This window comes from Mytilus galloprovincialis, chromosome 1 (assembly GCF_965363235.1).
Source record: "Mytilus galloprovincialis chromosome 1, xbMytGall1.hap1.1, whole genome shotgun sequence".
Taxonomy (NCBI): Eukaryota; Metazoa; Mollusca; class Bivalvia; order Mytilida; family Mytilidae; genus Mytilus; species Mytilus galloprovincialis.
In genome coordinates this window covers 84528647-84672825 of record NC_134838.1, presented here as the reverse complement: position 1 = coordinate 84672825, position 144179 = coordinate 84528647, and the positions used below count along the sequence as shown (strand labels likewise).

The 144179-nt window shown below is 33.1% G+C and overlaps 1 protein-coding gene across 4 annotated transcripts; it reads right to left on the bottom strand.

Annotated features, from left to right (window-relative positions):
- Nucleotides 1-57932: 57932 nt before the first annotated feature.
- On the bottom strand, nucleotides 57933-119526 carry LOC143042502 (sex peptide receptor-related protein 2-like). Of its 4 annotated transcripts, XM_076214854.1 has the most exons (3): nucleotides 119347-119526; nucleotides 84458-84550; nucleotides 57933-61212 (listed from the first exon to the last, which is right to left on the bottom strand). In XM_076214854.1, the coding sequence occupies exon 3, from the start codon at nucleotides 61167-61169 to the stop codon at nucleotides 59925-59927; it is 1245 nt and encodes a 414-aa protein (XP_076070969.1). In that variant the 5' UTR covers nucleotides 61170-61212; nucleotides 84458-84550; nucleotides 119347-119526; the 3' UTR covers nucleotides 57933-59924. The 4 variants fall into 4 exon arrangements, with proteins under 4 accessions (XP_076070969.1, XP_076070949.1, XP_076070939.1 ...); XM_076214834.1 differs by lacking the exon at nucleotides 84458-84550 and having other exon boundaries at nucleotides 119347-119525; XM_076214824.1 differs by lacking the exons at nucleotides 84458-84550; nucleotides 119347-119526 and adding an exon at nucleotides 81405-81819.
- Between the last annotated feature and the right edge of the window lie 24653 nt (nucleotides 119527-144179).

Below are 144179 nucleotides of genomic sequence, written 5' to 3'. Positions count from 1 at the left end.
TACAAGGTAAATTCGAAAAGAGCATCAAAGGCATATTTTTTTTTATGAATTTCAAGAGAGTATTATTGTTCAATCTACAGTACCAACATGTATCTCAATCCTATGTTACATTTCCATAAGCAACAAAACGTCATATTAAACACATTACAGATCACCGAAGCATTTCTTTTCTTCAAATATTTAACAAAATCAATTTGTATTCTTGGTTTCAATTGTCTTGCTGTTTATGTCTTAATCAAGTAGTTTATTTGACGTTTGCACGTATTTGTACTTGATTGCAACTTTTGTTGTATCATAAATTTGCAAGGAAAAGTCTTGAAAACAATTAAGTAACCATGTATTGATATAGAGAAACCTTCGCATATGTAACATGATAATGTGGGATTAATAAGCTATTTGTAAACTTTGTATTATACTTGTAATGCTGTTTCGAAATCATTGCGTTCTGAATGTTTTATTCGAATGATTTTGGTTACAATTTTCAAGAGACATTAGAAGAGAAAACTAATATGTTTAAACAACTCCCCTATCCCTAGTGATGCATTAGTCGAAAGTACTCCCTCAAGTTTTTTGACAAACCTTGATAGACTCAGTCGAAATATATGTGTCTGAACAAGAGAAATTTAAAATCAGATATATTGTAAAAGGGCGAAAGATACCAGAGAGATAGTCAAACTCATAGATCGAAAATAAACTGACAACGCCATGGTTAAAAAGGAAAAGGACAAACAGACAAATAATAGTACACAAGACACAGCATAGAAAAACTAAAGCAACACGAACCACACCAAAAACTGGGGGTGCTCCGGAAGAGTAGGTAGAATCTGCTCCATATGTGGCACCTGTCGTGTTACTCATGTTATCGCAAACCCGATAAATAGTCTAATTCGGTAGGTCACATTCCTGAAAAAGGAGGGTGATTGTAGTTTTGACATAAGGAACATATCCGATATCATAAATGAAACGGTTATCCCATAACGGTCAACTTACTCGTGGTGGCGTCCGTAAAAAATAACGAAGGGATAATCTCAACTTCACCATTTGGAACTCTTGGTTTAATATATTTCTTGTCAGCGGCAACCCTCTATCAAGGAAATTATTATAGGAAATACAAGCCCGGGAATATCATATCAATTGGAAGATATATGCTACATATGTAGGTGCTGCTGAAATGTTGCTACATAGAAATGAAAAGTTTACAATTGGGACGCTGAAATCATCTTTTTTGTTTTAAAGTTTTGTTTTCAACCGACCCTCATTGGCACTTTCTAAATGAAAGTCAAGATATGAGGCAGACTTGACTGTATCTGTTGTATCTTTTATCCTTAGTTCGATGGATAGATGCGTTCAACATAGTCACCAAATTTTGAATAATTTAGTGAGAGAATATCATCTTTATAGCTGAAAGCAAAGTCGAAGGATATTGCTAACGTTTTATCTTTCTTCCTAAGAAGTTCCCGTATGAAGTCAGATTCATAATGATAAAGGATCAAGTCACAAGATGAGGAACACAATTAATTTCCATTGGAATGCCGAAAGTCTGTTGAAAAACATGTCCTCCAAACGTAACAAATATGTTGTCAATCACAAAATGAAGCATCTTGAAAATGTCAGTTTCAGAGAATTTTTGTTTGAATCGTTGTGATTCTTTACAAAGTTGGATTTCTCCCTCCCTAAGACAAGATACTTGTATCTACGTTGGTCATTCTTTTTTATGAAACAAAGCAATACCAACTCTTTCAAGTTGTCTTTTAGAACTTTTAGAATGGGGTATACTTGTGTAAAGTTTAAAAAAGTCAAATATTTAAATACCTTTGCAAGATGAAAGAGTCTTAGATTGTATGTACTGTAAAATATCTTTGGAATTTTTTAGTATCGACATCTGATTCACGCCACCTCTAGAAAGTCACTTGTCTTAGATATCAATCACGTCTAAAACTTGTTATTGTATGTTTGTCCCTTTTTTATTTAGGGAAAGGGGGTAGATGAATACTTTGATATTGACCTACAATTTCTAGTACTCAAATCTATAAGAAGTAACCAAACAATTATATACGATCCAGGAGGTATGTATACGCACATAAACAAGTAGTATTGGCATGCATTAAACAATGTTTTATTGTATTTCTCACGCCATCTTGTTGCTGTTTTTTAATGTTATCTTTATATCCAAAGCGTACTGGCAATGGTATTTACGTCATTCTCTAGCATTCCACAATGTCATTGATGTTTACACGTAACAAATGTCGATGTATGGCCTGTATCAGTCAACGCTCTGTGCTAGATTCTTTAGTCAGGATATCCCATCTGAACTCTAAGCTTTCGATAAGATGAAGATTGACATAAATATCTATTCAGGTTTTTTTCATCGGATGTAAACAACGTGGAAGAAAAGCGCAAATTATGCAGTTTCTCTATCATATTGATTGATTTTGGCTTATTATAAATGATGAATGTACTTCAGCAAGAAAAAACAGACTTGTTGAAATTTCTCGAATATATGAAAGAAATATTATCTCTCTGAGAAAAACAAGAGATAACACGTTGTTTGAATTCCTTCATGAATGATATATTATTGTCAACACAATCGCAGATGTATATTGGAATGATATCTCTGACCGAGAGAACGCCCTGGAAGACGGCTATAAATTTAAATAATAAACAGTTCTGATCAATGAAAAGGAACACACTTCGATCCTATCGCATTCTGTTTGGTATTTATACATTCCATCTTCTAAGCAACAAGTATATATAGTATTACACTATAAAAAAAAACTTTCAAATAACACGCTGGTGCTATCTATCTTGACTTATGAAATAGAAAATAGCTGTTTATTTCTTCACAAAAAGTTTGACATGATATTTAAAGCAAATTTTACATTGTTGCGTTATCATAACGCAGTCTCAAACTACCTTTCACAATACCGTATTGTGCGAATCGAAAAATGCTTATTTCTTAAGTATGCAACTAAAATTTATGATGGTATCTATGATGAGTTTATTGAGAACTAACCTTTTATTCTTATTTCGCATAATAAAATTATATTTAAGATACCAGTTTTCTATAATGTGCAAAAACACTCCATAAACATTCTATATTTTATACATGATAAGAACGTATGGTTTCCAAATGCACAACAAATGTTTCTAGAATAACATTTATCAGATAAAATCTATGTCAATAGTTTGGATAGTCAACAATATAAAACGTCTGAGAGCATTAACATGAAATAATGAAAATATGTATTTCCACGATGTTTTGAATCAATCAATGAAGCATATAGTGTAAAGGCTGCAGATACCGAGATGACAATAACTGAGGACAATAACAACTCGTAGGTCGGAGAAAAACAACAATGTCATAACAAAAAGAAACACGTCGAAAAGATAAAGAATATTATATAGAACACTACATATACAACTAAAGACTTCAGCAACACGAACCCCTACAATCCTTGGGTTAATCTTAGGTGCTCTAGAATGGTGATCATAATCATCCTGCTCCACATGTGGCACCTGTTTTGCACTCATGTTAGTTTAAAACCGGTAAAAGTCTGGCTCCGTAGGTCACATTGGGAAAAGGGTACTGGACTATAGTTACGACATTAGGGACATATTCATTATCATCGGTGAATATGATATTTCATAACGCTGTCTCTTCAAAGCACGTAAGTTCACTTTTCGTTCAAATCATTTTGTTCTTTTTTGATAATTTAGTAAGATTTTTGCTGCTCAGTTTTACGTTTTGCAGTAAAACAGCTGTCTTTTCCTTTTCTCACAAGTATACATACAAGTAGTTTATTATCACTATAAACTTTAAATTTAACTGTAAATTTCCTCAACTTAAACGAATGGGATAATTATATATTTGGTCCGTATGTTGATTATGGGTTGTAAAGTGAAAGCAATCTTTTATGTTTCGAATAGACACTTTAAATTTACCAACACACGACAATTACTACTTACAAAGTTAATACCCAAATATAATATAATATTATCTATTTTATCTAAAACTTTTCGATAAACTCATCATAGATACCGAGTGTTAAACAATGTTAATAACATAAATCATGAATAAATCTATGGGATTAGAATGAAATTCAAAACAGCGTGGCTGTGGCTATTGATTGACACATTAAATTCATCCATTGGCTGGGACAATTTAGGTGAACGTTTTGTATGTAACGACCACTGCTCACTGTACTTTTTAAAGATACTTAAACTATTGGGTCACCAAAGGTTCTCAACACCTTTAAAGTAATTCGAAAAACTAATCAGAAATAACACGATGTTTTGATTTATACCAGTTAAATAAATCAAAACAAAGGTTATTCCTGATTTAATTTTTCGAATTATTTTATAATTAAAGGCGTTAAGAAACCTTTGGTGACCCCACAGTTTAAATGTCTATCGTAGGTACGTCGTGAACAGTGGTCGTTACAGACAAACGTTCACGTAAATTGTCCCAGTCAATGGATGAATTTAATGTGTCAATCAATGGCCACAGCCACACTGTTTTGAATTTCATTCTATATATTATTTTTGTTGTTCTTTTAAAAAAAATTGAAATCTCATCTTCTGTCATCACTTATGTTTCATGGTTGTTTCTCTGCTTTTTAATATAATTTTGGATATTTTTTTCGCAAAAAAAATATAAAAAAATATCCTGTAGCCAAAAACAAAAGTCTGTGATAGAAAACACTGTTTTAATAGATTAATTTAAAACCGAATTATCAAAACTTGATTTCGGCAAAGCATAAACAGATTCAATCAATATCATTTAGAGCCCCGATCTATGTTATCTTTCAACTTCTCGGAATCAATTGTTCAAAAGGCTTCTCGTTACCAGTAAACCTCAATACAATGGCTAGCAAACAAAATCACTTCAGAAATAACAGAAAAATGTTCCATATGAAATGGGCTACTCCATGAAATTTTATTGTGATGGTTTCTTAATCTTAGCAATTGGTCATCAATATATAATTCATCCTTAAACTGTCTGAGTGTAGGAACATAACACTGTATTCGAATATCGTTTATTATTCACGATCTTCCAATAAATTCATCGGTTCATTATAAAAATTGTGGCAGCTTATCAATGTGACCTACCGAATAAGACGTATTTAAGTTATCACCGGGGTTGTACTAAAATGAGTAATACGACTGGTGCCACATGTGAAGCAGGGTTTGCTTACTGTTCCGGGGCACCTAGGACCACCCCAGTGTATGGTGGGGTTATTGTTGCTCAGTATTTAGTTCTCGGTGTTGTGTTTTTGTGTACCATTGCTTGTCTGCTTGTCTTTTTCATTTTTAGCAATGGCGTTGTTAGTTGAGTTTTAATGTCCTTCCGGTATCTTTCGTCTCTCTTTTATCTTAATTTGAGAAATATATACAACAATTTGAGAAAACTGCTTATTTCATTTGTATTCGTTTCAACTTTGTGTTTTGAACCAGAGGCAAAGGTCGTTAACCGATTTTTATTTAAGCTTGTAAATCAAACCAAGAAGGAAAAAACCGCGAGGTCAATGCCAGAACTTTAGTCGGAGGAACTATACAATTATCTCTTTCTCGCGTACTCATGAACACAAAAAGTCATACCTACCTACACACAAAGCTGTTCATTATGAGATGAAGTAGATGCTCTGCATTTTTCTCATACACATTTCAATTCTTACTATCACGTTTTTAATTTGTTTAAGGTATTTACAACTTTTTCAAGAATATTTTTTAAAAGGTTACGGCTTACTGTTTAAAATTAAATGACACTTTTTCTCCTGTCAACACAAATGAAATATTTGAAAGGCAATTACAATTGTACAGCGTAATGAAGAAGCGATGCAAAAGTTTCAAGATATAAATTAAATTGAGAACCATTTTAAATTTATTTCTAGCAAGCCAATTTTAAATTGTATGCCTAAGGCTGCGTAGATGAAGCAGGAAAATAGATTTCCACAAAGTCAAATTATGTTATGGCACATCCAATTCTATTTCCGTTAATAACATTGGAAACAAATTTAAACTAGACGACTGTACTTCATATCCTTAAAAAAGACAATTACTGTATCATCGTGTTCAACAGGGACTTTACTTGGCATCATGCGGGAACAGCAATTTTCTTTGCTTTGAACGGTTAGTAAAAATCGTCAAATATCTAAATATACATTCTATTGCAAAGAATGCACAGATCAAAGATGAATACACAGACAACAGATGAATGCACAAAACAAAACAAGCCTGAAAAGGATATAGTAGAACACACGCAATGCCTTTCAAATTTAAAATCTGCACTTTATCACTGCCAGTTTGATCTTATGTCAGGTCAAGTTGACTAACATAAGTTGTTTAAGTAGTTTCTACCAAGTAGCACATTGCAAGAAACAAATTTGTCACTTGAAATGGGATAAATGTACGGTTTAACAAAAATGGTCGCACTAACTTTGGGAACGGTGATTTATATGTGACAAGGAAAGTTTAACTTTGATTCACATTGTGGGTGGTGCATACTCAGTAAAAGGGGGTCGCCTTTTCAACATACTGTGTAATGCCATTAATCTGGATTCACATTATTGGTGATGAAGATGATCACCCTGTAAACACACTGTTTTATGCCATTAATCGGGATTCACATTATTGGTGATGAAGATTCCTACCCTGTCGACACACTGTTTATGCCATTAGTCTTAGATTCACATTATTGGTGATGAAGATTCCCACACTGTCGACACACTGTTTTATACCAATAATCTGGATTCACATTGTGGGTGATGCATAAACATCAGAAGGTGCTCTCCCTGTCGACACAACGTTTTATGCCTTTAATTTTGATTAACAATGTAGTGACGCATAAACATCAGAAGGTGCACTCCCTGTTGACACACTGTTTTATGCTGTCAACCTGAATTCACATTGCGGATGATGCATAAACAAAAGAAGGTGCTCACTTTTTCGACCCACCGTTTTATGCCATTAATCTGGATTTACATTTTACAAATGAAAATCGGTTACTGCCTTGGATTGAAGTGTTATAAACGTAGGTTATCGTAGGTTTTATGGGTTCTTTATATGTAATTACAAGTACGTGAATAGAGTATGGGTTTTGTTTAATCAAGGTGACCGGTAGTCAGTTACATCCTCATTATACATGTATGCTCTTTGATGAGTAGTGTAATATTCGTATTTTTATATACTAGTAGTTAAAATGGTTCTTTACACAATGAACAAGACTTTCATTAGACTGAGTGATATTTCAATTTTATTATATGCGATAATGATCAAGATCTGAATGTTTTTTACGATAATTTCAGGAATTTGTTGAATATTGCTTTATAAAAAAGAAAACTGTGAACATAAACAATATTCGCTTATTAATACAAATTGAATGTTTGGATTTTAGAGCGTCTACTTGTTGATAAGTGCACTGCAGAACTCGGTCAAGCTCTTTTTAATTAACTGTTACATTATACCAAGCACAAACATTCATTATTGTGATCACTGGTTACATGACTTTTTGTATAAGAACAGGTCCTCGAATGAGATTTAGCTAGTGCACGAAGGTAATAACCAACGAATACTACTGAATAACATGCCTTTGACTAGAGATCGGCACATATGAAACCATATTTAAAGATCGTACGTACTTCGCTGTTAAAAGCATATCCTTTCCAAAAGAATTAGTTTATGATCTGTTCTCAATAATGTGTAGACTTGTGAAAATTAGAATGTGACATCTCTTTTTTTTAAATTCACATTCTACAGATTTAAGTTCATATAACCAATCTTAAAAGTCAAATCTTTGTGTCAATCAATCAATCATGTTAACGACATTCATGAATTGAAAATTAACAAGTCAAACATGGATAACGTCCATTGAAATCTTCAAGGTCGCTACAGTAAGTAACGGACACTGTCCTGTAAGCTGTTTGTTTTTAAGTTGTTACATTTTATCAATGTAGGCAGCTTTATATCATACTTATCATTAAAATGAAAATAGGTCGTTGAAATATTCAAAGATCAAAATCGCATATGTGGATGTTCTTAAGGTCGAATTTTTCGTAACCATATCTGGTTCCTGGCTATCCCTTTTGAGTCGACATACAAAATGATGTGTATTTACAATATCATCGTTTTTTTTATGGTCAGAACAAAGATTTATTTAAAATCACTTGTTGTTAATATATCGACTTTGATTTGAGGAATCAATGGCATTTGTAGCTTGTATTTCTATTAAATTAAAACCTCTAAGACTTTTAAAGACTTGAATATCACATGAACTTGTTAATTGTGCTCGTTTGTTATTTTGCAATATTATATTGTTTTCAGTGGAAGAGATAACTATCAGTAGACTCACAATTTATCAGGGAAATAGTTTAAATTCCTATCCCTCAAGTATATGTTGTTATTGTCGTAACGTTTAGATTTCAGTGGGTTTTTTTTTTTGTGTAGGCTATTTCTTTTCAATTTGTACATATAAGTTCCTTCTGGTCTTTTTGGACGATGGACGTATTAGCCTAGAAAGATTATAATAATCATGAACCTGTGAGCGTTTAATATGCTTTTGAAAAAAGTTCAGTATGAACGTTATATAGTCAAAAGAGTATTGGTCGATTTTTATCGATATGTACGATTAAATGTCAAGCCACTGTAAAACAAAAGTTCATAGACAGACATTGAGTTACTTCTGTTTTTCGAACATTTGAAAAGTATCTAAAGCAAGTGGTCAATGACAAAATTTCAACCCAGAGAGGTCACACAAAAGACAGATGACCATATGAGCTATAAGAAGCTTATGTATTTATCACGAACAAATTAAGATGTGGGGTGCTATAATATTAATTCTACTTCAACAAAATTTCTCATTATCGGTTATTACAGGTCAACATAAATGGTATCTGTTTAGCCCTAAACAAGTTTATAAAAACTTCCCTTTGTTAAAAAAAAAAAGAACAACTCGCTGACGCTTTGGGTTTTTTTATAATTCATTTCAGAAATCGAAAAGGTCGTGCTATGTATAAATATGTGGCCATGTCATTCAGAATATAGATGTTAAATCCAAGGCCACCTTAACCTTTTCTCTGCCATAGGGCCTATCCGGCCTATTCAGACTATTCAAAACACTACCGTTGAAGGCCACGGAATTTGGACGTTACGTAATATTTTCAAATAAGCATTACGTCATAATGCCAAAGTGCTTGATTTGGAAAATGGCCGGCGTTAACGCCGTGGATTTGGGTTTTGCCGGTCAGAAAAAGATAAAGAACCAGAGTTTAACGTTACCCAGAGGGGACCAATTAGAAAGCCGGATAAAACTGGATTTCTACAAATGTTAATTATGTTCATCATCAAAACTACTTTATCCGTACTATAAGAAATAATCTAACGAAAAAAGAAGATTTTCCTTCTTTGAAGTCATAAAAAAATATTCTAAAACGAATTTCTCAGTTTATTCAACGTGCGCTTTAAGCAAGCGAGATCACCTGATAGCTTGGTACATGTTTGAAATTCTTTATATTCGGAAAATAAAAGAAAATGATGTCGCATTGTTGTTTTGTTTAGGAAAGTTTTTTTTCGTTTATACTAACTATAAAAAAAAAAAAACATCAGTCAGAAACTTTAAATTGCCCTGTATTTACTATTCAAAATATCTTCTCTTGTGTTTGTCGGTGTTTCTGTTTCCATGCACTATACGTATACTGAATGAATTTGAATTTATATAAAAAGTGTTATTAGCTCAACAAAACAAACGTATAAAAGGACAAACTAGCACACAAAATTTCGAAGCACAAACATGTTCTGATAACGTTTACAGGGTAACGTGTTACATGTTTCTGGAGAACATTAGATGACTAAATTATCTGCAAATATTCTTCAAACAGTTCTTTGTATTCCTAATAAATATCTGTAAAATGCTTTCAAAATATATATTTTAAATATGTTAAATATTTGAAATCAATAGCAAAAGATTAAGACTGTACATCCATTAGACAGAAAACAAACGATACAAAAATGGAAAAAATAAAAAGAAGGGGTCAACAAACACTGCCGCCCATAAATTGTATGGCTTGGATCCCTACTACACAAATATTACACCCAATTTAATAGTCAAACATTTTTGTTTCGAAGCAGAAATTGCGTAGCATGAGATATATAAGTAATAGTTTTTGTTGTCCCCTTTGTAATCATATGTCAAATCAAGCAACTGCTTGTGGATGACATGAGAAGTGCGGAAAATATTAAAGGATCACACAAAACTCAATAGTTCAAGAGAAACTGACAATGCCAAGGCGAAATCCTGTCTCTCGAATTCTTTTTAAAAATGGTAAAATTTAATTTTTGAGTATTGAAATTGAAATTTCCATTTTATTGATATATACTTTTTAAGGGTCACCAAACTTCTTTTTTTTTATTCTTATAAATAGTATATATGTATATAAAATCTGAACATTAGTCAACGATCTTTCCCACGAGGGCTCTTGATCATTACTAGTAACGATACAGTAACATGTACTACACAATATCAGTCAACGATCTTTCCGACGAGGGCGCTTGATCGTTACTAGTAACGATACAGTAACATGTACTACACAATATTAGTCTACATATCTTTCCCACGAGGGCGCTTGATCATTACTAGTAACGATACAGTAACATGTACTACACAATATTAGTCAACGATCTTTCCCACGAGGGCGCTTGATCGTTACTAGTAACGATACAGTAACATGTACTACACAATATTAGTCTACATATCTTTCCCAAGAGGGCGCTTGATCGTTACTAGTAACGATACAGTAACATGTACTACACAATATTAGTCAACGATCTTTCCCACGAGGGCGCTTGATCGTTACGAGTAACGATACAGTAACATGTACTACACAATATTAGTCTACATATCTTTCCCACGAGGGCGCTTGATCGTTACGAGTAACGATACAGTAACATGTACTACACAATATTAGTCTACATATCTTTCCCACGAGGGCGCTTGATCGTTACGAGTAACGATACAGTAACATGTACTACACAATATTAGTCTTCATATCTTTCCCACGAGGGCGCTGGACCGTTACGAGTAACGATACAGTAACATGTACTACACAATATTAGTCAACGATCTTTCCCACGAGGGCGCTGGATCGTTACGAGTAACGATACAGTAACATGTACTACACAATATTAGTCAACGATCTTTCCCACGAGGGCGCTTGATCGTTACTAGTAACGATACAATAACATGTACTACACAATATTAGTCTACATATCTTTCCCACGAGGGCGCTTGATCGTTACTAGTAAAGATACAGTAACATGCACTACACAATATAAGTCTACATATCTTTCCCAAGAGGGCGCTTGATCGTTACTAGCAACGACACAATAACATGTACTACACAATATTAGTCTACATATCTTTCCCACGAGGGCGCTTGATCGTTACTAGTAACGATACAGTAACATGTACTATAAATATAAGTCTACATATCTTTCCCACGAGGGCGCTTAATCGTTACGAGTAACGATACAGTAACATGTACTTCACAATATTAGTCTACATATCTTTCCCACAAGGGCGCTTGATTGTTACGAGTAACGATACAATAACATGTACTACACAATATTAGTCAACGATCTTTCCCACGAGGGCGCTTGATCGTTACGAGTAACGATACAGTAACATGTACTACACAATATTAGTCAAAGATCTTTCCCACTAGGGCGCTGGATCGTTACGAGTAACGATACAGTAACATGTACTACACAATAGTAGTCAACGATCTTTCCCACGAGGGCGCTTCATCGTTACGAGTAACGATACAGTAACCTGTACTACACAATATGAGTCAACGATCTTTCCAACGAGGGCGCTTGATCGTTACGAGTAACGATACAGTAACATGTACTACACAATATTAATCTACATATCTTTCCCACGAGGGCGCTTGATCGTTACGAGTAACGATACAGTAACATGTACTACACAATATTAGTGTACATATCTTTCCCACGAGGGCGCTTGATCGTTAAGAGTAACGATACAGTAACATGTACTACACAATATTAGTCTACATATCTTTCCCACGAGGGCGCTGGACCGATACGAGTAACGATACAGTAACATGTACTACACAATATTAGTCAACGATCTTTCCAACGAGGGCGCTTGATCGTTACGAGTAACGATACAGTAACATGTACTACACAAAATTAGTCTACATATCTTTCCCACGAGGGCGCTTGATCGTTAGAAGTAACGATACAGTAACATGTACTACACAATATTAGTCTACATATCTTTCCCAAGAGGGCGCTTGATCGTTAAGAGTAACGATACAGTAACATGTACTACACAATATTAGTCTACATATCTTTCCCACAAGGGCGCTGGACCGTTACGAGTAACGATACAGTAACATGTACTACACAATATTAGTCAACGATCTTTCCCACGAGGGCGCTTGATCGTTACGAGTAACGATACAGTAACATGTACTACACAATATTAGTCTACATATCTTTCCCACGAAGGCGCTTGACCGTTACTAGTAACGATACAGTAACATGTACTACACAATATTAGTCTACATATCTTTCCTACGAGGGTGCTGGATCGTTACGAGTAACGATACAGTAACATGTACTACACAATGTTAGTCAACGATCTTTCCCACGAGGGCGTTTGATCGTTACGAGTAACGGTACAGTAACATGTACTACACAATATTAGTCAACGATCTCTCCCACGAGGGCGCTGGATCGTTACGAGTAACGATACAGTAACATGTACTACACAATATTAGTCAACGATCTTTCCCACGAGGGCGCTTGATCGCTACGAGTAACGATACAGTAACATGTACTACACAATATTAGTCTACATATCTTTCCCACGAGGGCGCTGGATCGTATCGAGTAACGATACAGTAACATGTACTACACAATATTAGTCAACGATCTTTCCCACGAGGGCGCTGGATCGTTACGAGTAACGATACAGTAACATGTACTACACAATATTAGTCAACGATCTTTCCCCCGAGGGCGCTTGATCGTTACGAGTAACGATACAGTAACATGTACTACATAATATTAGTCAACGATCTTTCCCACGAGGGCGCTGGATCGTTACGAGTAACGATACAGTAACATGTACTACACAATATTAGTCTACATATCTTTCCCACGAGGGTGCTGGATCGTTACGAGTAACGATACAGTAACATGTACTACACAACATTAGTCAACGATCTTTCCCACGAGGGCGCTGGATCGTTACGAGTAACGATACAGTAACATGTACTACACAATATTAGTCAACGATCTTTCCCACGAGGGCGTTGGATCGTTACGAGTAACGATACAGTAACATGTACTACGCAATAAATAAATAACATAAGTACGTCTGAACCATAGACAATACTACGACAAATTTTATCCATCGGATCAAAACATATTCTGTATATATAATTCGTCTGAATAACAGCCAAAAAAATGTAAGATCTGTAAATTTGCGGAGTTCTATATTCAGTCTGTTCAATAGGGGAATGGCATAGTAACGTTGTGATTGCATTTAATTTCAAAGTCTCTCATTTGAAAGGATTCAAACAGTAAATGCAAATTCGTTTACTCCTGTAAATTTTATATAAAACGGAAAATGTATTGACATAAAAGATAGTTTCAAATAAAACCATTTCTAAGACAGTTTTTGAGAAAATACAATTAAACATTAAGAAATAATAACGAATTTTTAGACAGTATTTGGTTCAAAACCGTCAAGTGATCTCATAGAAAAAATATTAAGAAGGACGTTAAAACCACAGACGAATTATATTAGTCGATGCTTACTTTGATAACTATTTACACCACTGGGTCGATGCCACTGCTGGTGGACGTTTCGTCCCCGAGGGTATCACCAGCCCAGTAGTCAACACTTGACTTCTGTGTTGACATGAATATCAATAATGTGGTCATTCATATAAATTTCCTGTTTACAAAACATTGAATTGTTCGAAAAACTAAGGATTTTCTTATACCAGGTATAGATTACCTTAGCCGTTATTGGCACAACTTTTTGGAATTTTGGATCCTCAATACTCTTCAACTTTGTACTTGTTTGGATTTATAAATAGTTTGATATGAGCGTCACTGATGAGTCTTATGTAGACGAAACGAGCGTCAGGCGTACTAAATTATAATCCTGGTAACTTTGATAACTACTTACATTTGCCTCTTAAATGATAAAAAAATCAAATTTATATCAAGTTGACGATGTTGTTTCACCAGAAGAGATAACAGACTTGTGTAAGACGCGAAGTGACGTCGGCAGCTCAGTTTGATAAAGGTCGTTGAGTTCATCAATATTGTTTTAAAAACATGAATTACAGAACAGACGGGTCAATGAGACTTCACACACATAAATTAAATAGTGTAACTACAGAATTCTAATAAATCCAAAAGAGTATTTATGCTGAGCCTGACTCAGCTAGTATAACCATGTGATTGTATCGCAATCTCGGCAAATTACAAAGAATAACAACTTGTGTGTGAAGATTGTAGATTGTAATTCCACCAGAAATGATACAGGAGTTTTACAGAGTGTGTATTGTTTGGTAAACTGAAAGAAATAAAAATACAATATTTTACAATATGTACGAAAGAAATATATGAATGTTCAATGCAATAATAATATCAAGTCAAAAACGAAAGTAGAATTCTCAGGTCCATTCATAGAAATAAACAATTACAGTACGTATTTGTTGAATAAACGTGGAATTCAAGTTAACGGAATTAACGGTATATATATTTAACAGTTTATAATCGATTTGAAACGTACTTGACGGTGATTTGTCACAATATCCACAGGAGCAGATTTGTCGTGGCATCCATTTGCAATAGACAGGTGAGGAAGAGAAAGTAAACGGTAGTGAAAATACGGATAAGTCCAGATTATTTCCGGAAAATATGAATGTCTGAAAATTCAATCCAATAGACTTTATAGTAAATACAGTTGCGTATGTGATCCAGAATACTCCCCGTCTGAAATCTACCTGATATCACTATTCCAGAAAGTATAATTCCAAATGTGAATGTCACTATATTAATCCAAAATATATACATATAATTACACAGGTTTGTTCTCTATGAGAAGAATCATGTCCACGATAGGGCGTGTGTAGGTTGTGGCTTTTCCATTAACGATTACTCGCACTTCTGCTTTTCGGACATGTTCGTCTGAACTTTTAAAAGAGTTCACTATAATTCCAACGGGCCATTGGGTACGGCAAATGTTTTTGTCCTTTAGAAGAATGACGTCTCCTTCGATGAGATCACGGCGATCTTCGGTCCATTTTCGTCGTTGTTGTAGTAACGGCAGGTACTCCTTCCTCCAACGGGACCAGAAAACACTGGCTAGAGCCTGTACTCGTCTCCATTCGGCAAGACAGAGATCTCGTTTGTCGAATTCCCCAAGATGGTCTGAAGTGAAAATGTAGTCGGTTTTCTGCGTCAATAACATAGCCGGAGTTAATATTAACGGATTCTCTGGATCTGTTGATACCGGTACCAGAGGTCTAGAGTTCACTATTGCTGAAACTTCTGCCATTAGTGTGTTGAGCACGTCATGTGTTAGGCTTCTTCCGGCTGCGTTAAGAAGCATAGAATCAAGAATTCTCCTAGTGATACCAATCATTCTTTCCCAGGCTCCACCCATGTGGGACGAATGCGGCGGATTGAAGATCCAAGTTGTACCAGAATTATACAGAAAGTTATTGAAGGGTCCATCTTCAACGTTGATTGAGTCAATCTTTAAATCGTCGATTGCGCCGATAAAGTTCGTTCCACGGTCAGATCGGAAAATCTTAACTTGGCCTCTTATAGCGGTGAATCTCCTGACAGCGTTTATGAAGGCTGAAGAACTCATTTCCTCGATTAATTCGATGTGAATAGCTCTTGTCACTAAGCATGTGAATAAAATTGCCCAACGCTTTGAGTTAGCGTATCCACCACGTGTTTTACGTGAAACAATTGTCCAGGGTCCAAAGGTGTCTATTCCAACGTTAGTAAACGGAGGTGAAGGTTCAAGACGGTCCTCTGGCAAATCAGACATGATTTGATACTCGGTTTTTCCTCTGAGTTTGCGGCATGTCACACATTTGTGAATAATAGATGAGATCAAGCGTTTTGCTCCTACGATCCAAAATCCTGCGGATCGAATCGCTCCATCTGTGAAATGGCGACCTTGATGTTTTATCTTGTTGTGGTAGTGTCGAACTAATAATGTCGCTATATGATGGCGTCCAGGGACGACCAATGGTTTCTTTTCACGGAGGTTTAAGTCAGATTTGGCGATACGGCCTCCTACTCGTAATAGTCCTTGTTTGTCCAAAAACGGATTAAGGTTAGCTATCGGACTCCGCTTATGAATTTGTTCCTGACGTTTAATGCAATCTATTTCATCTCCGTAAACTTCATATTGAGCAGATATTAAGATGAAATTTTCGGCATTCGAAAAGCCTTCCAGAGAAGTCACTGGTGCTGTCTGTTTAGACCCGTGTAAACGGGAGAAACGTTCCAAAAAGGCTATCGCTCGCACAAGTGATGTCCAGTTGGAGAATCTGTTGAATCTATCAGTTCCGATACCTTTATGCTCAAGTGTGGCAAATGTTTTTGCAACATTAACAGTTGCACGTATTTCTCCATCTTCCTCTGGGTCTATTAGCTGATATATGTCCTCAGAATTCTTTTGTTCTGAGAAAAGAAGTTGTCTTGGTCCTAATAACCATTCGCTGCTATGAATTTCGTGAGCAGGTACGGACCTTGTTCCCAAGTCTGCGGGATTACGGTTAGTTGGTACATAATTCCATTGACTTGGAGAGCTAAATTTTCTTATTTTCTCTACTCTATTGGCGACATAGATATAGAACCTTCTTGTCTCGTTACTGATGTAGCCTAGGACTACTTTACTGTCTGTGTAGAATTTTACGGTGTCTATATGTAAATCTAAATTATCCATGATGGTCTGTGTTATCTCGACCGCTAATACTGCAGCAGATAGTTCAAGGCGTGGAATAGTATGACCACTTGTTGGTGCAACTTTAGCTTTCCCAAGAATGAAACCTATGTTTGGTTCACCACTACTATCGGTCGTGCGTAGATATGCAACAGCTGCTATGGCTTTTTCTGATGCATCAGAGAAGACATGTAACTCTTTTGTGGTGGTTTTGCTAAGATACGGCACGTAGGTACGTGGAATGCGCAATGTTTCGATAGCAATTAGAGTATCTCTCCAAGATTTCCACTCATCTGCTGTCTCATCAGTGAGAGGTTGGTCCCAATCGACGGTTTCTGATACTATTTTCCTTAATAGGAGTTTCCCTTGTATAATCACCGGAGCCAAAAATCCCAGAGGATCGTAGAGACTGTTTATCGTTGACAAAATTCCTCTCCGAGTGATCGGTTTGTTTTCTGATGATAATTGAAATAAGACGTTATCAGTGTTTACGTCCCAGCTGAGACCAAGACTACGTTGTAGGGGTTTGCTGTCGCATTCTAAGTCTAGATCTTTAAGATTTGAAGCCAAATCACTGGCATGAAATGCAGACATAACTTCCGCACAATTAGAGGCAAACTTGTGAAGGCGTAAGTTTCCATATTTTGCTAATGCTTGCTGTGTATCCTTCATGAGCTTAACAGCTTCCTCTTTAGTAGGACATGACGTTAGACCGTCGTCGACATAGAAGTCTCTTGTAACAAAGCTAGTCACGTGACTGCCAAACTCTTGTTCTGATGCTTGAGCTGCTTTTCTGAGTCCAAGCGTAGCAACGGCAGGTGACGGACTATTTCCGAAAACATGAACTCTCATGCGGTATTCGACAAGGTTCTTCTGTAGGTCATTGTCTTTATGCCATAAAAATCTCAGATAATTACGGTGGTCTTTTCTGACAACAAAGCAGTGAAACATATGTTGAACGTCTGCAGTAACTGCGACCATTTCTTTCCTGAAACGCAGCAATACTCCCAAGAGATCATTGGTCAAGTCTGGACCTGTAAGCAGGACGCTGTTAAGTGAAACTCCGTTACATTTGGCGGAAGAATCAAACACACCTCTTATCTGATCGGGTTTCTTCGGATGGTAAACACCAAACAATGGCAAATACCAGCACTCCTCATGTTCGTGCAATGGTGGAGCGAGCTCTGCATGATTATTATCTAAGATTTTACTCATAAAAGTAAGAAAATGTTCCCGCTTCACTGGGTTTCTATTCAGACTGGCGTCTAACATGTTAGCACGGTGAAGAGCCTGGGGTCTGTTGCTTGGCAATGGCTGTCTTGGCACTCGGAACGGTAACGGTGCTACCCAACTTCCTTTCGAGTCTCTGACAAATTCGTTGTCCATCTGTTTCATGAACATTTTGTCCTCATATGACTGTCCAGGCTTATCATCGTCCCTTGTTTTTTCAAAGAGTGGCGATTGTAAATCTTTCGTTACAGGGTCTGTGTAGTTTTCCCGGATGTCAAACTTGCTTGTGCATGGTTGAAAAGTTGAAGGTTGTCCTGTAGGTAAAATGTTGGTTATTTTAACATTTAACTCAAGAGGAACATGCTGCTTGTTAATGCAGGTTTCTCCTATCACTACCCAACCAAGTTTCAATTGTTGTGCATATGGAGTTCTGGGTGGTCCTATGCGCTGGTCGAGGACATGGTGTGCCTCTATAAGGTCTCTGCCAATTAAGAGAAGAATTTGCCAATTTTTCTCTATAGGTGGAATGCTACCCCTAAGTTCTTTTAAATGAGGGTGATGCATTGTTACTTCAGGAGTAGGTATTTCGTCCCTATTATTTGGAATATGATCACATTCAATCAGTACAGGAAGGTCAAACTTGTCATTACAGTTGATTGATTCCATGATGAAACCTCTTCCTCTTTTGCCGGAAGTGACTACTTTGCCGGAGCATGTTGATAAAGTATAGTTTTCCGGTTTATCTTTGACGTCGAAAAGATTAAAGAATTCGGGCGATGCTAGTGACCGGTTGCTTTGGTCATCAATGATGGCGTACATGCGAATAACTTTGTACTGGTTATCTTTGTGATAAACATTCACAGGAAGTATTTTAGCACAAGATTTCCCACTATATGTATCTTTGCAGACCTCAGTACAGGTAGAGTTAACTGAGGTTGCCTTAGTTTCAGCCGATTCTATAGGCTCCCCGCCGTAGGCTTGCTTAGGCGAGCTAGACTGTGAACTTGCAGGTTGCTGTGGTCTAGTGATGTGAAGTGCGGTAGTGTGTTGTTTACTTCCACATTCTTTACAACTTATGCTTGCATTGCAATCCCGGCTTCTATGTGTGGTAGAATCACAACACTTGTAACATACATTGTTTTCTTTTAAAAGACCTTTGCGCTCCTCTATTGACTTGGCTCGGAACGCTCGACATTCATTTAAGGAATGCTTTGTATTGTGCAGAATACAAAGACCTTGTTTGCTGGCGTCTCCAGATTGCTGCCCAACTGCTGTTTTATGAGCACCAACTTTAGTCCTAGGGTAAGGCGTAGACCTTGGCGCAGCACCTTTTGTATTTGGTGTGGCTTTTGACCCAAAGATGAACCCAGGATCGTTCTTTGTTTTGCTTATTTCCCTGATGTAGGCAGAGAATTCTGTGAAAGGTGGAAAGGCAACTTCATATTTAGACTTGTATCTTGTAGCCCTCGTTGTCCACTTTTCTTGGAGTCCGTACGGTAATTTTTCAACAATTGGATTTATCCCGGACGAAGAGTCAAAGTATGCTAGCAAACATCCCAGCTTGGGATTTTCCTTGTGATATTCTATTTCTGATAGAATGTCAGACAGTTCGTAGAGACGTGCGTTGTCCTTATTCGTCAATGTAGGGAATTTGGCAAGTTTACTCATGAGAGAGGCTTCCAACATTTCTGGAGCACCATACCGCTCGTCAAGCCTCTTCCATAGTCTCTGTATACCTATTGAAGGATTATTGGCGTTCGACGCTCTTATGCTAATGGCGTGTTTAGCAGACTCTGGACCGAGCCACTTGATCAGTAAATCGATCTGTTCTGAGTCAGAGACTTGTAACTCATCAGTCACGTTCTTGAAGCTTGCTTTCCAAGTATGAAAGGATTCTGCCCGATCGTTAAAGCTTGTTAATCGGGAGAAAAGCAGGTCCTTGCGTAAGAGGAATCTAGTTATCTCTGATGTAAGGTTGATTTGTTGCTGGTGTGCAACAGGGATCTCTTCTATTACGTCTTGTTTTTTGTGCGAAACAGGGATCTCTTCTATAACGTCTTGTTTTGTGCGTAAGACAGGGATCGCTTCTTTAACACCCTGTTTTTGGTGTTCAGTAGTGCTCTCATCTGAAAGACCTAGTTTTTGCATGCCGGTTACTAATCCCAGATCTGGGATAAAGGTAACTTCCGGTGACTTATTATCGAAAGGCAAGACGGCAGATGTCTGTGACAGCAAGTTCGATGCCACGGATGGCACGAACGCTGGTGCTTCGTGACTCAGCTCGATCTTAACAGGAATTTGTTTTTTCTTTTGAGGTCCTGTTACTTCCTTAACAACAGTTGATACAGGAAGTTTATTGACGAAATCTTGCACACGCTGGAGCGGGTCTTCCTTTTCGTCAGGGAGATCGCTATACGCTTGGCTATCATCGTATTCCAGGATACGAGCCTCGGCTTCTGCGGCTGCAGCTTCTCTTTGTGCTTCAAGAAGATTAAATTTGGCTTTAAGCTCGGCCTTTTCCCGGCTTACTCGTGCGGCTTCTTGTTGCATTTGAGCCTTCCTGTGCATAGCTTCTTGTTCTAATTGCGTTTTTCTGTGAGCGGCCTCTTGTTCTAATTGCACTTTTCTGTGAGCGGCCTCTTGTTCTAATTGCACTTTTCTGTGAGCAGCCTCCTGTTCTAGCTGAACTGTTCTCTGTGCGGCCTCATGTTTACGTTGAGCGACTTCTTGCTCCATTTCTGCCTGTTTACGACTGGCTTCCTGTTCCATTTCAGCCTTTTTGTGTGCTGCTTCCTGTTCCATTTCAGCTTTTTTGCGTGCTGCTTCCTGTTCCATTTCATTTTGTCTGAACAGGGCTTGTTCTTCTAACATTGCTTCCTGTTGTAGGATAAGGGCATGTTTTTCGACAAATGCTATCTTAGACTTTGCAGCCTCTGCCTTGGCTCGCTTTCTCCGTGCCAGGCTTGACATGTCTGACACGTTAGAGCTACCGCTGTGAGAGGTTTTCTTACCCCTTGAGGTCTTTGTTTTAGTGGATTTGGCCTTTGTTAGAGCGAGGCGATGCTCGTGTAGTTTTTCCATAACTAGCTCCACTTTGGACAGACGTAAATCCAAAGAGAGTTTACATGCATCAATTTCTTTTTGACTCTCCAATGTTCGGGTCCTTTTCAGAAAGTCTAAGTATTCATCTGTGAGCCTACGATAATTATTACAGGCTTTAACAAGTTTGTCCTGGACTGTTAGGAGTTGCTGGAGATCGTTAGGAGGCGTTGTTACTTCCAATAACTGGGATTCAATGTCTGCCCAGAGAGCCTCTAGTTCCTGACAGAACTTGTCACGTTTTTCAGTGAAAGCCCCTTGTCCTTTTTCCGTGAGGTCACGTACTCGCCTAGCCTCGGGAGTTTCATCTGACTGTGATGTATTAGACGGATTTTCTAATAGTTCTGGGACATCTCCTTCTTGGGGCTGAATCTCTTCTTGTTGTTCTACATGACTGGGATCCATGTTGACTCAACGTTGTTGGGTTGCTGTCGAGTTCACACAAGATATGTAGTCCACTGTCAGTGTAAAGGTATGTACGTATGTACGTTGCTACGTTGTCGTTCCTTGTCTGGATATGTAAAGACAGGTTGTCGTCAATTTACTATGCTGAGCCTGACTCAGCTAGTATAACCATGTGATTGTATCGCAATCTCGGCAAATTACAAAGAATAACAACTTGTGTGTGAAGATTGTAGATTGTAATTCCACCAGAAATGATACAGGAGTTTTACAGAGTGTGTATTGTTTGGTAAACTGAAAGAAATAAAAATACAATATTTTACAATATGTACGAAAGAAATATATGAATGTTCAATGCAATAATAATATCAAGTCAAAAACGAAAGTAGAATTCTCAGGTCCATTCATAGAAATAAACAATTACAGTACGTATTTGTTGAATAAACGTGGAATTCAAGTTAACGGAATTAACGGTATATATATTTAACAGTTTATAATCGATTTGAAACGTACTTGACGGTGATTTGTCACAATATCCACAGGAGCAGATTTGTCGTGGCATCCATTTGCAATAGACAGGTGAGGAAGAGAAAGTAAACGGTAGTGAAAATACGGATAAGTCCAGATTATTTCCGGAAAATATGAATGTCTGAAAATTCAATCCAATAGACTTTATAGTAAATACAGTTGCGTATGTGATCCAGAATAGTATTAGTACAAACTAATTACTTTACTTGCATTTAAATTATTTGACCCTCAAATATCCTTTTCAGTAAATTAGGACACATTTGTTTTATTCCGCATGAATTTTATTATACTTAGCCATGTCTGACCTGAATTACAAACTAAGGCAGACTTTTTAAGGTATATACATAAGTAGATGTGGTATGTCATTACTCATATCATGAAACACCTATCCAAATATAAGCATCTAACTAAAAGTTCACCGTACTGCCTTCGGCAATGAGTAAAACCCATAATGTTATGTAGTTGCCCTGCGATCCCAAAATGTAAAAGAATTTAAACAACAAAAAAACAACGGCCTGATTTATGGCAACACATTTTACGATATGACAGACAGGATCCCCCCCTCCCCCCCCCCCCCCGACAACCACTAAATTACAGGATCCTCGATTGGGAAAGGTACATATACATGTAGATATATAAAAGGTGGTACCCGACACCTTGACTAACATTAATTTGGCTCCTTTAATTTTCATATTAACTTTGACCCTTTGAAAAAAAATATAAAAATTTCAAAACAAATTAACCAATCACTCAGAAAATATGGTTGGCTACATAGCAGTTTGACAAACACTAATTTTGATTATTGATAAGCTTGATATTTCCTAAAACATTACAACGTGATTAAAACGTTTAGCTGATTTTACAGAGTTATCTCCATGTAGACGTGTTAAGTACCACCTTAACTGGGTAAAACATTTTTAGAGCGCTCAATCCTAAAGTGTCCTTACTTAGGACAGTGGTGTAACAGCACAATATAAAAACAACGTATGTTCACATCAGCCAAGTGTCCAGTGCTTTTGTTCGTCTTGAAGGGAAATTGTTCAGAAAACACCAAGATTAAAGTTATTGTCAAATTTATAGCAGTAATTTGTTTACCTTAGGATTTGAAGAAGAAAAAAATATTTCTATGGCAAATTCCATGTTTTCTCCAGATCTGTTTGGTTCTATTTCATATAATAAATAATTCCATTTCGTGTTTGCTGTAGTTCATTAGTTGACACAAAAAGTAAATCTAATTGGATTTCCTGACACAAAAATTATGACTGATTTGAGTTTAGTGTTAGGTCCATTATAGTGACAAATAAACAATTAGATGAATTTAATTCTATCGAAATTATCTAAAACTCAACGCTAAGACATATTTAGTCAAATAATATAGTAATATCAGGCATTAAACTCATTTGTCTTTCTGAAAAATGGGTTTACATCGTGCATTAAAGTACTATCAACTCGGAACAACAAGTGTATAATTTCAGTATACTAGGATATATGTAGGTAATATTTAGTTTCAACCGCTTCTGTGGACTCGCAATAGTTCTTCATATAAGTGCGGAACGTCGTGTGCTAATCTACCCCTATCCGACATTTCTTTTTTTTTCCAGAAGTGATCAAAATATCCCGCCCTTTTTCTTAATTGTTATTTAAAGTAATTTTTGTTCGTCATAAAAACCTTGAAATATTTGCCACTGGACGTTACGTAAGCAACAATCAATCAAACGAGACTATAGTTTGTTGAACGTTGTAGTTTTTCAATTGATCTTTTCGAAATAATTATACATGAAGAAAGAAAGGTTACTCGTATTGTCTCTGCATTAAATCTCAGGGCGACACTTAAAGAAAATATAAATGCAGTTATATATTATAGAATATCATTAATAGCTTATTAGTGATTATCATTTGCAAATTGGTGATTATGTAACACAAATGAAATTGGTTGAACAAGCTTTTTTAGTGTTACCAAAGTGATTCATTTCTTCTGCAATCTATACAGGATTTAATTTCAAAGGGCAATGGTTACCATAATTTCAAATAGAAACTATTCTTATCCAAGATTATCGGAATTTCATAGATTACCACGGCTTTGATCTATTTGTCGCTACAAACATTACTTCCCCTTCTATTGGTGGTCGATGGTACTCAAAATCTGATGTTTCACTAGTCCTGAGCTATATGGCGACCAGCGTCGTTGGATAAATAAGGTGCTTATTACTCTTCCACAATACACTTGAACTTTCATTCCGGTTTTATTGATATATTATAGGTTACTCAATCTATCATAGCTTCCCATATAATTGTGTTTTTTTTAAAATTTCTAGTATACTTTCACTGTTCTGTCCTTGTGTTCCCCCTTTAATTTGCATCTTCTTTCTTAAAAAAAAAGAAAACGATTATCTAGTATGTAATTATCTTTCAATATAAAAGATAAGGAGCTTTGGTATGATTGCCAATGAGAAAACTATCCAACCAAGTTCAAATGAAGTAGATGTAAACCATTATAGACACCCGTACGACATTCATCAATGAATAAAACCCATAGCGTACAGTTGACTATAAAAGGTCCGACATCACAGTGTGGGAACGGAACTGTACGGTTTTATAATAATTTGCTCCGTCACAGTTTTGATCCATTTACTAGGAGCCCCACCATTATAATGAAACGTTTGGATGCATATGTTGTTTTTATTATTTTATTGGTTCATGTAAACGTATAGAATGTTTTGATTACCAAAACAGTGCCAAAACTTGAAGCAGAAACGTTTTATAGTAACATTTGAGTTCATCAAATTTTCCATCAAGCAACTTGTTATTGTTACGAATGTCGGAGCCCCGCTTGACAGTCTCCCGAATGACCAAATTATTATAAAACCGTACAGTTCCGTTCACACACTCACGGGGGACATGTAAAATATGAAACACTTCAATTGAGAAAACTGACGGCCTTATTTTTAAACAAAAAAAAAAAACAATTTGCGAAAACCAAATATGACATACAGGCACCAACAACAACTACTGAACTACAAGCTCCTGACTGAAGCTGGTTCTAGGCGTGGTCGTAGACGAATAATTGCTTTTATATAAATTAATATCACGTTGAATTCTTTACATGTTCCTAACATTTAATTTAAATGCATGTTTTGAAAATGCAGTTAATACCTAAAACCAGGATTTATAATTTTTCTGAAATAGTCACTCTAATCCTAATTGGTACTTTTATGCAATGAAGGAATGTTTAACCGACAGCTCATAAATTTAAACCTCTTGGTTTATATATTGACAAAAAACCCAAATTGGAATCAGCAAATAGATGCAATGTCATGTACTATATCAAATAGAATCAATTTATCACAAAAGATAAGAAAATATTTACCTATGCATATACGTTTTATCTATATTAGCCATTATTTGATTATTGTTGCAATATATGGGGAAGTTGTTCTGAAAGTGGAATAAATAAACTTAATAAGTTATTAAAGAAATCTGCTAGGGTTATTGTAGGAGCTGACATAATGACATCATCCAGTTTATTGTTTAATAGTTTACACTGGTTAAATGTGGAAAAACGCATTCAATACCAAAAGGCAATACTTGTATTTAAATCATTAGATGGTATGGTTCCTAACTATTTACAAGAAAATGTTCATTTTAATCAAAATTATAAGTATTAACTAACGTTCAGCTGATGAAAAACTATTAAATCTTCCAAAACAAAAAACATTTACATATTCAGGTTCTCAAATATGGAACAGTTTACCAAATGAAAAAAAATGAGTAATACACTTGTATCTTTTAAAACAAAAGTCAGTGGCGTAGCTTGCATGTATGCTCAGATGCTCAAGCATCCACATCATTTTGACAAGAAAAAAATATAAATAAAGATATGTTCGCAGCAGTTAAACTCGGAGGTATAAAGTAAAATCATCGGAGGTATCCGTATGTAACAAGGGTTAAGATATGAGGATAACATCCAATTATTTCCGATGAAGTATGCGTGGTCTTTCATTAAGGATAATTTAGTTCATGTAATAAAACAAGATGGATAAATAGCAGAAAAGTGTTCTCGATTTTTTTTCGTAAAAAGACTATGTCGTCATCGGACATGTTTCATCTGAAATTGAGCCTAGTGCAGCGATGGCTTCCACAACTGACTAACAACATAACTGACAACTAAACCACCATAATCTGATATCGTTTCCTTTGACATGAAAGACGACGTGAAAAAAAACTAATCTGTAATAGAGTGTGATCATTCCTAGGCTTATCAGTAAATTCCAGTTTCTATCTAGGTCCACATATTAATTTTATTTTCAATAAAAGAACAAAGTTCCTATGTCCCCTGCATTGCACATAGTTTATGTAACCAAGGAACAAGGGCAATAACTAATAAAAAATAATGTTTTTCCTTTCCCTTTAAACTTTAAGTTTAATGGAGAAATAAAAGCTTCAGAGAAAATGCAATGGGATTTCCGTGATAATTTATATTTCAAAAGGTCAAAGCTTAGGACTTATTTTCGAAATTGTCATTGCTGATGATAGAACAATCTGGCAAGAATTATGCACATGAGAGTGCAAACAAGACCGGATGGACGGACACCAGGTATTTCGATTATGTCCCCTGCGACGCGTTAATGGGGTCACTTCAGTCCCTATATTCCGAAGTGTCGCTGTGATGGGGCCGATTTTTGAGAAATGCTAGGAAAGGGGATCACTTCAGTTCCTTTATACAGAAGTGCCGCTGTGATGGGTCCCTTTATGAGATGTCAAATATAAGATTGGTTGGAAACTTTTACATCAAATAAATAAACTATGAATTACATTCAATTTCGAGAATTTCGAGAAAAACATTAAAATTTTGTTTGAAATATAATTATATGGATTTAAAAATTAAACAAACATTTAACCAATGTCGAATTCTAGGGGAGTACATACATGTGCTTACAGGAACAATGTCTGAAAAAAATATAATTTTCTGCATAAAATAGTCCAAAAAAAATTTCGCCTCGCTCCGCTCGGCAAAGGCATCCACATAATTTCAACCCTGGCTACGCCACTGAAAGTTACAAATTTTTCATCAATTGTGCAAATTAATATGCTTTTTCATTATTATTTAAATACAATTGTTCATTGTGTATAATATAACTTTATAATAGTCTATGTACTTATAAATATGTTATTATTAATCGAACGCCATGGTCAGAAGCCTTCATAAACGTTCACATGATCTGCTAATTATGGTCTACTCCATACATAATTGAGTAAACACTGCTGCAAAATACGTTATAATTATATATTGTATATTTTAACCTAAGTTTGTTTATTTTTTTTATTTTACCTGAAAAGTTTTGTGAAAAGTCTTGGTTGTGTTATTTCTAATCATAGTTTTTACATGTAGTATTTTGTCGGACAATATGAATGGTGGAATTCATGTAAAAACTTCATGATTTTAGAATGGAATTACTGTTATGTATAGGAAATTGAGGATATAGACAGTTGATAATCATCGGAAAAATGAAAAACCATCGAATCACCCAAAATATCAAAAGGAATAAATTTATATTTGCTGGTTTTTTATTTTGACTGTTGCGATACTCACATAACGGTCATACGGCTCCAATATCCATTCAAGTCGCACTCCTTAGCATTATCGACAACAGTTACAAATTATTATACACATACACGGACATACAGCGAGTTAATCGATATATCGGAAAATTTATCAGCGGAGTCTTAAATTTTATCCATTAGCTGGCTTGCTATAACAATCACAACATCAACACTAAAATGTTTTCAAGACTTTTTATGGGGTGTTAGAATTGTCAATTAAAAAGAAATGGATCCACTGCATGTTTGATTTTTAAAGCACAAGTTGCCATACATGAGACTGATTTTCAGAAATTATCTAAAGAAAACACTTCGCAACTTTCAGACAATATGAGGGACAATTGTTCATGCTTAGTTAATTTTGACCAATTAGTATTTTAATCACACACAAATTGTAAATGGTTATTTTCATAATTTCAAACTAAAGTTAATTATCGCTCTTTGTCTACATTGTTTACTTTTTCTTTAAGCGCAAACTATATATTAAATTCACAGTATTGAATATAGTCAATGTCCACACTCTTGTAATTGATAAATTAAAAAAAAAAAAACAAAAAAAAAAAACAAAAAAAAAAAAAAACGAAACAATGCACGGCGTTTGTTTGTTTTGTTCTATATATTACATTTATTTAGATGAAAAACAGAATTACAAATAAAAAAGGTAGAAGCGAGCACAACCGAACTTCAAACTTCTGGCATACATTTTAGGACTGACACATTATTTTTAAGAGGAGTAAATATGTGTTTCAGTGACAACCTTCCTTGTTATATTGTTCTTTTATTTGTCTTTGTTCTATCATTTATATTACTTTTACTGTATGGTCTGTTTTCTGTGATTTCCATTTGAAGTGGCTCGGTACTTATACATCCCGTCAATGTATTGTTTGTTTTATCTTTCATTTTTGCTGTTGTGTTTTGTACTTGTGTGACTTTTTGTGTTTCCTTGGTATATATGACGTGGCTCTGTACTTTTAAAAATCCCGCCATTATGTTATTGTTCTATTATAATGCCATTATGTTATTGTTCTATTATAATAATTTTGAAAATACTTTGTACGACAAAATTATTTTGTGTGACGTCAAACACGAGACTCTACAGTAGAGTTGATGGGAACTGTTTACTCGCTTAATGGTATTAACCATATATGGATTCTTTAAATTCTAAAGAACTTCTGGATAATCTTTAATCTCGTTTTTTTTTCTGAAATCAGTTCTATCAGAACTTTTGATTTATCAACCCTGTATACCACCATTCCCCATGTGTAATTATAATTTTGAAAATGAACGACACAATTGTTTTATATTTCTGCATGGGTGACGTTTACATTCTGATGTCAAACACGCGACTCTACACTAGAGTTGGTGTGAACATTGGCATTCAGTTACAGGACTTATTATTTCAATCCTTCACGTTGTAAATATAGTGGTCATACAAGTGAGAGGTTTAGCAATATGAAACCAGGTTCACTCCACAATTTTCTACATTTAAAAATGCCTGTACCAAGTCAGGAATATGACACTTGTTGTACATTCGTTTGATGTGCTTTATCATTTGATTTTGCCGTTTGATTAGGGACTTTCCGTTTTGAATTTTCCTCGGAGTTCAGAATTTTGTGATATTTCTTTTTAACCCATAACTTGGTCGTCATCAAGAAAAACTGATTTTATAAACATTTTCATTAATCGCGATGATGAAAACATATCCTAGCTCGATTCCCTCATGTTTTGATAATGTCTAGTCAATTGAATTAATGTAAGGACTAGCTGCAGTTTATCAAACGCATTTCCTGCCGTAGAAAAATGAACCACAAAGACCATTAACACTACTGATGTTAATAGACTATTACTAAAAGATATTTTGTAGATATGAAAGAAATGCAGACAGAGGTAAATTAAGTTTTAACGAAAAAGACATTGAACAACTCACAAAATACTCGTAAAAAAAAAGCAAAGCATTAGAATAATCAAAGTGAAACAAAAAAAAATGTAGTTTACGTTAAAAGGACAACAGATAAACATCAGGATTAAATCAAAATAATTTAAACCTGGTTTCAGTTTGATGCAGTATGACAGAGGACGAATACCAACAGTTACCGTGCAATAACATGTAAACTGTTGAAATCATGCTCTTAAAAAATGATATGCAGTACTTGGAGACAAAACAAGTTGTTAATATTTATCAAAGGTACCAGGCATATAATTTGATACGCAAGACGAGCGTTTCATCTACATAAGACTCATCGATGATGCTCAGATTAAAATAAAAAATAGAAATTAAGTATAAAGTTGAAGAGCATTGCGTAACCACAATTCAAAAGTTGTGGCAAATACGGCTTCCTTACTATTTCGAATTATTCATACTTTTGCAAACAATTAATTTATCAAAAAAGACCATATAAATGATATTTATGTCAACATCAATGTGTTGATTGTGCTGGGCTGGTGATACCAACGGGGACGAAACGTCCACCAGCAGTGGCATCGACCCAGTGGTTTTAAATTTTATCAAAGGTACCAGGCATATAATTTGATACTCAAGACGCGTGTTTCGTCCACTTAAGACTCATTAGTGACGCTCAGATCAAAATAGTTAGAAAGGGAAACAAGTATAAAGTTAAAGAGCATTGAGGACCCAAAATTTTCGAAAAGTTGTGCCAAATACAGCTAAGGTAATCTATGCCTTGGATAAGAACATACTTAGCAATTCAAATAATTCCTACTTTTGCAAACAGTTAATTTATAAAAATAACAAATAGTTATCAAAGGTACCAGGCTTACAATAAGTTCGATATTGAGGATTTTCCTCTTTAACTTTCAGGAGTTATGGTCCTTGATAGATTGGAAAAAATGATAGAAAGTGTATTCCTATATACAGAATTACGGTTTGCTTTCAATTTGTCTGTTCATTTTTTATTTTAGTTTGGATTGCTCTTTGTTCAGTTTTCTTTAAGGGGACTGTTTTATTAGGTCTTTCCACTTTTCTGTGGAAAGACCTATTGTATTTGTTTTCTGATTTGTTTCTGATTATTTTATTATTATTTTCTTCAACAAAGTTTGTTCTCATGTAACATTTTTGTTTCGCAATATGTCGCTAAGATATTTCTTATATAGTATCATACAGTTTATGCGCTTTTTATTTTCACCCGTTCTAAGCGGAACAATTTTCTTTGTAGGAGTTATCACCCCAAACACTGTTTTCCTTGTGACCGCATCTCCTCCGTAACCGTAAAAGAAAGCGACAAATCTATTTTTATTAAATTGCTCGTTATATCCTTCTCATGATTTGTTCTATTTTGACCGAAGCCAATATGAACACTCCATATGAGAGTTATTTCCCCTTATGCATTTGATATACGTGATATACATTTCTATCTTGTAAACCATAAGTGCTAGAGACCAAATAATGATAGAAAGTGTATTCCAATATACAGAATTACGGTTTGCTTTCAATTTGTCTGTTCATTTTTTATTTTAGTTTGGATTGCTCTTTGTTCAGTTTTCTTTAAGGGGACTGTTTTATTAGGTCTTTCCACTTTTCTGTGGAAAGACTTATTGTATTTGTTTTCTGTGTTTTTCCTGTTTAAATTATTATTATTTTCTTCGACAAAGTTTGTTCTCATGTAACATTATTGTTTCGCAATATGTCGCTAAGATATTTCTTATATAGTATTATACAGTTTATGCGCTTTTTATTTTCACCCGTTCTAAGCGGAACAATTTTCTTTGTAGGAGTTATCTCCCCAAACACTGTTTTCCTTGTGACCGCATATCCTCAGTAACTGTAAAAGAAAGCGACAAATTTATTTTATTAAATTGCTCGTTATATCCTTCTCATGATTTGTTCTATTTTGACCGAAGCGATATGAACACTCCATATGAGAGTTATTTCCCCTTATGCATTTGATATAAGTGATATGCATTTCTATCTTGTAAACCATAAGTGAAAGAGACCTAAGATTTTTGGATTTGAGGTCCTTGGTCCAAAAAAAATGAAAATGAGGTCAAGGTCAAAGGTCAATGTCATATGCTAAGTTTGATTTTTGCTTATTATCACTTATTTCCAAAAAACGTATAAGTTATCGACAAATTATTTTTACTAAATTGTTAGTTGCGACATGTCTTAACACGTAAATTTTGATTGCAAGGGTACATTAAACGTAAAAGGTAGTTTTCTTCCCTCTTGTATTTAAAAATACGCGTAAGGTGATTTAACTCATTTACCAAATATAATTAAGATTATGGTCTTTTGATTTGAGGTCCTTGGTATATGACTTTGAAATTGATCCCAAGGTCATAGTTTAATTGACGTTCTAGATTTTGACCTTTTCTGTTACCTCATATATATACATGGTCAAGCCATGGGACTTTTTGCAATAGGTTTCAAACCGTCTAACCTTGAAAAAAAAACAACCGGAAGTGACCTTGTGTAAACCGGAAGTAGCTATTTTTTGTACTTTATTAAAATAAACATATATAGGACCAGATATTTTTAGAATCAGTGTCAAGTAAATATTCAAACAGTATCGGAAGTAACATTATTCCAACCGGAAGTAACAAATTATCTCCCTTATTTAAAAAAATATTGTATAGAAATCATATATTTTTGGAATCAGCGTACAATAAGCTATCATTTGATGATTGAAACGACATTTTAAACCTAACTTTAATACTTTCATATTTAAATACATAGTTTTTGGTGGAAAGACCTTCAATTGTTCTCTGAACAATTGTTTTTTTATTTTCCTTCCTTTTTTTGTTAGTCATCATCAGAATGAAATGAGCAGAGGTAAGACTTCCTACTACGAATAAAGATTGAAATAATCAAAGTTCCTCCGTATTACTAAAGCAAAATTTTAATGCTCATGGTTCAAATGTTTGGATGCGTAAATGAAGACTAACATAAAATAATGTATGCACTTTCTATATAAACTATTCTTCAAGTATCAGAATCTGTTGCACGCAACGGTCATCTTTTTGTAGCATGATTATCACAAAGTGAACCGATCAATTATGTTGTATGAAACCTAGTATCCCGAATATTATGTACTCAATTTCAGTTTTAAGATATCTAATCAGTTAACTGTCGAGGAGCACATCGTAGTTGGAAAAGAAAAAAAAATGATTCCAGTTTCAGCTGCCATGTAATAATATCTCAATGTTCGGAACAGTTTTTTGAATAATTTATTAGATACATCATATTATGAAATCATAATGGTTACCAACAGCATAGGATGTTTACAAATCTATTGATATGTTTATTGGACAAAAGATTTGTTAATTTGCAAGATTTCTAACTTCATAAGAAAATATCGGTTATTTATTTCAAATTTCGTTTCCAATTGAAAACAAAGTGCTATTATATGTTGATTCTTTTACACGGTTGCAGGATATGTGATCGTCATTCTTAAATGTTTTATTTGGTTATTCTATTAGGCATTAAATATGGCTTCTCGTAGACTTACTAATACAATATTATATCTTGTACGAATTCTTATAAACCCGAAGGTCACATCTTCTTACTTATTTACATAGAAATATTATCAATTTATATAATAAAAATACGTAAAAATATTTAAATTTAGTAAACGTCGCCCCAAAATAAAATTACAACGATCCAACTTTAGTCAAGTTCTCACTCAAAAACACTTACAAAAACACTTCGCACCATTTTAAAATTTCCCCATTATTCACAAGATGATAAAAGTTGAAGTCTTCTAAAATTCTTTAAAAAAATAAAAAAAATAATCATTAGGTTCAACGAGTAGAAATTGTTACAAAAAATAAGCGTACTCAATAAGGGACAAGTTTATACATTTAAAATGACTATTTTTTAGAATATCTTAACATTCAAAGCAACATAATAAAGTTAGTTATTGTCATTGAGAAGGCCAAATTGTTTCAGACTTTACAGGTTTGCAGTACAAAATACACCACAAAATACTTTCAGTTCTAATTATATATATGCAATTAAACAATAATAAGAAATTTCCTTCTTATTGTGACAAATAAGCCTTTTAATTCTGTTTTATTTCGAGAGGGCATAAATAAATTAAAACCTGACCATGTGGTAAATCAGAACCTGACAGTTGTTAATACCAACAGAATATTATCATATTTCTTAAATTGAATGAAGTATTTTTATCGTTTCTCAGCAGGGTTGGGGGTTGGAAAGATTTGCTGATTATGCAGAAAAATATGCTATAGATAATGAATAACATTGTGAAATGATTTCAAGACTGAAACAAGAAACTGAACAATTCATAAAAACTAAATGAATTCGTTTGAAGATGAAACCTCGTTGTGAAAGCAGAAGATTATATACTGTTTTTCGTCAAGTTAATAAATATTTAGAATTGTATCATGCTCTTCCAAATTGTCTACTATTTTAATGTAAACGCAATTGTTCCAGAAGCAGACTCTGACAAAAACGGGATAGTATGACTAACAATCATCCCAAAAAGGTCCATAAAATACCAGGCAGTGAAATCACGGTAAAATACGACTAGTTACACAGTGTGCTCTAATACGATATATATTGGGTTAGTAAATTCCTAATAGAATAAGAGCGAAGCTCGAGTCTCATTTTTGGAATTGACTGATCCATCTATATCGTATTAGGTCATTAGCACACTGTGTAACGAATTTATCTTACCATGTGGTATATAAACGAGTGGCTTTCAAAATGATTAAGTTTTAAATACTTAGTATTAATAACCTACATCCATTTGTGTTTTATGAATTTATTTAAATCGGTCTTTGTCAATTTATTGTCTGTTGAAACCATTCAGATTTTCCAACAACACCAGACGTGTTGTTCTGGTGTTGTTATAAAGGAACGTGGCATCACTACTAACCGTGTATTTGAAATAAGCCCCTTCTACTAACCTAATATAAAATATACACGGTCTCAACGCGGTTACTTTTAACCAATCATATTCCAAGAAATATAAACGAGAAAAGATAAAAATAAATGCATACTGATTACTTTTAAAACCAGTCCTTTAGGTCTAGTATATTTGACCCTTGTAGTCACTCTGTTAAGAGAAAATTCAACAAGTGGTCATTTTACATATATGCCACATCCGTCCAACAGTAAGACTGTTTCTAAATTGGATTTCGTTGTAAAGTCCAGGATGTATCTGAGCTCTCTTATAATATATCATGAACTGTCAGAAATGTTTTAGAAATGTATAAAACAAAAATTTCCATGGCACCATTAGACCAATTTCTGACAGAAGCTGTTCTACCCTAAATACATTTTGAAAAATAGCTCTACCCAAGAACAGATTCTTGCAGCTCTAACACAGAATAGTTGTTTTTCTAAAACAATTTCTTACTTCTTTCTCTCGAAAAGGTTTCGGAGCCTCTTTTTATTTATTCATTTTTCTTTGCAAGTCTGTCAATTTATACAATGATGATTTTCATTCTTCACGTTATGAAATAATAGTTATCAAAGGTACCAGGATTATAATTTAGTACGCCAGACGCGCGTTTCGTCTACATAAGACTCATCAGTGACGCTCATATCAAAATATGTATAAATCATAACAAGCACAAAGTTGAAGAGCATTGAGGATCCAAAATTCCAAAAAGTTGTGCCAAATACGGCTAAGGTAATCTATGCCTGGGATAAGAAAATCCTAAGTTTTTCGAAAAATCCAAAGTTTTGTAAACAGGAAATTTATAAAAAAAAAATGACCACGTTATTGAGAAATCAATAAAACAGTCGCTGTTTCACCCTTTGCTATGTGTTCATCAGAAGAGTGGAATAAATGGAGTTAATTTTGGCGTATATATTAATACCTTTATTGCACAATATTACCGATTTCAATACAAATGTTCATGTGGAAGTCAAAAGGTGGGTCGTATTGATCTGACGTGAACCTTACCGATTGCACATTTGCTTCTGTTTACCCACAGTCGTGCAGATGAAGATTCTGATATACTTTATCGGTTGTTTTGTCTCGTTTTTAAGTTAACACAAGTAGTTAATTGATTATAAAGATTAAGGTTTGACAATTACAGCCTTCTATTACAAGATTTTTGTTAAGGCTACAGTAAACAGATACATGAACAAATGTTAATAGTTTTCTGTTGGGCTAATGTCATAAAAAGTGCACCTTTAAAAACTACATATTATATTTCGGTAAGGTTTATATAGTTTTGCAATATTTATGAGGAAAAAATTCGCTGGTTAATACAATTTCCTTTTATAATATATAATGGGGTGTCTGAAATTTACTTAAACACCATCCAACTGGTTGCCTGATAACATTTCATTATGACGAGTTATCTGTTTGGTAAGTGTGACTTGTTTAAACTCTATAGTCTTCATGTTGTCTTGTCATATACCTTGTTCACGTCTTGTCAAGACGATGTAAACATTGATTTAAACAGCTTATGTTATAAAGTTTTGCTATATTTGGTTTTATATTTTGTAATATTAAACCGCTGTTGAGATATTATAATCCAAAATAGACTTCAGCTGATCCTTGTGCGACATTAAGTACTGCCCTAGGGAGGTTTATCTGAATGTGCTACATTGTATATCAATGATGTTTGTCGCATCTTGCTTTTCAGCATGAAAGTTGCTTCCTTAATCATGCCAGTTCCGGGCTAAACAAAATAAACGAAAATACCAGCGACTTTTTTCACTAAAAATCTATAATGAAAAAATACTCATAAGTCACGAGCATTTTATGTTCAAATTATGATTAATTATATATTGGCAGGTTTGTTGGTATTTTGTGTTTGTTGTTGTCTCATCAGTGCGTCACAAGTCAAATGAACTTAAAGAGCAATGACATAAAAAAATCTTTTCAACACGACTATCCAGGGCCGGACCTCTTTTGAAAAATGGGCTACGTCAATAATAATAATTGAAAAATCCAGCCTTATAATTTAGAACGCAAGATATGAGTTTTGTACACTATTATTGTTTCCAATTCGTTTGATGTGTTTAAGCTTTTGATTATGCATATTTCTGATCTTGCCTTGGAGTTCGGTATTTTGTTTATATACTTTCTACACAAGTAGCGCACAAATCAATAGAATTATCTATGACGTTAAAAAGCAATCAAATCTTATAATACAAAAAATCCCAAATTCTGATTAAAGCCATCCATGCTAAGAAGTACATGTAGAACGTTCTTTTTGTTTCGAATGATTGAAACATATAAGATCTAAATTTTCATATAAATGGTCCGTATCAATGATTATACATGTTGTGAGAGATGTCATCTCAATGACTAAACGTCCATCAGCATCGACATTGATCTAGTTAACTTATGAAAATCGTTAACACAGAAGCCATACAATTTAACGCAGTTGAAAGGCATTGAAACCCATAGTTCAAAGCTGTTCAAGAATGATGATGCCATTTTGACAAGGGTTAGAAAAACATAAATGTTTCGAACATTTTATAAACAGAAGGTCTGAGACCACAATTGTCGGCCCTTGATTTTTGTTGTCCACAAATATAGTCCCCAGTGTTGACAGTGGGTTACTTGCCAATATTTTGTATACCCCTTCCAAATTTATTTCTCCACGTTTTAAGCCTCAAATGGCAAGTAGGGGGTGCAATTGAGTCCAGAATTTTATAGGAAAGTAATGATTTGGTCCAGTTGAAAAGGTTAAAAACTAGCACTACGGAACCTGTCAAAAGATTTCAAGACGCCCTAAACATAAAATTGTCCATATTTTGAGTTAGAGCAGATGAAGATTTCTATAATTTTGATATAATTTGTCCCAAAAGTAGTACAACACACTGTAAAAATTTCATTGAGAAAGCGCAAGTGGGATTTTTTTAATTTTCCTTAATGTTCTAAAAGAAATGCTATTTGATTATAGTTTAATATGTTACTTCTTTAATATGTACATTTTCCTTTGTGATTTTTTCTTTTACTATCCTTTTTTTTCATCGATCACGAAAATAGTAAAGGGTTGAGAATATATGTTATTATACAAAGTAAAAGTTATGCTTAGAAATTAAAAACTTGTATAACATGTTTAGTTCTTATCGTGTTTAGGATTGTGTTCAATTTCTAAACACATTTCTCAGTACGCACATAATATCTTAACATGACTTGAATTTAAACACCTTTAATGTGTATAAAAATTAAAGTGTTTAGAAATAAACACTTATTTATAAGCTAAACACGATTCTAAACACAATCCTAAACACATTGTACTAAGACACGTTTAGACCTAAACATGAAAAAAGCAAAAAAAGATCGATGTGCTTAGAAATTCATTTAGGATTTAAACCCAATTTTTAAAGTGTATGTAGTATATGTTTAGAGTGTGTTCGAACATCATTGAATAACTGAACAAAATTTATTATATCCTTTTTTGTAAAATTTTGTCGTTAAATAAAGGCAACAGTAGTATACCGCTGTTCAAAACTCATAAATCTATGGACAAAAAACAAAATCGGGGTAACAAACTAAAACTGAGGGAAACGCATTAAATATTAGAGGAGAACAACGACACAACATTAAAATGTAACACACACAGCAACGCACTAAGCATTAGACAACATCCGATGAGAATAACCAATATAACATCAAAACCAAATACATGAATTTGGGATAGAAAAGTACCGTGACACGTCTTATAGTAATGTGAATTCACACTCAAAAATAGGAGAAAACAAACGACACAACGTAAAAATGTTACACACACAGAAACGAACTATGATATAACAATGACTTGGTACAGGACATTTTTAAAGAAAAAAAAATGGTGGGTTGAACCTGGTTTTGTGGCATGCCAAACCTCGCACTTTGATGGCACCGTTAAATATAACATTAAAATGACAACATAATAATACAGGACTACAATACAAATAAATAGCAGAACGTAGTAGGCATAGAAACACATGAATAATATATAACAAAAGGCATCAGGTTTAAAATTCATTACGTCAAAAACGCGCCTCGTCCAAACAAGACTTACCAGTGACGCCCAGATATAAAAGTTCGAAAGTCAAAAAAAGGGGGACAAAGTTGTACAGCTCTGAGGATCAAAAGTTGAAAAGGGTTGTGCCAAATACGGCTAGGGTTTTTTGCTTGTGATAAGAACATCCTTATTATATAGAACAATTTATGCTATTGTCGTCTACTTTCATTGAAAAATGTTTTTCCTTCTGGATGGAACACCTTCCCCTATATATCACCTGAAGACGGAATGAAGTATGATGACAATCAAGATTAGAAGGCGTTCCAGTTGGCGAGGACAACACAAATTGAAATGTTTAAGTTTTGGCATTACATTTACCTTACATTGCATTACATAACATTTTGTCATAAATTTTATTATCGAATGGAATATCATAATTAGGTAATATGGATAAAAAGATATGACCTGTCTGCAAATTAATCTTTAACGCGTAATTTATTTTTATACAGAATATATTTCATTTCTATAATCATCTTCAGATTGTCAAAATCCTTGGCACATGTCAGTTTAGATATGCTTTATTTAGATTTAAGAATCAATTACCATCTGATTAATATGAAATACACTCATAAACAATAAGTAATTGTATGACTTACATGTAAACCTCATGCATAGAACTATTTGGTATATTAAAATTAAAAGCAATATTAAATCATCAATCAATTTTCATTTGAAAAGCTTTTTTTCATCAGAAGGATAATTATTCCGGTGCCGCACAACAATGGGAGTCGATATGATGAGAATTATTTTAATTTATATCTATATCTATTCTAACTTAATGGAATAAACACATAAATATTTTCGTGAGTACTTTTCTGGATTTTCGTTCTTTACGAACTCTCAAAGTTACACATTTGAACATCAAAGATGCTTAAATGAACTGCAACGTTAGGAGCTATATGACATAAATAACAAGAACATTATAGCATAATTTATGTGAGGTCATATTTGACTGAAGAAGATTGAAATATAAATCATATTTATATATACTGATAAACTATTGCTTTTGTTTTACAATTGCTGTACGTGAAATATACTGTGTCGTTTATGGTTCTAGACTGTAAAATGCGGAAATGTTTACTGGCAGGATGTTTGGTGTTAGGAGAGAACTCTGTCGCTCTTTAGGAAATCCATCTCTGTGGAGGTTTTATTAAAATGGACTTTTTTACTTTGAAGAACTTGCAATAATTGAATTTGTAAATCATATCTCACTGGAAAAATAAAAGCTGACAACCATGGAGTAGTACAATAGCGTTAAACACCAATCAATCAATCACAGGAACATACGCCGTGTAACATGCTGATTATAAATTATATTAATGTATATGGCATTTGACTTTTGATACGTCTCCCACGCTTGAAATAACCACAGTATTGATGATCTGCACCCTTGAAATAACCACAGTATTGATGATCTTCATTTACTACTAAAAGTAGTCCGTCAACTTTGGAAATGACTCAATTAGCCCGCATGCCCAAAACGTTTATTAGTAAACCCGTATCATAGCTATCCTATTGGAAATTTTCTTGCCAAACATTATGCTTAGTAAGCAAAATACTAATCTACGGTAATGTCGCAACTGAACTTTTTCTAATTTATTAATTGAAATAAGTTCAGTCTTACCGCATCAATTTATCAATGACAGATACTGAGAACAGATATGCTGTGGCATTCAAAGAAGATACATAAATCCCTCTGTACATCAACTTGGATGCTTTTATGCGTTTTTCATCGCTGATGAAAATAAGGCTATTGTCATTTTTTCAGATTTATCAAATATGTAATTCATAAAATAGTTTAAAACGACTGTTTAATGTCTGTTGATATGTACAAAATTTTCAAACTGATATTGTGTTATCTAAGTTATGATGTAATTCACGTAGAACTTTTTCAGGGTTATTTTACCACATGACTGCTACCACCCTCTGTTGATAAGATAACAGTTCACTAAGAGTATGGTTTCTATTGATAACAGTGACAAAACAGAAGTGTGTTGTTTCTTCTATTTAAGATCTCATTTCTATCGTTAATGATTTTGAAAGGAGATTATTTGATAAAATGTTGAAAATTCATACATAGTCTAGACAAAAAACAAAACCTTTATGTGGCAAAATGCCAAGAACATTTAGAATTTCGAAATTATAATGTATAACGTGTAATAAATGCTGGGAAAAAATCCAGTAAAACAGTCACCCTTTAAATATTTTGAACTTCTTGTGGGGACACTATATTAAATTACCAATGAAATTTCCTGTAACAAAGTTCTGAAAATGCAAAAGCCAAGACACAACTTGTTATCGGAAAAAGATAATATAAGAATCAGATTTTTTAATCACTTACCCCACTTTTTAAAGGACGTTAAAATAGATCATGAGTTTTAGTTCGATTTAAGAGCATTAATGATTTGATTATTTAACATGTTTTACCACAAAAATATATTTTAATGGGATGAGAGACACTTACCAATCTAGTTGTGCAGACTGCATACAGTACGGTTTATAAAAAAGCAACTAGGCATGTTATTTTGTACGCAAGACTTAGAAAAGAACAAGAGATCCGGAAGATATCAATGAATAGTAAAAGTTACGAGTTGAGATCGATCTGAAAAATTTGAAAAATACAAACAACAGTATACAAAACACAACATAGACAACTAATGATCACTGATTAACACGAGACCAACAAAACAACTAATGATCACTGATTAACACGAGCCCAACATAGACAACTAATGATCACTGATTAACACAAGCCCAACAAAACAACTAATGATCACTGATTAACACGAGCCCAACAAAACAACTAATGATCACTGATTAACACGAGCCCAACAAAACAACTTATGATCACTGATTAACACTAGCCCAACAAAACAACTAATGATCACTGATTAACACGAGCCCAACAAAACATCTAATGATCACTGATTAACACGAGCCCAACAAAACAACTAATGATCACTGATTAACACGAGCCCAACAAAACAACTAATGATCACTGATTAACACGAGCCCAACAAAACAACTAATGATCACTGATTAACACGAGCCCAACATAGACAACTAATGATCACTGATTAACACTAGCCCAACAAAACAACTAATTATCACTGATTAACACTAGCCCAACAAAACAACTAATGATCACTGATTAACACTAGCCCAACAAAACAACTAGTGATCACTGATTAACACTAGCCCAACAAAACAACTAATGATCACTGATTAACACGAGCCTAACAAAACAACTAATGATCACTGATTAACACTAGCCCAACAAAACAACTAATGATCACTGATTAACACTAGCCCAACAAAACAACTAATGATCACTGATTAACACTAGTCCAACAAAACAACTAATGATCACTGATTAACGCTAGCCCAACAAAACAACTAAAGATCACTGATTGACACTGGCCCAACAAAACAACTAATGATCACTGATTAACACGAGCTAGCCCAACAAAACAACAGGTGTAATCTGAAGTCCCCATGAAGGATAACTAGATCCTTCTCAACGTGTGGCACTCGTCTTGTAGCTCATTTTAGTACAATCACAGGGATAAATCTATTTCAGTAGGCCGTTTTTTAAAAAAAAAGGACGGTATTGTGGTTACAACTATTGGAACATATCTGTCGTCATCAGTGAAACAGATATTTCATATAGGTCAAACAACTCTGGATGGTATCCGTAGAATTTTCGAAGGAACGAATTAAACTTCACCACCTGGCTATATGTTTAATAGCTTCATTGTAAGAAGCAACCCTCTATCAAAGAAATTCAAGCTCTGAAATGTCGTCGCAACATTGAAATATTTCCCCATTTGCAGGCGCTGCTAGATTTTTGCTACATAGGAATGGGAAGTTCGCAATTTGGAAGCTGAAGTCATCTTTCTTATTGTAATGTTTTGTTCTTAAACGACCCTCATGGTCAATTGAGATAAAAATCAGGATATGAGTCAGAACTAACAGTGTCTGTTGTACACTTTATTTAAAGTTCGATCGATTAAATTGTCTGCAAACTTTTAAATGAGACTACACAATTTTTATAGTGGAATGTGATGTTAAATTATAATGCTAGCTTCTTTTCGTTTGATTTGAGAAGCTTCTGGTTGAATTCTGTGTCATACAAATAAAGGAATAATTCGACAAGGACAGGAATACAGTTATTTCTCATTGTAGCGCTGCTCCAATTGCTTTTTTTTCAAAACAGGTCCTCCGAACGTAAACATTATGTTGTCAATCCAGAAATCAAGCAGATTCAGAGAAATTTTTGTTCGAATCCGAGTGTGTTTTTTTTTCGAAACATGAATTTCACTCCTTAAAAACAAGATTTTGTATTTTTGTTATCAACTTTTTTTGGAAAGAAAGCAGGGTCAATGTTTTTTAATTTCTTTTAGATTAGAATAGGAAATACGTGGGTAAAGTATAGAAAAGCCAAATATCTAAATACTTTGTATGTCGATTTTTTTTTTATTTTACTATAATCCATACTAGTATATGATAACCACCATATAATAGGCAGTTTAACTATAACTCTGTAGTTCGATCCGCTTTGATAATGTTATTTTGCGATTTTTGGAGAGGAGCTCCATCATTTTTGACATGTAGGGCAGGTGTTAGGAGTAATTTGGTCTTTATATATCGATTATCACGTACATTCGAAGATCCCTTCATATTATTTAATTCTAATTTGTATCAAAGACCTCGCAGCCTTAACCAATTTGGAAAGAATATCTCCGGTTTTTATCGTAGCCTATTGCCTGAAATTGTCTTTGACGGAATCCATCAGTATTTTAAATATGTGTTCCTAATTATAAGATTTGTCCTAAATATATTTCGGGCTTTTGCATCACAAATTTGATGAGAAACTTCTTCTAGATTTCCCTGTTGATGTAAAGTTAGGATTGGATTTACCAGGAACCGTGATTGGAATAACCTATCATACTAATTTAGACTGAGTATCTTAAACGGTTTATACGACAGTTTCTAATGGCCAAACAATCCTCTTCTAGCTCAGTTATAGACAGTTCAAACCTAGAACACAATCTTAAAATTTTACCCTAAATAAAGGCAACAGTAGTATACCGATGTTCGAAAGTCATAAATCGTTTGTTAGAAAACAAATCCGGGTTACAAACTAAAACTGAGATAAACACATCAACTATAAGAGGAAAACAACGAAAAAACAGAAAAACGGAAGTGCAACAAAAAAACAAAACGACAATGCAACACACACATAAACGAACTATAAGATAACAACTGCCATTTTCCTGACTTAGAACAGGACATTTTAATTAAAAAAAATGGGTTGATCCTGAGTTTGCGGCTAGCCAAACCGCCCGTTTTTATGGCATTGTTAAATATAACACTAAAATGATAACATTACATGACAACAGTACAAAAAAATTCAAGAACATTACGGACAGAGAACTACATAAATAAATTTTCCTGAGGACATTTCGACATATCAATTGTAATCAAAGGTACCAGACCTGCAATATAATACACCATACACTCGATTCGTCTTCATAGGACTCATCAGCGACGCCCAGATCAAAATAGTAAAGAAATAAAAAAAAAAGTCCAAATTTGAGGAGCACCGATAACCCACAAATCCCAAAAGTTGTGCCAAACACGGCTAACTTTATCTATACCTGGGACAAAGACCTCCGTAGTATTTAGAATAATTCGTACCCTTGCAGACAGTAAATTTATAAAAATGACTGTATAACTCATGTTCGAGTCAACACCAAAGTGGGGACTAACCACATAATAAAATAAAAAGCCTAGGACAGTACATAAAACAACACACAAAAACCCCTGCATTGTCACACGATGATAACGCTACAAAAGTGACGTCACAGGTAATTTCCATTTATTTTTATATTGTTCAAAATCAAGTTTGTAATTATGATTTTTGATGTACGATTTAACAATTACAATTTATCAATATAGGATTGTGTTAGTAACTAGACAGTCAGGAATTTACTTCGTCAGAATTATCTCCCCATTACGCCAGTTCATTTTCACAATCGTAGAAATGGAAGCCATTGTAGGGATGACGCGCTACCAATTTTGCTCATGGAAATCGATAAATTTATCCACATTGCACCATTACGATCCTTATATGTCAGTAGTATTTTAAAAGACAAATGTATCAACTAGCTAATGAGCATCAGTTAATGATCGTGTCTGCATTGGTTCAACTTAAAACTATTGTCTGATCGGTTGTCAGGTGAAATTTTCGAAAATTCATAAACATTTAAAAAAAATCTAATTAAAAATTTCGTGGAAGGGCAGACTAGATTTTTTTAGTGTATAAAGACTATAAACCCTAGTTTTTACACACAAAAATTATATTTTTTCAAAGATATGCATTTTCATCATCCAACTTGAAAGACTGTCGTCAAGTACTTTCAGTAAAAAAATAGCTATTCGAACACACCTTCTCTGTTTTTGTGACTCATTAGATAGGTATTTCACTTGACCCATATATTTCATCTTTTGGTACTGTTATTTTTTGGTGTTATAAAGTCAATCTGTAGCTTTGATATATAAAAATAATAGAATCTGAAGCGAGACGATGTATGAAATAATCTTACTTAGTACGATATCAAGACAAAATATTCAACTCAAACACGCCCTAACTCAAAAAGATGCACTCGATTTTCTCTTTTCTATACAATTGTTACCCATTTTTTGGAATTTTTTCTTGGGTCACATAATAGAAGGGCAGACACGAAAATTTTTGAACTAATAGATTGGTATGTTTTCCGTCCGTGGTATTTTTTTTTCAAAAAAATCGGAGGTTATGCATTTTTTTCAACCAACTTGAAAGATACCCATGTCGTCGACTTGAAATCTTATTGTTCTGCTTAACTATGTACTAGATAAATTGAAAACTTATGCAAATGGCGTTTTTAAAATAAAACATCTCGTAATTGAAAAGAAAATTGTAATTTTGTTTGTTTCTATTAACTTTTAAAATTTTTGTCACTATAATACACAATACAGTACACATTTATCGCCTTCTCTAACAAAGAGCTTCGATTCTTTTGTTCTATTTCAACCGGGTTTCCGACTGTAGATAATTAATTGTACAATCTAGCTATGTCGGAATTTCTAAAATTGCCCCAAACAATTTCGTTTCGAACAGGTTTTACCTAGATCTTGGCAGTTATATTTCTACGACGGGTGCAACATGTGGAGCAGGATATGTTTATCCTTCCAGTTTTCGGTAGGGTTCGTGTTGATTAGTCTTTAGTTTTCTATGTTGTGAATTTGTGTACTATTATTTGTCTGTTTGTCATTTATTTTTTAGCCTTGGTGTTGTGAGTTTATTTTTCGATCTATGGGTTTGACTGTCCCTTTGACGTTTTTATTGCCGTTTTGCGATAAAAGTCATGTGTTGATACACTGTATTGACGTATCAGCAACAGTGTTGCCTGCCAAGTTCTTGTTTTAATGCACATTGTTGACGTTTCCTCTACCTTACTACCTACAAAGTTCCTGTGTTGACTACGAAACAATTGTTTAGTACTTTTTCATCAAATCTGAAATCCTATTCTTGTATTTCAGAAGAAACATAGTGTTATGCCTAAGGGTAGGAGTTAAGATTGATAGGTTTACATGTATCATTTTTCATTCTTTTCTTGTATTGCTCAGAGAGTTCTTTTCGACTTTCACTTTCATTTTCGTGTTCCGTTACTCTGAGCTGCACTATTATATTATGAACGGAAGGACTATGCCTATGAACACTTTATATTTCAGGTATCGCGGCCGTATTGTATCGTATTGTATGTATTATATTATTGTTTATGGGAAATATTGATAGGACAGGGTTCGTTCTCACTGTTTGACCAGGGGGGTACTTTGACATGATCCCAGCTTTAGTTTGACCTGTATATCGCTTGTCCCTTTTGCTCACCTGTTTTATTCAATCACGTTAAGGGTCTATATTGTAACCAGAGTACGTTCCCACTAAGGGTTATTCTTGATAAGCCCATATCTCCCCTTTTTCCTCGACAGTTGTGTATTTCTATTTGTTTTTGCGCCATGTTCTATATTGTTGCCGTGGGAACTTCCGGTTTTAAGGACCAATCGGAATGGACAGAGATAACCTAGTTTCCAGAACCCGGTATCATGTATATTCAGAATTACAACCAATCGCTACGTTAATTTACGGACACACTTATCGTTATAGTAACGGACACACTCTCTGTGTCCGCGGACTTCCGGACTATATAAACGGTTGTAGCAGACGATTCTGGACAGCTCACATTACCTTGACCATTTGAATAGATATACCATTATTACCAGAGCCTATACCACTTGTGAATCATTACCAGGTTAATGATAACCCCGATTTTTATGATATTTACGACCTGACAAGTGACCTATATTATTTTACTATAATATTATAAATAGTAAAACCACCTTCCCATGTTTACGCACGACGATTAACATCCAAGGGGGGCTCTGAACAGTTTTTGCTTTGGGATATTTATTTGTAACATATATATATATTGATTTATGACTGATTAAATAGTCATTGCTAAACTTATAACTGTTTTTGTTATATTTTGTCTTGAAATGAATAAGAAACCAGTCTCTTAGATTACTCAGTCCAGCTACCAAGGTTTGCAAGTTACCATTGCATGTTTCACGATTACCAGTGAAAGTTTATAAAAGGCCTGCTACCAAGGTTCTAGTGTTAAGCAAGTAAACACACACACACATTTAAATATGCGCGACGTAATGCTATACCAGAGGCGTTACATTTGGTGGCAGCGGTGTACGTTTGGCTTACCCAAAAGCACACCAAGAGGTTTTGGATAGTCTTGCTTACCGAAGCTTTAGAGAAGCATTGAATGACTATGACCTTGCTTGGGCTCTCACCCAATCAAATATTGACGCTATTGACGATGCCCTTAATTTGGCTCTGAAATATGAAGCTTTTCATTTAAGTCATAGGAAACCTAATTTAAGGAAACTTGCCGAGGTCAGCGAAGTAAATGCAAATTATAATGCACCGAAAACCCATTTTAAAGGGGGAAATTCAGGAAAAGGGGCATGTTATTATTGTTCCCCGGACATTTTAAGAGGGATTGTGAAAAACGCATGACTGATAATAATCAATTCATTCAGCAAATGAAAAGTGGTCAATACAATAATAACCAAGGTCTTAACAGACAAAATAACCAACCAAGAAGTCAAGTGTCAACAACAAGTTCCTCAAACCAGGGAAACTGTTAGTTGCTGGAAGAGAGGGTCACCTCCCAGCTGAACCTTGTATTTTGAAACGACCCGATATTTTGAAAGTGAAAACTCATGATCATGATGGGTTATTCATGAAAGTTGAGATTCGTAGTAGAACAATTCATTGTTTACTTGATACTGGGGCATCTATGAGTGTTTTAAACCCCAAAATTTTTGATAGTTTACCTGAGCATTGTAAAACCAAGTTACAACCGTATGAAAATAACTTGAAAATGGCAGATGGGCATAATGTTAGACCATTAGGCACTGTTAAGTTACCATTATTAATTGACAATCAGTACATATACCAAATTTTTGTGATTGCTGATATAGATATACCTATTGTTCTAGGATATGATTTCATGTATAACAATCAATGTGTGATTGATGTACCAAATAAAAATATTTTATTGAATAGTCAAACTGTGGACTGTCATTTAGAGAGTCAAATACCTAGTTTGTTCAAAATATCAATTGATGAGCAAGTGACTATACCCCCCAATAGTGAAACCATTATTCATGCACTACCAAATGAGAAATTACCTTATGGTACAACCATGATTCTTGACAATACCAGTCAGTCTTTTAAGAATAAGGGTGTTCTTGTTGCAAAATCTATTTGTACGTTTAATGGAGATAATTTACCCTTACGTGTCATGAATTTGACTGATTTGCCCCAGACCTTATATTAAAATACTTGTGCTGGTACAGCTGAAACTATATGTTCAGAAAACATTCTGGGAAATATAAATGCAGAACCTGAATTAGTTTTACCTGAACATATGCAAGTTGTAATGGAAAAGTGTAAAAGTAACCTCAAAACGGATCAATGTAAAATTGTAGTTGACCTTTTAACCAAATACTCTGGAGCTTTTGCAATGTCCAAAAATGACCTAGGTAGGACAGATATAATCCAACATAAAATAAATACAGGGAATGCTCATCCTATAAAACAAAATCCACGACGCGTACCTTTGGCTCAAAGGAAGGAAGTTGACGAAGAAATACAACGTATGCTCGACGGGGGTATTATACGGCATTCCCAGTCACCATGGAGCTCTCCTATTGTAGTTGTTCGTAAGAAAGACCAGTCTATTCGCCTATGCATAGATTTTCGCTTAGTCAACGATACTTCTATCAAGGATAATTTTCCGTTGCCAAGAATAGAGGACTGCCTTGATGCGTTAAGGGGAAATCAATGGTTTAGTACGCTTGACCTAGCTAGTGGTTATCACCAAGTGGGCATGGACCCTCAAGACGGTGCTAAAACAGCTTTTGTAACTAGTAAGGGCCTTTTTGAATTCAATCGCATGCCTTTTGGTCTGTGTAATGCTGGTGCCACTTTTTCCAGACTTATGCAGTATATCTTATCTGGGTTGCAATGGGAAATTTGTGTAGTATACCTAGATGACATCATTGTGTTTTCGAAGTCATTTAAAGAGCACATTACCAGGCTCCAAGAAGTTTTTGATAGAATTCAGTTGGCTGGATTGAAAATTGCCCCTAAAAAGTGTTTTATTTTTCAAAAGAAAGTTTCATTTCTGGGACATGTTGTGAATTCAGATGGTATTTCACCAGATCCAATTAAAATTGAAGCTGTACAGTCATGGCCTATACCAGCCAACGTTAAGGATGTAAGAAGTTTTCTTGGAACCTGTTCCTATTATAGAAAATTCATTAAAGATTTTTCAAAAATAGCCCGACCCTTACATAGACTTACAGAAAAGACTGTGATTTTTAAAAATGGAATGCTGAATGTGAAACTGCATTCAATATTTTGAAAGAGGCCCTTATAACTAGTCCGATTTTAACCTATCCTTGTATTGATAAGGAATTTATTTTAAACACCGATGCCAGTGGCACAGGGGTGGGGGCAGTTTTATCCAAAATCAATGATGAGGGCAAAGAGCGTGTTATTGCATATTTTAGTCATACTTTATCTTAAACTGAACGACAATATTGTGTAACTAGAAGGGAATTATTGGCTATTGTTTTAGCGGTGAATCATTTTCACCATTATTTGTATGGGGTCAAATTTACTGTGAGAACTGACCACGGAGCTCTTAACTGGCTCAAAAATTTTAAGAATCCTGAAGGTCAACTAGCCCGCTGGCTAGAAATTTTAGGAACCTATACTTTTATTATAAAACACTGTGCTGGTTTAAAACATGGAAATGCTGATGGTCTTTCTAGGAGACCATGTGTTAATTGTAAACACTGTGATACCAGAGATGTGACTGAAGTTAGTTTTCAAATTGAGAATCCAACAATAAGGGCCATTAATATGTTGGATGAGAACGAAATTGAAGAAACCCCTATTGTTACTAATTGGTTTAATAATAAGACCCCTGATGAATTCAAACAAGCCCAATTAGATGACCCTATTATTAGTCAAATTTTGACTTGGAAAAAGTCACCAGAAAAACCAAAGTGGCCGGAAATTTCCCATCTTAGTCAACACCATAAAACCTATTGGAGTCAATGGGAAAGACTAACTGTTGTTGAGGGAATTTTATATAGAAAGTGGGAAAATACCACCACTAATGATATAAATTTACAGTATGTTTTACCATGTGCAGATAGAAATCATGTGCTTTTATTGTTTCATAATGATCAGTTAGGGGGGCATTTAGGATTTAAACGAACGATAGCCAGAATTAGGCATAGGTTTTATTGGGCTGGGTATACCAGTTTTGTAGAAAGGTGGTGTAAGCGTTGCACTGAATGCCATGACAAATACACCAACCTGATATCAACCAGAAACAATGTGTGTGAGACAAGGAGGGAGGATGTATACATACCAAAAGACAACTCCATTTACACTGACACAACCAGGCAACTGACCGACTTTCTTGAGGCTAGTATGCCTGATTTTTCAGACTTGTTAGGTGTGGCGCCTCGTACTCCATCACCTATGAGGCAACTCCTCAATGAAGAGCTACCACCAGAAGTAATTATCCCTTCCGATCAGCTATTCTCAAAATATTTGCAAGATCTGTCACCTGTGAACTCTCCAGACAACTTCTCTATAGATGTTGATTTGGAATCACAGGAACCTTCCATCATTTTACCTTATCCTGAACCATCACCTTTATTTACTACAACCACCACTACTGAGCCTGAATCATCACTTTTAGTTTCTACAGCCACCATTATACATAAACAACCGTCACCAACAGAACAAGTTTTAGATTTGACCATGACCAGGGCAATTACCACTACACCAGAAGAACCAATTACCACTACATCAGAAGAACCAATTACCACTACACCAGAAGAACCAATTACCACTACACCAGAAGAACCAAATACCAACCATCAAGATGAACCTCTAGATCTCTCCATGAAATTGAAACCAGCAAATAAGTTAAATTTAAGACCAAAAGAGATTCCAACCAGCTCTTTGACACCCGAAATTGACTGTTCTGTACCCACCAACCTTTGGAATGTCAAACCTATCAACATAGAATTAGACAACCATGAACACCTCTGTCTAGATCCGAGGTTATTCTTTGCTGGTGCTCCATCTCAATACAAAACACACCTTTTGGCTACTACATTACAGGAAAAAGTAAATTTATGTAGAAAATCTCAGAAGGCAAGGTATAAGAGGCAACTTGTGCCAATTGGAGTAAGAACCATAATGAAGGAGGAGCGATGTTACTTACCGGATGGCACCATATTGGAAATGAAGGAAGTTTGGACCTCTGACCAGCCAACAACACCATCGACAGAAGAATAAGGGTTTATTTAAGGATTTATTAGTAAGTACTGGGTAAGTAGGTCCCTTATTTTCAGTTCGAGGACGAACCCTTTTTAACCCTGGGTGGGGGGTAGTGTTATGCCTAAGGGTAGGAGTTAAGATTGATAGGTTTACATGTATCATTTTTCATTCTTGTCTTGTGTTGCTCAGAGAGTTCATTTCTACTTTCACTTTCATTTTCGTGTTCCGTTACTCTGAGCTGCACTATTATATTATGAACGGAAGGACTATGCCTATGAACACTTTATATTTCAGGTATCGCGCCCGTATTGTATTGTATTGTATGTATTATATTATTGTTTATGGGAAATATTGATAGGACAGGGTTCGTTCTCACTGTTTGACCAGGGGGGTACTTTGACATGATCCCAGCTTTAGTTTGACCTGTATATCGCTTGTCCCTTTTGCTCACCTGTTTTATTCAATCACGTTAAGGGTCTATATTGTAACCAGAGTACGTTCCCACTAAGGGTTATTCTTGATAAGCCCATATCTCCCCTTTTTCCTCGACAGTTGTGTATTTCTATTTGTTTTTACGCCATGTTCTATATTATTGCCATGGGAACTTCCGGTTTTAAGGACCAATCGGAATGGACAGAGATAACCTAGTTTCCAGAACTCGGTATCATGTATATTCAGAATTACAACCAATATCTACGTTAATTTTACGGACACACTTATCGTTATAGTAACGGACACACTTTCTGTGTCCGCGGACTTCCGGACTATATAAACGGTTGTAGCAGACGATTCTGGACAGCTCACATTACCTTGACCATTTGAATAGATATACCATTATTACCAGAGCCTATACCACTTGTGAATCATTACCAGGTTAATGATAACCCCGATTTTTATGATATTTACGACCTGACAAGTGACCTATATTATTTTACTATAATATTATAAATAGTAAAACCACCTTCCCATGTTTACGCACGACGATTAACATCCAAGGGGGGCTCTGAACCGTTTTTGCTTTGGGATATTTATTTGTAACATATATATATTGATTTATGACTGATTAAATAGTCATTGCTAAACTTATAACTGTTTTTGTTATATTTTGTCTTGAAATGAATAAGAAACCAGTCTCTTAGATTACTCAGTCCAGCTACCAAGGTTTGCAAGTTACCATTGCATGTTTCACGATTACCAATGAAAGTTTATAAAAGGCCTGCTACCAAGGTTCTAGTGTTAAGCAAGTAAACACACACACACATTTAAATATGCGCGACGTAATGCTATACCAGAGGCGTTACAATATGAATATGTTTTTTACATTTAAATTTCTGTCATAATCAATATTATTACATTGTATTCTTCAAACATTTTTGTCTTTCATCTTAATTATATATGTGTGTAATATTCTTAAAAAGTCCTAGTGTTATCTTTGAAATTCTATTCTGAGGAAATTTTTTATTTTGAGTTTTACCCTCATAGATAAATAACCCTAATGGCCTTTTATTTATATGCAAATATTCAATTGATGTGATTTTGCGTGTTCTCTGAAGCTTTAAACCAAGATTTAATGATTGCCAAATCGTAGTTTGATAGTACATCATCTTAAAGTACTTTCGCTGAAAACATCATTTTAGAGATTTTGATATTGATTCGAGAGGTTAACATTGTACAAATATCAAAAACCTAATGTAATAGTCATTCAAAATTATGATCATTACGTAATAGACATGCACTGACGCGAGTTGACCCCGATATAGAAGCAATGATCATTTTATGATTATTTATATTTAGTTATGTAATTTACAATTATTACTCTAATTTTCATCTAATTATTATCCTATAACACTGATTTAGTCGAATCAACTACTTATAGCCTACGCCACAATTTAGATATGTGATTCTAAGTACACTTAACTTAAAATGCATGGGTAGGCGTGTTAAAGATTCGTCAGCTTTTCTCATTCTCATTATTTCGCTTAAAAGGAGACATGAGGTAAACAAAATAAACTCATTATAGATACCGGTCTTTTTTGAACGCGTATTTCATCTTCAGTGATGCTCGAAGTTCAAATTATAAAAGTGATTTCGATCACTTTAAAATCTTCATAATTAGACGTTACATATATTCACTACATATATTTCAACTTTTAAATCGCATATTGTCTAGCTAGATTGAAAATAAGTCAAAAGACACATCGAAAATCAAAAAGAATAAAACTCGTATTTAGACAAAACAAGCGATGAAAACAAAATAAAAAAAAATTCAAAAAAATAATTAAAATAATCTTGACTGAGGGTTGCTGTTCACAAGCAAAGGGAAGCTATTAAACAAGAGTTTCAAGTGGTGTAGTTGAAATCATCCCTTCTTAAGTTTTTATGAACGACATCACGAGTGTGTTGACCATTATGTAGAATATCCGTTTCAGATGATAGCAAATATATTCCAAATGTCGTAACTACAATCCAATCCTCTTTTCCCTAATGTGGGATACCAAATAACACTTATTATCGGGGTTGTACTAACATGAGCAACACGACGGATGCCACGTGTGGTGCAGGATTTCCTACCTTTCCGGAGCACCTGAGATCACCCCAAGTTTTTGGTGAGGTTTCTGTTGTGTTTTGTGTACTATTGTTTGTCTGTTGATCCTTTTCTTAGTTAGCCATTACGTTGTCAGTTTATTTTAGACTTATGAGTTCGAATGTCCATCTGGTATCTTTCGATTCCCCTTCTTTTTCAAATTGTATGGCCTGACAAGTGAGTGTGCACTGCTATGGTTTTTTTTTATTATTATGATTGATCTACCCTACTCTTATAAATTGTGCCGGTGTAAAATGGAGACTATAGGCGATCCTAAATACGTCCAGATTTGTTTGTTCTGAATTTCTGGTAGGCGGTTACCGAGGATAAAAGGCGAATCGCTTTAAAATGTAACAGGAGTTACCAACTATATATGAGAAAACACATTAAACTATACTCCTAGGCTACGATCAACACCCGTTTTCGCAGGTTTCTTTTAATCAATAACATTTGCCTTGCACATAAATAATTATAAACTTGATAACGAACATTTCAAAATTGCAAACTTAACCACTAAACAAATGTCATTGAAATTGCAACAGTTTTGTCTGTCCAACGACCAAACTGATTTTCCGGATTAATTAAGAGAATGAAAATGCCAAAAAAAAGTTAAGTTTATTTATCAGTCCATTGTAATAATCATTTAATGAATCTTGAATTAAGATGATAATAATACTGGTAAGTAGCAAGACAAACTGGGTACTAGTGCTATTAAGCTTCTATTGATTTATACGTTGTTTTTTTAAATCTGAATTTAGGTGTACTGTTATCTTTTAACTTTCCCAATTCATGTGTTTAAGCTGGATTATAATATTAAAGTGTTTGTTTAGTAGTAAGGAATTATTACAATATCATACTGATATTTGTTAGTAAAGCTCTGTTCCTATCAACCGCTTCAAGGGTTATATGCAAGGGTTTTTTTTTGCGATAAATACATGTATATAGTACGATTCATGATTCCACAACAAATCATTTTCTTTTAAATTATGATGATTACATAACAAACACAGAGAGTGGGCGTAGATTGGTACTTGTACATCTTATCAACAAAAAAAGTACAAATCTGAAATAACTCGCAGTTAATGACAGCTTGGATTATAGCTCTTCCTCTTTTATATAAACTTTGGATTTCAAATATTTTGGCAACGAGCATCACTGAAGAGACATGTTTTGTCGAAATGCGCATCTGGTGCAGAAAAATTGGTACCGTTGATGTTATTACTACCACTGGGTCGATGCCTGTGCTGGTGGACTGTTAGTCCCCGAGGGTATCACCAGCCCAGTAGCCAGTACTTCGGTACTTGCATGAAAATACGGATTGTTTGTGTTATTAAAATTTGCTGTTACAATGTTACAAATTGCTAGAAATTATTATAAATTAAGGAATGTATCTCCCTCATGCAAAGCTCTGATTCCTTTCACGGATTTGGCTATACTTTTTGGACCTTTTGGATTATAGCTCTTCCTCTTTTATATAAACTTTGGATGTCAAATATTTTGGCAACGAGCATCACTGAAGAGACATGTTTTGTCGAAATGCGCATCTGGTGCAGAAAAATTGGTACCGTTGATGTTATTGTTCAAAGACCATAAGAACTAATGCAAATATCATACATTTTAGACTTAACTTACAACCAGTACACATCCATCATCCAATTTCCATTCGGTTTCTCAAACGACAGATTGACACAAATTCTGTCCGCAATTAAATATGGTCTCCAAAATACTATGAATAAAGGCAACAGAAGTATACTGTTGTTCAAAAGTCATCAATCGATTGAGAGAAAACAGATATTGGTTACAAACAGGGGGAACACACCAACTATAAGAGAAAACTGTTTATTACTGTTGTGGTCTTAACCATATGTGGATTTTAAAAATCTCTAAAGAACTTTCGGATGATTTTGAATCTTGATCTTTTTCGTATATTAGTTCTATCAAATAATCTCATCATAGACAACCGGATTGAAATGTTTTCAACACCGTTGATTTTCACCATTCCCGTGTGAAACTGAAAAATCTTTTAAAATAAATATCCACAATGGTAGCAAACGCTATACATTTATAAATTTTGGGATATCATACGGCAGATTGTGTTGATAGTGAGCAGAAAACTAAAACATTTTACACAGTAGAACACGTGATCAGTATGCTGGAGTTTCTGACATTTGATGAATTTAGAAGTAGACTCTTTAAAGAAAATAGTATTCCTAAGGGGACGAACTGTGTGCCTGTCCTTGTAGACCTCTTTTTATGTTCATATGAGTAAGAGTTCCTTCAGACACTTGTCAAAAACAAGAAGATCAAAGTGGCTATGATGATCTTAAAGTTTAGATTATAGATACTGACGATGATTGTCATCTTAATTGCGTGTTTTAGTGTTCTTTTAATTGTCTTGGCAAAGTATTACTTTAACTGTTTTGTCTTATTTGCTATAATGCTTTAGTTTTGTATTCTTATCTTTCATTTTTGCTAATATTATTTGTCTTTATACTTTTTATCTATTATATGTCTGTTTGTTTAGCCAACACGGTGTTGTCTAGACAATGATATTTTATGCGAATGTCATACAAGTGAGAGGTTTAGCTAGCAATAAAACCAGGTTTTATCCACCATTTCCTAAATAATAAAATGCCTGTACCAAGTCATTAATATGATAGTTGTAACCAATTCGATTGATGTGTTTAAGCTTTTGATTTTGTCATTTGATTAGGGACTTTCCGTTTTGATTTTTCCTCGGAGTTCTGTAATTCTGTTATTTTACTTTTTATCAGTATTGCAAAAGCAAAATAGTTGTAGCAGGAAGTATAACAAAGAATACATCATTAGTATTTTATAAGATTGTTTGATGAACTTGTAAATTACTCAGTTTAAAAAATGTTGTGCAAAACAAATTATAAAGACTTGCATTAACTGAATAAAAGGTAATAATATAGGCCCAACCAATTTCAAGCAACCCCTAGTTAATTTGATCAGGTAACGTATCATTTGTCTAACTACTTGTTATTGTCACTGGTAATGCTGTGCTCTTCATTTCATTGCTTCACATATTTTGTTCTTGTAGAATCAAGCAATATTGCAACATGGAAGATGGGCTCTTAAATGCTCTAGCTTTATATAAATAATCACATGTATTACCGCTACAAAATTGACAAGAATACAAAAGAAATGGATTTACGCAACTATAGATCACCGTACGACCTTCAACAATGAACAAATCGTATAATGTGGTTTATTCTGCTATTAAAGGCACTGCCACTAAAATGTAAAACCAAGTGTCATGCTACTGACTTAGGACGGACACATAAAGAATCAAGCAGGGTTAAATGAGTTTAGTGTGACGTTCATTTCGCTGAATTATAGAATTTATTATTGTTTAGTGGCTCTTTAGCTGGGTTGTTGGTTCTTTAACACATTCCCTTTTTCCATTCTCAATTCTATTGTGAGTGCTCAGCTCACTTCTAACCTGGGGCAGTCGTGTATTTTGGTCTATTTTTATATCGATGTATTGCTATTTTATCAGCAAAGTCAAGAACGTGCAAATAAAGATATTTTATTTTGGTATGGTTTTATTCGTGTACAACAAGATTAATTAACAATAATCATATAAATATATATAATATCTGTATACATATAAGTAGAGCAGAGTATACAATTTGCCATAATATTTGCAGATATGTACATTGGCAGTAAAATCTATCACTTCGTACTAAACCTATACAGTGTATATACTTCTACATCACGTATAGAATACAACATATTCAAATGTCAATTGTCGATATATTCCTCATTTCAACAACTGAAGTTGCTATTTATCAGACATTACATTGTATGTAATGAATTCACAAATACTGATTGTGTAATTTGATTGTCAATTGTAATATTTATTTTAATGATGATATAAGTTAATGACATTATTATGAATTAACATTTGGGATTATTTAAAGTTATGGTTACCACATACAGAGACTTGTAGTTTGCTTTTAATTGGCAATTGGCACTGAAATAATTGTGATTAGACAAAAGAAATAACTATAGTTCATTTTTTGCTGCTTATTGATTAACATGACATAATTTTTAACGAAGAACGGATTACAAGATGTAACATAATCAAGAAAACTTAAGGTTCATCACGTTCATGTCAGTTGCCTTCAACTGATTTTGGCTGTGTATTTGTATTTCATATTTTTGGTCTTCTGAGGAAAATTACATCAACAATGGAATATACTTGATAAAAGTTATGCTAGAAACATGCATATCAAATTATATTTGATCTATTATGATGGTATTTACATCAAAAAGTTGTCGCAAAATACAAATACACTGATGAAAATAAATCCCAGCCATATTTCTACATTAAAATTAGGATAAAGAATGGTCAGATCTAATCCCATTCGCATAAGTCTATAAAATATACCCTTTCGAAAATGTTGAAGTTAACTTGATACATGTGTTTAATTAGGTGTGTAAATTGTAAAATAATAAAATACCGAACTCTAACATAGCAGATCCCACGAAAGGGCTACATTAATATTGAATGTATTAATATTTTTTAACATGCGTCGCACATCATTTAGTCTGATCACAAACTATTTAAAATTTAAGGTCGATGAAAGTCTTTTTGTTTAGTTTATAGTAACAAATTTCAGCCCATACACAATAAGAAAAGGGTTAGTACTCGTGGGAAGAAATATAGCACATCCTTTAAAGTCGTGCACTTAATAAATTTTCTAGAAAAAATATTCATAAAATTAGAAACTTTTAATTGACCAACCAGTGTAATTTTAAAAACACGACTGCGTTCTACTATGCATAAATACAAAATGTAGTATGTTGCATACATGTATAATTAAGCTCATCTTTTTGCGTCGGGAAAATGTAAACCTCTGTCCAATATTTATATATAAAAAAAAACATATTTTTTAAAATGTAGCAAGTTTTTGTATATGTTGTGGGAAACCATTTTTATTTTCTACGACCCAACATATAATAATCGTTTTTGTACGACTTTTAGACAACTCAAATAACAGTTGAGATATCATTTACTCTCAATCGTAGTGAAATCTAATGACATATAGCTGTATTGTAAATTGTTTTTTAGTCGTAAATTAATAAGATCTGTAATGTAAAAGCTAAATGTTAATGACAAATAAATTCAATTTGCTACAAATAAAAATGGGACTCCGCCATTTTGTTATCAGGCAAATATTTCTTCTTCATCAGAATGCCTATATATCGCGACTTACGCTTGATGAGTAAGACAAATCATATAAAAGTGAAATTATTGTAAAATTAATCGTAAGTGAAATGAACCACTTTCTTTGAAGAGTGTTCACGTTAAGGTTAATATAACGAAAAAAAAATGTTTGTTATTAAAAACAACCAAAATTTGAACATAACTTCAGTTGGCGAAGACTGCGTCGAATTCTTCATATGACAATGAATGCATATTTTATCTAGAAACTCCGTACCAAATGCATCTAAAACTATTTTAAAAGTGTTCACGAGTCATAATGCTACATTAACCAAATCTAAGAGTGAACATCTCTCATTTGCACAGATACCTCTTTAACTGCAGGAGCTGAACTTTTACGTAACGATTTGTTGTGTGTTGAGTTATGGTGAGTATCAGAGTTAGTCCTGCTGCTGAACATATCTCGATTCCGTTTAAAAAAGATACACACTTTCCTGCACAGTTCTTTCTTGAACGTATCCCAAAACTTCTCACTGAACCAACAATAAAGAATAAAGTTAAGTGCAGATTTGAACGCTAACAAAAATATAGTTATATCACGGCCCGTGTTGATGGCATGGAAGGTTAAACCTGCCATGCTGTAACGTTTGATACTCTGGTAAGCTGAAATACTGACGTATGGTGCTTGACAAATAAAAAACACTATGACTATACTGATCAACATGAGAGTTACACGCCTTTGTTCTCTTCCTAGTACATTAGAAAGGTTAGAATCGTTTCCTAATGTATCCATCAGGTAATGAGTAGATTTTCTTATTTCCAGAATCAGTCTCATATTTAAATACACCAGTGCCAAAAATGGAACTGTAGCACACAAGATACAGTCAAACACCCAAGCATATACTATTTTGTAGTTAGTGTTTCTGCCAAGTCGAGTCCAATCAATATACTTTTTATCTATACATTCATATTCAGACCACCCCGTTTTTATACTGTATTCGAAGAAATTCGGAATTCTGCATGCAAATGAAATAAAGAAGACTGCTGCATTGATTATTACGGCTCGTCTTACTGTACATATTACATTAGCTCTGAGTGAGTGGCATATAGCTATGTATCGTTCTATTGCAAGCATCACAGTAATCCAAATGGAAGCCATTAGGAATGTATCGATAAAAATTTGCGCGTATCTATAATAAATATCGAAAGTTAAATAGTCCGAAACTTCCGTTTCTAGCCATTTTGTAGACAGTAAAATAAGAAAGCCCAAATCTGCCACTGATAGTGATATCAGATAACAATTTGTAGATGTGCACATGTGTTTCCGGCTTAGAACGATAATGGTTAAGATGATACCCAAAATAGCAGGGACCAGTATTACAAGAAATAATGTCCGGATGACTACACTGTTATTGTATTCCGGTAGTGTTGAGTTACTGTATATCTTCGATTCATTTCCGAGTATACACGGTCGTATCGGTTGCTCTCCACATATATCGTAGACATGAGTGGAGTTAATGATGACATAGCATGGATTATAGGGAGTCGCATTAATAAATCCGTAATCTTCGCTGAAATTCATTATTTTCAGGTTCCTGTCTTTAACTCATTCTTTAATGACCAGTCTGAAATATAAAGAAAACAATGACATAAAATGTAAGAAAAAAAAACACAAGAAGAAATAACAAAGAATCAATTCGTTATCAAAAACCTACAATATGATGAACGTGAAAAAAAAACCAGAAACATCACTAACACTACACAAGGTACAGTGTCTTATAAAGGACTGTCTCGGACTAAAAAATGTCTTTTTGAAGTCTGTCGTGCGAAAGGAAAGTAGAGGTCAATACCCAGGTATAATTTTAGCAGAAACAAAAGATTTGGAAAGTAAGAAAGAGATAATGAAAAACAAATCAAAGTTAAAACACAGTAGGTCCTATGACAAGGTATTATACATTGAAAATGACATTCCGATGGAAACCAGAAATTTCCAAAATACAGTAAGAAGTGTCTTAAAAGATATGGGAAAAGAGAAAAACTTTAGATTCGCTGGAAACAGACTGATCCCCAAGCATACATAGGATGCACTGCGGCTTGGGGTATGGAACTGTCGGGGTTGGTCTATCAAAACGAACGACAACTCAAAATTTCGAAAGAATGTACTAGATTACAGCAGCTGTGATATTTTAGCTTTGTGTGAGACTCTTTTACGGGAAGACGATATTTTATGTATTGAAGGTTTTAGATTTTATGGAAACAATAGACGAGTTTTACACAAAAAAGCAACCAGGGGATCTGGGGGAGTAGGTTTTTTTTAGTAAAAAATGAACTACTGAATTTATTTAACATTAACGCTATCGATGATGAGATAGAAGACATATTATGGTTAGAATTTTCGTCAATGGTGTCAACATTTTGTTTTTGCGTAGCCGTCAACAGGAATATCAGTAGTAGACTACATTGTACATTTGTGTTCCATACGAGGAATTAGACTATGTTAGTGAATTTACCAATGACAAGTATAATAAATGGTACCGCTCACATTTCTGAAAGCATTTCTGATCATTCTCAATTTTAAAACTTCTTTGAACTTGGATATACAGACAAATGCCAACAAAGTGTCTCATTAATTTAACGTTAAATCAATGCCTCATGATTTTCTATCGACCGCAGAAATAAGACAGGATGTTGTGCAAACTATAGCGCGAATAGAAAATTATATCGTAGCAGAAAATGACATTCAGCACGCTTACGATGAATTCGAATCTTTGATTAAAACTGAAATGAAAAACAAACTCTCCACGCATAAAAGCCATGCAGGCACCAAACGTAGGAAATATAAGCCCTATTGGAATGAGGAATTTGGGAGCCTTTGGAAAAAAGTATGTGAATCGGAAAAAATATGGCTGCTTTTTACTGGTCATAGCAGCAAAAAGCGAACATTAAAGGAAGATTACTGTCATAAACGAAAACCATTTGACAGACTGAATAGAAAGTATAAGCGACAGTATCAATCACAACAACAGCAAAAGCTAGAAGACAAATTAAGTAACATGAATCAAAAAGATTTTTGGAAGTCGATCGGGAAAATCGGAATTGCGAACGATAGGAAACGAGCGATTCAATTAGCAGTTGTTGATAATTGTGGGAATGTGACAAATGACAAAAGTATTGTTTTAAACATATGGAAGAATGAATTTGGAACGTAACGAAGATATAAATGATCATTTAGACACAACAATATGTAATACGGAAATAGATGTGACATGTTTAAACGATTCAATATCTAGAGAGGAAGTCGGATAATAAGCCGTTATTCGTAAAGCAGCAGGAATAGACGATATTCCTGCCAAGGTCCTGAAAAATAAAGCAGCAATTGATTCACTTTTTAAAATTATAAGCGGATGTTTTAACCTAGGAAAGGTACCCTCTCAATGGAATAGTGGAATTATTAATCTGATACTTAAGCCAGGAGCAGATGACGACAGAAAACCTTTGAACTATCGTGGAATAACTCTGATTTCCGTTCCGTGCAAAATATATTGCTACATATTGAATCAACGTTTAAGTGTTTGGCTTGATCAAAATGATATTTTATGCGATGAGCATTGATTTAGAGGTGGTCGCAGCTGTGAGGAACACATACATTCGCTTTACTCCGTATCAAATGACCGAAAAATATCAAGGAAATCGTCTTATGTGTGTTTCGTTGACATGCGGAAGGCGTTCGACACCGTTGAACATTATTTATTGTGGTACAAGCTATAGCGGGCTGGTGTACGAGGGAAATATTTAACCATCGTCCAATCACTTTATAACAATTTAAGATGTGCTGTTCGTGTAAATGACAACCTAACCTCGTGGTTCGAAGTGGAGGCTGGTGTGAAACAGGGCTATATTTTGTCACCCACACTTTTTTTCTGTTTACATAAACGATTTGACTGAACGTATAAATTCTCTTAACTGTGGCGTGACTATAGATGATTTCAAATTGAGTATTCTCTTGTACACAGACGATATCGCATTGATAGCACCAGATGAGAAAAGTTTAAAAAGTATGCTAAATGTGGTGACAGATTGGTGTTCAGAGTGGAAATTGTGTATCAACATTAATAAGACTAAGATTGTTCATTTTCGACCACAATCCTGCAGTAAATCAGATTTTATGTTCCAATGTTCTGATAAAGTAATCGATTATAGTGACAGTTACAAGTATCTTGGAGTCTGGTTTGATGAACATTTGACTTTTAAAAGAAAACGCAAAAGAATTGTCAAAAACTGCTCGTGCTTTAGGAACGTTATTTGCAAAAGTACCAAACTATACTCCTCTACAGTAGAACCGATATTGATGTACGGAAGCGGTATTTGGGGTACAAAGCAGTTCAGTTCTATCACTGCCGTCTAAAATAGAGCTTGTAAATACTTTCTTTCTGTCGGAAAGCATACATCAAATATCCCGACAAGAGGTGATATGGGATGGACATCGTGTTGGACTAAACAACGCATACACTTGTGTCGACTTTTGTGCAGACTTTCACGTCGAAAAAAGGGATGGACTTTAGAAGTTGAAAAGACCATTAATCGGTTGTATGTTAACGATACGGTTAATGACTTATCTATATCAACAAAATGTGCCATGCGATTGGCCAGTGATAAACTAGTCGACCTTGACAATACAGAATGGTATACATAACTTTTTAATGACAGATCCAACACACGAAATGGGAACAAGCTTTGGACGTTTGGTATGTATAAAAACTCTGTGAAAACTGAAACATACGTTAAATTAAACATTTCTAGAATGGAAAGACTAACTATGGTCCTCTTCCGCTCAGGCTCTCTTCCGCTCGCAATTGAAGTAGGGAGATACTCCAGGCCGCCTATGCCTACAGAAGAACGATTGTGTGTATTGTCTGATTCTAGAGCCGTTGCAGATGAAAAAAATTCCTACTGGAATTTCCTTTGTATAGTGATCTAAGATATGACTTATTTTACGAATGTTCTGAATACATTACGAATTTTGACAATCTGAACATTAATGACAAATTTCTAAGTATTATGAATGGCACTGAAATCCAGCATTATTTTTGTAAAAGTCTACACAATTTTTTTATCCGTAGAAAATTATTTTTTATTTATAATGATTTAACTTCTTTTTTTATGCATAATTTAGACAAATGAAAGGGTTTTACCTTTTTAAAAGTTTATATTCTATAAAAAGTTAATTTCTTATTTTATTTATTAGACAATGTGATTTATAATCTAATTTAAATATTCATTATAAATGGAAAACTTTGAGAATTTTTATCATTTTTTTGCGAAATGAGTATTATGTTTTATATAACTAATTATTAGAGATTCAAGCTCAGGATTATTTATTTGTGGAAAAGACGTATATTATTTTTAATATTTTATTTTTACACTATTTTAATTTGTAAGCATTATGTATTTGGTATAACATTGCTAACAGTATTGGAGACTGGCTTGCTCATTTTGATAGATCACAAGTCTAAATTTTACACGTTAAGATAGTCGGTAAGATAAATTCGTTACATAGTGTGCTAGTGACGTAATATGATATGTATGGGTTTAGTAAAGTTCATATGGGGTTTCGAGCTTCGCTCTCACCCCATATGGAATTTACTGACCCCATATATACCGTATTAGGTCACTAACACACTATGTAACTAATAGTGTCTCGTAAGTTAGTTTTTGGCTGGATATTGGTTGTTTTAGTATGCATGTATATTGTGTATGAATCATTTTTATTGCAATCAATATGTGACACTTTAATAAACAAATTATTTATTTTAAGATCAGTACTTAATATATATTGAGTTGATATTATTTAGTTTAGTCAAAATTAAATATCTGAACGATGTCGCCCTCAGTTGAAAAAAAAACCAATAACTATGCTGCCCGAAGTAAAGGTATTATATATAAACTGCATTACAAAATATGCAATTAAAAGCTTTCAAATTTTGGATTAGTTGATGGATGAAACTTTGATCAACAGATAAAACGAATTTGTGTTGCAGGGGTATACATTTTTTCAACAGTCATTATTGATGCAAGGGACCAGTGGCGGATCCAGAAATTTTCATAAGTGGGGGCCCACTGACTGACCTAAGAGGGGGCCCGCTCCAGTCACGCTTCAGTGATTCCCTATATAAGCAACCAATTTTTTTCCCAAAAAGGGGGGGGCCCGGGCCCCCTGGGCCCCCCTCTAAATCCGCCTCTGGGGACTTAACATACAAATAGCTATACATTTTTTACGTCCAAGTTCTGTCAAGACGTTGCTTCAATGTACATATATAAATAAGTAAAAACAAATCGTTCTTTTAACCCGAGTCGTATATTTTTACGAAAAAGTTTAGGATAGACACATCATCTATACCAGTCACTCTTATCTCAAAAGAAAGCTATTTTGACAGGATTATTTTCCATTGTTTTTCTTAAACGCTAAAACTTTGATAATCTTAAGTGAGATGCATGTTTTCTGCTAGATTAATGTCAAACCGTCATCAATCAATTAATCATTTATGACTTTTATATCATCTTGAAAATTACAATCACCATCATTTGTAAATGCATTTAAACTGAAAAAAAGGCCTTACACGTTATTTCAACACGTTAACACATTGTTTAGATCGGACATTATGTTACAATCAGTAGAAGAGAAAACCCTACGTTTTATTGTCATCCATGAACAGTCAACAACTAGTGCTTCAGTAGGTAATTCGGAGACACGATGCGAAGATACATAATTATTTGTTTGTCATATTTGGTTATATAGCTACCTAGTTCATATACACCTCTTTAGTTTATTACATTTAAGGTTTTGAACATATTTAACGAAAAATAACCTTAAAGAAAGCTACACCAGCTGTGGTTAGATTGTTATAAGATTATCAGATATTTTAAAAGTTAATCTTTCAAGCAATTTGAAATAATAAATCGGCAACCCCTTTTATTAGTAAATGGTTTTCCTGCAAACAACAGTTAAAAAGGGGACCAACCTTTGATAATTTTACTACATGTATTAATTTTCTTATTTAATATGTCCTGCAAAAAAGGATAAACATAGATTTTGAATATTTACCTAATCAGTGTTTGATCGGGTTGTGTTTTTGGTACATATAGGATATCACGAACTTTTCATTATATAAAATGTTTAAATCCGGACTTAAATCAGACCAATGTCATCGTTATATAAAAGTCAGTATTAATACTATTTAATAATAGTATTTATAGACAAGTGACTCTTAAATGGTTATTTCCATAACACTGAAAATAAATTTTGACATGCATTTATAGTAGGAAGTATTAAAGATGCAAAGTTATTTTTTTACATATGATGAGTAAGATCTCAGTTGAATGAAAAATAATGTAAATATAAAATTACAAATTTATAAGGTGAGGTCGAATAGACCATTAAACTGTGTACTATATACTTCTTTCTTTTTTGTTTCATTTCGGCATGCATAAACTCGGAAGAGAAAAACAACAGTTAATAATTAAACTGTCAATTGTTCTTGAACAATTGAGAGGTCTTTCCTTTTGTAATGTAAAATACATTTTCCAACAGACGTAGAATGTATTGAAGAGGTCAAGGTCAACCTTAAAAAGCTCGAAAACACATTAAAAATCCTTTATATAAGGTTAAAAACACTAAATTCGCTATTTTGGACATGACCTTGACCTTTGACCTTTTGACCTTTGTCAAGGTCATTAGTCCCCAATGCCATTACTGAAGACTCAAGGGTCTAGGACCTTTGGTTATATAGTAAAAGCTGATTTTGTCTTTTCAGAAACCTAAAACAGGGGTTATGCCCCTTATAGAAAGGTCAAATCTCTTTGGTCAAAATGTAACAAAGTTGCGCCATAATGACCCAAACATTTTCCACTATTTAAAACTTCTGTAATTATAATGGTTTCTGAGATTATCCCATAACAAGGTGTTAGGTCAAAGGTCAAGGTCAACATACAAATTTGACCTTGAGGTATTTTTTAAAGATACATGAATTGATGATGATTGGTGAAGATCCTAGGTGTCTAAGACTTACGGTTTCTGAGTTTTGGTGGCCAACCGACACCGGTTAATTTTGATAGGGGCATAACCCTACCAATGAGTCGTTGAATCTTTTCGATCCAAATGTAACGAAGAACCGGGGTCTGGTCCTGAACAAATTTCAGCCTTCGTTTTTTTCTACCTATTACGGTTACGGTGTTGGAACGATAACAAGGTTTTTGGGTTTCGGAGGGATTACTCCGAACCGACAAAATATTTCGACTCACAGGGTGAGTTCCGGATAGGTATTCATGAAACCAATACAAAGTTTGAACATGAAAGCGACTTGGTTTACGGTTACGGAGGGAAATTTTGTCAAAGTTTGGCGGAACAAGAAGAATAATAATCAGAAGAAATACAGTAACTAAAGGTCTTTCCTTATAGATAAAGGAAAGACCTTAATAACCATTATTTTTTTCTTAAGATTAAACGAGGTTTAAATTTCATTACGATATTTCAAACAATTTTATGATCAACAAACTTAGATGTATTTTGGTGAAAAAACGATCCCTGCATGGAGTGTCCATTTGTCGTGCTCTCAACCACTCAAAGTCCATAAGCCATTAATACTAAATTTTATTGATTAATTGGTGTTTAAGGCCACACTCAGTACGTTTTTAAAGAGGGAGATAGATAGCCGGAAAATTTGAGTCGAACCACGTATCGGATTCCAGCTCACAACCTAGTAATGACAGGCTAGTGAAATGGTATAGTTTGGCTTCTTAGAGAGCTCTCGGTAAATTATAGAAAGTATTCGAAATAAGATACAGTACATCTCCTAAAAAAGGAATTTTGTGTTCATATACCTAAATAATCAGGCACTATACTTCTTAATATAATAGTTTTTTTTATCCGTTTTCAAAAAAAGAATGATTCATAGACAACTCTTCCATGTGTATGCTTAGTTAATTATATTTACTTACAATATAATTTGAATGCCGTCTTTATGAAACCATCATGCATTATTGAGCTATTGTCTCATGCAGTCAATCAAATTTTATTTTCATTTAATATCAATGTTCCATTCAAACAGGCTTTGTTCTCACAGAATTATAAATCATAATTTCTTATATTATGCTGTTAGGATTGGCAGTCTGACTGAAACACCTGATGCCGTAACGATTATTTTGGTTCGAAAAATACAGAGGAGTAGACTTTGGAAACTTAAACAGACTTGCAATAAAATACAAAGGAATAGACTATGGAAACTCAAACAAACTTACAGTAAGATACAGAGGAGTAGACTTTGGAAACTTAAACAAACTTACAGTAAAATACAGTGGAGAAGACTATGGAAACTCAAACAAACTTACAGTAAAATACAGAGGAGTAGACTTTGGAAACTCAAACAAACTTACAGTAAAATACAGAGGAGTAGACTTTGGAAACTTAAACAAACTTACAGTGAAATACAAAGGAATAGACTATGAAAACTCAAACAAACTTACAGTAAAATACAGAGGAGTAGACTTTGGAAACTTAAACAAACTTACAGTAAAATACAGTGGAGAAGACTTTGGAAACTTAAACAGACTTGCAATAAAATACAAAGGAATAGACTATGGAAACTCAAACAAACTTACAGTAAAATACAGAGGAGAAAACTTTTGAAACATAAACAGATTTACCGTTGGGATCATTTTTAAATCAGACGAGTCAGAAACTAGCTGTCAGGATTTCTGTAAACGAACAATTCGTAGAACAGTTCTTCTGACACCTTTAGAACAGTTTCTGACAGAAGGGGTCGTATCCTTAAAATTTGGACAGTTCTTAGGGACGACATCAAATGTTCAATGTAGGATAAAAAATTAAATTCACATAGTTTTTAAACACTGACCCCCACCCCTTTTGAACTTAATTTCGGAAAAATTGATTGACCAATATGGATATATGTAAAATCCATTTTGGATTAACCCCCCATCTCCCCAATCTATTTGATTTAAGTTTTTTTTTTATCCTATATTGATCTTTTGATGTCGTCCTTTACATACAACAGTTTTGAGCATTCCAAACCTAGAACAAATTCTGACAGTTCAATGATGAAGCAAGCATATATTCTGTCAGTTATATACCCTGGGACAGATTTTGGACAGTTCTACCCTAGAATGATTCTGGAAGTTCTGAAGTTGATATAAAATTAAGGCTCCGATTCGTCAAAATAAGATTTTACCAAAATATTTGTGAATTTTGAGTTACTTAACCAATATTTATATTTAAACAAAAGTCATCATAAAATAACATTAAAAATTAATCTTTAATACCTATGTTAACTCGAAAGATATCTTTAAGTTGGATGCAATTGCACCTTAATCTTTATGATTGTTATTTATATTTTTTTCTATTTCAAAGAATATGGAGGGTTTTCATCAATTCAAAGGCCATATTTGATATATATTTAACATGCATGTTATCAATACATGTACTTGTGTACTCGAATGCAATCAACGGGATCGGTCAATTACTATGACATGTCATTACATAATCAAATACAAACGACATTACAAGAACAAACATTTGATGGTATCTAACCTTTATAGAAATCAATTTACTGTAATAGTATATGTAGTCAACACATTGTAGTACATATATAACTGAAAAAGTGGTATTCCTGTTCGATCTATGATCTATTAACAGGACAATAACTTTACTGATGGCTGTTCATTTATTAATCTCCATCCTACAAGGCATACATATCCTAGGTACAATGCTATAATATACGGAAGCTGAATTTCTCCTAATAAATAATAAAGAGCATTTGATTGTCCAAAGCTCTGATGTAAGACAAATAAATAAGATCTTAATTGAAAAGTGTCGACTTCAAGTGACAAATTGCTGATAATTTTAATTCTCCATTTAACTGTTGTTCAGATAAAAAAAAAACACAATTGTATATCCCACAACACTATTCACCAAATATATACGCAACTCATGCATGTACGCTGTCTTTGTAACAAAATGAATAGAGACAGGTCGAAGACCTTGAATTTATTAGTAAAAGATGTCGTTTGGTCACGAACAGTGTATGGTTACCTAAATAGTGAGACACAATGCAAGCTGAAAGGTACAGTGGAATAGTAATGAGGTGTCAATAACAATTCTATAAACTATCTATAAACTAATGGAATGGGTTTTTAGGTCAAATATAGTGAAGTTTGTAATACAAATCATTTGTAAATCCCGCTTTCCCAGATTATTGTAAGCATACGTTTATTCTTAATCCTGTTATGCGGCTGTGAGCACTACGAGCATGATGAAATATAATTCTATAGAGAGCAAAAATGTTCTTGACAAGTTTTTAAAATGATCGGGAGTTGTGTTTTCACTCAACTAAGTTGCAGTGTGTATATTTTACAATATTGATCTTGAAACACACAGAAATATTTTTTGAGAACAATCCGAAAAGTTTTCTAAATTGTCTTCTTTTTTATGCATAATAACGATGACAATGGATACAATAAGACAAACTATTAAAAAATTACATGTACATGCACATCCAATGAATTTAGTGTCAAGATATCATATATACAGTCGAAGAAAAAATATGACATATTGCAATTCCAATATATAAGTGTTGTAGGATCGTAAGTTTTAATACTTATATAACAATTCATATTAAGTTATGTTTTAATTTATTAAAATCAATGTTTGTTCTGATAAAAAAATAATATTAATATTAAGTCTCTGACCGTTCTGTTTCGGTACAAAATTGCAATACATTGGTGGTATAAGCAGGATTGGGGTGCGCTTACAAGATTTGAAGACAAACGAAAGGACAATATGATTCTTATATGAGATAAGTTATTTTATTTTCCAAATTAGGTCTCCAGGGAGGCATACACACATAGCAAACTATGCTTTTTTTACAACATATAGTTTTTTACATGATATTCATATGAAACACCTAAATATTGATCTAGAGTTAAACAGACTGTTATGGGATAAATTCAAAAAACAAGCAGCCGTACTCCAGAGATATGACAAATGTCAACTCACTTCATTTCAGTTGCTGTTATGTTTATGTTATTTTTTTAATTTTTATTTTTGCAGGAAATGTATAATAAATATGTTTGATTTTTTTGCTGCAACAGGTACCAAGGGGCGATGCTTCAGGATTGTGAGCTTTAGAGCTCTAATAAACCTCACCGTGTCTGATGCTGAGAAAAGAAACATAAATGTAACAAATGTTCAAGAATATATATCATGTATATCCCAAACTTTCAATTTGTATAAAGAGTGTATTTCGAGAAAATCTAACTATCATAGCTTTACAGTGTACTGGACCAATGGTTCAATACGACTCAGTGGACAGCAATGATCACAATAATATTGACATCGTAAGGTGTTCTATCTCTATATAAAATATGAAAATAAAACTTTACAGCCTAACAAATCGGTGAAGAAACTTAATTGACCGGACCTTGAGCAAACGGTAATACACGTTTCATAGTAAACTTTGGAAGAAAAAAACCGCATGTGGATACTTTTGTTTATAAATCTGATATCTTATTTTCTGAATTGGTTTAAACTTTATCCTGATTCACGTTAAACATGTTAAAATAAATTACAACTTATTTGGACAAAAAAAAAAAACTATATTTTATCTATTGTGTGCAATAATCTGCTAAAAGAACAAAATTTACAATTTCGGTTTATTGTTAAAAGTCATAACCAATAACTGACACAATAATTTGATAATAATAATATGTTGTTTACTATTTGAGCATAAGAAGTTGTTATTATTCATGTGTATTCTATTGATTTCGATACTTTTAATTCACAAATGACTAATATTTTTGTGACTGTGTAAATCATCCCTCCATTCCAGATAAATGATAAAAACATGTGTAAAGAGAATGAAATTGTTAAATAGTGTATTGAGTTTCAATAATTGGCTCCCCTTTCAAGCAATTTAACTATATCCACACACCATGTAATTTTGAGGTTAAATGAGATGAAGAAAATCCTTTGTGTGCTCCTTACCTTGTTTTACGTTGTAAACGCTGTAAATCCAAGGTAATGTCTTTATTCCGTGGATAGAGAAACACGAATGAATATCTTTATTCTGTGGTTAGAGAAATACGAATGAGTGTTTTGCCAATTTACCGTAGTCTTTGAAAATGAGTAGGCGAATTCAGAGATGTACAAAAAATCTTTATCACTTTAAAAGTTATCATTTGACCTATTGTAGTAACATACAACACAAAAGTACCCAAAAATATCTTTCTATAAGAACGAAAGATAAGAATTCAATTTCTGTAGCATGGATGTTTGCAATCTGTAAAATGCATTCAAAAAACTAAAAGGAATGTTAATGCATTTAAAAAAACAGTATTACGTGGATGGTATTAGATAATTTTATCAATAATTCTCATGATTGTTTTTACTTCTGTATTTGTTATTCAACAAAAATCCAAAACATACAATTTTAAAACTGATTTGGAGTGTTACGTCATTAGCTTTAAATTTAAGACATTCAAACTAATTGAAAAACAACATAACTTATCTGATATTATCTAAGATTGTAAACAATCAACTGTATAATGTTATACTTTGAAGGCATGGAATACTGTATAAAACATTGTCACTGTTTTACCCTTTAAAAAATGTTTTTTGGGGCTAGGATTTGTAACATTATTGGAGAAAAAGTTTTTATCTGGCTACAATATTTACACAGGTACAGGGAAAAGAGCAGACAACCATATATAGTGTTAATTGCGGAAAGGAGAGCAACTCAATAGAAAACATGTCACCTATTACAGCCCCAAAACAACGAAAAGACAAACATGGGTCTACAACAAATACAATAGATATACATGTATGTGGAGGTATGTCCATTGTGGAAGTCTCTTGTTGGACAAATGACCAAAGCCTTCACAATTTCCGTATAAGCTCTCCAAGCTCATAATATAGAATCCTTTTCATTTAAACAAAAAAATAGGAAATGCATTTTCAAAAAGTTAAATTATAGTGTCACATAAATAGTGTAATCTTAAAAAATCCAGTACATCCGATGTTAATTGTTTAATAGTTGTTGGACTTCTATTGTACTCGGTTATATATGTAGTGTTGATACTTGGAACTGGTAAAGAAGGAAAGCCGGATACATATATTTATTTTGGTATATGTATGCAATTGAGAAACTTGTGGAAACTAAGAAGGAAGGAAGTATAAATAATTTATATTAGTATATATTAAAAGTAGATACTTATGACACTTGAACGAAGCGTGTAAGATTTTTTGGATTAAAAAAAAATTATAAATTGTACACATTTGTATTGTTTATAATTGTTTAATTGTGTTATTTAGTAACAATCCGTTTGATGGGATTTCATGCTAATAAATAACTTAATATATTGTATTATTCAGTATATTTGATTGTTTTACTATATTTTAAATAACTTAAAGAATAAAGAAAATATAAATACTTTGAGTACGAAAATAATGTATTTCATTACCATATCCCCCTTTTAACCCTCTACTGACAAACTCGTTCGGGTCTAGGGTATACGTGTTATGGGCCATTCTAAAGGCAATATGTTAACATATGAAGTTATTTAGTTGTAAAAAATGTACATGTAGTCAATGAATTTTTAAAATGACAGAAAGATATGGTGTAATATACTCAACAAAAAGAGATGACAAGATATTTGACAATTTTTGTACAGTTTAGTAAGTAAATGCATAGCAAGGACCTACCAAATGTACAGCAATCTTATTGAAATATTATATCTTTGATTGTGTTATGCTCACAAAACGATGGATCTGAAATTTCAGCGGAGGTCTTCAGCCGAATGACGAAGAATAAGAACATCCGTGTTTGATCGCATTGCCTTGCTTCTATGAAGGGGCAATATATGAACACAAAACGCTGTGCGGGTTCTTGAATTTATTCTTTTAATCATAGAATTGAGCATATAATTACCTTTTCATCGATTTCGATGTTTGTTTTGAAATTTAATATGCTTATACAGGTATCTACAGTTTGGAGTGATTTTTTAACATTTTTTCCCCCGTTACCCCCAAATTTTAAGAAGAAGATCTTTCATGACCAGGCGATACCCTTCCCATTTTATTTTTGATGTTAGACTTTTTCAAAAAGTTTATAACCACTTGTCTTGCACGCTGTTAAGGTTCCTTGTAATACCATGTTAAAAGGGATTATATCTAAACTTTATAAGTTGAAGGAGAATTATTTGTATCCGACTTCTGGTGTAACTGACATAATTTTAAAGAAGAGCTTATACTAATTATTTTTTTTAGCTAACCTGGCCCAAAGGGCCAAGTGAGCTTTTCTCATCACTTGGCGTCCGATAACTTTAACAAAAATCTTCAGATCTCCTCTGAAACTACTGGGTCAAATTTAACCATAATTGGCCACAATCATCATTGGGGTATCTAGTTTTAAAAATGTGTGCCATGACCCGTCCAACCAACCAATATGGCCGCCATGCCTAAAAATAGAACATAGGGGTAAAATGTAGATTTTGGCTTATAACTCTGAAACCAAAGCATTTAGAGCAAATCTGAAACGGGGTAAAATTGCTTATCAAGTCAAGATCTATCTGCCCTGAAATTTTCAGATGAATCAGACAACCGGTTGTTGGGTTGCTACCCCTGAATTGGTAATTTTAAGGAAATGTTGCTGTTTTTGGCCATTATCTTGAATATAACTATAGATAGAGATAAACTGTAAATAGCAATAATGTTCAGCAAAGTAAGATCTACAAATAAGTCAACATGACCAAAATGGTCAGTTGACCCCTTAAGGAGTTATTGCAATTATAGTCAATTTTTAACAATTTTCATAAATTTTGTAAATTTTGTAAATTTTTGTAAATTTTTACAAAATATTTTCCTCTGTAACTAATGGGACAAGTTCATTATAGAAAGAGATAATTGTAAGTACCAAGAATGTTCAGTAAAGTAAGATCTACAAACACATCACATGATCACCATCACCAAAACACAATTTTGTCATGAATCCATCTGTGTCCATGATTGCTTAATATGCACATAGACCAAGGTGAGCGACACAGGCTCTTAAGAGCTTCTAGTTATTAGAATACTACATTATCAGTGATTGATATGTAAGGACTATTTAAGTTAAAGAGAACTTTCATACTTCATGTTCTGATTACCATCGCCCAAGTACGTTACAATTATATAGTAATATTGAAATAAGTATATTAAGAAGGTGTGATTTGGGAGGGGGTAATTGTCTAGGTTTGCCAATGAGGCAATTACCCCCCCAAAAGTCGTAATAATGTGCATGTAATCATCTGTATGTCACTGCTCGGCTTTCACAAAAACAACTATAACATTAAATCAGAAGACATGAACCCCGCTTTTGACTATGTTAGGGATCTGGAAAGAAGTTTAGCAGATTCATTGATAAAACATTGTTTGTAAGGTCACTCCTATAATTTGAGTGTCTGTTGAGTTAAAGAATATCCATTTCGTTATCTTAGGATGAACTTACAACCCGTCTTTTGATTTTCAGAAATTCCATGAATATCTTATGATATACAATGTGTTACTGTCGGTATATTTCGAACATCACACTTTTTAGAGATAATATACAAGAATAATGTATTTAATTGTGGTGTCAAAATAACTTTTAATCAGTACATACCGAAATAGACAAACTATAATTTACTTTTCTCATAGTAATTTAAATTCTTACGCATGAACTTTACGGAAGCTCAGCACTTTTAAAAAACTGCATACCAAGAAAAAGACATAGACGGTTGAGTTTATGATTTAAAGTTATATATTCCAACATGTATATGTATAGAAACAATTTTTTTTTTAAATGTTCATGTTTTTCTTATTTATGATACACGAGAAAAAAATCTTCTTCTTTTACATGTTTTTTTAATCAAAACCATTACAATATAAATTACAAAATTATTTCTTAGTGTAAATGTATGATGAATTTAATTTTCACTAGGGCGTTTTTGTTCAAATTATTATTTAATGTGCAAACGTAAATATATATTCGTGAAATTTTAAGATAGCATCTCTACATGATTAAAAAACATGTTTCTCAATTTACATGAACATACAGTGTTCTCAGATAAAGCACTGTTGTCACTATCAAAATTTTCCATCAACAACTTCGTCATGGAAAAGTTTGTACTAAAGACATGATTAAAGTCATATGCTGTCCCTTTAAAGGTTTTGCGGAGACTAAAGTCAAAGTAACGGTGGAAATTCAACGTTTTTCCATAGTCAAAAGCCTGTTGTTGGTTGTCGGTTGTTACTGTTTATCATTTATGTTTTTTGTTTGTACACAAATCAGGCCATTGATTTTTTATTTGAATTGTTTTACTTTTTTGTTGTGACGGGGTCTTTTGTAGATTGCTATGGGGCAAGTATTTTGCTCATTGATCAAGGCCGTGTGGTGACCAACAGTTGGCAGTATCTTCGTCTTTGGGTCTCTGTATGGTGGGTAGTGTCTCATTCATACCAAATCTTCTTATTTTATATCCTTTAAAGAGTAAAATTTCTCGAATACCATTTTTACAGCAGAATCACTTCATAAATATTTTACTGCTGTTTTCTTTCAGTCATATGAATCTTTTTGTTCTCAACAATTTATTATCATGTTATTTCATATATACATTTTATTTTAACTTTTACTGGAAGTCATTCTGCTTATTCCTTTTTTTCACCGTTTTTCCTACTGAATGTGATTAAATTGTTCAATTGCTGATTTTTCTAGAATTAAAAAAAATCTTTGATGAAAATCAGGAAATTTGAAGATAGTCTTCCTTTTTATCATTCCCACAATAAAACCGTTAGAGTCAACAAACGTGGTAGGTTATTAATACAGTATATACGGTTCAAATCCTTTTTATCTAATAATTTTTATTGACATTTAGTATAACTAAATTGCTTTTTACAGATGATTACCATCGGAAAGTGATCGTTTCCTTCAATTAGAATTCAATTTGTTTTGGATGATTCCAGAATTTCCCATAAAGGAAAAATATATACTACAATGTACATGCAGCTGGCATGTCAGTTAACTGCTAGTAGTCTGTTGTTATTTATGTATTATTGTCATTTTGTTTATTTTCTTTGGTTACATCTTCTGACATCAGACTCGGACTTCTCTTGGACTGAATTTTAATGTGCGTGTTGTTATGCGTTTACTTTTCTACATTGGCTAGACGTATAGGGGGAGGGTTGAGATCTCACAAACATGTTTAACCCCGACGCATTTTTGCGCCTGTCCCAAGTCAGGAGCCTATGGCCTTTGTTAGTCTTGTTTTATTTTAACTTTTAGTTTCTTGTGTTCAATTTGGAGTTTAGTATGGTGTTCATTATCACTGAACCTGTATCTATTTGTTTAGGGGCCAGCTGAAGGACGCCTCCGGGTGCGAGAATTTCTCGTTGCATTGAAGACCTGTTGGTGACCTTCTGCTGTTGTCTGCTCTATGGTCGGGTTGCTGTCTCTTTGGCACATTCCCCATTTCCATTCTTAATTTTATGATTGTCATTGTCAACCAAAATATTCTAGATAAAAAAAAACATGGGAATGAGGGATATACAGGGTAAAAAAGTGGGAATTTGTGATAAATTGGTAATGTTGGATATAGCGGGTACTCCGGGTAGCAAAAGTGGGAATTTGGGATAAATTGGTAAAGTTGGATATAGCGGGTACTCCGGGTAGCAAAAGTGGGAATTTTGGATAAATTGGTAATGTTGGATATAGCGGGTAGCAAAAGTGAGAATTTTCGACATAGGGTGTACGAAGGTGGGATCTGGGGAAAAGAAGGAAGCAACGTACGGAAACATAACAAAAAGGGAAATATGGAAATTAAATGAACACTCCTTTTTACAATAAGATATTGACCTGTATTCGGCTTCATACAACCTTTTAGATATGTCGAACACCACTTTCTGACGAGAAGTGAGAAGGGGGGGGGGGGGGTTCTACCAGTTTTATTAATTCAAACGTATTAAGGCGTGTATTTTGACTTCTATTTTCATATTTTTTTACTGTTAAATCCTTTGACATTTAAAACATGTACTAGATTGCCTTTCTTAACAATTTAAGTAAAATGCGAGTTTTTTTTATTCCTGTTGCTAACTTTAGAAAACTTAAGAAGAAACTTAATTATAATTTAGATTCGCATTACAGTTTCATAGTTTTAAGGAAGAGATCAGCAGCTGACAAATGCATAACAGCAGCATAATCTGCAAAATATATAATTATACACAGTACGTAACACGATAGACAGTAGATTTAGTTATTTGAATATCATATATATAAGCTATAGTCATCGCAGTTTTAAAATAAATGCATTACATGTATATAGATAAACAGCTTCAAACTGTAAGAATTATGGAACTTCAATTGCCATGATAACCTCATATATTTTTGTGTTATTGTTTGCAGCTAACCACTCACTTGTGCCACGAATTTTGAAAACATATTTTTTCCGATTCCACATTTCGCATAAAATTTGAAGTATAAGGCCGGCCCATAATGCTTTAACAGAACTATTATTTTTCAATGTTATTTCTATGCTCGAAACCCCCTTTAAATAAGGGAGGAAGAAGGTATTTTCCTCTGAAAAAAAATACAATCTTTGTTTTTGTTACGTTTCCAATATTGACAATGTTGTGTTAAGAGCATTGAGGTCCAAAAATTCCTAAATTTTTGCAAAATACAGCTATTAAGGTTATCTATTCATGAGGTAGAAAAGACTTATCATTTCAAAAAAGGCCTAGACCAACACTGTACTGCTATTTTACAATCAAAGACGGCGGTATAAAGTTATTCTATCTATATCATTTTCGTCGTAGTTCCACCCTCCAACGAGAGACAAAGCGTTCAAAACCGCAAAACAAATATGCTCCTGGACCCTTATATTCATTGTAGAGCTAGTAACGCATTCACATGACCATCATACTACCTTGGACATACTATAGTATCCCTTACGGAAACCATTCTGTACACCAGCTCTTATCTCGGTCTTATCTATTAATTTGATAAGTTTTGCAATAAGAACAGTAGTGAACAATCTTCTTAAATTCAAAACATATAAATATAATAGCTCGATACTCATCCGCGTATTGCTTTTTTTCATAGTAACATTTTATTCCGGGTTAACCATGAATTTAAATGATTTTGTTTAAATACATACTAATTTAAATAATACCATAAAGCTGCATTGTGTTTTTTATATATATAATTCATTTACAATCTCGTTATCCATTGGGTTTACTCGTTATCCATTGGGTTTACTCATTAAGTCATTTGTTTTCTACAACCGCAATATGTTTTCCTCTTTGTTATCTTTATCTTTAATTCCAGAACATCTAATCACTCTTAAAACAATCACACAGCTGTAATTCTTAAATTTAAATCGGTAAAGACTCCCTTTATTGGACCAAAAAAATACATTGTGTTTTATAGTTATTTTTAAGTCCCAGTGAGCGCAGGATGCATGACTGGACGTGACACCGATACAATAAAAAAAAACCGTTAAAATATATTTAAAACAAAACAGAACGAAATAAGTTGAATGAACTGGTAAATACCTGATTGTTGCATGTTAGTAAAAATATAAGAACCAAAAGACATCTTATCCACACTATTTTTGAATTGGTCGCCGCGTTTACACCTCAATAGTTGCACGAGGACCGCATGTTGGCCTCTAGATGTCGTTTGGTAAATGTTTCCCGTATTGTTCCTATGTTATCTCCTTTCAAATCATATCGTCGTTATGAACATCCATGAACTATCTGCCACTGGACGTCAAACGACTAACAATCAAACATATCATATCATCTTGAGTTTGAAGGGTACTTATGTATTTAATGAGATTACCCCCAGTTTTTGGCGGGGGTCGTGTTGCTTAGTTTTTTGTGTTGGGTTTTGTGTACTTTATTTGTCTGTTTGTAATTTTTCGTTTTTAAGCCATCGCCTTGTCAGCTTATTTTCTATCTATGAGTTTGAATATCCCTCTGGTATCTTTCGCCCTATGTTAAGATGTGTGTCATTGAGTTGAACAAGAAAAAGCAATTCTGTCGACTTTTATTAATTTTTTAACGTCACTCATAAAATTTTATCTTGTGCATCTTAGTCGCAATCCACGCATACATTGTATTTACACGAACTTAATTCAATTATGGAAACCTAAAAATTTCTTTTGATTTTCTGTTAATATTTATTTTGTATACTTGTGCAAATTATACCTACTGAGAAAAATAATATATAGCTGCATCAAATAAAATAAGGCGTAGGAGATTGGTGGTTGTGAGTTCCCTGTTTTAAGAATTTGATTACCATAGAAACCATACCACTTGTTAGAATGTCACAATTTTGCTTTTCTTGTTTATTTTTATAAATTTTCAATTCCCTTTTGAAACGAATCTTATGAAAAGATCTAGGAACTTTCCAATTATATTTACGGGAAGTGTATACTGTTTTACCGAATATTTGAAATGGGGCATATACACAGTGAACTCCATTTTTTTGTTTTTTACAGACCGATGCTTCCGTTAATTAAATCTTTATCGTGTTGTTACGTACACAACTAATATATCTTAATTTTTTATACAGTAAATAAATGCTCTGTCCGTGTAGGCAAACACATTGTTATGGTACTTTCCTTAATACTACCATAACCACGTGGGCATAAATCAGAGCCAGCGCTATAAAAAAACAACAGTGTAAAATATTTAGATAATAAAAATTGAAAAATAAATATGTTTAGAATATGTACTTACGCTTGACAATGGCTGGTAAAACCTAATCTGTATAAGTCCAAATTGAAATGTCAAATATATAATTAGTTTTGTCCTTTTGCGTGTTTCAAATAAAATAATTGTACAATGTTTCATCTAAAACTCATAGTAAAACATTCGTATGTTATCCATCATACATTTGAGCCGCATCTGTCTATTACCATCCTTTGGTGAATTAAAGTATTGTATTTCCGTAACTAAGTTTAGATTTAAACTCGACTCCTTTACTACATGAAATGAAGTGTATAATTCGTTATCAAGTTAAAAAGTAGATATACATATAGCATGCAGGTGTTGCACTCTGTGTGTGCAGAGTGTTAATCACATAGATTTACATGGAACTTGTTTTTATAAACGTCTACACTTTAAAAGTACGCTGTGAAACCAATGTTATCTCAAATTAAAAGAACATGTCGAATTTACACGAACAGGTTCCGTAACATCCCTTAGCTTTTTAAAATCTTTTATGCTAATAGATGGAAGCGTAAATCTTTCAGCTACTGTTACAAAACAGACAAAAAACGCTTCCTTTTTTCAAAATTAAGAATCTAATTATAGTTTATACTTCCTGTGATAAAAAGTATTAAATCGATTTTGGCGAAGTTTCAGTACAGTTATAGCAATTTGACATCAGAAGATAATTTTCTATCAAACTTCATTTCATTCAGTGCCAGTGTCATTTATGATTTTATCTAAACAATTAATTGGGATCTTTGAATCATTCTTAAAAGCCCAAAAATGCGCATCCATTTCCTGTAACAAAACTAAAAGTTTTTGCAATTTTAATAAGTAAAGTTATAGCGATAGAGAGACACACATCGCATGATTAATAAAAAAAAATAAGGTATTGTGTCCAAGATGCAGTTTTTCATATTGATACAGGAAATTAAAATTCGACCAAACGCTTTCTAATATAATTGAAAACCACTGCTCTAACAAATGAAAACAAAATACCTTGACTGGACTAAAATGTACAATTTGTCTAAATTGATAGGGAAAGCAGACAATTACATTTAACAAAAATCCGTATTCCCGAGACACTTCAAATGATTACAATCCGACGAGGGGTATACAAAGCAACACAACAACATGCAAAAATCAACAAAAGAAAAGTTTATCCAAGGATATGTGAAAGAGAAGCAAAATGTACCAAAGATTTTTACACATTCATACGTTAAAAACATCCTGACAACGCCATGATATAAAACGAAAAACGACGAAAAACACTGTAAAGAAAGACTGAGCAACACGAACCGTACCAAATACCAGGGGCGATCCCAGTAACCCAGGAAAGGCAAGCATACTCCTAAAACTATTAATGGAACCACATCTAGATATATTGTTAGACAAATAAAAACGAAACAAAGAAACAATATTGTTCTGTTGGGAATTGTCCTCCGCCGATTTACATATAATAGTCAAAAGGTGTGAGCCTGCTACAAAAAGCCAGGTATAAGTATATAACTCCAGCAGAAACTGTCAAATCAAAAAGAGAGGCAAAATATACCAGGGTGACATTCAAACTCAAAAGACAAAAATAAACTGACGTCATGGCAAAAATAAAGAAAAAGACATAACGAACTAGACTGTACAAAACGCAACATAGACAAATAAAGATTGACCAGCAAGATCCCCACAAAAAACCTACAGTTATCTCATGTGCAGATACACTCTTCTACCTATGGCACACGTTGTGTTGCTGGTAAGTGTGTACATACATGGTGATAAGTCTAATTCGGTAGGTCACAAATGGGGAAAAGAAGGATGGGATATTGATATCGACGATTGGAATATGTATATACGTCCTCTTCTGTGAAAAGGATTTTCCATAATGGTCAATCAACTCGTGATGGAGTTCGTTTACTTTTCGAAGGGATTATTTCACCTTCCCCTCCTGTTCTAATATAGCTTCCTTCTGAACAACAACTTTCTCGAATGTCGGATCAACTGTATACTCCGTATGCAGGCGATGCCGGAATGTTGCTACATAGAAATGGAAAGTTGACAATCGGGAAGTTGAAATAAATATTTTTGTGATAAAAATTTCAAATGGTCGTAAAACTATACCACAAGAATTGTCAATTGAATTGATGGTCTATCATTGTCAATTATGCATGTTGACAAACAATCCTTTCAATATAGGAAGCTTTTTGTGCTCACATTTTCATAGAAGTTGTACAAAAGATGTCGTTGTGTTAAGCAAATTTAACATATTGTCAAAGTCCCATAACTTCCGCAAAATAGTAAAGATCAGAATCACGTCACATTATGGTCAAACACATTAAAATGGTTCAACCGAAACATGAAAGCCATTATGTAATTACTATTATACTAGTATTTTACATTTCAAAAAAAATAAAACTTTAAAAAAAAGTCTCATAACCATAAAATATTGTCAGATTAAAATGACAGTAGTGAAAGATCAACTACACATGACGATACATGATCCAATACAGTCAATGCTTTCTGGAAGCTCAATAGCTCAGTGTGTGTTAACAGACGAACAAACACTACTACAAAGCACACAGCGTTTTGATATCAATAACTGAACACAACTGACAACTTTCTGTTATTGTTGTTTTTGTTTGTTGTTTATTTTGCTTTGTATTCTGATGAGTCAAGCTATTTTTAGTATGTTCTTATGTTGTGCTGTTATACGACTGTTCCAGGTTAAGGGAGGAAGGTTGGGCGCCTGAAAAGCCTTATGGCTTGTAAACTCAAAGACGCAAATTTAAAAATATAAAATGCTCGTACTTCTTGTATGAGAAAATGCACTTTGAAACTTAATACTTCTAATCGGCATTACATTTTTCCGTCGTGTCAATTTTCTAAAAATTGCTGAAGTGTCAAAGATCATATAGTACGCCTAATTTATTATCATCATCCATACAACTTAACGATATCTGTTTTCGTGTACTCTATTAAGATTTTTTTTCACTGGCCAAATTATCTTATTTCAACAAATATTAAGGATATTTCACGTATTTTCTTATCAATCTATTTTGAAATTTTATTTTATTCTTTAAACTACATACCTGTAGAGTCCTTTTATTATTTTAAAAGTTATTTGAAAACAAGAGCTGGGATCCTTTGGTTGCAATTGCTTTTTCCAGGGTATAAACAAACAACTGAAATGTACAATACATTGTATATGCTTAATGTGAGTGCCAGCAATTTGCACACAGGAATTCCGTATTTTTGCGCAATTTATGCCATCCTTGCATATACCAGTAAAAGCATCATACCACGGTGAATTCAATTTGACTGTATTAGTATTCCCTCTAATGTTAACTTTTTTAAATGTTCGATTAAAACAGCAAATATAACCAAATGTTTTTGTAGTAAGAACAATTGCAATACAATTTCAAAGGAAATATTATTTGTTATCACTATTTTAAAGTAGTTGATGATAAAAACCTCATCAAATATGACTGCTGGAAGCGGTAGAAATAATAATGTTATCATCAACATTATAAATTTAATACAATTTTCAATTTACTGTTTATTTATATCAATGATTGTTGAGTAAGCATTCTATTGCCTCTTAGCTGCTACAAATAGAAAATTCTCAGACACAGCTTTTTTATAATAGCAATATTGAAATATCTTTTGTTAAACAAATATGTTATTTCTACAGTCATGTACAATAACAAAATCACGAATTAGACATAAAAAATTATGGTTGGATCTCGGTTCGGATATAAGTGACAGATAGCCACACCTTTCTAACAATAAAACCACACTCGTCTATTGACTTTTTATTATTATTTCTTGAAAATACGAATTTCTGATCATTTAGAAAAATATAAATATATTGCACTGTACGATTTAGTGACTCAACACAATCTGTATGACCGATATATAATGAAACAAAACATAAAGACCACATTTAAGCGGCTGTGTAGAATTTCCTATGTCATAATTGTCGGTTAATATACATATGTCTCTATTTGCCCTTTTAATATTACAAAACTTGTTCTTTAAAAATGTACATCTTTTTTCAATATAAACCTGGGAGAATTTTACACAAGAATCTATTATATCGAAATAGTAGTTAATCAAACCATAGACATAAAGCACATATGTTTAAAATATAATAAACTTTGATTTCCTATCTTGTATAAGATGTGGTCTTGGCATTCATAATTGTCGCATTCCATTTACTTTCTTTTTTATCGCTAAAAGTTTACTCTTAATGTCAAATATAAAATACCAATTTTGACTTATACTGAAATTACGGCGCATCTTTCAACAATAAAAACTAGTAAAATTTTCTTTTTATTATCTTGAACTAAAGATCGAACTGTTTCCGTCTTAGCGTTATTGTACATATACATTTATAGTACATTGTATTACTAGTATTACTTCAGATCAAAATACGTGATTTTCAATATGATTATTAAAATCTTATGAAGTTGTAAGAGATGAAAGTACCAAACGAAGAGTCAAACTTTATTTTCAGTTAATTTAATTTAAACAAAATTGGCGATTTTGTAGAAAGCCTGCAGTGCAATAGGAAGCGGGTATGATAATTTTTATGATTAATCTGGATGTGAAGCAGTCCAAACGAGGTATTGTGGTAATAGGAGCAGATTTTCTTTCTATTCGATAAAAGATGGAGGACAACTAAGAAGATATTCGAATTAACAATATTGATAGCTTACTATACACAATTATTGATTTTGATTTTAATGTATCTGAAGGGTAATAATTGATAGATATATGATACATTGAGGCTTCGAAGTAAATGCAGGCACTATTTGATACCTTCTTGTGGATTAGAATTTAAAACAAATATCGTGATCAATCATTGTACAAATGATAGCCTGAATTATTGATGATCACTAATGCCTAGAGAATTACTAAAATAGAAAATGTGAACAAAACTTTGAAAACTGTCGCATTCGTAAAATCCTATCTAATGCATTTAAAAAAAAAAAAACAACATATGAACGGTTTGAGACTTAAAGAACATTGACATTACAACAAAATTAATTAAATTTAAATGGGCAAAAATGAGGATCATACATAGTTAAGTTCCTCTTTAAGTATAAGGAATCATTATGGTAATTCAAAATACAGCTTCATTAATTACTTGAGGCAACAGAAATTTCATGAGCAATTTCAATATAGCACATCAGATTCTTACAAAATATTTCTGTGACATGTATGAAACTATTTACTTTTATGGTGGCAACCTCAAACCGGCACCAAGCATACATGTAGTGACACTATGTATTCCTTAAAATAATTTTTAATGATTTCAATCGAGTTTCGTGTATGTTCTTTCTATATAAATGTTTTGTAAAAAACACTTGTTATCAGTTACAGGAGATTAATATGTTTTCTGTAGATTATAGTACAACATGTGCACGATCTAATCTCGATATTTGCAAAACTAACATTCAATGTAAAAATAGACTGAAGATTGTTTGCACAAAACATTACAAATAATGTTATATTTGGCCGGTATGTTTTTGGCTTTGTATTTATTTTCATAGAAAATATATTACATCCTCAAAATATTTATTTAAGATTTTAAGTTGTTCAGTAAATACGTATTTTCTTTTTGTGCGTTCACCACATTGACGCCATGTCTATTTTAAAAAAATGTATATCACTCATAATCCGAATAGATCTGTCGATATTTTCTGCTGCTGAACGATGATTGCGAGAGTCATTCAAGGAGAAGAACTGAATTATTCGGGTTATATCACTGAAAACTTACATGTTTACCTTCTGAAGCAGTTATATTTGGTGATGCCCCGGTCTTGTACTTCGATACAACTAGCTAGAAGTGGCACCTATTGACGTCTTAAACTTCTTACTAAGCAACTTCGAGTTCAAATGCATCGCTTACCATTAATTTTTGATTTAACGTTATCAAGAACCAGTCAATGAATGTCATGAGAACAGTAGAACACATTGACTCCTAATGTAGATATGTTATAAAAAAATTCTCAATTGTGTTATTAAATAATTTCCCTTGTTGTAGCAGAGAAAGGACCATCTTGCATGTCGAAAACATTCCATAACACAGAAATTGAATTATTCTTAAATGAATGAATAACAATAAAAAGAGATGCTGGATACATACATACGTCATTTAGACAGCAATCAAACGACATAAATAACGTAAGACGTCTGGAAGGCAACATTCAACCTTCTATACACTAGACTATTTCTATAATATAAAATGTCAGTAAAATCGTCATAAATATTCTGTTTTCTATAAACAATATACTTAATGTCCTTCAAATGATCGTCTACACTACTGAAACAGGTACTGGTTCCCCTTTCTGGAGCACAGGAGCACAGGAGTGCACCTCGGTATTAGATGGGGGTTATTTTGTCCAAATTATAAGTTTAAGTTTATCATGTTATTTGTCGTCGATTCGTCGTTTGTCTTTACGTTATGAAAACCTTGACCTATTTTAAGATTCTGAAAAATATGTCCTTGTTGATGACTGTTTAATCAATTTTGGTTGATTTGATTTTCTGTGTTTTAGCGCCATTTTTTGGCTATTTCGTGGCGGCTAGGTTTTGTTGTTGGACGAAGCCGGAATGCCCGTAGAAAACCATCGACCTTTGATAGGAAAACTGACAATTAAGATTAGATTCGAGTGCGCCCGCACGAGCGGGGTTCGAACTCACAACCTCAGTGTTGACTGGCTAGTGATGACAATAGTAAATACTTAGACCACTCGGCCACCGTGGACCCCTAATCAAATTTGATCTGTGAATAATAACAAATAAGGGAGGATTATAACTCAATGTACTTATAGAATATAAGTTAAATTTATGAATAACACACTCGCAATGACCAGAAACGCCGATATATAATCACAAGAGCTCTCTTCGAGTGATTATATTGGTTGAGATTTGATACGGTGTGTGATATTGAAACAGAACATCTACGCTTTGTTATATAATGAAACATATGTTTTTGTTTCCTGCAGAGTTTGATAAATCCTGTGCAATCGTGACTGGATGAAATCGATAGTATCGCTGATGGCTGATACAGAACGATTGCCGTTAATTGCATTACACATAACATTTATTGACTTACTTCTAAGTATATAATATATATTTAATACAAAAAAATCATATTCGTTAATTAGCTTCTTCATGCATGCACAATATAACGAAGCATGAAATTCTTGATTATGTTACAAAACGACCATATCCAAGGCATGATTTAGAAAAAGGGTGTCTAACAAGATTTCCCAAAATCATTTGACAGTCAGCAGTTACAGAACCCACCGACCATAAATACCCGAATCCTCCCAGGAAATAGACGTACACACAACGCGTGGTCCAAGTTTACTTAGCCAGGTAAATGAACCAATCAACTATCATAAGCTTAATTGACAATAATTCGGCTTGTTAAAGAAAGGTTCTTTCCGGAAAGATGTTGAGTAACACGGAGACTACAAAAAGTCAGGATAAGGAATTTAAAAACTTATTAGCATCTGATAGGATTAATAGTAGTAATTACAAATGATGTGGAGTGTACAGATGTACAAGACAAAGCACGATATTTTATTGTAACTTTTTCTGCCAATCTGTCTCACAAGAAAGTTTGAATGTACGTGTTTTCAAATCCGTAGAAATATAGCATGTAGTCAATGGTCTATAATAGCATCTATTCAGTTCATTTGAAGTGATTTTGCAAGAGTACTGCTCTTTTATATTTACTGAGTCTTTTAGTCTAAGCATAGATGTAATTACATCTATGGTCAAAGAAAATACAGTTTGAAATATATATATTATATATTCTTTTCTTATATATACCTATTACCTATTTTCATTTGATTTCCTACAAGGGTATATAGCAAAATCGGGCAACCATACATGTCCATCATAAAAAAAAGTTACCCGAGCATGTGCGAGTGAGCGACACACTCTTTGATGACATGTGTCCTTATTCTGTCGAAATTATACCAATTAAGGGACGACATCAAAAGATCGATGTAGGATAAAAAACTTAAATCGAATAGTTTGGGGGTGGGGGGGGGGGGGGGGTCAACATTGCTGCAAGTTTTGTTAATCTAAAATCGATTTTACATATATCCATATAGGTAAATCAATTTTTCCCAAATTAAGTTAAGAAGGGGGGTAGGGGGGTCAGCGAAAAAACTATGTGAATTAAGTTTTTTATCCTACATTGAACTTTTGATGTCGTCCCTAAGAAACTAAACTCTGGAATCTGCCTTTCATGCATCTGTCTTATTTTCTATAAATGAAGGGATGTCATAATGAGCGTGATTTATCAAAATGTCACGAAAATTATGTGTCGGCAAAACTTGACAAATTGAGGTAATCCGATCCCTATTTTCTTGTGGTGCAAACTACTTTAGAATCACGGTTTTAGTCACACAGATCCAGTTTACCTACATTTATTGAACCTTGAATTCTGGAATTTAGGATACCTCTTTTATTGAGGGTTGACATTTTAGCATGCAACGAATACCCTTCGAATAAGAAAACAGATATATCTAAAAAGATCGGGTAACTTATCATTGCAACAAATATAATATAGTCTTGACATTAAACTTCATGCAGTACGTAGCGGATGACACCCGGAACTTTCAATAATTAGTTGGAATTTAATTAAAAAAAGAACGAAGAATAAGGAAATTAAATTGTGTGACTGTTAAAGGGTCTGACAGGTCTCAGATATCACTCCAAACATACATACGTTACCAGTCTACCGTGTAGGGTCGCGGACAAACGTGATGCATAAAAAATTTGAATTGTGAAAATTTTTATTGTTATATGGGATTTATTTAAAAATTTTGTGCGTAGCGGGTTATTTAACAGTGTGCACCACATTTTTTATGTTATTTCGAATAGACAGAAAAAATATTACAGTCATTTTTTATAATTTAATTCTAAATTCCATTTTAAATCGTAGAAAACCATGAGAAAAACGTTGATGACGTCAAGGTCACATGACTAAATTATGTCTATGGGCTCATAACAAAATAACGTCAGCCAATCATAAGTCGCGTTACATCCAAAATTAAATTATTGCAAACTAAAGACTGTAAACCTGAATAAAATGTGTTTGTTAGTGATAAAACTACTCTGGGATGCCTAGAGGAAAGCCGAGAGGAGGAAACTATTCCGGGAACCCTAGAGGAGGAAAGAGGAAACGTTCACAACGAAATTCTAAAAAATCTGTGAATGATTCTTCGTCATCAGACCAGACGAGTTTCCTCGATAAAAGAAAATGTACGAAGGTAAATAACAATACACAGTCTTATGTGTGTTCAAATGAAAACAACTCAAGTAGTAGTTTCAATCAAAACTTTCCGATGAATAATTCCATCAACAATACACCGGCCCAATGGCTAGTTCACCGATAGGATACCAACCTTTCCAAACATATCAACCGTACCCCCCACCACCTTTAGCTCACGTAACGCCCCCGCCCAATATACAGAGGATAGAACGTATAGAACGTACACTTCAAGAAATGTGTCAAAGGATGGCCAACATAGAAACAAAATTAACAACACTTGACAAAATAGAGTCCCGATAAAAAAAAATGGAAACAAAATTTGGTTTCTATGGATACAAAATTATAGACTGTAAAAAGCGCATTGGCACATTAAAACAAAGTGCACAATTTCTGTCAAATGCACACGACGATCTGAAAGGTTTGAAATTAAAAGTAGACAATATTAACTCTGGTGTAGAATTGTCGAAAAATGAAAACAAAGAGGTTCGTGATAAACTTGTGGATATTGAATCCCAAAATCTAAAGCAAAATTTAGTATTTTTTTTACTTGAAGAAGCTAGTGAAAACAATGAAGGAGCTGAGGGGGGTGCAACATATAATGAAAACTGTGTAAATAAAATTTTGGAGTTCTGTGAAAACCAACTGAAAATAGAAAACGCAAAAGACAAGATCACCTTGGAAAAAGCGTATCGCTTAGGAAAAAAGAAAAATGGCGCACCCAAACCAAGACCAATTGTGGTGAAATTTAGAAAATTCGAGGATCGTGAAATGATTCGCAGTGTCTGAAACCGTTTAAAAAACACCAATTATGGTATAAGCCCACAGTATCCCAAAGAGGTCCTAGAAGGACGGAAAAAATGGTACCAATCCTGCTCAAAGAAAGGAAAAAAAACAACCCAAAAAAGCTTATATTGTTGGAGACAAATTGTATGTTAATGGTGAGCTACAGTGGAGATCACTTCTAACCTCTCATTAAATCTGTCAGGAGAACTGTTCTAGAACAGTACGTAGAACTGTCAGCCTGACACCTTTTAGTCAGTTCTAGGTTAGAACTGTTCTAGCTAGAACTGATTTGGTCAGTTCTACCTAGAACTGATTTGGACAGTTCTACCTAGAACTGATCCTGACAGTTCTACCCGAGAACTGATCCTGACAGTTCTAGCTAGAACTGACCAGATATTTGGTCAGTTCTACTTCTAGAACAGTTCTACGGTTAGAATTGATTTCTAACTCTACGGCTAGAATTGATTTTTATAAATTCTACGGCCAGAATTGATTTATAAATTCTACGGCTAAAATTGATTTATAAATTCTACGGCTAAAATTGATTTTTATATAAATTTTACGGCCAGAATTGATTTATAAATTCTACGGCTAAAATTGATTTATAAATTCTGCGGCTAAAATTGATTTATAAATTCTACGGCTAGAGTTGATTTATCAGTTTTAAGAACACTTTGCCTTAATATAAAGGGTTGGGTAAAAAAGCGATTTAAATTATATCGAGTTTGCTATTTTGCCGGTTTTATTTCAGATTTATAATCGGCAAGACTTAGGCAACAACCATTTGATTTTCTGGGGGGGGAGGGGGGGGGGGGGCTATGGTTTTTTTTGGAAAAAAAGTTTGTTTCCAGTTTTTGGTAAAAAAAATAATTGTTTTCGGTTTGTCGCTCAAAAAATAGATTGTTCTTCGCCGAAGTCGAAAAAAAAAGTTTGTACAGAAAAAAACCCATAGCCCCCCCCCCCCCCCCCAGAAAATCAAATGGTTGCTGCCTTAGAGAACATGTTTAACCTGTTAACCCCGCCATATTCTGCATGTATGTGTCTGTTCCAAGTCAGGAGCATGTAATTCAGTGATTTTCTTTTGTTGATGTGTTACATAAATTTTTGTTTTTCTCTCAATTTTGGTACATAAATTAGGCCGTTAGTATTAGGGGGGGGGGGCATTATTATTTGAATTGTTTTACATTTGTTATTCCGGGAGTCAGGATGGCTCATTATCACATAACAAAATTATCGGACCTCAATAACCAATATAATATCTGTTTACGAGTAGTTTTCATACCTCGGACGACCTGTTTAACAAAAATCTTTTGACCGCATCAATCTAAACTGCCTTTATTTGCTTTTTCTTTCTGCAAATCTATATAGGTACACAGTACTTCAGTTTTAATTTTAGGTCTAGAGGGACTGTAATATACAAGTAACAGTAATTTTGGAAAAAAAATGTAATTGTTCACATCAATTTATAGTGCCAGCATGCAGGGGCAGCTAGATCCAAGCTGGGGGTCCAACTATATGCTCCCATTCATATGCATTGATGTTTAAAAAAAAGTGGGGTTCCAACCCCTGGACCCCCTCCCCTTGATCCTCCAATGAGCATGTCCTTGTTTTATTCAAAATATTGAATCATAAACAAATATCAGTAGTTTTTATACTTCAGACTGAGTCGTGTAATAAAATCTTTTGACTGCATCAACCAAAACTTACCATATTTGCTTTTTATTATGTAAATCTATATAGCTGCACAGCAATTCAGTTATAATTTTAGTTCGAGAGGGACTGTAGTATATAAATAACTGCAATATTGGAAATCAATGACCACAAATTTTTTTTTCGCATTAATTGAGCATTTCCTATTTTTATTCAAAATATCGCATCAGAAACAAATATCAGTAGTTTTCATACCTCAGACTGACTCATGTTACAAAATTATTTGTCTGTATCAATCAAAACTGACCATATTTGACAGCATCAACCAAAACTGTCCATATTTGACCACATCAACCAAAACTGACCATATTTGCTCTTTTTTTATACAACTCTTATAGTCGCATAGTAAATCTGTAATATTTTTATGTAAGGATGGAGTGTATTATCATTATAATACAAATGATCTATATTATAGGGTTATTGCATGAATATTGGGGAATATTGTTCCGAGTAGAATTTTATATTGCGCGTGCTTATATTTTTATATCAGGATGGATTGTTCAATATAAACATGATAAAGGAAAGCAACATTGGAAAACAAAATTATGCTCACATCAGTTTAAAGTGCCAGCATGTCCTCTTTTTAATCAAAATTTTGAATCGTAAACTAATTTCAGTAGTTTTGATATCTCAGACTGACTCATGGATATAACAAAATTATTTGTCCGCATCAACCAAAACCATGAAAACTGACCATATTTGACTGCATCAACCAAAACTGACCATATGTGACAGCATCAACCAAAACTGACCATATTTACACTTTATAATGTAAATCTTAATATATATATATATATATACAACTCGTCTAAACATCAACCCAACAATGTTAGATCTGTAAATTTGCTTTCGCAAATTTTTGGTTCTTCCCTCGCCGGGATTCGAACCCATGCAACTGTGATATCGTGACACCAAATCGCCTGCACTGCAGCCGTCCCACTAGACCACACGACCACCTGGGCTCTCAAAAAAAGAGCTTTCGCTGGCCGTGTGTTACCTTTCCTCGTCAGTTTTTATCTAGCGGCGTACTACAGTACATGATATATAAGGCATGAAGATGTTATTGTAACAGATCAGCTAAATTATCTATAGTAAAGGATCCTACAAATTAATGTAATATACAGTCACAGAAAATAATTATATTTATCAGTACGTCTGAGTCAGTGACAACTCTACAACAGATGTATCCATCGGATCACCATCAATGATGGTGATACATGGCTGTGTACATAATGTATATACAACTCGTCTAAACATCAACCCAACAATGTTAGATTTGTAAATTTGCTTTCGCAAATTTTTGGTTCTTCCCTCGCCGGGATTCGAACCCATGCTACTGTGATATCGTGACACCAAATCGCCTGCACTGCAGCCGTCCCGCTAGACCACACGACCACCTGGGCTCTCAAAAAAAGAGCTTTCGCTGGCCGTGTGTTACCTTTCCTCGTCAGTTTTTATCTAGCGGCGTACTACAGTACATGATATATAAGGCATGAAGATGTTATTGTAACAGATCAGCTATATATATATATATATATATATATATATATATATATATATATATATATATATATATATATATATCAGTCTAAAGATTTGCACAACGGTACTGATATAAGATGTTATAATACGAAAATGTTGTTATTAAATCATTGTTGTTATAAAATGTCAGCACGATTTAATAACAACATTTTCGTATTATAACATCTTATATCAGTACCGTTGTGCAAATCTTTAGACTGATATAATTTTTTCCTTATCTGCATAGTATCGCCTATTCTAGACGATCCGGTACATAGTAAATTTGCTGGTTGGTCGTTTTTATAGACTTTTATATATATATTTAAACGCGATAACAACATGAAAGACATCTTAGTGCACAAAAAGCATAATTTACTATTTTATAAACAAACTAATGGATGTGGACCATGTGGTAAAAATTGTGCATTATGCTCACATATAAATGAAACCAAGGTATTTTGTGACAACACCGGCAAAGAATATACCATTCAGGGACAAATAAATTGTAAAACCGTAGGCGTGATATATGCGATTAATTGTACAAAATGTGAAAAAGTTATATATGTAGGACAAACGGGTGATACACTATATCAACGAATGCTATTGAACTTTTCAAAAATACGCACAAAAAAAAACAGAAGATCCAGTAGCCAACCATTTCATTCAGAACAATCATTCAATGACAAATTTGAAAGTTACCGCCATAGAGAGAGTATTTGGGACAGAAATTTACAGAAAAACTAAAGAAGCCTTTTGGATGAAAAAATTAAAAACTTTAGAACCTGAAGGACTCAACACAATGTATGAACGATAATAAATACATTTATATTAAAAAAACGAAAAACGCGGCAAATGAACGTCATAGAAGTTATTATAACGTAATGTATCCAAGCGATGTAATTGTTGTTTCAATGTTGTAATTTATTCCAATGAAGAAGGCCGTAATGGCCGAAACGTATGGGAATTTGTGTTATAGTTTTTATTATATATATATATATATATATAGGGAAGAACCAAAAATTTGCGAAAGCAAATTTACAGATCTAACATTGTTGGGTTGATGTTTAGACGAGTTGTATATATATATATATATATATATATATATATATATATATATATATATATATATATATATATTAATATATATATATATATATCCGCATAGTAAATCACTTATACATGTAGTTACATATCACGATGGATTGTATAATTCAAATGACAGCAATATTGTAACATATTGGCTAAAAAAAAATTTCACATCAATTTAGAGTACCAGCAATTTTCTGCAAGTCCTCTTTTTATTCAAAATATTGAATTGTAAACAAATTTCAGTAGTTTCGATATACATGTATCAGACTGAGTCGTTTTAACAAAATTATTTGACCATATCAACCAAAACTGAACTTATTTACACTTATCATGTAAATATATATGGCCTCATTGTAAACCAATAATATTTCTATGTCAGGACGGATCGTATGATAAAAATGACACCAACTTTGGAACACAATACACCTATATTGCTAATCCTGGCTGACCCGGCCTCTTGAACTTTTGAAGCATACAACAATCACTTTTCCATTGTGGCGTCAGATATTTTGTTTTATGATGTCAAATTTTTACGGGAACCTGCAGTGCGATATCCAGTAATGGCAGACAAATAGCGGTAAGGTGTATTTATACCATATCTAAAAATTTAGCACACCCTTATTTTCTCTCTGTATCCATAATAATGAACCGTCACTTAAGTGACTTTTTAAGTCAGTTAGTTTGTGATGTTTTTTTTTTAAACAAAACTATTTTACGGCATCATCCAACACTCACATGACTGATTCATATACTTTATTTTAAGGTTTATGTACCCTTCTGTAGCCATTTTTGTACGAACTTTTCAAACTTCAATTGTATCAAAACTACAGATATAATGAATAATAGAGATAGGCCATTTTGTACATATTCCAAGGGGAAACTTGATGCAAAGCAGTATTTTTTACTGTTCCATTGCATTTAATAGAAAAAGAGGACTTTGTGGCAAATAAATCAAGATTTTTATAGAAAATCCACAGCCTTTATCCTTGTACTCTCATATTTGGCAATTTGATGACTGATAGATATATGATTATTGCATGCAGTGCTAGCATTGATTTCCTTAAAACAAGTTTATAGTTAAGACAAGTATAAATATGGCCAAAATCAAGTACACCTTTTAGGGTGCGCTCGACTTTAGTGACTCAGCACGAGGTGTTTTGGAATTTACAGGTTACTTACAACTTTTTGTAAAAAATAAACACTAGCACATCATAGAAAATTAAGTGAGTCATTTATGTTTCAAATTTTATAACAAAAATCTCTGTATTAAAGGCTGAGGATTTTCTATGAAAATCTTGATTTATTTGCCACAAAGTCCTCTTTTTCTATCAAATGCAATGAAACAGTAAAAAATAATGCTTTGCATCAAGTTTCCCCTTGGAACATATACTAAATGGCCTATCTCTATTATTTATTATATCTTTAGTTTTGATACAATTGAGGTTTGAAAAATTCGTACAAAAATGGCGACAGAAGGGTACATAAACCTTAAAATAAAAAGTACATGTATGGGAAGTTCTCTTCTTGGAATAGTATACTGTTAATATAATTTGAAGACAAATGGAAGAAGGCAAACAACCCGGAAGTTTCCGAATGATACGTTGCTTTCGCCGGGAAATTTGAATATTCTGACACGAATGCAACTGAAACTGCGTAAGGGTTCTGTTAATCCACAAATCAAAATATGAATGTGATAGAAGAATAATTTTGGAAGAAAATGAGGGCCGTTGTAAGGTATATAGTAATTTATTAATATTTTTAATTATTTTTTATCTAAAGTAGGGAAGGCAATTCAAGATGGCGACTTAGATTCCTTTAGGTTTTTTCAGTATATGGATATGGATAGTAAACTGCACATTGCCAGAAAACAAAGAAATAGTGATGGCAACGTTAAATACGTTAATATAGTAATGGAAATAGACAGGAAATAATAAAAAATAAATCAAAAACATTGATTTACAAAATTTTAATCTGCTAACCGAGTCCTTGTGATATATTTATGACATGTATGAAGAGACTGTTAAAAACGGGGAACGAAGAAACGTAAACAATGATGTTTCCTATGCAATCTTATAAAAATATTTCTCCGATGAGTTGGATAACCTCCTATTCACTTCGATATTTGTACATGTAACGTATGATCAGAAAGAAATATAGAAAATCTGCTATTATATAGCAAAGTAATTGGAAGTGATTTATTTCTTCTAAATTCTAAAGTACCCTTACTGCAGTGACGTCAGTTTAGAACTGTTCTACAGTCCTGACTGATTTAGTCAGTTCTGCTGACAGTTCTACGGTTAGAACTGATTTGGACAGTTCTACCTAGAACTGATTTAGACAGTTCTACCCTAGAACTGATCCTGACAGTTCTACCTATAACTGATTTAGTCAGTTCTACCTAGAACTGGTTCTGACAGTTTTACTTAGAACAGTTCTAGGGTAGAACTGTTCTAGGTAGAACTGTTCTAGGACAGGTTAGAACAGTTCTATGACAGTTCTCCTGACAGTTCTAATGAGAGTTTAGAAGTGATCTCCACTGTATGGAAGGAATAGGAGGTAGCGGAGAATGATTGTGCTAAAAATAGTGGTTCCTTGAAAATTTGCTCTTGGAACATATCAAAAGGGTTGATCCGGAAATTATCAGATAGAAATTTCTTGAATTTAGTAAATAAATATGATATATTGTGTCTAAATGAATGCTGGCTTAAATGTCCCGATGAATTTGAAATGAAAGGCTACGAAAAAAAAATTGTGCATAGAGAAAAATGTAAAGGAGGAGGTGTAGTTATTTTTTATAAGAAATGGTTAACTCCCTTAATACTACTTTATTGGAATGTTGTGCAGATAGTATGATCTGGTTAAAAATTGACAAAAATATATGTTTAAGGTGGTACCTAACACTACAGGGAGATAACTCTGTAAAATCAGCAAAACGTTTTAATTACGTTGTGTTGTTAAGGGAGTATTAAGCTTTTCAATGATCAAAATAAGTGTTTGTCAAACTGCTATATAACCAGTGTAATTTTTCTGATTAAACGATTGGTTCAAATTTTTTGAAATTTTTATATTTTTGTCAAAGGGTCATAGTAAATACTTTGTCAAAATTTTTAGAAAATTAAACGAGCCAAATTAATTTTAGTAAAGGTGTTGGGTACCACCTTAAATGATTTAGATTTGTATGTTTGTGCTATTTATATGCCGCCTGATAAAAATGTATTTTACCGTAAATGTGATATAGATGTTTTTGATATACTGCAAGAAAATATTGAACATTATAGTACATTAGGAACTGTGGCTGTGATAGGCGACTTGAATGGACGAGTAGGTCTAAAAGCGGACAATATAGTTAATGATGCATTGGATAAAGAACTGATAAACAGTATTTCTTTTATTGACTATGTAAATGATAGTTATATTTGTAATAGAAAATCTGAAGACATTAAACCTCCAAATAGTTTTGGTCAGCGTATATTGCAGTCATGCCAGTCATCCGGTCTACGTATATGTAACGGCAGATTTGGAACAGACAGTAGAAAAATAACATTTAATAATAAAAACGGTAGTAGCGTTATTGATTATTTATTGTTTACACAAAGTGAAATGTTTAAATGTTTAAAATTGTTTTATGTTGAACCATTCAATACATGTATTCATGTCATGCTCCAATAGTAGTTGAATTGTACCTTAAGGGTAATAATCAGTCTTACGGTAAATGTCATTGTAATAAAACTAAGTTCAATGTATTTAACTGAAATGAATTAAGGGTCAGAAGATGATATCAGAAGTAAATTGATACTCAACACACAAAAGTTTGATGATCTACTGGTAAATTTTGACGAAAACATCGATATAGATACGTGTGTAGATTGAAATACTTAATAATCTTTTAACTGATATATATGAACAGTATACGAAATCTGAAGTAACATTCAAAGAACATTGTGAATCTTGTGAAAATGGCGATAAAATTCATAAATCTAATGCAGACAACCCTTGGTTTACTGATGAATGCAAAACATTATATATACAATATCAAAATGCATTAGACAGTTTCAACAAATACCGCTCGGATGAAAACAGAATTAACTTTAACCTTTCAAAGCAAAAGTATAAGTGCTGTGAAACAAGACTTAAAAGACATTATAAGAACCAACGAGGAAATATGCTGTTGTCACTAAGGAAGAAAAATCCGAAACGTTTCTATAAGAATTTTAAAAAACGTAAAAAGCGAGTTATAAATAACATTTCATTGGACCAATTCGAGGAACATGTTAAAAAACTTATGTCTAAACCTCCCGAAGTGAATGTTGGAACAAGTGATACTCCGGAAACAGTTTTTGAGGAACTAGATCTTCCGTTTACAGAAAAAAGAACTTGATTCGTGCATCAGAAAATTAAAAAGAGACAAGTCGACTGGTTATGATGATATAATGAATGAGTATATACTGTTTGATAAAACTTTATTGAAACCTGTACTTTGCAAACTGTTCAACAATATTTTATGTTCTGGGAATTTTCCTGAAATATGGGTGAAATGTATTTTAATTCCAATTTTTAAGAAAGGAAATCCTGACGATCCTGGAAACTACAGAGGTATTTCGTTGGTGTCACATTTAGGAAAACTATTTACGTCGTTGATTAATTCAAGACTTATAACATTGTGCAAGATTAACAACACTCTGACAGATGCACAATTTGGATTCCGTCCTGGATACGGCACTTCTGATGCCATCTTCTGTCTTCATTCCTTGATTTCTAAGTCATTAAGAAAAGGTAAACGCTTATATTGATGTTTCATCGACTATATTAAAGCGTTTGATAGTGTTTTTCATATAAAATTGTGGTTGAGATTAGTTAGATGTGGCGTTACTGGTAAACTTCTTACTGTAATTAAATCTATGTATTCTAGATTGAAAACTAGTATAAAGTGTAATGGAAAAATTTCAGATTTTTTTAAATGTAATACTGGCTTTATGCAAGGGGAATCTTTATCCCCTTTATTATACTCGTTGTATGTCAATGATATGGAAGTAGAGCTAATCAGTAATGGCTGTCAGTCATATGAATTGAAATCCTTAAATTTATTTTTACTTATGTATGCAGACGACACTGTTTTATTTAGTGAGAACAAAGATGATCTACAAAATATGATAAATGCTGTAAACTCTTCTGCAGAGGAATATGGTTTATATATTGATATGTCTAAAACTAAAGTGGTCGTGTTTAGAAATAGAGGTAGTGTAAAAAGTCAAAAAAAATGGTTTTTGAAAAACAACCAAATAGATATATGTGACAGTTTTGTATATTTGGGTATTCTTTTTAATTATAATGGCAGTTTTTTACATACACAAAACGTGTTAGCCAATCAAGGAAGAAAAGCTGTTTTTGCTTTATGTAGTAAAATTGTAGATAAATATTATAACAGTGAAACGTTACTGTCCTTATTTGATACTTATGTATCTAGTATACTTAATTATAGCTGTGAAGTGTGGGGTAATCATAAAGCTGATGATTTAGAGAAAGTACATTTATATTTTTTAAAAATAATTTTAAAGGTTAGAAAAACTGCTGTTAATAACATGGTTTACTGTGAATTAGGACGTTATCCAATGTATTATGAAAGACAAAGAAGACTGATTCAGTTTTGGTTCAAATTATTAAATACTGATAACTGTATACTTAAAGCATGTTATGAAGATATGTTGGAGAGTTCATTTAAAAAACCCAATGACAAATCGAATTGGGCATGTTCAGTCAAAGATATTTTATGTAGATATGGTTTTCATGATGTATGGCTAAAACAAAGTGTAAATAATGTTGATATATTCATACATGAGTTAAAACAAAGAATGAAATATACCTTTATTGCTGATGTTAATGCTTTTTTTAATAATTCATCAAAATGTATTCTTTATAGATATATATATGACACAGATATACTGCAATTTTATTTAGATAGACCTGTTAATCAAATATATAAACCTTTTATATGTAAATATCGTATCTCCGCCCATAGCCTCAATATAGAAACAGGCAGATATTACAATGTAGATAGAGAAAACAGATTATGTACTATGTGCAATAACAATATGATAGAAGATGAATACCATGTTATTGTAGAATGTAATAGATATAGTGATGTAAGAAAACTATACATTAAGAAATATTATTGGCAATATCCATCCACTTTTAAACGTATACAGTTGTTATCAGTTCACAATGTGAAAGAACTTAATAATTTAGGTAAATGTTTGTTTAATATTGAAAAAAAATCGTAATATGTAGTTGTATTAATTATTTATCATATGAATTTATTTTCATTCTCCGCCATACATGTATTGTGTATAATTATTGTATTTATATTTCACTGATGCATTCAAAAAAAATATTGTAAAATTGTATATTCTATAAGCTGTATTGCTTCTGAATAAAGTAATTATTATTATTATATCGATTACGTTTTTTTTTCTAAAACAAACCAGGTTTAGATTTACATCTCTTAGTTGTTTTGTGTTATAATATATCATAAAATAAATGGGGGACACAGATAATGTCCCTACAAAAAAATTTCAGCAATTTCCCCCAAATTTGTAATGAGATATAACTCAAGAACGGTAAAAGTAACGCAAGAAAAAATTTCAATCTTCATTTGTGTTTTGTTGTAATAAGCATTGTATATAAGTTTTAGAACGTTTGGTTGAGGCAAACTTAAGTAATTAAGAGAACGGAAACGATTTTTTTTTTAACGAGTATTCATTTAAATAAACAAGACGTATTCCTTTTCAGCAAATATACCATTTTTGAGAAAACGTATGTCAGTCATCCAAAAAGTACAATTCTTTCGCTCTTCATGAGTATTTTGCACTTTTGAAAGTAGTTCTTTTACGTCTGAGATGTTATTTTTTTTATTATTATTGTTTAGAATTTAATGCATTTGAATGAAATTGCTTGTGCATTATCTAACATGATATCAAAGTGAAATAACTCTAGTGCAACGCATTAAGATTAAAATTGGGATATGTATAGCCAGACTATTCTGTTACAAACTCATTAAGATTAAAATTGGGATATGTATAGTCAGACTATTCTGTGGTAAACTCATATCGTCTTTATACATATACGTTTGATGTAAATAAACCGTTGTAAACGGAACAATAAAAGTCAGTATGTACAAAAGTTCGCCTGATTATCTGAAGCGAATTAAACTTTGCGTGACCTTTTAACATGGTGATTAATCGACGGGAGAACAAAACATTCACTTTGTAACACTACGCCAATGTATTTATATCCAGACGTGCAAATTGCAAACAGTTTCGGATTTTTTTCATGGGATGATGCTGTCTTTTATAGGAAATATAATTAGATGTCAAATAAAATTGAAATAAGATAAGACGTCGGGAATACGTCAAAGAAATAGCAATCAAACAACTATTTAAAAAAGAGAACCACGCATCTGGAGGACAGTTTATGGTCTTAATAAGCAATATCGAGATAAGTGCCTATACCATGCCAAGAGCTTATGAATTAATTTGAATAAATACTATCAAAGAACTGACAGAAACACCATGCATAGAACACTAAGCTTCAACTTTAGACATTCACATCAAGTTCTCCAGACTTGCACAGCCTTAAAGTCAAAGCAACCTTAATGCTTTTGAACATCTTTGAACAAAAGTCGGTTTATGAACTAAATTCAAATGACATAACTGATTAATATATATATTCCCATGAAGGGCTATATATATATTATATATACTACAATGTATGTAGTTAAAAAGCAATTGAAGACAAATGTGTATGTCATTATAGTTAAGAGAATGTGCTAAACTAGCAAATTTCGTGGCAAAGTCAAGCAGTAATAATATACTGAGTAATTAACATCACATAGCTATTATTGTTTATAAGTTTACGCTGACATATAGTTCTTCAAGTGGAAACATGTGTAGGATCAAAAGTGTAACAATTAATTACTGAAAGCACTTTTCAAAAACATACAAAAAGCCACTTAGAAACCTGTAACACAAAAAGAAGAAATTTCAACAAAATATGAATTGGGAATATGTCCATTTGACACAATGATGCCCACATTATGAAGGGACATAACTCAAGAACTGTAAAAGCGAAGTTACTAAAAAATGTTTTGTGGTAATAAGCATTATTCATAAATCTTCTAACATTTGTTTGGTGCAAAATGAAAGTTAAAGAACAGAAACTAAAAATTCAGCATTTTTTTTTTATTTGTAAAGGATGATAACCCTTAAGTGGAACAGTGACGCCACCAAAACTTAAAATGTGTACTTTGTGGTACTAAGCATTGTGTATAAGTCCCATATCATTTGGTTTAGTTAATCTGAAGTTAGAGAACTAAAACGAAAAATTTGGCAATTATTCCATTTTATAAAAGGAGCATAAATGTAGAACGGCAAAAGTGAGGCCACAAAAGTCAAACTTGATCTGTGTTTTATTGTTTTAGGCCTTGTGATATATATAAGTTCCATAAATTTTAGTTGAGGCATTTTAGAAGTTAACTAATTGAAAACATTTTTTGGACTATGGACGTACGTGCAGACGGACAAGGGTAAAACCTAATGCCCCTCCGCTACTGCGGGGGTATGCAAAGTTATAGAGTTGCAAGTTATTTTTAAGATAGATAAAGTTTTAATACATATCATACGTTATTTTTGCATTTATCACAATTTATCCTATCTCCTTTTAAATCACTATGGTATTAAGAGCTTATATAGACTTGGCTTGTTCCCAAATCTAATTCATTTTTTAACCAACTAATTAAGCTTTCAAGCTATTTAAAGATAAACCATAATATCATGGATGTATATAAAATACCCATACATTTATAGCTTTATAAACTCACGGCTCTTATTTATTTATTTAAGTAAAAAGTAAAATCACAGAAATACTGAACTCCGAGGAAAATTCAAAACGGATAGTCCATATTCTAATGGCAAAATCAAAAGCTTACACACATCAAACGAATGGATAACAACTGTCATATTCATGACTTGGTACATATACAGGCAATTTCTTATGTAGAAAATGGTGGATTGAACTTGGTTTTATAGAGCTAACTTTGTCACTTGTATGACAGTCGCGTCAATTACCATTAAATTGACACTGATGCGTGAATAAAACAACCAGATATAATGGGTGAAAAAGTCCAAATTACGGGTACAGAATTCAACTATGCGTTATAATCTTAATCACAATAAAATAGAACAAATATTAACAAATAAAGAAGCACAAAAGGCATATATCAAATTTAACAACCTCATTTATTGCTTTCTTATTTTTTGTATTTTATTTATGTATCTTCAATTCACCCATAAAGGATTGAAAGATGTTAAGTACTGGAACCGAATGGTTAGATTAACATTAACTCTGACGAAGAATTTTAAATTTACAAAAAAACCCAATATAGGCTAGAGTTCGGAACGCAACTTTTTGGTATGTTTTAATCAATGAGGATTACTTTTTTTGTCGAGTATCAAATATTAAGTTATAAAACGCGAGTACCGAGTACAAAAAGTAAGCATCAATGAACATTTGGCTGTATAAGATCTTATTGAATTTGGTGGAGCCAAGCTCACCTGAAGATTGTTATAAAAAGAAAAACGCACCCCGATTCAGTACCATACATGTACGTTTTTTTTTTGTATAACAAATGACGAAAATATAAGAGGGACATCCAAACGCATAAGTCAAAAATAAACTGGCAACGTCATAGCTAATATAGAAAAAGACCTTTAGATAAAACAATAGTACACAAAACACTATATAGACCAGATGCTCCGCAGGGCGCAGCTATATACGACCGCAGAGATTGAACCCTGAACAGTTGGGGCAAGTATGGACAAAACATTTAAGCTGGATTCAGCTCTAAATTTGGATTGTGATTAAATAGTTGACACAGCATAGGTTTCTGACACAGAATGAATGTGGTCTAATGAACTTAAAATATTTTTTTTTGTCTTTGAGCAATTCACTATGCTGTTGAATATTAATCCTCTCAAAAAAATGTTTGAAGAAATTTTCTTTTTATTTATGAAATCTGAAATGAGAAAAAAATTTTTCACATCCCCCTTTCCCTTTTTCTAAAACTGATCTCAATTCAAATTCCTAATGGAGTTTGCAACAATAACTACTCATTTAAATACATCATAAAATATTAAAATGTAAAATAAAGTGCTTGTTATCACTGAATGGTAAAGATTGTTTTAATTTATCAGTTGGTAGTAAAAGTGAATATACATTGTATATTGTATAAAACTGATTTAAGTTGATTCAACTACTATTCTGGACAAAGAAAGATAACTCCAATTGAAAATTTCTTGCTATTGCACAATATTGTGCAATTAGATATTTCTTGCTATTGCGCAATACTGTGCAACTGAAAATATTTGCTATTGCACTTGAAGATTTCTTTCTATTGCTGAATACTTAATATAATAATTTTGGATCCTGATTTAAACCAACTTGAAAACTGGGCCCATAATAAAAAATCTAAGTATATGTTTAGATTCAGCATATCAAAAAAGCCCAAGAATTCAATTTTTGTTAAAATCAAACTTAGTTTAATTTTGGACCCTTTGGACTTTAATGTAGACCAATTTGAAAACGGGACCAAAAATTAAGAATCTACATACACAGTTAGATTTGGCATATCAAAGAACCCCAATTATTCAATTTTTGCTGAAATCAAACAAAGTTTAATTTTGGACCCGATTTGGACCAACTTGAAAACTGGGCCAATAATCAAAAATCTAAGTACATTTTTAGATTCAGCATATCAAAGAACCCCAAGGATTCAATTTTTGTTAAAATCAAACTAAGTTTAATTTTGGACCCTTTGGACCTTAATGTAGACCAATTTGAAAACGGGACCAAAAATTAAGAATCTACATACACAGTTAGATTCGGCATATCAAAGAACCCCAATTATTCAATTTTTGATGAAATCAAACAAAGTTCAATTTTGGACCCTTTGGGCCCCTTATTCCTAAACTGTTGGGACCAAACCTCCCAAAATCAAACCCAACCTTCCTTTTATGGTCATTAACCTTGTGTTTAAATTTCATAGATTACTATTTACTTATACTAAAGTTATGGTGCGAAAACCAAGAATAATGCTTATTTGGGCCCCTTTTTGGCCCCTAATTCCTAAACTGTTGGGACCAAAACTCCCAAAATCAATCCCAACCTTCCTTTTGTGTTCATAAACCTTGTGTTTAAATTTCATTGATTTCTATTTACTTATACTAAAGTTATTGTACGAAAACCAAGAATAATGCTTATTTGGGCCCTTTTTTGGCCCCTAACTCCTAAACTGTTGGAACCAAAACTCCCAAAATCAATCCCAACCTTTCTTTTGTGGTCATAAACCTTGTGTCAAAATTTCATAGATTTCTATTTACTTAAACTAAAGTTATAGTGCGAAAACCAAGAAAATGCTCATTTGGGCCCTTTTTGGCCCCTAATTCCTAAAATATTGGGACCAAAACTTCCAAAATCAATTCCAACCTTCCTTTTGTGGTCATAAACCTTGTGTTAAAATTTCATAGATTTCTATTCACTTTTACTAAAGTTAGAGTGCGAAAACTAAAAGTATTCGGACGACGACGACGACGACGACGACGCAAGAAGACGCAGGACGACGACGCCAACGTGATAGCAATATACGACGAAAAATTAAAATTTTTGCGGTCGTATAAAAACTAAAGACTAACCCCACCAAAAATTGGGGGGGGGAGGATCGCACGTGCTCTAGGAGGGTAAGAATATCCTGCTCCAACTATGACAACCATTGTGTTGCTCATGTAAGTACGTAATACGTCTAATACGGTAGGCAACATACGGGGCCGGGATTGTAGTTACGTCATAAGGAACATATCTGTGAAACGGATATTCCATAACTGTTAACCAACTCACGATGGCGTCTGTATAACTTACGAAGGATTGATTGCAAATGTAACCACTTTGAACTCTTGGTATAATAGCTTTCTTGTGAGCAGCAACTTTCTATCAAGGAAATCACGATAGGAAATACAAGCCAAGGAATATCATATCAACTTGGAGATATGTTCTCAATTATCAGGCGCTGCTTGAATGTTGCTTTATAGAAATGAAAAATTCACAAAATTGGGAAGCTAGACTCATCTTTTTTCTCAAAAACTTTTGTTTTTAACCGACCCTCAATATCAACTGCTAGATGCAAGTCAAGATATTTCAAGTTCAATGGAATAGATGCGTTCAACTAAGTCACCAAATTTTGTATTATTCAGTAATAGAACATAGTGAGTACGTTTATCCGATTCCTTTAATATGATATGTTTAGCACACACTGTATTCCGATCACCAAATAACCACACTTTGTTAAGGCAGCAACCATTTGATTTTCTGGGGGGGGGGGGGGGGGCTATGGTTTTTTTTGGAAAAAAAAGTTTGTTTCCAGTTTTTGGAGAAAAAAATAATTTGTTTTTGATTCTGAGAAAAAAAAATTGTTTGTTTCACCCTCAGTTGCCACTATATGTAATGCTAAAATTGAAAGAAAAAAATTGTATTCGACTTGTCGCGAAAAAAATAGATTGTTTTTCGCCGCAGGCGAAAAAAAAAATTTGTCCAGAAAAAAAAACCATAGCCCCCCCCAGAAAATCAAATGGTTGCTGCCTAAGCAGAATATATTATCTGTTGTCACAGATAAATTTTGAAATATGTATATATATTGCATTTAATATAATTAAGACAAAATTGAAATTTTAATGAAAAAATAAAATATAGAACTATAATTTATAAAACTGGACAAGTAAATGTTTTATTGATCTTTAGTTATTTCAAAAATAGATTCACTCATGTTTTGTACAAATTGTTTATATTGATACAGTAGTGCCAAAAACTTCACAATATATCGTTTGCAGGCGTTAATGACTGTAAAAACCAAGGAAACAATCCATTGTGGTTATGACTAGTAAAAACCAAGGGAATAAGTCATTGTGGTTTTCAACACTATGAAATGTCTGAATCACATATTGCCTTAGTTTGTATTACTTTACAATATCACAATACTATCTTACTCAGTGATCTTTATATAATTTATCAAACCTTCTGATTTTTTTTTATTCTGTTTATATAATGAGTTTTAACATAGAACACACATGCAGCTTTTTAAGGTATAGTGTGCATGTTTTAACTAAAAAAAAGTTTGGATGAGAGTTTTTTTTAAATTTTGATCCAATGCTCGTTGAATATTGAACAGTTTTAAATATTGCAAGTCACACACTTCAGTAGTGCTTTCTTTTCAGAATCAGAACGGATTACTAATGTTTAATGTAATAGTATACACATTTTTTTTTTAGACAACCCATGTTCCGTGATCACTTTATTTATCAAATTTTCAGATGTGCAGGTTAACAATATCTAGACATAAGTCATGCATTATATTTCTTTGTATAAAATTTTCATAAAACTTTCATCTTTTTAATCTGGAATATTTCCCCAAGAAGTATCATGTTTACTCTTTAGTTTTATATTCAATTTTCATTTTAAATAATACTTTTAAAAACTATACCTTAACCTGTACAAATTTGAAGGAAATTTCCTGTAAAAATATAACCGATAATTATTCTAATACTGGTATGATCTAAATCATCTAAATGATTTTTGTCATGCGATTTATAACACGATAAATATGATATGGTCCTTCATATCGTTAAGTTATTGTAAGATTATTAAAAGCTAAATCATATTAAGTTCTAGGTTACACTGACAGATAGCTTATAGAAACTTCAAGGAAACATAGAATTGTAGACTAATTAATGATCTTTAACGATCAGGCTGTGGTTATTTTTGGTCTGTTAAGTATTTTTCCAAATGGACCTCCTACCCTTAGCGATTATACACAAATTATGCAACACTTCTTCGCCCTTAGAGACATGATTTTTTTCTGACTGTGGAATATTTATGCAGTAAAAATAATATTTAACGATACAAATGACAAGATATATCATTATCGAAGTGTAAGAAAAGTATTGTGCGTGAAAACTTTATATCTCAAAGTGCGTCAATCGTCCTTAATTTATTAAAAGCAATGACGTTTTCTACATGTTATTGAAGCCTAAAATCCCAATGGCAGAGTACTAGTTGTCCAGAATAACACATTTGCATTAAAAGAGTGATTCAAGCACGCGATGTGCCATTCCTAAACGTATGCTGAATAAAACTAAATCGACGTGCTGAATCAAACTTTATTCAGATATGAAAATAATATATATGTGGTATGAATCCCATGGGGAACTATGTTAAACTTTGTACAGAATATGCTTTTTTCTTACTTTATCGGAAAAGCAAATAATTTTTAGTATGATGAGGATTTAAATATTATTCACCTGGCCAGTCAGATGCAAAAATAATGAAAGTAACAGTGAGTTTGTTTACTAACTATCTATCCTCAATACCCTGCGAATCTTTTGTATATTTTTATGTTTATTTTGCATATATAAAGTATATCCTAAGGCTGACTGAGATAATTCACACACATGGTTATATAGACAGTGAGGGTACGTATACATGTCACAGATTTCAAAATTAACACAATCTCTTTTTTAACAATTTTAAGTTAAACTTCTAATTACATATTTATAATGTATTGTTTGTTTTCGTTCAGAAGATGAATGCAATAATTGCCATTAGACAGTCCGAAGTAAATAAGAATGTATCTACAAAAAGTACAGTGTTGCAATAATAGATACTTTGACAACATACTACACACTATATAAATAGCGAAAATACCGAACTTTAAAGAATATTCAAAAAGGAAAACACTTTATCAAATGACAAAATAAAAAGCTCCAAACACATCAACGAATGGCAAACATCTCTAGTAAGCCTGACTTGGTATAACATTTCCTTATGTAGAAAATGGTGGACTAAACCTAGTTTTATAGCTACCTAAACCTCTCACATGATAAAAAAAAAGGCATATAAAGCTCAACAGAATGGAATATTGTTAGTACGGATATGAGTAAATATTTGTAAAACTGTCGCTCGAAAACAAAACAATAAAACTACGACTAAGAACTAGGTCAAACAGTAAAATCAAGTCTCTGTACACTTATGTTTTTTTTTTCGTACGTTAACTTAGATGATCTACTGTTTTCCCTACCGATAACTTAATTGCAATATGCAATTTGTCTCAAAATAAATTATTTATTACAAAATGCTTTTAGACCCTAATGTCGCTAGAAAAAAAAAACTCGTTTAGAAGGCGTATATAAAGTATTTTTTGTCACGTTAGTAAACCCCATTATTTTATAAACTTTCAAGTTAATTGCACTTAGGTGATTCAACTATATGCACAAGTTGCTTGCATTTACATATTTGTCTAATTTATTTTACCCATTTTAATTATGTTAAAGTATTTCCCAACTTATCAGAGAAGTATGTTATTCTCAATCGACATTATTTTTGTAAACAAGAAACAGGAAAATAGTCGAGATCGAGATCCGGAAAAAAATCGGTAACCAGTCTCATTTTGGATTTCTTTTAAGGATGTGAATACTGCTACGACAACTTGGCAATATATTACAGAATTGCCATAAGAGTCTACGAAATTGCATTGGTGTACGTAAATATGTATAAAGATGATTTCCAAATCATTTATCATTTATATGTACACCTTGAAGAAAACAAGTTTAATTTTCCTATGTAATAGTTCTATCATGTAATGATCTCAAATGCTCAATTCATCATGGATAGGCATTTATTTTGTCAGCATTTTACACCTCACTTACGCTCGGTTTATTGATAACATAAGAGTTGAGTCCTCACATTGAGAAATCAAAAACCATAATTTTTGTTGTAAAGTTCTCAACCTATCTTCACAATTTCTGGAATCTAATAATGGTATAAATAAAATGCAACAATAGTATACCGATATTCAAACATAAATCGATTGAGAAAAAACAAATCGAGGTTACAAACTAAAACCGAATGAAGCACATCTACTATAAGAGGAAAACAAAGGAACAACAGAAACACTGAAGTGCAACAAAAAGAAACGCCATACATAGAAACGAACTATTTGATATCAACTGCAATATTTCAGACTAAATGATGAAATTTTAAGAAAACCAGATGCTCCGCAGGGCGCAGCTTTATACGACCACAGAGGTTGAACCCTGAACGGTTGGGGCAAGTATGGACACAACATTCAAGCTGGATTCAGCTCTAAATTTGGATTGTGATTAAATAGTTGACACAGCATAGGTTTCTGACACATAATGAATGTGGTCTAATGAACTTAAAAATTGTTTATCCTTTGAGCAATTCACTATGCTGTTGAATATTAATCCTCTCAAAGAAATGTTTGAAGAAATTTTCTTTTTATTTATGAAATCTGAAATGAAAACAATTGAACCCCCCCCCCCCCCCAATTTTTTTTTCACATCCCCCTTTCCCTTATTCCAAAACTGATCTCAATTCAAATTTCTAATGGCGTTTGCAACAATAACTACTCATTTAAATACATATTAAAATGTAAAAAAGTGCTTGTTATCACTGAATGGTAAAGATTGTTTTAATTTATCAGTTGGTAGTAAAAGTGAATATACATTGTATATTGTATAAAGCAATGATTTAAGTTGATTCAACTACTATTCTGGACAAAGAAAGATAACTCCAATTGAATATATGAAAATTTCTTGCTATTGCACAATATTGTGCAATTAGATATTTCTTGCTATTGGGCAATACTGTGCAATTGAAAATATTTGCTATTGCACAATATTGTGCAATTGAAGATTCTTGCTATTGCGCAATATTGTGCAATTGAAAATTTCTTGCTATTGCACAATACTGTGCAATTGAAGATTTCTTGCTATTGCTGAATACTGTCCAATTGAAAATTTCTTGCTGCACAATACTTAATATAATAATTTTGGATCCTGATTTGGACCAACTTGAAAACTAGGCCCATAATAAAAAATCTAAGTACATGTTTAGATTCAGCATATCAAAGAAGCCCAAGAATTCTTTTTTTGTTAAAATCAAACTTAGTTTAATTTTGGACCCTTTGGACTTTAATGTAGACCAATTTGAAAACGGGACCAAAAATTAAGAATCTACATACACAGTTAGATTTGGCATATCAAAGAACCCCAATTATTCAATTTTTGATGAAATCAAACAAAGTTTAATTTTGGACCCCGATTTGGACCAACTTGAAAACTGGGCCAATAATCAAAAATTTAAGTACATTTTTAAATTCAGCATATCAAAGAACCCCAAGGATTCAATTTTTGTTAAAATCAAACTAAGTTTAATTTTGGACCCTTTGGACCTTAATGTAGACCAATTTTAAAACGGGACCAAAAATTAAGAATCTACATACACAGTTAGATTGGGCATATCAAGGAACCCCAATTATTCAATTTTTGATGAAATCAAACAAAGTTTAATTTTGGACCCTTTGGGCCCCTTATTCTTAAACTGTTGGGACCAAAACTTCCAAAATCAATCCCAACCTTCCTTTTATGGTCATAAACCTTGTGTTTAATTTCATAGATTTCTATTTACTTATTCTAAAGTTATGGTGCGAAAACCAAGAAAAATGCTTATTTGGGCCCCTTTTTGGCCCCTAATTCCTAAACAGTTCGGACCTCAACTCCCAAAATCAATCCCAACCTTCCTTTTGTGGTCATAAACCTTGTGTCAAAATTTCATAGATTTCTATTTACTTAAACATAAGTTATAGGGCGAAAACCAAGAAAATGCCTATTTGGGCCCTTTTTGGCCCCTAATTCCTAAAATGTTGGGACCAAAACTTCAAAAATCAATCCCAACCTTCCTTTTGTGGTAATAAACCTTGTGTTAAAATCTAATAGATTTCTATTCACATTTACTAAAGTTAGAGTGCGAAAACTAAAAGTATTCGGACGACGACGACGACGACGCAGACGACGACGCCAACATCATACCAATATACGACCAACAAATTTTCAATTTTTGCGGTCGTATAAAAATGGGGTTTGAACCTGGTTGTATGCCTAGCAAAACCTCCTGCCTATATGAAAATGTATAAAAAATATTGTTAAAATGACAACACTACGTAACAGTATTACAGTATACAATAATGTAGTTATGTTGGATATATAAGTATTGCAATGCTATTTAACATCTACATCAGAAGACGTTGAATGAGTATGAATAAGAGACCAGGCTGGATTGTAGACGAGCACAATTGATTCCCTTATACATTCCGACTGTCTGTTGATAAAACTCCGCATCGCATAAAATTCGATAATAATAGAAACTAGATTTGCCATTGCAAGCAATAGCGGATGGCACCCTTCCCCCATTGCCAGGCGACCGGCAGCTATTTAGAACATTCCTGTCAAAGAGTGCTTCTACACATGCGAATCATAATTTTTGTAAAGTTTCATTAAGCTTGGAGCATTTTGAAATTTTTGACATTTTTGCTGTTTCCATGGTTACGGTGGCCATTTTCAAAATTCCAACTTCAAAATACAACTCTGCCCATGCCAGTTACCATTTCTGTAAAGGTTTATCCAGTGTGCAGCATTTTGATTATTTTGGAATTTTGCACACTTTTGCTGTTTCCATGGTTACAGTAGATAATTCAAAAATTCTAAAAGAGACATCTCATTGCCACATGTCATGTTATATATCAATACAGTTTCATTGACTTTGGTGAAATACTCTTAAGGAAAATGCATCAAACCTTTAATGTTTTTGGTAGAATTTTGACCTTTTTGCATTGTTTCCATGGTAACGGCAGACATCTTCTAAATTCCTACGCAAAATTTCGCATCTACAAGAGTTGCTCGTCGTTACTATGGAGTTTCATTAAATTTGAAGCACTTTGATAATTTTTGAAATTTTTGGTGTAGTTTCCATGGCAACATAGTAGATCAAATGATTGCCAAAATCATACCAAAACCAGTATATAGTGGGCACCTACATTGTATTAAAATATAATGATTCTAAGTTTAAGCTTATCGTAAAAATTCACCAAAATCAAAAACTGATTTTTTCATATTTCTATAGTTTCCATGGAAACGGCGGCCATTTCTCACCATTCCATAGCAAGGTGCACAACTTTATATGGGGTCCTCATTGTAGTAGAGTACCATCAACATTGGTCCATTGGATTCCAAGAACTCGCACGGATAAAATGTGTGGAAGAAAAATAATAAGAAGAACTAGATTTGTAATTGCTAGCAATAACGGATGGCACCCTCGTCCCCCCCCCATTGCCAGGCGAGCGGCAGCCATTTTGGAAATTCCAAAGTCAAAGAGTGCATCTACACCTGCTAGTTATCATTTTTGCAAAATTTCATTAAGTTTGGGGCATATTGAAATTTTGGACAATTTTGCTGTTTCCATGGTTACGGCGGCCATTTTGGAAATTCCAACTTCAAAATGCAACTCCGCACATGTCAGTCACTATTCCTGTAAAGTTTCATCCAGTTTGCAGCACTTAATTTTTTTTTTGGAAATTTTGAACATTTGTGCTGCAGCCATGGTTACAGTAGATAATTCCAAAATTCTAAAAGCAGACATCTCATTGCCACATGTCATGTTATATATCAATACAGTTTCATTTACTTTGGTGCATTACTCTCTGAGAATATGCTCATTTTATGCATTTTTCCATAGGGTCAATGCAAAACTTGGCCCCAGTTTCCATGACAACGGCGGCCATTTTGAACTATCCAAATATTGTCTTGACATCTTGGCATACTGTAGAACATTTTCATAAAATTTCATCCAGATGGATCTTATAACGAAAGAGTTAGAATTTTTGATATTTTAGCCGTTTCCATGGTAACGGCAGCCATTTTGAAAATTCCAAAGTCAAACTGCAAATCAGCACATGCCAGTTACCATTCCTGAGGAGTTTCTGCCAGTTTGGAACACTTTGATTTTTTTCGCATTTGTGCTGTTTCCATGGAAACGGCGGCCATTTTTTACCATTCCATAGCAAGGTGCACAACTTCACATGGGGGTTCTCATTATAGAAGAGTTCCATCAACATTGGTCCATTGGATTTCAAGAACTCGCGCGGACAAAATTTGTGCAAGAAAAATAATAAGAAAAACTAGAATTGCCATTGCAAGCAATAGCGGATGTCACCCTGGTCCCCCAATTGCCACTAAGTGGCAGCCATTTTGATTTTTTTAACATTGAATAACATATTTACTTAACAATACATCATTCTGCTAATTTTCTGGAAGTTTTCAACATTTTGAAAATTTTAACATTTGTACTGTTTCCATGGCAACAGCGGCCATTTTGGAAATTCCGAAGATGGATGGCAGATCCTCACATGCCAAAGAACATTTTCACAAAGTCCCATACAATTTGAGAGACTTTCCGATTTTTCACATTCTTTCTGTTTCCATGACAACGGCAGCCATGTTGGATATGCCAACACTCGACTGCACTTCTGCACATGGTCATTAATATTTTGGCATAGTTCCATAACAATTGGTCCATCCTATTCTGAGAAATAGTCTGGACAAAAAAGTGTGGAATAATAATAATAAAAAAAAGAATCGTACAATAACAATATGTCACCCGACCTCCGTCAGGGTGACATAAAAAGAAACGTAGAATAACAGTATGTCACCCCAACTCCGTTGAGGGTGCCATAAAAAAAAGTATTGTAGAATAACAATATGTCACCCCAACTCCGTTGAGGGTGCCATAAATAAACATTTAAGCATCATGAGGATGTCAGTTTTAAAACAAAAAGTTTTGTAATATGCAGAATCTTTTAAGATAGCACGATTTGTATCTTACTTATAAACATACTTTTGTAAACATTATGTTAACAACTAATGATCATCACACGGCATTGTTTGGCGTTCAGTGATTCCTTGTTTAGTCAACATCTTTCAGAGATCATTGCACATTTACTGCAAAACTCGACTATAAATGAAAAAGTCATGAAAATTTCTGCATTGTTGACGGAGTTAATCAGTCGGATATATAAAAGATAACGCTGTTAATGTTGATATATGATGGATAACAAACATACCTTATAGTATGATCAAAAAGTTCTTTTTTAGATATCAATACAATCATGATATTTATTTATAAATGTTGGTTTGACATCCAGAATTTTCTGAAGCACGAAACAATTACAATCATAAATATTTTAGTGTCAAATTTAATGAAAAATAAATTGATAACAAGAATTGCATACAGATGTCTTCTTCGTCTACAGTTTGTTGTTTTCCATTCTTGTATAAAGAATCGATAACAATTATTTGATAAAACTAAATCTATAAACAAAGAAGCGACATCATTTGTCTTTTTTCCTTCATTTACATCTGAATCTTACTGGGAGCAGGTGATTTTAAATATAAATCATACTAATAACCGTGACTTTTATGTAAGGATCTATTTTGATATGAAATAAGTTTAATTAGGACTTAGTAAACTGGGTTGATCATCTGATTTACCGAAAAGGCATTAATAATTAGACGACAAACCAAAAATAACCTAAATCTGGAAATAATTGATTATTAACTACAACAAAGTACATGATTAGTATCAGATCATCAATGGATATGAAGTTCAATGGCAAAAATAAGTTCACAGGGAACAATTTGGTCATAATGTTATCATCCTACCCTGTTCATTGTCAAATAAATATATATTTCAGTACCAAACGTGTCTCTACAGTCGTTTAATAATATATTGGAGTATTCTATATATACGCTCAAACGTATTAAATTTCACATTTAATGATTTGTATCGCGATAAACAGTTACTGAAGTGGTACAAATTTGGGATGATATCGACTTTTCGAGAAAACATTGAAATTAAACGAAAGTACAAAGCTGACCAGTATAGCATAGACACATAGATAAAGTATACAGTAAAATCACAAAAATACTGAACTCCGAGGAAAATTCAAAACGAAAAGTCTCTAGTCAAATGGCAGAATCAAATGATCAAACGAATGGACAACAACTGTCATATTCCTGACTTGGAAATTAAAAGGCATTTTCAAATGTAGAAAATGGTGGAATATACATCAACTTGAATACTGTACTTAAAAGTAAACTTGTAACGTGAGCATTCCTAATGTTGATTTTGATAAATGTGACTATAAGATAAATGCTTTATAAGAAATGTTGAAACAAATCTTCGTTGGTTTTTTTTCTTTTAGGAAAACAGTGAAACCTGATAATAGGTCGAGATAGCCAATCAATTTGCATTTGTTCAGTTTTGTCATCATAACCTTTTAAATTTGCATTTCCATTATTGTCTTTGAAGACAATAATTCGACCTCCTATAATCATACGATCTATAACATCAGTCAGAGTTTGATTTTGTATGTACTCAGCTTGTTATGTTAATGGAAAAAAAGTAAGCTAACAGTGAAACTATGGAAGCCAACAAAAACAATTCCTTTTACGGATTGAAACCACCAAAAATATGTGTCCTTCTTAAACACAGGGTACATGTGAATCGATGATATACAATATTGTTTTTATCAATAATCTGAAATTAAACAGAATATAGAATTGTCATTATACTATTTCAAGCGCAATATGTATTTGGCTTTATTTATAGATTTGGATTTGCATCGGTGCTCTCCGGAAACAGTGTCAATGGAAAATTATATGGTGTCAAAGATCAAGTTCTAAAATGTGATACTTTACAAATTTTTTGTGAAGGTCAAGAAACAGTAAATGGGCTATGTCACAGATATTGCTACAAATTTGCTTATAATCTTCGCTCGTTGAGCTATATTAGAAAATCGAAAAAATAATGCATTTGTCTCTTTTATCATCTGTAATTTTACTGATATAATTCTTTCAAAATAGATTTTTGTAGAAAGTACATAAAACCGGTGAAACTCCTTCTAAAAATCATCAAATCCTTATTTCTACTCTATACATATATGTTGTTAATACATAAATTTCCGTTTTAATGATATAAAACAACCATATGGTCACCGGTATTGCTACGGTTTACTTTGGGTATTAGTTTCACTATTCTGATGACTGGTCAGTAACACATGTACAATTCAGGACAATGAGAGGTATACGTATTAGATAAAACTTGAAGGCATTTACCCGGATGGATGGATCTAAATTATTTTCAATAATTTAGAGGGAGATCTTTCAGCGATTTGATCATAAAAATCATAATATTTAAAAGTATGATGAATGTTTTCCATTTTCTACATATCGATGTAAGTAAACGAGACCAGATGTCTTAAGAGGTTATAAAACAATATAATAGGAAAGACTCTTGTAAAAAGTTTTCCATAAAAATAAATTTATTTTCTTAATTGTGGTTTTAATCTGTGCATAAAACTGTTGACCATTCAACATGATCGATTTTTAATCTGTTGAATGAAATCTACTATGTCAATTTTTGAAATAGTATCTTGAATAACGGTGGTTTACTCAATTTTTCAATAGAAAAAAGTGTCACTGCCTGCCATTATTGCCCTAGCAAAGCATGCTTAAAAGAAAAATGAATATATTTTACCACAGAATAAATAATAAGAATTTTACTTACATTACGTAATGTATGTTGTACCTTTTTAATAACCTCTAAAAGCTGTGTTTTTCTTGTATTTTTAAGAAACAGATTTGTCGTGTTATCACTGCCTTTCGCCTGCCAGTCTACCAACACACTGTAGATAAGTTAAAGTGGAGCTGTTTACTATCAATCATAGTTGCAGATTTGAAATGTTTTCAAAACAGCTGATTAATTGATGGCGAAGAGTTCTTTCAATTGCTGATTTCGTTTCTCGCGTTGACTTACTTGTTTGTGCCTGATGATAAATTGATGGAAGATTGATGCAATTACATTGCCAATAACCTACAAGATTAGACAATTAGATGGGCTGGATAGAAGATTATGAAACAATAAACTTGTGTTTATTTTTCATTTAAATACTGAATAGTTTGGAGGATACGAAGAACTTTAAAGGGTTTCACATATCTTAACATCATAATTAAGGTAGCATCATATCACAATCTTCCTTTATTATCAAGTAATGAAAAGTACATATTTTCCTACCAACATTAATGTATTCCTAGTAACTTAACGTAGGGATGCTGATTTATTTCCAGATTGTATAATTGAGAAAAGTTGATGTGTTTCTAAATTTGAAATCAACTTTTATTTTTAGTTTCTTGATTACACAATTAATATAGATGGTATTGCACTGATCTATTTTGATTGCTTGTATGCTATGGATCAATCCATAATATAATTCTATATATTAAAACCGTTAACAGTCAAAAATGATTTCTTTAATCTGGGTTTATAAAATCAATGGTATTCATGGACCTGCTATGATTTGCCTTTGAATGAACATGCATGACAGCAGATCATCACATCACCATCCTTCTTTAATTTATTTCTATATTTTTTCTCTTTTTTTATTTTAAAATTCATTGCCCTTTTTGCGTTTTATTGAAGGTCATGATACGTTTCTTATTTCATATTAGAGATTTCCAATAAAATGATATACGTACCTAACCCGACGTACCCACGTAACGGGACCGGTTATTGCTAACCAATTAATTTTGTTAAATGCATCACTCAAGTTTTAAGAGTGTTCCTAATTCATTAAACCAATTTATAATAAATTTTATCAATATCAAGTATTTCTAAGATGATGAAAAGCGACAGAAATCATGATTTTTATATATCACGTGATTGTTGAGATTCCCGCCTAAACTTCAATGTCATAAGACCACGTATACATACATAACTTTACCTATCATACGATTCAATTGAGTTGTCTTTCATGCTTTTTACCATGACTTTGTTTTTCCGATATACTTTGCAAAATTTAATTTACCTTTTGTATTAGTTATACACCGAGGGAAAGGTGTGTCTGGATAAGAAACCCCGTCGGTCGGAGGCCGGAGGGGTTTCTTATCCAGACACGCCGTATCCCGAGGTGTATAACTAATTTACACTCCATTCTAAGCTCTATATTGTTAACATTGATAATTAAATAATAAAAAAAAAAGATAGTATATATTTTATTGACAATATCAAACCATGATTTATAAGATTTTTAACCGGATTTTTGTGACAAAAATGTCGGTTATTGATTTGGGGATGTACGTCGAGCGGTCGGTCGGTCGGGCGGCAATCAAATGTTGTCCGTGCATTAACTCATGAACCGTTCAACCAAAGCTTTTAAAATTTTGATATGTTGTTACTGACAACCAAATGAAGGTCATGTTCAATAATGACGATTTTGACTTTTACCGTTCAGGAGTTATGGTTCTTGAAAGATTGAAAAATGGAGTTTTCAGTCGTGTCCGTGCATTTACGCATGAACTGTTCTACCAAAGCTTCCCAAATTTTTATATGTTGTTACTGATGACTAAATGGAGGTCAAGTTCAATAATGACGATTTTGACTTTTACCGTTCAGGAGTTATGGTTCTTGAAAGATTGAAAAATGGTGTTTCCAGTCGTGTCCGTGCATTTACGCATGAACTGTTCTACCAAAGCTTCCCTAATTTTAATATGTTATCACTGATGACAAAATGGAGGTCAAGTTCAATAATGACGATTTTGACTTTTACCGTTCAGGAGTTATGGTTCTTGAAAGATTGAAAAATGGTGTTTCCAGTCGTGTCCGTGCATTTTCTCATGAACCATTCAACCAAAGCTTTTGAAATTTTTATATGTTATTACTGAGGACAAAATAAAGGTCAAGTTAAATAATGACGATTCTGACTTTTACCGTTCAGGAGTTATGGTTCTTGAAAGATCGTAAAATGGCGTTTCCATTCACGCTGTTGCATTTACTCATGAACCATTCAATCTAAGCTTTTCAAATTTTTATATGTTGATACTGATGACAAAATGGAGTTCAAATTTGATATTGACGATTTTCACTTTCACCATTCATCAGTAACGGTTCTTGTGATATTGCCAGGATACAAATAAATGTTAATAAATCCGGTTTGCTGTCGTTGTGACAGCCTCTTGTTGTTTTATTACATGAAACCCCACTAGTAACCTTTTTTTTTTTGTTATCTTCGTTCAAACTTTGACAAGTTAACAATAGAAACATATGAATGGGATAAAACATATTACTTTCAGCAAAGGAGTAATTAAAAGCTTTTTTTTTTGTATTCAAAATAGATGCTTAATTTTTTTTCGGTATTGGAATTTCCGAAAATGTTTTTTTTTTTTTTAAATATCTTGAAATAATTTGTAGTGAACAGTATTAGTAATTTCTTATGTTCATGCTATTAATTTCTATTGTTATGAATAACAATGGACTTTGTTTGCGGTATGTAGAAGCAGGGGGTTCCAGAAAACCCACTTGTTACAGCATATAGTAAAAATCCATTGTTATTCGTAACAATAGATCTATTCAATTTACACGTGTTTCAAAAATAGAAACTATGTAGTATAACAATAAAAGTGGGGTGTAAATTATTTTATATTTGTATTGCTTTTGTTTGTCGTTATCAGATTGTATTTTTTTTTTTTTTATGTTTTATAATATTTAATTTCCGTGGGTATAAGCAAATATTATTAAATAAGTTTTTTTAAGCAACTTCAGAAAAATTGAACTGAAAGTGTTAATCAGAATGTGTCTCTGTTAAAGTTGATAACTGGCATTGTGTCATACTTTACTAAGAATCCGTGCAATCGTTCTCTTCTTCTGCAGTTAATCTTCTTAATTTACAATCTCCAATTTTTGTTTTCAACTGGGAAAACGTACGACAACGGGATGTGTATATTTAAGAAAAATAAAAACCGGTCTTTTAATAGTTGACATACACTTTTCTTTCAAATGGAAGTCAACGAACATTAAAAAATATATATATTATAATTGATAATAATGTATGTAAATAAACGTGTTCATAGATTGTAATTTGGAAGGTGTACTTGATTAGAAACTGATAAATAATAAACCTAATCTGCATATAAACATTGGCACCTGTCACGTGTGGATAGTAAACTTTCGGTTCATAAAAGTACATAGTAATTTGCTAAAAATCCTGTCCCCAAGTATCTCTGATTAAAAGTGGATGATAACGCAAATTTACATACTTGTTTAAATTTTTGAGACAACTATATTGTCACTTAAGTCTTTACGGGGATTTCCTTTTAATCTTACTTATCCAATTAGAAGTGGATTCTAAAAGCTATCACATATATTGACTGAGTTAGCGAAAATTTTTAGTTTCTCTTAGGAGTCTAAATTGAAAACTACGTTCAAACCTATGATTGCGTTGGATAGAAACCGCAATTTTTATACGTGTGCATGTAAAACAAATTTCGTTGTAGAAGGGTCTAAAACAGCATTTTCCAAAACACCAAAGAAGTGAAAAAAGTATATTTAAACAAAACGCATTTAACTAACAGGTCGAACAACTGATGTTCTTAAACCCTGCTGACTGTCATTGGCGATTGCCAAATATAATTGATCACGAGATGTAAGAAAATGGATCTTAATATAAATTTAATACTAAACAGAAAACGATAAACTTGTGGCCAAGATGTTATGCCATCAACACAAGGTGTCAATATTTTTTTTTGTACACCAGATCTCTATATAAGCAAATTTACAGATCTAACATTGTTGGGTTGATGTTTAGACCAGTTGTATATATATATATATATATAAGTGACAACTCTGCGACAGATCCATGGACAGGATCACAAGTAAAGATGATACAGGACTGAAAAAAACATTTTATATTCATAATTATAATTATACAAGTACAATGTATACTGGATTGACTGGTAGCAGGCTAGTCTTGAATACGGGTTCAAATATTTTGTTGGACCCCCTGATCGAATGACTTTTATTTATTTCTATTCCGTTATATTTGGAATTTCCCTATTCTATTTCTATCTTTAGACTTGTTATACAAGTTTGGCTAGTATGTAAATCAGAAGTGGTCTGATGTTACTGTTGTTTTCTGCACGAATATTTCGAGGGCGGTAGTACGGGTGGGGTTTTATAGGCATATATAAGTCCTGATTACGTTTGATTATTATCGATGTGCTCGAGTAACTTTGACGAAGTTAACGTTAAGCTCTGCATAATATATTACAGTTATGTTTGTATGTATTAGATAAAATACAAAGGTAACAAAGAAACAGGCCGGTAACAACCGTTGCTGGATAGTTTTTCTGCACGAGTAGTCAGGTCAAGGTCCGAGGCGATAGCCGAGGACCTTGACCTGACTACAAGTGCAGAAAAACTATTCGGCTGGTTGTAACCGGCCTGTTTCTTTTGTTACTTTTGTTTTTTATCTGACTTGTACGACGTTTCAAGAAAGTAATAATACTTTTAGCAAGACTAAACATTTGAGAAACGTAGACAGCCATAAAGCAGTAAATGTAAGTTATAACATAAACACATTTTTTTTTCATTTCCCGTCAACCGAGATTTTTTTTCATTAAAAAAAACCAGGAATTTAATAATTTGATAAAAAAAAAAAAAAAAAAAGAACCATTTCAAGTAAAAGATAAATGTTTTACACATTTAAGACTTTTAAAATGCAACTTCGTAAAAAAGTAATATATTAAAGAAATATTTTAGTGGTAAGTAAGATAACGTTTGATTTTTATGAATAAAACGGAAAGGGGGGGGGGGGGAGAGGGGCTAATTCATTTTAAAATAAACAGGCTGTGATCTTTTTTTTTTTATGAAAAAATGCAGGATGTGCCATTTCATCCCCCCATTCCCCCTTAAAAAAAAATCGTGGAAATCGCGCGTTTGTTGCCAAATACATGAATTTAATATGCAGTGGTGGGAGTCCCGAGGGTTGGAACAACCCTTTTTTGACGATCAATGCATTTAAATGGGGACATAAAGTTGCCCCCCCCCCCCTGTTTTGTCATGGATTTAGACCTGGATCCACCACTGATATAAATTCGATAAAAGTGAATTAAATGTTTATGAAAAAAATGGATTTTGTCTATATTCAGCCATATACTTTGATTTTTTTATAAATTCATGCTCGTCTCTAGATCTGCAAGTGTTGATCGGGATTAAACACGTGTTACTATATGATCCAATCGCAGCTTACCGCCCAAAATTGATGACATAAGTTGAATGATTTTCTTCTAGATTTGCTGCTTATTTGGACGTGTATTACATGAACACTTTTTGTTTATAGGATCAATCGTGCATTGGTGAGTTGATAGGGATTTTATCTTTTGATATTAGATTTGATTTTTATTTACTTATTTCCTGTCTTATTTTTATTGAAATATACACGTCAGTATCATCTTTCTTTACTTTAAGCATTGTCCAAAATACTATTCATGTCCATATATTGAAGAAAACATTTATTGACCGAATATTTTGCTTCATAAAGGGGGAAGTATGTTCTTTTTTCAGTATATTAACTATTTACTTTTCAACGCCATCACCCAAATGTTTTTGTTTAAATTAGCACCAGGGGGGGGGGGGAGAGGGGCTAATTCATTTTAAAATAAACAGGCTGTGATCTTTTTTTTTTTATGAAAAAATGCAGGATGTGCCATTCCATCCCCCCATTCCCCCTTAAAAAAAAATCGTGGAAATCGCGCGTTTGTTGCCAAATACATGAATTTAATATGCAGTGGTGGGAGTCCCGAGGGTTGGAACAACCCTTTTTTGACGATCAATGCATTTAAATGGGGACATAAAGTTGCCCCCCCCCCCTGTTTTGTCATGGATTTAGACCTGGATCCACCACTGATATAAATTCGATAAAAGTGAATTAAATGTTTATGAAAAAAATGGATTTTGTCTATATTCAGCCATATACTTTGATTTTTTTATAAATTCATGCTCGTCTCTAGATCTGCAAGTGTTGATCGGGATTAAACACGTGTTACTATATGATCCAATCGCAGCTTACCGCCCAAAATTGATGACATAAGTTGAATGATTTTCTTCTAGATTTGCTGCTTATTTGGACGTGTATTACATGAACACTTTTTGTTTATAGGATCAATCGTGCATTGGTGAGTTGATAGGGATTTTATCTTTTGATATTAGATTTGATTTTTATTTACTTATTTCCTGTCTTATTTTTATTGAAATATACACGTCAGTATCATCTTTCTTTACTTTAAGCATTGTCCAAAATACTATTCATGTCCATATATTGAAGAAAACATTTATTGACCGAATATTTTGCTTCATAAAGGGGGAAGTATGTTCTTTTTTCAGTATATTAACTATTTACTTTTCAACGCCATCACCCAAATGTTTTTGTTTAAATTAGCACCAGGGGGGGGGGGGGGTACCAACCCCCGGATCCGCCAATGAGCACTATTAACGGTATTCGGAAAATCAGGAATCATGCAAAACATTAATTTGTCATCTGCTTGACCATAATAATTTTTTTCTCATAAAATTTGGGATCAAAATATCTATTTTAGGAGAAAACCATAACCCCCCCCCCCCCTACCCCACTATTGAAGGTCTAAATCCATGACAAAACAGGGGGGGGGCAACTTTATGTCCCCATTTAAATGCATTGATCGTCAAAAAAGGGTTGTTCCAACCCCCGGGACTCCCACCACTGCATATTAAATTCATGTATTTGGCAACAAACGCGCGATTTCCACGATTTTTTTTTAAGGGGGAATGGGGGGATGGAATGGCACATCCTGCATTTTTTCATCAAAAAAAAAGATCACAGCCTGTTTATTTTAAAATGAATTAGCTCCCCCCCCCCCTTTTTCCGTTTTATTCATAAAAATCAAACGTTATCTTACTTACCACTAAAATATTTCTTTAATATATTACTTTTTAACGAAGTTGCATTTTAAAAGTCTTAAATGTGTAAAACATTTATCTTTTACTTGAAATGGTTCTTTTTTTTTTTTTTTTTTATCAAATTATTAAATTCCTGGTTTTTTTTAATGAAAAAAAATCTCGGTTGACGGGAAATGAAAAAAAAATGTGTTTATGTTATAACTTACATTTACTGCTTTATGGCTGTCTACGTTTCTCAAATGTTTAGTCTTGCTAAAAGTATTATTACTTTCTTGAAACGTCGTACAAGTCAGATAAAAAACAAAAGTAACAAAAGAAACAGGCCGGTTACAACCAGCCGAATAGTTTTTCTGCACTTGTAGTCAGGTCAAGGTCCTCGGCTATCGCCTCGGACCTTGACCTGACTACTCGTGCAGAAAAACTATCCGGCAACGGTTGTTACCGGCCTGTTTCTTTGTTACCTTTGTATTTTATCTAATACTTAATGTACTGTTTTTCTATAGCTCTGCGGGGGGCAAAGTCGTACAATGATATGTATTTAGAGGACATTGTGAATGTATATAGATGGCATTGTGGTATATTTTTGTAAATTGTAAAATGTTCACAAGATATTAAATGTTGTTTCGCTGAGAAAATAAGAAAGTTACTGCGAGCAAACAAACCTAAATTATGACTTGTCTCTTATTTAGCCATGTATTTAGTATAGAAATGTTTTAAATTCGGACGAATTCATGAGGGAGAATTTAAAAGACTGTATTTTTCGGCTTCTCCACTAAGCATGATGCATTCATGAGTAAGAGCAGGTATTGGTTTACTCGTAGCATGCCAAGAAATTGCCTCCGTTGAAATTCTGCAAATATCCCATAGAGCAAATTACATGGATGATTAATATTAACCATTTGGTATATGACCGTGTTCTAAGCGACATGTACATAAAGGTCATAAATTAATTTGTTGAATGAAATCAAATCTTTAACTACTAAGGAGTGCCGTAGGAGGTCTACCGGAATTTTAAGCTAGCATTTGTTGGCATGGGTAACAATAATATGGACCTTTTACAGAAAGAAAGAAACAATCAAAGAAAATTACACACGCACATCAATCAATCATGTTTCAAAGTGGGAAAGACCGTTTACAATTGCTTTTTAAAGCAATTGATTTATATTGTAAAACGGCGTTTTTAACCATTCGTATCTACCATTTTTATTTTTAAAAAATGCCCCCCCCTTTTTTCTAGGGACCTCCTTTTGCCCCCCCCTTTTTTTACCCTTCACTTACAACTCTTGAATATAGCTGTTGCTATCCTGTCCGCGTAGAAGAACGACAACTCCATCTTTTTCCCTTAATTAGGTCTTTCCACTTTTCGTGGAAAGACCTTTTGTTTTTCTTCTGATTATTTTTTTTTTTTTTTTTTTTTTCTTCTGCCGTCTGAGATGCTTTTTTGTCTTACAACATATCGAATAGATTTTTTGGCCAATGATGTTGTACAGTAATGGGGGTTTCAAAACTCACCCTGTGTGACCGAACACTTATTCTTATAGGAGTTATCTCTCCGCGTCCCCTTTTTCTTGTTATCGCTATATCTCTAAAACCGTAAAAGATTTTAGCAAACTGTTTTCACCAAATTGTTCCTCTCCTCTTGAGAATGATTTGGTTAATTTTAACTTGATTGATCTGAAGACATCTTATGGGAGTTATTTCCCTTTGAAAATTTAAGATAGGCGAATTGTTGGATAAATTCATACGTAATAAGTCGTAGAGGCCTACAGTCTTTTGATAAGAAGTCCTTGGTCCATTTAAAGGAAATTGAGGTCAAGGTCAAAGGTCAAGGTCATGTTCTAAATTTTGAATTTTGCTTGTTATCGTTATTCCACAGAAACTGTGACAGTAAATGATATGATGTGTTTGCCAAATAACTGTTTACAATAAGGGGCAACTTCAACCTATTTCAGTCAAAGTGTTTTGGTTAACCCTTATAGGAGTTTTCTCCCCTTATGTATTTTAAATCAGTATTTCTCCTCAACCATACAAGTGATTGACCTCCAGTCTTCCGTTTTGAGTTCACTGACCTATGACCTTGAAATTGAGATCAAGGTCGAAGGTCAAGGTCATGTTATAAATTTTGAATTTTGCTTGTTATCGTTATTCAAAAGAAACTGTTACAGTTAATGATATGATTTGTTTGCAAAATTACTGTTTACAAAAAGGTGCAACTTCAACCTATTTCAGTCGAAGTGTTTTGGTTAACCCTTATAGGAGTTTTCTCCCCTTATGTATTTGAAATCAGTATTTCTCCACAACCATACAAATGATTGACCTGGAGTCTTTTGATTTGAGATCACTGACCTATGACCTTGAAATTGAGGTCAAGGTCAAAGGTTAATTTGACGTTCTAGATTTTGACCTTTGTTAAAAATTATTTTCTGTTCATAATAAAACAATTAAGTCTTCTGCATATACCTATTAATCTTATATTTTTATATCAATTTACATCAACCAAATTACATCAACAAGGAGTGACATTTTCTAACATCGGTTTTTAAATTTCATTCTTATTATCGAGGAGGAAAGACCTTCAATTGTTCACTGAAGAATTGGTTTTTAATATTGTTACAACAATTCTTCTCGAAAAAAATTGACAAAATTCTTGTGTCCACTACTGTACCAAAAATACATGTCCAATCGACCCCAAACTTTGCAGCCACCAGGGTATACATGTATTTCATCGTATTATCACAACGTTGTGCAGCTAACTCCCATTTTTGTAAAGAAAAGAAATTGCAATGCCGTAAAAATCGCTTGCTAGGTCCGTAAATCTCAGTGAAATCCTACAATAAAATGTCCGCTCCTAGATTGAAATACTTATCTGTGTTACAAACTGGTGCTGAAAAATGTACATGTACTATATATACCATGGTTTTTACGAGTTAACATATTTAAACAAACGAATCCGAAGGATGAGTTTGTTTAAATATGTTAATGAGTAAGACACATGGTATATAAAATTTGTAATATAAATAAAATGATTGACAGCTTCAAGATCTTCAACTAATATTGGAAATTGATCACGTTACAGTTTTATCCAATGAAATGGAAGCTCGCGCAAGTCACTTTTGCGCTTCGTGTATGATCGTCTGTGTATTTATGTAATAGAACCCCGGAATTTGCAGAAAGTAAAGAAAATGTCGGATTTTACCGATTTTTAAAGAAAATGTCGGATTTTACCGATTTTTTTTAGTTTTGCGGCCCGTGTATGATTGTAGGCGCAGGTAATTTTTTCATAATGTCATCAGACTGAGGCATCCAAAAATGTCAGATTCCAGCGACAAGGATTAAATAATTATTCTAATGACGGTAAGAATGGTTTTTTCTTTATTTCAATGTATCATACAAATTAATCATACTTTACAGAATTTTCATCTAATTGAAAAATGCTTTTCTTCCGTTATTTTATTAAATTATTTATTAAAACACAATTTTAATGATAAAACAATATTTTAACAGTGGCGGATCCAGGAGCGTAGATAGTGTACGTCCCCTAATCATGTTTTTTCACAGATATTTGTAGCCGATATTTATTCCTTTTTGTATAGGTACCCCCCTTTTTAAATCGAAATTTAATTGAATTTTCGTAAAGGAAATGATAGTTTTACATTTTATTCTTTTCAAAACTGAAAGAAGAAACATTTAGTAATTGTTTCCAAAATTAAGGGAATTCGTAACAATCCTATATAGTTTGCAAAAAAGGGTGTCTTGAAATGTGGTACACATAATTTATTGCTTTTTTTATAAAATGAAAACAAATGAAGATCTTGACCTTTTAGTACGTTTTACAGTTTCCTAAATATTTTAGAGGCGGATACATTTAAAAAAAAAAGGTGGAGCTTCAGCCATGGAATAACATGAAAATGAATATGTTATACCATGGCTGAAGCTCCGCCTTTTTTCCTTTGGATTCTAGTCGAGTTGCATATTTAATTAGAAAAGTATGGTACAACATACATTTGCATACAATATACCATGGTTTTCCTTCATCACACTTTTTAAGCAAATTACACACTTTTTAAGCAAATTATTTCATAAAAACATCAAAGGAAAAAATCCAATTTATGTTACAATATCAGAAAATAATACTTAAATGTGTTTTAAAGTTACACCGGATCAATTAAATCCAAAGCATGCACTGCTGTTGAACTGTGATCAAAATGTCAATTTCCTACAATGACAAAAGAAATTACAACGTGTACATTCCGTCTCTATACATGTTGTCTGTTCAACGTCCCCACCTGAAAAAGAATAAAAATAGTTTTCGTTATTATAAACCCGCGTCACGTGATGTCTCCTCAATCTGGCGCGAGAGTCGCGCGCGGGACCTGAAATAAAATAAAATAAAAACTTTCCGAACTAAATATAAAACTTTACCATGCCAAGAAAAGGTCTACCGGAATTTTAAGCTAGCATTTCTTGGCATGGAAAGTGTGTCTTTATAGTGGTCAGGCTCTCTTCTTATCTAGCATATGAAAATGTGACTCTAAGTGTTGGGCATGAACAAAAAGGTATACATATGCATTTATCTTTATCATTTCATCATCCATAATCTATATGTAATTTTTGTCGCTGGATATTAAACATACATCAGTATCATATTCATCATTTATAGTACTATAGCTTGAGGCTATTTCTCCGTCGCAAGTACATGTATTATATATAGCCTGAGGCTTCTTCATCGTAAGAATTGTAATTTGAGAGTTAATTCTTATCTGATATTTTAGCCAATTTATGTCGCGAACTTATTTTACGCATGCATCTCTATGCTACATAGATTTTATAAATGTCCAAGTTAAAGCCAATAGAGATCATAGAAGTATGTTTATCAAATGATCATGTCACAATTAGAACAGTAAGAGGGATCGAGACTGAAACGAAGCACAAAAACAGCAATTTTAGTATTTCCAAATAAACTCCATGTACCGATCATGTAGTATCCACAGCTGCTGACCACTATATTAAAAACAACTACAACTAATGAATAGAGAATAATTATCCAGTTTATAATATTGATCATTTATGTCGAACTGTTACACCATTGTCCTAGTATGGATGTGCCTGTCCCAATCAGGAGCCTGTGATTCAGTGCTTCTTGTTTGTTTTCGTTAATTTATTTTAACATTAATTTTTGCGTTAGTTTTCTCGGTTTAGTTGTTTTACATTTTTTTGTGGCGTCTTATAGCTGACTATGTGGTATTGGCTTTGCTCATTGTTGAAAGCCGTACGGTGGTCTATAGTTGTTAAAATTTCTGTGTCATTTGGTCTCATGTGAAGAGTTTTAAGTATTAAGTATAAGAAATACATAGACAGTCCAGAAAATCAAAACCCTTTGTCATGTCAAAAGCACAGAGTGTCTGTAGGACCATTAGTGGTCATAACGGTATTGATCAGATTATATGTAGTTTCCAGGTGTCCATTATATTTCACGTCAGTATCACATTTCTCTGTTAAGTGAGCTACTTAATCACGGAAAATCCAATTCAGTATGTAGTCTTAAACTTTTAAATCTCATGTGAGATGTCTAATGTTCAGACATTCTTGTTTTTTAAAAGTATTTATCAAAATCAATCGACAATCATTAAAGTTTTTTTGCGTGCAATACAATTTGTGAATATGGCCGGATCCAAGATACAATGTAGTTGAAAGAGGGTGTAATTACGAGCGGAGCGATGCGAAAAATGATTTGGACGCTAAATATTTGTATAGATATTGTAGAGAACATGAGATTTTCAAAATTATTTAGCGATTGAAAGGGGGAGTTCGCCCTCTACCCCTGTGTCTTCGAAAGCACTCTTAGGTATAGAAGGACAAAAAACTTGTGCCATACATTAGTATAGGTAAAGACGAAAAAAGTACTTTTTAATTGATAAATAATCAAAGATATGAATTTCTGTCCACATCAAATTATCTTCAATTAAATAATAGAAAAATAATATTGAAAACAAATAGTCGGGTACACCTTTAACATTCGGGTGTGTTGGAATCTACTTTAAACGTTAAACCTCGAAAAAAATAAAACAAAAGACAACCTTCTCGCTTCGGAATTCATTATTTTAATATTTCCATGCTTGATTTTGTCTTTGTAGTTTTTAAAATTCATAATTTGAGAAGAACTAAAATATGGGTCAAGTGAAATGACAAGAAATGATGGGTGTATTTGATTACAAGTTGGAAACTTTCTTATTCCATTATAATATTTGTGTTAATAAAGTCATTCAAAATTTAATGACAAAATATTCAAATATTAAAAAAATAGCTGGGTTTGATTTTTACATCAAGTATATTCCAGCAAAAACTGCGTGTTCAAATAGCAAAACATGCATGCAGTGTATTCTCCCCTCCGTCATGCATCAATGCAATAGAACGAAATGCGTAAAGTTAGGTCGGTTATGTCGAGTAAAGTCATTTTATCTAAAAGATATAGATGCTCCTTGAAATTGTTAAACATGCAGTTCGTGCTTGGTATTGCTAAGATAAAGCAATAACACGTAATCATAAGTGGTTTGAATTTGTACAGTTTCCTCTTAAGATGAACAGGTCTGCATGTAAGTAAATATGAAAATTATGAGATGAAGTATGATTTCCGTTGATACAACCATCCATTAAAGAACAATTGACGTGGATTTGAGCTACTATAGGACACTATACGACCTTCACCAATGAGTAAAACCAATACCGTTGTCATGCAGCTGTAAAAAAAAACCGACATGACCAAAATGCGAAATTACAACTGCATGACTTATGACTTATGATAAAATTATTGACTAAAACAAACTATGACTGAGGGTAACTAACCATTCAACTGAAGTACAGGCACGAGATTTGTCTCGTTTTGCTAGATGTAAGGGTGATTTCTTCTCTGTGAATATGTACGTTATGTTTTAATGTTTTGAAGCCTGTAGTCATGCTCATGTATTTATTTTGTGTGTTCTTTTCACGTTTTTCAATCATAAATATAGAAAGGAAGCAAATGAAAAGCTACTGATGATTTTTGTCAGTTGATAAATTTAGAAAGTAACTAAGGTTCCAATTCTCTTAGGCAAAGTTGACCTTAGATGAATTGATGTAATTTTTAGATGTGCTTTTTGGTGTTAAAGCTAATAGCTATTCACAAACGTACATCCTTGATTTTCAAATGTTACAAATTGTGCTTTCTTCGGGTGAAGGTTAATCTAGACAATGATTTAGATGCTCACAATTTATAAAGAGATACTAGCTATGTGCTTTTTGTGTACTGTAAGTCCTCGATTGTTGCTGATTTTAAATTGAGATAAATTATTAAGAAACTAAAGTAGGCCTACCAACTCTCTATAGCAAAGTTATTCAAAGGTGGAAGCAGTTGCTTTTTTATGTGTCTTTTATTCATTTAACTCTCCGTGTTCTCATGTACACACATGACTTTCAAGTGTTTGGAGTTTAGCGATACTGACAGTTCGTAATCCAGAAAAACTTTTCGGACGCAAGAAATTTATAAAACGTTTTTGCAATAATAAGTTACTAAATCATTTAGAATCTAAGTTTTAAACATAATCATTACTATTCATGCAAACTTTTCCCTTGAGAAAACGTGCGTTTTTTTCGTCAAAAGACTAGAATCAAAATGACCAAATTAAGTACGAAGTTGTGCTTTGAGGATCGAATATTCAAAAACGTTTTACCAAACACAGCTAGAGCATCAATTCTTAAAAAAAGTTTTGCCAAATACAGCTAAGGTTATTCATTCCATGATCCGAGCAAATTACAAAACGTATATGTCAGTCATTGTAAAAGTCTATTTACAGTTTACGTGTTTCCATGCACGTATCTACTAAGTTAATATCATAAACTCATGATCAAGGTACAACATTTATCTTAAAATAATTTTCAAGTATTAAAAAGAACAAAATCATACTGTGAGAATTATTATCAATGGTTGAATTGACAGTCTGCATGACCTTGAAAATATGTGACGTCAATATCTATTGACGAGAATAAGATACTGAAAAACTGTAAAAAAAAATTCAAACTGGCATGTAAAGAATCACAATTACAGGAAAGAGCCAATTGAACGAATCAATTATCTGACTTTATGAGAATGGTATACATAAATAGACATTTGCAATAACTCTTGACTCCAACTAATGACGCCTACGGTTTACAGTAGAAACAGAGAAAAGTCATATAAGGGATCAAATTTATCAAAAATAATCTTACATATCCATATTACATTTTTTTGGATTAAGACTTTTAAAATAATAACGTATACGATTAAAATGCTTATTTGCGGTTTATTCTTATTTTTGACCCCTCATAAGTCTATTGATATATTTGTTTAAACGATCCACAATGAACTATATATATGCGTTGAAGGAAGAATGCTGCAATTAATTCACATCCAAATGCGTGTTTTCTATAATTATTACATTCTATATTCAAATATGAGTGTCTTTCATCGAATACTAGATCGCGTGCCAATAACGATGTATCTCCATACTAATACATGTATCCCCTCTGAAAGTTCAGAAGGAATACTGTTAAGGAGTCGGCCGTTCTTAACGTAATTTTGCCCCGGGGGATTACTTCCTATAATTTGGTGTATGGTGATGTGCCAAAAATATGTGTTATAATTTTGCGAGATTTTATATAAAAAATTCCTTCTTGTCATAACATACTATATTATATAACATACTTTGACACATTCCCCATTTCCTTTCTCAATTTTATATTGAAAAGAATTTACGTTTGATAACTGTATATTGAGTTGGGGTATGTAGGATCTTCATATCATATATAAATATTCTATTCTGGGTTTTAAATTATTAATGGTCAATATTATATTAAATTTAATCAATTCATTTGAAAGTTCACTTTGAAATGAATATGTTTTTTCAGGCAAAAATGACACACCCTTACCAAAAAAGACCGAACTAACTCCCGGGATTTGTGCATATGTTAAACTATTATTTCAAAACCGTTCACCACACATGGTCTACAGTATAGGTAGGAGAAGACGGGTATATTTTATTTTGAAGGTCAAATTGATACTTTGAGTTGCGAGGAGGTGTCCGCTCCAATACGTACTTCCTTATGTTAAGATTCTTCCCTAATGGTCTGGATCAACTTTTTGTTCCTATGTTCCGATCTTCAAGCAGTACCGTTGTATGGAGTTTGTATCTTTCAACTCAAACCATTGAACAGCACTTAGCGGCTTACTGAAAAGCTACTCAAACAGGAGTACAAATGTATATTGTCCAATTGTTAGATTCATCCCTTCCGTCATCACGAACGAATTATCCGGTATGATTTTGTCTCTCCTTCGTTCGTCTGTGAACGATACCATCATAAGAAACTATATCTTGCAAGAAATACGACCTTCTAACATGTCTAAAGATTCTGCGTTGTGTCCCGTTAGAGGGAGCCAGTGTTTAACAGACGTCTTTGGTTTTCTATGTAAGGTTGTTATTATGCGTTTTCTGTCGCTGGACTTGTTTTTTTTTTGTTTCCCTCCTGCTTGACTGAACTTTGCTTCTTCTATTTTTAAAAAGTTATTCACTATGCTTATCAATCAAGGGTGTTTTTTTTTCACCTCTGACCATAACAGTTAAACACCGCAGCTGTTTTGTGTCTGTTTACACTCCGGATTATGCTTGTCATTGGTATGTCCTTCTATTCATAGAAATGTTAGTTTACAACTTGTAACCCGTGCTGCTCCTACAATTAATTTAATGTATTTGAATGAAAAAGAGGGGCCAAAGATACCAGAGGGATGAAACTTTAGTTCTTAAATTTTAAAAAAACAGTCTATTTTATTATCCAATTTTATTAAGTAAGCTAGGAGACAATCATCAATTCAGATGACATATAATATTGAGGGTAACATGGATACAAAAATGTTTTATGTATACCTTATCTTCAGAAATGGAATTTCAGTAACTGAGCTCACCGCATAACAATTCACGACTGTGCGTGGAGTTAATTCAAGGGTTGTTCGCTCACGAGAATAAACTGATTTTCAAGTTTTTTTTTTATTGCATTGAATTTAATTAGAAAGTTCAAGGAATCGTGTCTTTTTCTAAGCGTTTTCGCGGGGTTTTTTTATGCACCTCTTGGAAGAAGTCTTGATGCATATGACATATGAAATAATAATCGTATTTTACTTGGAAATTATACTGTATCACATTACAACCAATATTAGCCGAAAGATAAGTTAAAAAAAATTAATACAATACCCTGCTTCAAAAAAATGTAACCTAATCCAGACACAAAACAATTATCATGCAATACTTTTTTCTATGGAAGGCATATTTGCTAAGTTTCGATCAAATGTTTTTCAACAGACAGGCATCACTGCTATTTGAAACAACAGTACTCTATTTCTTGTCAAATACAGGAGTATCATAAGAAATGAAAACATTACCTTCATGTGCCGCTATAAAAATGATGTCTTCTCACTGAATAATTGAAATAAATGATGAGCATGGTGATCACATTTATTTAATCAAACTTGAATTAAACTTGAATTAAAGATACCACGGATTTCCTTTATTCTTAAATTGACAATGAGGGTCGATTGAAAAATCATTTTACGATAATAGGAAATATTTAAATTAACTCATTGTGTAACTTACCGTTTCTTAACGCAATATTTTAGCAGCACCTGCATTTGGAGTACACATGAATATGCAAGATGCATTACTAATTGTTATAGGATACTGAATTTGCTGCTTATTAGAAAGCAACTGAAACATTGATTCTTTTAAAATCATCTAGTCGAAATATTACAATTATGATTTTGTTAAAAGGTTTGAATATTTTTGTCACATGACCACGAATATGTCCACACGTGAAGTACAAACCATATTCCTACTTTCCGAGATTGTGACATTGGGAAAAAACCTTTACCAAAGATACCAGGCTTAAAGTTTGGTATGTAGAAAAGTGCATGTTCGAAAATAGGAAATTAAAATTATTCTCTGTCTCTTTAATTACCTGACATTGGTTTTATTTATAATTGTTATATAGTTCTATTTGCTGATATATTTTTTTCTTCCTCTTTTTGTATACATACTGTTGGGGAAACCTCGCTAAGTTTGTTAAACTTCTCGACTTGTTTCAACAGTATTTAGATACAACAGGATTGTTTTTTATGTTCAAACTATTGTAGAAGATACTTGAAAGATAACATTTTACAAAATCTTAATAATTCAGAATAGCACGTTACCATCAGATGTTTTTTTTTAAACCTGCAAATCAAAAGCTAAATACATCATTACTATCAGAAACTGAATTATGACAGAAAAATATCAAAATATACAGTGAGATATAATTAGACTTATTAATCATTATTCTCTTCATTTCTTTTTATCACCAATGTTAACGTATTTTATTTACACTTTACAAGGGTTTGAGTTCTTGAACAGCAGATATATCTCTTGACATTGGATAGTTTTCTTCAAATAAGGTAAAACAAATATTTAGAGTGATTTTTTTTATTTCTGATCTGTTATCAATTTATCTTTTCTTGTAAGTTATTGAAGTGTTAACATATAATTGCAAGGAAGTGTTTTAAACATTTATCAAGTAAAAAATCGTCCCTGTAGAAATGTGTAATGATATACTGGTTTGATATCTTATTGGTTCTATTTACAATACTGTATATAAGGAAAGCTGTTCATCGATGATCTGTATAGTCTGGCTACGTTGGTAATACTAAAGATGAGATTACTTTTTTTGGAAAGTGGTATCAATAGGAGAGCGTCAAAAGAAAAAGATATGAATACGAATTTGGATCTAAGTTGTAGCTATTTATTTCATCAAAAAGGGGAATGACTAAGGATTTTGAATGTTCCTATGGTATCTTGACCTCTCTCTTTTTTTAAATAACAGCGTCTGAAAAGAGATTAGAAAATTGTCAAAACATTATATTTACATTGAATGATACTAACGATTTAAAAAAAGTAAAAAATCACTGCAGAATACAAACAAATAGCTTATCCCATTTCCATAAATTAACTTTCTACTTTTCACATCTGATGTGACCGTAATAATCTAACGAAATTTGTATATTTTTAAGTGGACAAAAAATTATTTTTCTACGTGATGTCATCTTCCCTTTACCAAGGGTATCGATCCACTAACGTTCTCTCCACCCTTAGCATATTAAGCCAACGGGAATGGATCGTAGCCCTTGGCTAGCTAACATACATAGCGGTAGCACTCTTCCGCTTTTTGTCTATAATAACATTATTAAATATTTTGGCCTGCGAACAGCGCCGCTTGACAATAGAGATTAACTCGATTATGGAATGACCTTGTGTGTCTCTCCATGTTATTATACCCTCTCAACAAGTAGAGCATGGAATATCGTTACTAGCCCGCAACATACTAGTAAAGAGTGTACAATTTATGTTATCTACCGTTCACCAAAATTGGTGAACACATTAACTATGAGGAAGAGTAAACGCCTATTGGTGTTCAAGGTGAAATGACTATTTTCAGTCGTGAGTAAATGCCCAAATTGCTGAAATTGTTTATATTGAAGTTCTTTCCTTTTGACTCTTTGGACAAACTTTCCGATCCTATGTTTCAATTTTCCAGCAGCACCGGTGAATAGAGTTGATGTCTTTCAACTGATACGTGTAATACTCGAGAGATGGTTTCAAATAAACGACTTTATAGAAAGGAATGCTGACTCAGTAGATTCCGTTCGTCTGTTTGTCTGTTAACATGACCTTCATGAGAAACTCACTTTGTGTTTGATTTCTTGTCCCTGGGTTGTTTTTTAATATCCATTCTTCTAGTCTGAACTTTGTTTTTACTCATTTCCTTGTTTTAATCATTCACTATGTGTATCTATTTTAAGTTTTTTTTTCACTTCTGACTATATTGTGTTTAATGTAACTAGTTTTACACCGCAACTGATTTTATGCCTACTTATAGTCGGGTTACAAAACTTAGAATTTTTCGAAAAAACTAAGGATTTTCTTATATTACCAAAGCCGTATTTGGCACAACTTTTTGGAATTTTGGATCCTCAATGCTCTTCAACTTTTTACTTGTTAGGATTTCTACTATTTTGATATGAATGTCACTGAGGAGTCTTATGTAGACGAAACGCGCGTCTGGCGTACTTAATTATAATCCTGGTACCTTTGATAACTAAGTATGCTTATCAATGGTATGTCCTTGTATCCGTAAAGGTTTCAGTTTAGGTAGCACTCCACAGTTAGAAAATAAAATTAAAAATGAGCCACAAAATGTTTTATCATCTCCTATTTCTGGATTTCTAATACATTAACCTAACTGTTTGTGTTGTACATGGACATATGTATGTAATCAGTATATTCCATAGATTTGATTTTCAAAAGCTAAAAGAGGGAAAATTAATTCCTTTTATGTGTATCCATGGCAACATTCTGCATTTATTTACCATAAAATATTGCAAAAAGGGGGGTAGACATGTCACATATCCCCCCAAAATTTGGATCAAACTAGAATTCCAATGCCTTTGAGTGATACCTTTTTAGAAACCGTTTTCATAAATCTTCCTAATGATCAAATAAAAGATGGGTGTCTTTTGCCTCATTTCTTCGTAAAATCCAATCACAAAGTTCGTGCGATAAAAAGTTGGAAAAAACATTACAATAATTGCAGGACCAATGTATGGTAGGGACATGCAAATGCGGACTGTCATATATTACATACATTACATAATCTTGATGCTCATATAAACCTAATACAAAGTCTATTTTAGTCTGGCGTACTAAATTATAATCCTGGTACCTTTGATAACTATTAATACTCAGTTATTCAAAAATGAATTTTATTGCACACTAGCTCTCATATTTGAAAAATCCACAGGGGCCAAAATGCGAAACTACACAACTAACTGTGAAGTGCTACCTTACAATTTGTAACATGTGCTGCCCTTGTCAATCGACAATAATCATTATTTGTTTATTTAGGTTACACCTAGTCCCTTAAACTGACACAATTAACATTATTTGTTTTTATTAAAAACAGTTTGTTTAGTTTCATTCAAGTGATTTTCAACAGACAATCATCATTGCTATTTGAAACAGGAATGCACCCGTTCTTGTCAAATAAAGGAGTTTCGAAGGAAACTAAAACCTTTAACCTCATGTTGCTCTATAAATAGGATGTATTTTCACTGAATAATTGAAATATATTATGTCTATGTGGTTGAATATATTAAATTTAACTTGCAAACAATACAACATATAAGGATTTGTCTTTTGTCTCGTTTATCTTGAAATTGACAATGAAGGTCGATTGAAAATTCATTTCACGACGATAGGAGTAATTGCACAATTTGCTCATTGCGTAATTTTACGTTTGCAATGAGACAACATTTCAGCAGCACCTGCTTTAGAGTATACATAAATATTCAAAAGATTGCATTTCCTAACGCGATGGGCGATTTAATTTTCTGCTCTGTTTATAAGAAGCAACAAAAACAATATAGTCATCTATTCGAAATATTACGGTTATGATATGGTTTACCAGTATCATGGGCCAAGTTCGGATGGAACTAGAGTTCTGACTAGAGTTCCATATGAACAGTAAATAATTTTGAAGAGTAAGGTCTCTAGATTACCGGAAGTACAAGGCCCCTACTCTGAATATGTTTACAATCAAATTTGATTGGATTGACGTCATAACATCCGGGATATCGAGTCGATCTCTAGGAACCCTGCCACAACCCAGGGTTCCTCGAGTGTTAATGGCGGAAAAGCTTTATCCAATCATAACAGGTGTTATATATGACCATGTCAATTCAATCTACTCTAGATATCCATCCGAACTTGGCCATGGAATATCTGTCACATGACCTAGTATATGTTGAACATGTGAAATTAACACCCCTTGATCTACAATTTGATTTTTTTTATCGCAAAGATGTTCACGCTGGAAAATGTTGATTGAAGCTTTGTGAATATCACTTACAAAAAACATACAATAGCCGCATTCACGATTCAAGTCAAAGGACAATACATACATAATTATACTTGTGGAAAGCACTTAAACGATAGAGACGCTATTATGTGAAAAATTAAAGTAAACACATTCTAAATAATTCAGACCAGAACGTAATCATTATTACTTAAAATATACCAGCAAAATCTAGAACTGAATGCATTACCACAAGAAATTGAATTATAACCGAAAAAAATAAAAACATCCACTCAGACTTAGGAATGATCAATAACCATCCTCTTTCATAATTACTTTTAATCACCAATGTTACCATAACTTTTCTACATGAACCATAAAAGGATTTGAATTGTTGAATATCAGAATTAGCTGTTCAGATTTGACAGTTTTCTGCATATATTTAGAGTGATTCTGTATGTTTGATCTGTAATCAGTTTATCTGTTCTTATTCTCTATTGTTAGCAAAGCGTGAACATAATTTTTTTTATCAGTGTAAGAAAGTATTTCAGACAGGTGTCAAGCAGGAGATGTTCTCTGTAGAAATGTATAATGATATTGCTTTTATATCGTGTTGGTTTATCCAAAATACTGTATATAGTAAAAAGCTGTGCATCGATGTATGTTAGTAATGATAAAGATTGGATTACATTTTTGAGAATGAGAGCGTCAAAAAAAAAGAAAATATGAATAAGTTTCGATACAAAGGATTCTAGGTCGTAGTTATTTTTGTCATCCTTAAGGGAATGACTTTGAATGGTCCTTTCGTATCTTTCGTATTTTTTAATTACAGCTTCTGAATAGAGGATCGAAAATTACATTTTTGCTGCAGAAAATGTGCAAACTTAATATTTACATTCAATAATGCTGACAAGATATGAAAAAGTTAAAAGTCACTGCAAAAAAAGAAAAAAAAGAGAACTTTAATGGGTAATTGTTCCATTTCCATAAATAAACTTGATCAGTTACTAATTTTCACATCGAATATGTCCATAAGATTTCTTAATTTTCTTATGGAACGATTAGAAAGATTTCTTGTTACCAATGTTAATATATTGTCAAGTGAAATTAATAAGATTTTTATACAGAATTTTACAGAAATGAATTTATATACCTATCGTGCACATACTGTTTGGAATCGAAACATACTTTTGCCACCTGTGTATTTATTCATTATGGATGTCACTAGTGGAGTAAATATTGCTTACCATTCCAGAGCAACTATTTTTGTGCCAATCTACTTGTTCAATTTTTAGTTGACTGTGCTGCTTAATTTAATCTATTGGACTGATGTTTGTTCTTTCACACCGTGTTTGTCTGTCTTGATATAAATTAGGATTGTTAGGTAACTTATTAATTTTTACAGACATGTTTTATCATGTGCATAATATTTTCATCTGTAGATTTTTAACTAAAGCGCAAAAAAGGTAATATATCAGGAGGAAAATATAAACTTTCACGAAAACGTGCTGTATCTCGGAAATGGTATTGACATCATCGTTAACAGATATATATCGGGGAGGGTGTAATGCTGTTATCTTCCTAATCGTTAACAGATTTATATCGGGGAGGTTGTAATGCTGTTATCTTCCTTTACATGCTTTATACGTATAATTAGTCGACTTGTTCTGCAACTGAAAAAAGTAGGAATATTTATAGCCTTCTAACAGATTATTCAGGAACATCAACATAGAGGTGGCTTCCTTCCATTTTTGTCTATGATTACATTATTAAATATTTAGATATACGAACTGCTCAGCTTTGCAATAGCGATTAACTCTACTTTAGAATGCCCTTTTGTGTCTCTTTGTGTTTTTTGCGCCTGTTTACAGTCCGGAATATATTTGTCCTTGGTATGTCCTTGTATCCGTAGAATTTATAGTTTACAATTTGTAGCTTGTGTAGCCTTTGTCAACCGACTATCATGTCATGTATTTTATGAAACCCTAGTTATTAAAATACAGTCTTTTTATTACCCAATTTCATCAAGAGAGCTAGGAGACAATCATCAGCGAAGTTGAAATATAACCGAGAGGGTAACGTGGATACAAATGTGGTTAAAGGAAAACTAATCTAGTTATTTGAATTTCGAAAAAAATATTTAAATAATTGACCTCACAGCATTATATTTCACGAATGCTATAACGTAATTATCAGTGTTGTTCTTTACCCCGGATAAGTTAATCAATCCAAGTTAAATAAGTTTTAATTATCTATATTACATTAAATTTGAATTTAAACTAAGTAGACAATTCAGGGAATTGCGCTTAGTTTTAGGTGTTCTCACTTCTTTTTGGTGCGAATCTCGGAAGGCATATTGATTTATTTTCCCTATATATAATTACTTTTATTTTATTTGAAAATCATATGGTATTGAACTTCAATCAATTTAACGCTGTTTAAAAGGAGAAATAGGTATTGATAAAATTAGCTTTATTCAAACATATTTTTTTCGGTAATTTTTTATAGCAGTGCTCCCTTTTTTGACAAATACAGAAGTTTTATAGGTAACAAAAAACTTTAATTTCCTGTTCAACTATTAATTGAAAATTAATTTCACGGCAATAGGTATAATTTCAATTTACTCATTATGTTACTGTACGTTTTTATGTTGTAGTCATCTATTCGAACTATTATGATTGTGATTTGGTTTA

Bases quoted from the DNA above. Each gene is read 5' to 3' on its own strand.
- LOC143042502 (XM_076214854.1), bottom strand. From the start codon at position 61,169: ATGAATTTCAGCGAAGATTACGGATTTATTAATGCGACTCCCTATAAT.